Raw genomic sequence first — 125534 nt, forward strand, 5'->3', positions numbered from 1 at the left:
GTGTGCAGTGATTAACGCGCGAGATTGAGTTTCTGTGGAGCGGCGTGTTGAAGGGGGCGTGGTCAGAGGGAATAGCTGCGCGTTCCAGGGGGGGCGTGGTCGCAGGGAGTGTAAATATCAGTTTGTTAGAGTTGCGCGAGCTCACTCGATGTCGGAGGTCGATCGCACGTCAGTGCTCTTCTTTACTTGTTTAATCATCCCCGGCAGTTCGTTTTATTGATGTGGGATCTTCCGAGCGCAGGACTGTAGTTTCACTCGGATCTCCGCGTTCGTTGTGATTTGTGTGTGTGTGCGCGAGCGCGCGTGTGTTTATCTACGTGTGCCGTGATGACGTTGAGCTGTGATGATGGACGAGCTCGTCACCCGTTCATTAATTTCGTGGATATATCAACGGCTCTGAGGATTCGGGTAAGATTTGTATCTTCTAATTCAGTTACACGTGTTCAGCGGCGCCATGTGTGTGTTTGTGTGTGCGATGGAGTGACGCACACAACAACTGGATGTCTCCGTCATCTCCTGGTGTACATCATTGGACAAATATGTTTAACGTCTAACTACTTAAACTTCGTGTTGACTCTCATCATGAGTAATAAACTTTCTGTGCTGTGTTTACTCTTCTATTGTCTACCAAGTGTTGTTGATGTTTCCTACAGTACTGTTGCGTCATCTATCTTGAATTGATCAATACTGTCTGGTACATTAATGTTTAAGGTTAAAAACACTACAGTGTCTCAAAATCCGTTTGAATAGTATATTGAAAGCTGTTGCCATGGTGATAGTTTATGATCTTGCTGTCATTATAACACTTGTTCTGTATAGATACTACAGTGAAGCCCCTTTTTGGAATGTTCCAAGATACCCGTTCGACAGACGTGAAAGTGTAAACACTAACGTATCCAAGACAAAAATGCGTCATGACGCACATCGATAAACTATTTACAATAAACGCCGCAATATTTCATGAAAAACTGCATTCCCTTACGAAAATGAACCATGTTCTTTTGTGTGGTACAAGTGTTTTTTTGGTGCATTGATTGCTTGGGAAAACCCACGATTTTATTACAGTAACCATCGTTTCCTATATTCTTTATATCAAATCCGAGGTTAATTTGTGATAACCATTGTTTTACGGCAGTAACTATGCTTTCTGGTTTCAACTACAGTAAAATTATGGGACGTTTTCCTCGGGTTTTTTTATTTCGCCGCACTTGCAGAACAGATCGAACAATAAATACATAAAACGCAGTTTTAATCGTTGTATTTTAGTTAATAAACTCCAGATTAATCGCTGTGAAAAGTCGTATTAACAGCATTCGTTGTGACAATATAACATTTTTTCTCTGATCATAAATTTTGCATATAATGACGTCATGAATAAATGATCAGTGTCCAGGTTATCTGATTCACGACGTTATTTGAGGACGTGCCTACGTGTCTGAAACTTTAGCAAAACATTTAAGAACCGGAACGTGGAGACGTCCTCAGAACGTGGTCACAAAGTCATATCACGGTGACCAAAGAAATATCGTCTGTTTACCAGCAGAAGAAACCCGTGCGATGTGCTTCAGATCTTATTCCAGGAGGTTTGAACTTCAGACAACATCTCACCAACACAATCAACACTGGAGAAAATGACACGCTGAGATCCTCATAGGTTCTATTAAAACCAATACAATTCCCAATATAACCATTAAAAACATGAGGCGTTCAGTCATCGATTGTTTGTTTTTCAGCAGGGTAAACTTTCAGACTTTATATCGGATTTAAAGATGATCTCATGTTTAACTAAATATAAGACACCGTGACGAAACAATACTTGAGTACGTTCTGTCCAACAGTTCTCCACATTTTCTGAGCAAACCGGTTCACACAGGCATTAGTTCAGACTGAAACAGGGTCGAAACAAACACGATACTCCATAAAAATGTGTGTTATTCACTCCTGTTCTGACTGAGGAACGAATCTGTTTAAAATCTAAATTTTACGATTGATCCAATAAGAAAAGTTTGATGTTGTTCATTCATTCGTCATTTGTTTTGTCAGACCACCAATAAATGACTTTATAAGACGGTCAGTTCCGGTCGTTGATTCTGATTGGCTGAGGCGATTTCTAAGATGTTATTAATTACCACGGTTTATAACGGTTTACACAGCCTAAATATCACTTTATTTACTTTATTTTATGAAACCTTGCTACCCGTATGGATATCCGTTATATAAAAGCAACAAGTCCCGCGAAGCAGTGTGTTACAGATCATTTTATAACGGCTGAGGGGGTTTTAAAGCCCTTAAACTGCCGTCACAGCATGACCTCACTGTACAGAAATAGATTTGTTAAAAAAGATCACAAACTCTGGACTTAACTGTAATTTGTTTTTGTTAGAAATGGAGACTTTAAAATAATCTATAAATTATTCATGTTTATGGACATTTTTTTTTCAAAATATCTCGCCTCTTACCACATGATGCTCTGTGATATATATATATATATACGTTTAATTAGTATCATTTATTTTGTTGTTTATATATTTGTGTATTTTGGCTGGAAAATTGTTTGTCCATTATTGTTGTTTTTTTGTTCAACTTTTTTTCCCCCAACCTTATATCTCTTGTAATGGTATTTGTTTGATGCTTAAACAAATATGTCAATTTAAATTCACTTATAAAAAATAAAATGTAAAAAAAAATGGAGGATTCGCGCCCGTCCATCTTCGTACCACCGTCCGAACGATCTGCGCATGCTCAAAGTCAAGTCTGACAGCAGCTTTAGCTGTTATAAAAGGGTTAGGGTGGGGTCATTTAACTTCCGGTTTGTGTTTTGCTGGTGTTTAATAATAACTATTTCTGTTGTATTACACTCCGGTTGAAGGCGAATTTAAAGAAACCGTATGATACACTGACATCTAGCGGTTGAGCTTGGTATCGCAGTCTAAATTCAAAATATTGGCGAGACAAGTTTAGTCACGTGACCCTTCTTTTTGGTTTCTTTTCATTGTTATCAGAAACAATCTACAGGCGCTCTATTGTGTGTGTGAATGTGAACCGGAAGTTCAGTTGGGGTCACGTTTGTTTACGTTGTTGAAATGAATGCGTCAATAAGCATGTTTTTGTTTTTTAGGGAATTCTGCTGGGCTGGATTCTGTTTCCCATCCGCGCCATGCTCACTACCCTCTTCCTCCTGCTGATGTGGCCCGTAGCACGACTGCGATTGGCCGGTCTCTCGGAGGCGGAGCGTGAGGTGCCGGTGCAGGGCTGGCGTCAGTGGTTCTTTCTTCCCATCATGGTGTTCCTCAGCCGGGCCGCCTACTTCTGCATGGGATTCCTGTGGATTAAAGTGAAGGGACGTCAGGCGGATCTGAAGGAAGCTCCGGTGTTGGTCGTGGCTCCTCACAGCACTTTTCTGGACATGTTGGTGCTGCCCGTCACCGGCCTGCCCACCGTAGTGTCCCGCTCGGAGAACATCAGATTACCTGTGATAGGAGGTGAGCGGCAGATGCCTTTGTCATGTGACAGCAACAGCCAATCGGATGGGGTGGCTTAACCAGGGTTTTTCTAAGGATTTTACCAGAAGGTTGCTTGTTTATTGTTGTTTTATAGAAAGGAACGACTGTAATCTTCGTGTGTTTCAGCATTGTTGGAGTTTAATCAGGCAGTCATGGTGAACAGAAAAGATCCTGAATCCAGAAAGAAATGTGTTTCACAGATCCGTGAGAGAGTCACGTCTGATGGCCGCTGGCCCCAGGTACACACACACATTACACATGAGCGAGGTGTTTGTGTTTCTGACTTCTATTGACTTTTCTGTCTCTATGTAGATGTTGATGTTTCCAGAGGGAACGACGACTAACGGTCGAGTGCTGATCAAATTCAAGCCCGGTACGTGTTTGTGGAGCTCATGACCATCACCTGTGTCTCAACATGAAACAACCAATCAATTCTCACTGTAGAAAGCTTGGGATTGGACAGAAATTGAACAATTTCATAACCATAAATCTGTCAGACATGAACAGGATGTCAGCAAAGTAAAAATACTTGAGTACATTACTTAAAGTCCACGTGAAGCTGAAGTTGCGATCCGTATTCTTCAAAAAGGAACTTCAAAAGAGAAAAATAGTGGGTGTGGCTTTTGTCTTTCTCTGTGAATTGATTGGATGTGTAAAACAGCTGTTGCATTTTGAAATGGAGCTGGCAGCAGACTGACAGTTGAAGGGGAGGAGTTAATGGATGCTCTGTCCAAGCCGTCTTATTAACGTCATTTCAGGGCGCAAGTGCATTTTCCGATTTTAGGACACATGAATTAAACAAAACGCTGCAATATTTCATAAAAAAATATGAATTGTCATTTTTTTATTTCACTGGGGCTTTAAAGTCCCAGTGAACCGGAAATTGCGATCGTTTTGCGAAGGAATTTCAAAGGCGAAAATGAGTGGGCGTGGCTTGTATTATGTGGGAGTTCTTGTGTCTTTATAATTCTGCAGACTTTATCTCCACTACATGTCCTGAACAAAATGTATACTTTTACTCTGATATATTTCTCCTAAGCATTTATGTTACTACAAAAGATATTAAGTACAATATTTATCTGATGCTTTAAGACTTTTACTCAATTCATATTCTAAGATGTCACTTTCACTTCTACCAAAGTTATTTTTTGGCGTACTTTACACATCACTGAACGTCAGTGTTTGTCTCTCTCGACAGGTGCGTTTCTGGCTGGTGTTCCCGTTCAGCCCGTGTTACTGCACTATCCCAATAACACTGTGAGTGACGGTCCGGGGGTCCGGAGGGGATGGAAACATAAAATAAGCTCTGTTTACATAACAGAAGAACACATTCGTTTGTGTGTCTGTGTGTGTGTGTGTGAGTGTCTGTCTGTCTGTATTTGTGTGTGTCTGTCTTTGTGGGTGTGCGCGCAGTCATTTTGTGTGTTTGTGTGTCGGTCCGTGTGTGTGTGTGTTTGTGTGTGTTTTTGTGTGTGCGCGCATTCGTTATTGTGTATGTGTGTCGGTCTGTGTGTGTTTGTCTGTGTTTGTTTGTCTGTCTGTCCATGTGTGTGTGTCTGTCTGTGTTTGTGTGTGTTTTTGTGTGTGCGCGCATTCGTTATTGTGTATGTGTGTCGGTCTGTGTGTGTGTGTGTTTGTCTGTCTGTCCATGTGTGTGTGTCTGTCTGTGTTTGTGTGTGTTTTTGTGTGTGCGCGCATTCGTTATTGTGTATGTGTGTCGGTCTGTGTGTGTGTGTTTGTCTGTCTGTCCATGTGTGTGTGTCTGTCTGTGTTTGTGTGTGTATTTGTGTGTGTGTGTGCATTCGTTATTGTGTATGTGTGTCGGTCTGTGTGTGTGTGTGTGTGTGTCTGTCTGTGTTTGTGTGTGTTTTTGTGTGTGTGCACGCATTCGTTATTGTGTATGTGTGTCGGTCTGTGTGTGTGTGTTTGTCTGTCTGTCCATGTGTGTGTGTCTGTCTGTGTTTGTGTGTGTTTTTGTGTGTGCGCGCATTCGTTATTGTGTATGTGTGTCGGTCTGTTTGTGTGTGTTTGTCTGTCTGTCCATGTGTGTGTGTCTGTCTGTGTTTGTGTGTGTTTTTGTGTGTGCGCGCATTCGTTATTGTGTATGTGTGTCGGTCTGTTTGTGTGTGTTTGTCTGTCTGTCCGTGTGTGTGTGCGTGTGTGTGTCTGTCTGTGTTTGTGTGTGTTTTTGTGTGTGCATGCATTCGTTATTGTGTATGTGTGTCGGTCTGTTTGTGTGTGTTTGTCTGTCTGTCCGTGTGTGTGTCTGTCTATTTTTCTATGTGTGTGAGTGTGCGTGCACTGATCTTTAAAACACAAACTGAATGATGAGTAATGTGATATAAATATGATCATGCTTCAATAGAAATAACACAATTATGTTCTAGATCAACAGTGATGTTCTTCACTAGTGCTCTGTTTCCACCTCATGGTTTGATTATGATGATAATGACGCAAATCAAAAACAAATCCTTTGGTTATTTTCCAGGACACAGTTCGTTGGACGTGGAAGGGAACGACTTGGTAAGAAGGATTTGTTTCAAATCTGAAATTCTCTCTCTGTCGTGTTGTGTTGTGTTGTGTTGTCAATGTTTTTGTCTTGTATTTTTAGGCTTGCAGCTCTGTGGCACACTTTGTCTCAGCTCTACACCAGCGTCACTGTGGAAGTAGGTGGTCCTGTTGTGCGTTTCATGACATGACCATGAGCCAATCAAATCCTGACTTTCTCAATAATCCTTTCATCTTTACTTCCAGTTTCTGCCCGTCTACACACCATCTGAAGAAGAGAAAGACAACCCTGATGTGTATGCCGAGAATGTGCAGAAGCTCATGGCAAAGTAAGTTAACGGACGGGTCACGGTGCATTCTGGGATTGCCTTCTTCATTCATTTCTTACTGGATTGTCTTGTTTTTCTATTGTCTTGTTTTGTGTGTGTTGTAGCGCTCTGGGTGTTCCAGCCACAGATTACGTGATGGATGGACGTTTTCCTGTCAGAAAGCTTGGAGGTCTCTCGCTGCCTCTGGAATCTCCGGCTCTGGAGACCCTCCGACTGCTCCGCCGGCACGGGTACCCCCCTAAAACATCACAACATCAGCTTTGTATGAAACCACAGTCAGGTATAATCAATCCATTGTCGTCTGCAGTTTCACTGACGCTCACGTGGAGGCGCTGATGAACACTATGATTGACAGCTGTCGCTCAGGACACAGTACCGTGGTAATGGCAGATCACCTGACCTCTCTTCTGGGACTGACGGACAGGAACACGGCACTGAAGATCTGCTCGCTTTACTCAAAGGTAACGTGATGTTCTGTGGAACAAATCTGATGAGCGTTTGAGTCTGATGACCTGTCTGCTCGAAATGTGTCGATCTCCAGAAATGACAAACAGGCAGAAATAAAGAAACTTGTGTCTGTGTGCGTTTACAGGACGACACAGTGGATCTGAAACACATCTGTGTGAGTGTTTCAGCTGTTTCTGGTTTCACAAGTCTGGAGTCTCTCTTACACACAGCATTCACAGTAAGTGTGTGTGTGTGTGCATGTATGTTTATGTGTTTTTGCATGATTGTGCATTTGTGTACGTGCGTGTTGGTGTCTGTTTCTGTGTTTGTTAGCGTTTGTGTGTATGGTGTGCGTGTTTGTGTGTGCATGTTAGTTTGTGAGCGTGTTTCTGTGTGAATGCTGTGTTCATGTGTGTGCGTGTGTCTGTGCATGTTTGTGTCCATGAATGTTCATGTTTGTGCATGTGTGTGTGTGATCTTAAGGTTTAGGGGTTGGGTTAGGGGATAAAATATACATTATACAACTCATTACACCTATGGAGTGTCCCCACAGAGATAATAAAACATACGTGTGTGTGTGTGTTTGTTTGTGTGTCCATGAATGTGCATGTGTGTGCGCATATACGTTTGTCTGTACTTGTTTGTGTGGTGGGCATTTTGTGTTTGTATGTGTGTGTGCGTATTTGTGTGTCTGTGTTTGTGTGTGTGCATCTGTGTGTGTGTGTGTCTGTGCGTGTTTGTATGTGTGTCTGTACATGTGTGTGCATTTGTGTGTGTGTGTGTCTGTTGACCCAATGCTTCATATAATGAATGTGTGCACACAGTGGTATGACAGTGATGAGGACGGCTTGTTGAGCGCTGATGACCTGTCTGCTCTGATGGGCGTGCTGGTGGGCGTGCCTCAGTATGACATCACAGAGATGTACAGCGCACTGACCAGCAGGGGGCGACCAACAGAGGGTAACGTTCCTTCAGTTTATGATCACAATATATCTGTGTTTGAGAAGAGATGTTCAGCATTGGATTCTTACTGTAAATGTATCTCCCAAAGCTTCTCTTCAAAACATATTGATGACGCATCCGGTTTATCGTAAACTACTGACAGACTGTCTGCGCTTCAACGGACTCACCACAGCTGACGGAAACCACAACGGTATTGTGAACGGAATGAACAAGGGCCATAAGACTAACAATCATTTCCTGAAGTGATGTCATGAAGTCTTTTGTGAATGTTTGAACACGTGTGAGTTGTAAGTATTGGTTCGGTCGTGTATTTTCACATGACGAGGGAACGCGCATTCATGCAGGAGATACGAGTCTGTGTCATTTGTTATTTGACTGACATTCCTGTTGAAAATATTGTAAACGTATCACTACTGTAACTGTTATGTGCCTTGAAGCATAAATCTGTATTTTTTTAAATGGCGTTTGAAGGATTTGTATGTTTATTTAATAGTTTTATTGTTCACTAGAAAACCAAGAGACTTTGTTCCGCCGTAGAAATCAAGCCACATATAGCATTTTATACTTTAATATATTAAAATTTCTAAATAATAATCTGTTGTCTCCTTTGGTCCTTTCATATTTTTTCATCATTTATTCAAATTCTACGAATGTGTATTGTAAGTATTGGCTAATAAATTATAAACCAAATCAACCATATTTTTATATAAGTAATACTTTATTCCCTTTTTTGCAGGTGAGTGATTTCAACCTTTAAATAATGTAAACTCTGGACTGCTTTGGTCTATGTCTTGTTTTAAAGAAGACATTGAATAGTTTATTTAAGAACTGTCACTGGACCAATGACGTAAAATAGTTATAATAGTTTAAGTCTATTGAAAAACTTGTTTTATTTCCCAAAAATGTTTTTTTTTAAGTTGTCAGATTATCAAGCCACTTTTACAAAAAAGTTATTTTAAATTCCAACCTGAAATAATACAAACAATGCTTCTTTGATTTTTGAACCTCTATACCACCAACGGCCGCTAGGTGTCTCGTTTACGCTCCATTGGTTTTCTGCGTACACCAGTTATTACTGCTTTCATAATGCATTTGTAAAAGACTTATTAATAATTAATGCACACTTTTATAAAAGCTTTATTCCTAATGTAACATTAAAAAGATACACGTGCTTCAAATATAAGTATTGACTATGAACTCCTATGAACGATGTTTTTATGTGACGTCACGTGTCGTCTGATATGCTTTTGCGCGGTTAATAAAGCTCTTCGCTCTCCGTACATCTGTGAGAACATCTGGATCCATCACGTTCCCTCGACGTGTCGTTTCACTCTTTTCAAGATCTTCTCTCCGTCAGCGTTCTGTAAGATATGAAACAACAGTTTGGCGCCAAGCGTTTGTTCTCAGAGAAACGATTCAGTCTGTAATGTTCTGCTGAACTCATGACCGGATGTGCACAGACCTCTCACTCGCGCGCTGTGTTTGGGCGTTTGGAGAACAGAGAGCTCGTGTTCATCGTCTCCATCTCTCGTCCAACCTGAAGAGCACACAGATCTTTAGAAATACAGCACGTTTAAAAACGGAATTTATTATAATAGACCGTTTCATCGGACGCGACCCCCAATTAACTTTTAATTATTAATATAACTGTTTATATTTTATTTAATTTATGTTAATTTTAATTTGTATTATTATTAGGGATTCACCGATGTAGCATGACAAATAGCAAACACGCCAGAAAGTACCACTGAACAGCTTATACACTTCAAATTGTGCTATAAATAGCACTAATATTTATTCAGCTGCTGTTTAATTATGCAATCTGCGTGTGAATGTGTGTTGTGGTTTTGTGTAACTAACTGTAGTGAACTTTTTACAATCTGGTGGACGCGAACACATAAAGTGAATCAGCGCTGATCTAACAGAGTTTACCTCAGGCACATTTTACCGTTTGAACGAAGCTGCTGTCAAACTTTGCGGCAAGCCGTCAAAATAAAAGTTCGTAGTCAATATAAAAGTCTAGTTAACCACATTTCAAAACTAGTTTTTAAATGTTAGAAGACTTAAAACAGCAAAAAAAAAAAAACATAAGATGTAAGATACGGCAAATATTAACATAATTGTACACCACAAAAAAAGAAAACGCAGAATCCATAAAAATGTAACTTGGGTAAAAATAAGTAACTGCATGGAGGCAATAAGTTGAATGTCTGAATATCCATTTTTTTTCACTGAGCTAAAATAATTTCTGTAAATAGCAAGAGCACAGAAATGATCCATTTTAAGTAAAATTTGCGTTAAGGTTTTAAATAAAAGAAATGTTGGATAGCAAAATTCAACTTTGAAGATTGTCATGTTGTCTTATTGTATTTTTATCTTAACTTACATTTAAACACATTTACACTTATGGCTCTTTTAAAATGTTAAATGGATCCAATTCATGTTCAGTAAAATTAACTGAACCTTCCAGGGAAGACGTCCAGGGGGCATCCGAAAAAGATGCCCGAGCCACCTCATCTGACCCCTCTCGATGTGGAGGAGCAGCGGCTCTACTCTGAGCTCCTCCCGAGTGACCGAGCTTCTCACCCTATCTCTAAGGGATTGCCCAGCCACCCTGCGGAGAAAGCTCATTTCGGCCGCATGTATCCAGGATCTTGTCCTTTCGGTCATGACCCACAGCTCATGAATAGGTGAGAGTAGGAATGTAGATTGACCGGTAAATCGAGAACTTCGCCTTGCGGCTCAGCTCCTTCTTCACCACGACAGACCGGTACAGTGACTGCATTACTGCAGAAGCTGCACCGATCCATCTGTCAATCTCCCCTTCCATCCTTCCCTCACTCGTGAACAAGACCCCCAGATACTTGAACTCCTCCACTTGAGGCAGGAATTCTCCAACCACCTGAAGTGGGCTAGCCACCCTTTTCCGACTGAGAACCATGGCCTCAGATTTGGAGGTGCTGATTCTCATCCCAGCCGCTTCACACTCGTCTGCAAACCGTCCCAGTGCATGCTGAAGGTCCTGGTCTGATTGGGCCAGCATTACGACATCATCCGCAAAGAGCAGAGATGAAATCGTGTGGTCCTCAAACCCTGCGCCTAGAAATTCTGTCCATAAAAATTATAAACATAACCGGTGACAAAGGGCGGCCCTGCCGGGTCCAACATGCCCCGGAAACATGTCTGACTTACTGCCGGTAATGCGAACCAAGCTCCTGCTCCAGTCGTACAGGGACCGGATAGCCCTTAGCAAAGGGTCCCGAATCCCATACTCCCAGAGCACCCTCCACAAGATGCCGCGAGGGACATGCCAGTCGAATGCCTTCTCCAAATCCACAAAACACATGTGGATTGGTTGGGCAAACTCCCATGAACCCTCCAGCACCCTGGAGAGGGTATAGAGCTGGTCCAGTGTTCCACGGCCGGGACGAAAACCACACTGCTCCTCCTGAATCCGAGGTTCTACCATCGGCGGATTCTCCTCTCCAGTACCCTGGCATAGACTTTCCCTAGACCCCGGGAAAGTCTATGCCAGGGATATTGTGTAGTACTGTATGAAATTGACCAAGATCGGTATCGGATTGGACGATAGTTCTTTTTTGAAATTGGTATAGGCCCATAAAAATCCTATCGGTGCTTTCCTAATTATTAATTCACTTTATAATCCTTGTGTTACATAAATTATTCGTAACATTTTGTTAAATGTTGATTTTATTAAATAAACAATTTGTTGAATGGGTCCTGTAGTTAAGTCGCATTTGAAGAAACCATATGGTACACTGTCATCTAGTGGTTGAGTTTAGTATCACAGTCTAAATTTAAAATATTGGCGAGACAAGTTTAGCCAAGTGACCCTTCTTCTCGGTTTCTTTGAATTGTTTTCAGAAACAATTTAAAGGCACTCTATTGTTTGTAAATGTGTACCGGAAGTTGAGTTGGGTCATAAAAGTTTACTTCCGTTTCCTTTCTATTCTGTGTGTTAATCAGTCAGATGGAAAATAAATGCGCTGTGACATGTAAAGAACTTTCCCATTTCTCAGTCTCTACGGCTAAGTTGAATTGGAAGCCGATAGAATTAAGTCTCTCTGGCTGAAGAGGTGCCGCAAACGTTCTTCAGTGTTCACCTTATTGACCCCTCACTGACCTCTGACCTGTCCTTGACCTCTGGATTCTCCCGCAGCCCTGAATGCTGACCTCTGGGTTTGTTTGTCTGGAAGCGGTGCTGAATGAACCTCCTCTCCTCTTCTTCTAACTTGATAAACCTGAAATGACAAATCCCATGAGTGACAGAGCTCACGTGAGAGGACACGTACCGTTAATGACGACAGGTTAATGAGATTTCCGTCTCACATCTTAGCGGACGTGTAATATTTTTCTCGTTCAGACAGTGATTTTTTATCCCACTTGTGTATGGCCATTTTCACCGCAGCATCAAACCGATAGCCTGAATGAAGAACCGTGAGGGAGTCGATCTCATGACTGCGGAGGAGAGAGACAACAAACACAGTTGACACCGCTGTATCACAACATATCATTCACAAATGCCACTTTTACTATTATTACGATGTTCGCATTTGTTGTGAACCCAGCATTATTCACATTTTGCATCTCAATTCGCATGTAAAAAAGTTGAAATATTTCCATCTCAATGGGGCGTCGACACGCTTAGAAAAATGCTCCATATATGCGCGCACCTGCCACGCGTCTAAAACGTCTTTAAAACAAACTTGCGTGTGCAAAAGAGGCCAAATGTGAATCGCCCCTTAAAGATAACAAATTGAAATTTGATTGTACATATAAACTTCAGACAGTGAAATACAGATTTCTGAATGCTGTTTTATGAAATTAAAGTGATACTTTACAGAGAAAGATATTTGGAAGAAAGCTTAAACCAGACAGATTTTGCCCCCATTGACTCCCATAGTAGGAAAAAATACTTAATCATTTTCAAAAGAAGATATTTTAAATAATGTATGGCATCAAACAGTTCTGGGGCACTTTTGAGGACTATTGTTTTTTTACCTACTATGGGCGTCAAAATCTGTCTGGTTATAAGCATTCTTCCAAATATCTTTCTCCGTGTTCATCAAAACAAAGACATTAATACACATTTCAAACAAATCGAAGGAGAGATGACAGATGATGACAGATTTTTCACGTTTGTGTGAAGTGTCCCTTTAAATAAAATGTCTTTGGAGAGAAGAAGTCTGGGTTGTGTCTGTGTGCTCACATGAAGAAACAAGTGAGAGCTTGGACATGAGGACTGTTGGAGTAAAACTCTTTGGCTGTTTCACAGAACCTCTGCCACACGCTGAAGTTCTCATGAAGTGATCCTGCTGATGTCATCACGTGTGTGCGCCATGACTTATCTCTGTCGAGGGATTCCCATGGTTGCTGAGCAGCTGGATTTGAGGTCACAACAGACAGATGAGATGGAAACACACGTGAGGGAGAGAAGGGGTACAGAGGGATGGCTCCATGCATTGGACAGCTGTGATTGGCTCCTAAAGGAGTGTAGTCGATGTGTAGTTGAGATGATGTGGGGTTTGGTTGAGGTACACAAATGAAGTGAGGGGTGTTGGCGCGGGTCACATCGAGCATCACAGCGGGGCGCTGTGGGGTCGGGTGAGCCGGGGGATTTGGAAGCCATGAATGGGGATCTCTGATGGATGGAGCCGTTGGGATGGAGTGTCCGTGCTTCGCCTCCTGATGTCCTGAGTAAAAGTGGGACGTGTTGACAGGTATGATGTCATGTGTCTGATCAGAAGGCTGAAAGAACTCAGGGAAACACGCAGCAATGAAATCACTGAGCGTCTCTTCACATGTTTCTGATAGAGCTTCAGATTGATGGAGAGGAACGTCAGTGAAAACCTCCAGAGTGTTCGCTAGAGATACAGCCAGATGATCTGAGGTCAGGTGCATCCACGGGACGGCCTCTTCATCCTCAGTACTGTCAGGAGATCTGAGATGTGAGAGAGATGGAAAAGACACCCCTGACGCCAGGTCTTCAAGTGACTGCTCCAGTAAAGATGATGGAGCTACACCTTCTTCAGACGTATTCAGTGACTGAAAGTTTGCCATCTAAAGACAGAAAGTTTAAACATTAAGAAAAACACGGTAGCAAAAACCACGGGTTTCAACTCATGGTTGGATAAAACATGGACAAACGTCTACACAGTTTTAGATTATATTTAAGAACATGTTTGACCCAACACAGTTGCACAAACGATTCTCTATAGTGACAAAAGGAAATCGTTTTATTCTCTTAAAAACCTTTGATGTGCAAAGAAACAAATAAATAAAATGTATTTGGATAGCTACATTTTTTTTTACTATTATAATACTTTATTATGGCACCAGCACATATATTTATTGCAGTTCAAAGTGAATTACAGTATAGACCGTTTCATTGGACCGCGAGCGCGCCCATGCCCCAGTTAACTTTCGGTTTGTGTTTTGCTAGTGTGTAATAATATAACCATTTAGATTTTAATTAATTTATGTTAATATTCATTTGTATTTTAATTTATAATCCTTGTATTAAATAAATTATTCGATGAATTTTGTTTTTATTAAATAAACAATTTGTAGTTCGGTCGCATTTAAAGAACACTAGCGGTTGAGCATGGCATCCCAGTCTAAATTCAAAATATGTAGAGACAAGTTTAGCAAAGAAAGGATTCTTTTCGTTTTTTATTGTTATTATAAATAATCTTCACGCGCTCTATTGTTTGGGAATGTGAACCGGAAGTTGAGTTGAGGGGGTCACACAAAAGTGCGCGTGCGCAGTAACGTTTGTTTATGTTGTTAAGATGAATTAAGCCGTCTATAAAGTTTTAATTAATTTAACAGCATTTCAGTGGTGCGGCATTTTATGAACTAAAGTATTAGAAGTAAAATGAAGACATTAAAAAGTTCAACTCGACTGCAGCATCAGCATCATGTCTGATCTTCAAACCATTTATACCAAATCAACCGCGTGACATTGTAGTTAATGATTACCAATAATGATTATACACAAAATAAAAATCAGTATGATGAATATGATAAATAGCTTCTCTTTAAAACTTCTCATTGTAAACGGGTTTGGTTTAGGATTCGACTCAAATGATTTGATATGACACTGTTTGTTTTATATATACAGCATTGTGCAATCTAGTAAATAATGCAGAAAGGATGTAAAATAATAAAACACGAAGGTTAAACAAACCTTTTCAGACGCGGACAGACACGCTGCTGAGATCCAACAAATAAATAAGAATTTCAAACGGAACCAGTTCAAAAACAAACAAAGTCCTCGTGACGATACAACAAAATACTGATATTCAAAAATTATTGATGGTAGACATTATGTATAATTTATTTTATTACGCAAAAATAGTGCTTTTATATTCATCATATTGTTTTTTTAACATAGGATAGGTGGCAGTCGTTCTTAACACTTCAGTCGAAAGGTTAAAAAAACTCAATTTCCCACAATCCTCTGCGTCGTAGCCACACATCCGGTCAGCAGTGTGTTCGTCTGTACACGTGTGATTGTAAGTTGCTGTGGTATTTATAAATTTGTTGTTGGTTTGGATTAGTATTTTACGCTATTATTTACATTGTAATCTCGTGTGTGACAGTGAGAGCGACGCGATGTTTCTGCAGTTTTATCTGAATGAGAGTGGCGACAGAGTTTACACTCTGAAGGTGAGTCCGGATACGACTGCTCATTTATCTACTGTAAACAAAGTTCTGTACGGTTATCACACACATTCATACCGTGCCGCTACAAGGGCTCCGTGATAATATCGTGCGATACTAGAGTACTGACTTGTGACTATATTTACGCCAGATATTGGTGATTGGCCAGATATTGGATATTGGCACGGTTCAGGATCCGGTCAATAAGTACCGTGATATTCAACCATTTTGAATCGTGTTTCTCTTCTGTCCGTGCAGAAAGTGGACCCGTCGGGGCAGCCCACGAGTTCGGCCCACCCGGCCCGCTTCTCTCCCGACGACAAGTTCTCCAGACATCGCGTGACCATTAAGAAACGCTTCGGGCTGCTGTTGACACAACAACCACGACCTGTGCTCTAAACACGACTATGGGCCTTTATTATCCATTAGAATTGTGTCTTTCATGCTTTTTTTTTAAGTGTGCCATCTTTTGGAGAAAGTCCAATGTGTTTTTTTCAGCCTACCACGAACCTTCATGTAAAATAAAATGTCTTGTTTCGGGGCTTTTAACGCCACCGCTGTCTTTGAATTATTAAAGATAATAAAAAACAAATCAAAAGCGTGTGTTTTTTGAAGGTTTTCCTGAACATCCTGAACTACAATAACGGAACTAGGTTTCCCACAATGCACGTCGCTGTGACGTGACGGAACGCGCCTTGTCGGGTGCGCGTAGACCTCCCCAGACAGTTCTACGTTTTGATTTAGTTCGATCCCGGAGCAGATAAACGGGCCGAACGGTCGAACCGGCAACCGGAGGGCCAGCAACCGCAGTCCGGAGGTGAATAGACTTCTGAACTCATACAAATCTGACGACGGCGGCGATCGCGTTTAAACGAGGAGGCTGGTTTATACTGGTTTACTTGCGCGCGCTCTTTTATTCACAAACATCTCCGCATGTGCGCTGAGGAGACCCGATTTATAGTTTATTCGCCAACGTGGTCCATTTGTCTAGTTACCCAGTGTGCGCCTGTGTGGTTGTAACTGGCTTAATGGAGACACTCAGGTGTGTGTTTGTGTGTTTGACAGAAAAGGTACGTTGGACTTGCAGGTGAGCAGCTCAATCGGCGTGTGACATCGAAAAATCGCGAGAGTACCGCCCAAACGCGTAGTTCTCGCGATGCTTTAAAGTAAAAGTGCGATCGTGCTGCGCAGCTCCGCGTGAGCTCGAGCACGCTTCAAAGTGTCGCAGGATGATCTAGTGCGGGATTCTGGCCTTACTAAATACACTACAATGACAATATAATGCAGCTTTGTACGGGCTAGGTTATGATGCTGAATAATGGCCATATTCACGCGCTGTGGTACTTTTATAACACTGTGTGGTATTAGAAGCTCGCGAGCCGGTTAGCCAATCGTCGTTTAAGGGATTGCGATCTCAAAACCGTTTGATCGGTCTAACGAGACAACATTTCTGGTCACTTTAGTCACCGATCTAGTCTGAAGGGTTTTTATCGTCAGTATCTAGAGATCAAGGACGTCTTTATACACTTTATCTGCCTGTATGATTTTAAAAGGCGAAGTGATTGACAGCTGTCAGAGAGTTAAAAGATCGCCTGTCTGTCAGTCATTTAGCAGATTTTATCTGTTTATTTTGCTCCACTATGTTCATAGATTTAATTTAATAATGCAGACAGTGTTTGATAAACTCTCTGGATGAAGTATTAGTTGGTTTGCTGCAGAGCCATTAAGAGAGAGAGTCGCGTCAATTCCGTTGACTCCAGTGGAACAGTTTATTCACAGCATTGAAGGCTCTCAATAGTTCCCGGAAGTTACTAGTAACACATGGAGCTGCGACTAAACGGAGCAACTGATGTAAACTTACAACCCATTTAAAGACGAAAGCCATTTAATGAATAAGGAAATAAAGTATTAAAGAGAAAACATAAGTTCCTGGAACTATCTGAAGGCTCCATGAATCAAGTGACGCTCCAGCGTTTTGGACTTCCGTTGGCAGAACTCTCTCAATGGCTCTGGTTTGCAGTCTAAACCATCTTGACCAATGGGTCCTTCAGCCGGTCACTGATCTAAACTGGTTTGTAACCAGCTAGAACCATGTAAACAAGTCACCATTAGAAGCCTGATATTTTCTTATATTTGTTCTCTATGTGACTTTCTGTGGTTTGTCATTCCTCTTTTCCAATTTAGATTGTTGCATATGCTATCGACCAGAGTCTGTGTCCGTCAGGGTTGTTTTGTTTTGGATAAGAGTAGACAGAACGTCTATTTCTCATGAGTCAGATGGTTGGGAATGTCCTGTTCTACTAACTTTGCTGACTAGACAGAAACCAGGTTCACGAGACACAAGATGGTATAAGTAATCGGAAACATTTGCTGTATAATTTGTCAAACTTGTGAACTCCCAAGAATTCCAGGCTACCTCTATACAAATTCCTCAGCATCAACGAGCACTAAATTTCATTGAATCTTGACGATTTATGTCAACCTCGAACCAGATGTCTGTAGTCTGTTAACTACCGATTCATTCGCACCCTTTTTAGCTTCACTCTGCCATCTCCATGGCGATGTGCCAGCCCTCAACCTCGCCGCCACGCATCCTCAGCTGATCGTTGACAGGCCGTCGCCTCGAGATCCTTGAACCTTCACACTGGCGGAACCTCAGCAGCAGCCTGCGGCGCGGGAGGCCACGGCATCGTCCGTGCGCTTCACCGTAACGCCCATCAAAGCCGAGGATCTCCCAGACACATCGCCGGACGTCAGCTTGCGGTCCAGCGGCAGGGTTCGATTCGGCTCCAGGGAGAGCGTGTATCGGAGCGAGGCGTACAGTGAAGCGTCCGGAGGGCACACCACGTCTGCAGGGGCTGACACGTCGGAACGCAGCAGCGTGGAACACGGTGAGTTTTCACAGTGCTGCTTTAATCTTTTTTTTTTATCTCAGCCGACACACACATATAGTGCAACATCATCATGTGTAACAGGAAGTTCCTCTCAAGATTAGTCGCAGCATTCTGACAACCACACACACAATTTTTTGGAACATAATAATTGCCTGTATGTGGATTTATGTTGTGTGTGTGCGTGTGTGGGGGGAACAGTGTTAATGGGTGCAGTGGTTTGAGGTTTCTGTGTCACAGGAAGATGGCCCTGTGTGTTTGGTTAAGGAAGTGAAATTGTGTGTGTTCAGGGTGTTACTGATGGTCATGTGACACTAGAAATAAAAAATACAAAAATAAATATTTTCTCAATAATTAGCACCGCGCAATTGTACAAGAACTATAAAAACGTTCACAACGTGAACTGTAATGCTGTCTGTCACATTCAGTGTTTTTTTGCCTAATGAATCACTCTGAAAATACGAGTGTAGGGAGACAAAGACTCTTAACTATATTTAAAAGGGATGTAAAAGTGGCAAACACAATATCAATAATCACAGGTCTCAAAGTTACTGTTCACTGTGATTCCACATTTCAAGCTTTAGTTAGTGTGTAACGTTGCTGTTAGAGCACAAATAATATCTGTAAAATGATATTAGCTCAAAAGCTCAAAGTTCAGTGCCAAGCGAGATATTGTCATTAACAGAATTCACTTATCAAGGACTACAGAGAACTGCTGGATCGGACTACAGCCCTCTACTTCCCGGGTACATGATGTCGCTATTCCGAGTGCTTTTAATAACCCCCGCCCAAAGGACTACACCAAAAAAGGGGCGAGGTCTAATAACAGCTTCATGACTTTAACATCAACTGTGAAAACTGTGCTGTATAATACACTGATGTGTGTGTGTGCGCTTACCTCTTAAACACTTTAATGAAACATCCTCTGAAGTCCTGCTTCCAAATGTTTCCCGGTCAATCTGCTTGTTTAATTATCCAAATCTTCGATGGATCCGCATGTGTTTAACTGATGAAGTAAAGTTGACGCCATTGTTACTGTTTATTGCTAAAAAAAAATTTGGCAACGACCAACAACGAGGCAGCGTTTTTTGAAACTAGAAACATGAACATCCATTGTTGAAAATAGCCAAAGAACGGCTGCTTTAATGTCACAGTTATTGTCAATAATGATGTTTCAACACTTCACATGTCAAAACTCTTTGTGTGTGTGTGTGTGTGTGTGTGTCAGGTGACGTGAAGCTGTCCAGCGTTTACATCAATAACTCTCACGCTGTGGATGATGATGATGATGATTTCTACGACAGGAATCTCGCTCTCTTTGAGGTTTGCACTTACACCTCTTGAATGTTTCTCCACTCAGTCTCCCGACAGAGAAACATCAAATGTGACGTGGCTCAAACTATCATCTAAATGTTCCCCATGCACACCATCATCTCACTTTATCTTGTCATGTTTTTTAGCTGAATGTAGTGTCAGTTTTCACCCGTATCTCTCTCTCTGTGTAGGAAGAGATGGACACTCGTCCCAAAGTGTCATCTCTGCTCAGTCGTCTGGCCAACTACACAAACCTCACGCAGGGCGCCAGAGAGCACGAGGAGGCGGAGAACATTGGCGAGAAACGCAAGGCCAGGAAGGTAACACACACAAACACACTATTTCACAATAACACACTGTGACACAAATCCAGAAGATCTGTGAGACATCAGGTGTGGTCTTTCCTGTAGTTCAGTGGTAAGAGCATTGCGTTAAGGTTGTGGGTTCGGTCCCTGGGGATTGCAGATACCTATGTAAAATGTATAGGATAAAGCAATTTAAGTCGCTTTGGATAAAAGTGTCTGCCAAATACCTAAATGTAAATGTCTTCATTTAACGATACAAAACAGCAATCCCAGAATGCATTGCCACAATGTTGCTGTGTTGATTATAAAGAAGCTTATGAGGATAAATGTGATTATCAATGTGTGTATCAAAGGGGGCTTGTGTTTGCTGTCAGTCTCCTCAGATGGGCACCTTCATGGGCGTCTATCTGCCCTGCCTGCAGAACATCTTTGGAGTGATTCTCTTCCTCAGGCTGACGTGGGTCGTGGGGACAGCCGGGGTCCTGCAGGCGCTGTGCATCGTCTTCATATGCTGCTGTTGTGTGAGACTTTTTTTGTTGCACGTAGAACCTGCTAGAGTATTGATCTCGTTCAAGATGAAGTTGAGTTTTCTGTATGTATAAACAAATCAAAGGTCACGGTTTGTTAAATACTCTGCACGTGTTTGTGTGTGAACAGACGATGTTGACAGCCATCTCAATGAGTGCCATAGCTACTAACGGAGTCGTGCCAGGTAACGCTTCGCTCTCTACTTTCTCTTTTCTGATCACTTGACTGGAGAACTGTCACTTTGTGTTTAATTTGTTAGATGTGATATTTGAAGACCGCACTTCTGTCCCAAACCCACTTCTGGTTCTGCTGCGGTCATGTTAAGAATAGTTCACTTTCGGAAGAAATGTTCATGATCATTAACTCACCCCGCCGTGGCCAAGATGTTTATGTGTTTGTTTCTTTAGTGGAAAAGAAAAGAAGGTTTTTGATGAAAACATGACAGGATTTTTCTCCATATAGTGACTTCATTGGACTCCAAACGTTTGAAGGTCAAAATGACAGTTTCAGTGCAGCTTCAAAGGGGTTTAAACCATGGTCTGTTTGAATAATGAATTCTGATTGGCAGGAAGGTTAAAAGCCTTTAATGCGCGGGTAAAATTTTAAATGAACTGAGAAAATGACCGTTGTTTTCACCTGTTTGATCTAAAATGACACTGTAATCATCTAAAAGCTTTAACTTGGTATAAGCAGGACAATCCACAGCTAGCCATGCATTAAAGGATTTAAATGTCGGTAGGTTCTTCGCCTCCACGTCTTACATTAAAACCCTTTAACGCACAGTTAGCTGTGGATTATCCCTCATTTAAATGACTATGAATAAAGGTCTTATCTAGTGAAACGATCTGTCTTTTTCTAAATATAATAAAACTGTATATGCATATAATTGCGTTGAAAACTTGCAAGTTCAACTTGTAAACACTGACTCTGTACTCCCGCCTACGTCAAACGTGAAACTTTTATTGATATTATCAGTAAAATTTTAAATCAAGCCGGTTATGATAACAGTGATTTTGTCAGTTAAATTTCAAATGTAATGAAACTTACTGGAGCTACCTGTGCATTAAAGGGTTTTAACCTTCCAACCAATCAGAATCCAGTATTCAAACAGACCATGGATTCAGAATGTTCTTTTCTTTTCCACTAAAGAAACAAACACATAAACATCTTGGATGACATGAGGGTGAGTAAATGAGCATGAACATTTCTTTTGAAAGTGAACTACTCCTTTAACATCGTGAGTGACTAACACTTTCTCTCTTTCTGTCTCCTGTCCTCCAGCGGGGGGGTCGTATTTTATGATCTCCCGTTCTCTGGGTCCGGAGTTTGGGGGGGCTGTGGGCTCATGTTTCTATTTGGGTACGACCTTCGCTGGGTCCATGTACATCCTCGGTGCCATCGAGATTTTACTGGTGCGAGTCACTTCATCTTCATCACCGTCATCTCCATCAGATTTCCTCTCTGTTTAAGCTCGAGTCAGAATGTATTCACAGATTCTGTATGCACACATTTGCTTTATGCAACACTAGAACACATCAAACGTTTATGCATATTTCATTTAACGAGAGACAAATAGCTTAAGTGCACTTTAACGTTTGTTCGTTTCGCTCTTTATAGTTGTACATCGCTCCTGGGGCCGCCATCTTTGATTCTAACGGTCAAGATGGCGGGGCAGCCATGTTGAATAACATGCGCATCTACGGCTCCATCTTCTTGGTGTTGATGTCGCTGCTGGTGTTCGTGGGAGTCAAATACGTCAACAAGCTGGCGTCAGTTTTTCTGGCGTGCGTTATTATTTCCATTCTGTCCATCTACACCGGAGCGCTGGTGTCCGCCTTCAAGCCGCCGGATTTCCCGTGAGTCTTTTATTTCACTTTGTGGTGGCCATTCTAGCGGTTTCTGTGCTGTGTGGACACATTTCCTGTGAAAACGGGAAGTTAGGTCATGACAGAGCTCATCTTTTTCTGTGTCCATTAGATGATACACGTATTGTTGATTTACAACGTGATTTAGTCGGCATGAAAGTCGGCATGAAATTAAAAAGGATTGTTCTAATTGTTTTACGCAGTGGTGAAGTATTTATGATAAATAATTTATCCGTGCACATTATAATTTTTACAAATTGATTTGCACTTGTAATCTTTAAACAAACACGTTAAGCTCCTCCTCTTCTGGAAAGACCTCTCTTCACTTCTGGTCAGGAGGAACGATGCAAGTCTTGATCCAATCAGCTGTCGTTTGTTAAAATGAAGTCCCGCCCTCCATTTTTTCCTCATTTCAGAAGTGGTTTCACTGGGGTATAGATTTGTGTTTCAGCTTTACTGTATTTCCGTCTCTTCGAGGGTGTGACATATGCTTCATTTGCAGTGTTTGTATGTTGGGGGAACGAAGCATCTCTCAGCTCAAACTGAACAACAGCCCGTGTGCTAAAACGCAGCGAGATCCGACTGTGCCTGTCAACATGTCCACCAGCGGCACGTTCAATGTCAGCGAGGCTCCGCCTCTTTCCCCGTCAGCAGAGAAGACGACAGCGCTGTGGTCGCAGTTCTGTATGGGTGGGGAGTTCAACGCCACGTGCGATGAGTATTTCCTCCATAATAACTTCACACAGATACAGGGAATCCCTGGACTGGCTAGCGGCAGGATGGCAGGTAAACACATTTGCACATTCGTGTTCCTGCTCAGTCAGCTGCGTTCAGACGTCATGTGACTAGTGTTTGCTCTGTCCATGTGTTCAGAGAACATCTGGAGTTCATACTCCAGTAAAGGTGACGTCACAGAGCGAGTCTCTCATCCCAGCACCCACGCTCTTGCGGAGTCCAGTAGGCACCCGTACGTGTTTGCTGACATCACCACCTCCTTCACGCTGTTGGTGGGAATATTCTTTCCTTCTGTGACAGGTAATCCTCACTCTCTGTGTGTCTCTGTGCGCATGCATGTTTGTGCTTGTGTGTGTGTCTGTGTGTGTCTATGCTTGTGCGCAGGCGTGTTTGTGTGCGTGTGTCTGTGTGCGTGTCTGTATGTTTGTGTGTGGTTGTGTGCGTGTGTCTGTTGCGTGTTTGTATGTTTCTGCATGTGTGCTTCTGTACCTGGTAATCCTCACTTTCTGTGGTTTTTATAATGTGTACTACATCCCACAATGCACTTGAGACGGATGACCCAGGAGCAAAGTGAGAGTGGTTATTTGATCAGATTGTGTTTTGTGTCCGTGCGTCAGGAATCATGGCCGGCTCCAACAGGTCTGGAGATCTGAAGGACGCTCAGCGGTCTATTCCCATCGGGACCATTCTGGCCATCCTCACCACGTCTGTGGTCTGTATCCTTACACAGTGCGTCTCCAAAGCATCCATGAGCTTCTCTGTCTGTGCAATGCGTTTCCTGAATGTGAGCTTCATCAGATCTCAGCTGTGTGGTGTTGTTCGGAGCCTGCGTGGAGGGAGTTGTGCTCCGGGACAAGTGAGTCTCATCAGTCCGTTAGCTCTGTTCTTTCTAGGGGAGGTCTGACGGTTTCTCTCTCTGTGAATGTGTCTGTTAGGTTTGGCGACTCTGTGAAAGGAAATCTTGTGGTGGGCACGTTGTCATGGCCGTCGTCGTGGGTCATTGTCATCGGTTCTTTCTTCTCCACGTGCGGCGCAGGGCTGCAGTCGCTGACAGGAGCGCCTCGGCTGCTGCAGGCCATCGCTAAAGACAACATCATTCCTTTCCTGCGGGTGAGAGCGCCAAACATCTTCCAGTTAGTGTTCAGGATCTATCAGGAGCCGCGCTCAGACGGCTGTTTCTCTTCTTCAGAACATTGAAGTCTTTTATTGGAATTAAAAAAGAAAAAGAAAATGATAAATGGTGTATGTGTCCTGTGTCTGTTTTAAATGAGGTGTTGTGTGTTTGTTTTGATGTGTTCGTCGCTGCAGGTGTTTGGTCACGGGAAGGCGAATGGAGAACCCACATGGGCTCTCTTACTCACAGCTGTACTGGCTGAACTGGGAATCCTCATCGCTTCACTGGATCTGGTTGCTCCAATACTCTCAATGTAAGTGTGTGTGTGTTGTCTATAGTGTATATTGTCTGGGAGAGAATGTGAACAATCAGTGTGTGTTGAATTCAGCTTCTGTTACCTGATTGATTTAAAAGACTTCCTGTGTTTGATTTTTTTCATCTCTTAAAGGGACAGTTCACCATAAAATGAAAGTTGGCTCATGCGTCGCTCATCCTCAAGTTGTTCCAAATCTGTATAAATAACATTGTTCTGTTGAACACAAAGAAAGATATTTGAGAGAGTGTTTGCCATTTTCAGTTCTGGTACATCATTCACTACCGGTGTAGAAACAATGATTGTATTCATTTATTGTTCTGTTAAACACAAAATTAGATATTTGAAGGACTTTGGAAAAGAAAACAATTTTAATTTGAGGTGACTATGCTAGTCAGTGATGTCCCAGAAATGTCAGTTGCAAACATTCTTCCAAATATCTTTCTTTGTGTTCAGCATAACAAAGCAATTCATACGTGTTCGGATCAACTTGAGTGTGAGTAAATGATGACAGAATGTGTTTAGGTGAACTGTCCCTTTAAAACTCATCCTTGATCATCAAAATGACATTTCAAAAGTTTGTTCATGTGAACGTCATTTCTGAATGACTGAAAACCGTTGAATGTGACTCTGCACCAGAGCTTCATTGACATTCACAGATTCATGAATATGCAAATCGTTCACGGCCAGTTTGGACTACATAATCCAAGTTGATGTAAGTGTAACAACATGCTTGTGACGTAACAAACAAAAGGTTTTTAAGATTGTCTTTGTTGATCTGCCGTTTTAAAGAAATGATTGACTGATGACGACACGCTTAAACACCCGCTGCAGTGAATGTTTCATGTTGTTTATGTGTATGTGCTGTTTTAAGGACGTGTCTCGATAGTAAAGTAGGTTACGACACAGCTGACGTCACATTATAAACATGAATCAAGAACACACGGAGTGATGAGCACATTCTAAAGTGTGTGTGTTGTTACTCATCATCAGTGTTTCTCTCTGGCTGTAGGTTTTTCTTGATGTGTTACCTGTTTGTGAATTTGGCTTGTGCTCTCCAGACGCTCCTCAGAACTCCAAACTGGAGACCGCGGTTTTTATATTACCACTGGTAAAACACACACACACACATGCACAAACACACACAAACATACACAGGCGCACAGACAAACGTGCACAATCGCACTCACACAAACACGTACATACACAAATGCGCACACACACAAATGTGCACACAATGCACTCACACAAACGCGCACACAAACAAATGCATGCACACACTCACACAGACACGCACTCGAACAAACACACACAGGCACAAACATAGACAGGCACAGACACACAAGCACAAACATGCACACAAACACACGTTCCATATTAAATGAAACCACATCTCTTCTGTTGTGTAATATTGAAATGACTGCAATTTCTCTAAAACCTCTGAGTATGTCTGATGATGATGATCTCATTTCCTTTCGGTCTCAGGTCTTTGTCATTTCTAGGAATGACCATCTGCCTGGCTCTCATGTTCATATCATCGTGGTACTACGCCATCGTTGCCATACTGATCGCCGGAATGATCTACAAGTACATTGAGTATCACGGGTATGTTGCCATGGGTCTCTGAACACTGATCTTCGCTCCGGGGTTATTCATACGAGTCATTAAACATCTTACTCGTTTAGTGCTCATCCTGCAACACACTGACCGATGAAACCTTTTATTCCTGCTCGTATTAGTGAATTCTGAGATATGTTGGCCTAAAGTGCTTTGTATGTGTGTGTGTATTAGAGCAGAGAAGGAGTGGGGCGACGGCATCAGGGGTCTCTCTCTTAGTGCCGCTCGATTCGCTCTGCTGAGACTGGAGGAAGGACCACCACACACCAAAAACTGGAGGTACACATACACATACACACACAGGCAAACAACACGTGGAGCTCCAGGAATCTCACGCATTACGCTCCGCTCTCCTCACAGGCCTCAGCTGCTGGTCCTGCTGAAGTTGGATGAAGACGCTCACGTCAAATCTCCACGTTTACTGACGTTCGCCTCTCAGCTGAAAGCGGGAAAAGGTTTGACCATCGTGGGAACAGTCATAACAGGAAACTTCCTGCAGACGTACGGCGAGGCCCTCGCTGCAGAGCAGGTCTGTCATCACGACGTATACATACAGTAGAAATATATCCAGAGTGACGGATGTTTCAGATCAGAGAAGAAAAACCACAGCCGCAGTGTGGAAGATAAGAGAGATTTAAAAGAATGTCAGTCACCGGGCAGATCCATAGTAGGGAAAATACTATGTGTGAGTGAAGATATCTACAAAAACTCAAGCGTCTTCCTGAAGACTCGTCAGAATAAAAGTCCTGTTAAACTGAACAGTGTAGAGTATTGTACTATAGTATTTGCTATTGAAAATTGCAGTGCCCTTGTAATAAATTGATAAACACTGTATACTACAGTTAGTCAATGTGAATAAACTTACAGCCTTTACACTAATATTTATAACTGCTTGCCTTTGTTTAATAGCAGTCACAGAGAGTAGGCCTATAACCAAATACAGGCGGCCAAAGCAGACAAAAAGGAAACTGGACCAATCTAGATCCCAAACTATCATATTGAGAGATCAAATGAAATAAATTAAAATGTATCTTTGGACGACTCGTCGGACATCAGTGCAAGTACTTGAGTACAAAAATGACTCATCCAAAGATAAAAAAGGACAACCACGTGACGATGTTTAATGTCAAGCCCTGAAATAAATGGAGAGAAAACCCCCTTCTGGAGAAACCGGTCTCATGGAAATATTTTGCTGCTTGGCAAAGTTCAAGTTTGGTGAACTCAAACCTGCAAATTTGCGTCACATGAGTGTGTGAGACCAAAAGAAGATCAAAGCATCATAGCGTGACCTCTCTGTAAAAGAAATTCTCTCATTGCAGCATTGTCGCATCATTGTCGCAACAACACAACTTAAAAAGATTAGAAAAACCAGATAAACAGAAAAACGGCTTGGTTTGCGGCGGCAATAGAAACAGGAGCGTTTGGTAAAGTTTAAACAGTGAAACGTGTCATATCCTGTTCCCGCCCATGCATGTGAAAATTCATGCGTGACCACTGCTTTATGCTGTAGATCTGTCTCTCTGTGCGTCTGTAGACTCTGAAGCATCTGATGGAGAAGGAGCGCGTGAAGGGTTTCGTGCAGTGTATCGTGGCACAGAAGCATCGCGAGGGAATCAGTCACATGATTCAGTCCAGTGGATTGGGCGGCATGCGTCAGAACACGGTGGTTATGGGCTGGCCTCTTGCCTGGAGACAGAGCGAAGATCCACAGAGCTGGAAAACCTTCATCAGTGAGTTTCCACATTCAACACATTGTGTATGATCACACCTCCCTTAGAATCCAGATCTTGTTTTATAAACGATTGTTCTCTCTCTTCTGTTGTTTTGAAGTTGAGCGTGTTCACATGTTATAATGAATCTTTGTTTTCGTTCTAGTTGTACACGAAACAATAAGGTACGATGAGTCATGAAGTTCATTTGTTTCTCCAGACACGGTGCGAGTCACCACCACGGCCCATCTGGCTCTGCTCGTGCCGAAAAACATCTCTCTGTTTCCAAGCAACAGTGAGGTGTGGACGGAGGGCTACATCGACGTGTGGTGGATCGTTCACGACGGCGGGATGCTCATGCTCTTGCCCTTCCTGCTCCGACAACACAAGGTGCGCGTTAAAGACCCGTCTCGCTCTCCCGCTGTCTGTCACCTGGCTATGCTAATGAGGTTGTTTGTGTCAGGTGTGGCGCAAGTGCGGGATGCGGATCTTCACCGTGGCACAAATGGAGGACAACTCCATTCAGATGAAGAAGGACCTGGCCACCTTCCTCTATCATCTGCGTATAGATGCCGAGGTGGAGGTGGTGGAGATGGTAATCATCTGATTCAATGCACGCACACGTACTGTTGAGCGTCTAATCTTGTGACATGTGACCGTCTATCTCTCCAGCACAACAGCGATATCAGCGCCTACACGTACGAGAGGACGCTGATGATGGAGCAGAGATCTCAAATGCTTCGCCAGATGCGTCTGTCCAAATCTGATCGTGAGAAAGAGGTGAGCGACGTGATGTTCATGTAACTGCGAATCCTATGAACTTCAGGACCTCACGTCTCTTTTTATCTCCACTTTAAAGCGAGTTCGCTGGAGTTTTGACGACGTGAGTCCAAGCATTCATTCATACGTTGTAGCTTCTGGAACGTCCTGTTATAGAGAGAGAGCTTGTGTTTTTGTGTATAGTGAGTTTTTGCGTCTACATTGTATCTGAAACCACAGGTTTAGCCGCTAGCGGTCAGGTGTGTAAAGTGCAGCGGAGAACGCTTTTACATTCTGCTCAACTAGATTCTCCAAAGATGCAGGAGATTCACGTCCAGTCTTGAGTTGAACAGCAGACGTGCTGTGATTGAGTTTTCGTGAAGGTTTTGTGTTTGTGTGCGTAGGCACAGCTGGTTAAAGACAGGAACTCTATGCTGCGGCTGACAAGCATCGGCTCAGATGATGATGATGACACAGACGGCGCCGAGAAGAGTGTGGAGCACAAGCGCGTTCACATGACCTGGACAAAAGACAAAGCCCTTCAGATGCTGAGCAACACTCAAACCAACACGGCTTCCTGCTGCAGCACGCCAGAGGGCTTCAGAGACATGCTGAACATACGTCCGTGAGTTACACCACTCAATTGCGCTTTTTACTTCTGCGTCAGAACTACGGCGTAGCCTAACGCGCACCTCTCCAAGAATGTTAGGTCGTGTAAGTGCTGTGATCGGTCTAAAAAAACTTACCGCCGTCACTGCTTAATGCGTCTCAAACTGCGTAAACAACCAACCGCTTCTTCGGGTCTTGTCTTGGTTACACAAGCAACACGCCTGTGCACACTGACACCTGGTGGCCATGGCCTGTCGACGCGGACAATGAACCTCAAGTATAAACAAAAAATGGCGCATTGGTTATAGAATAGGTCTGACGTGCAACACTCCAAGAATGTAACTGCGAGTCAATGCAACACGGACCGCAAGCGCTGTGATTGGTCTGCTCCAAACCCCTCCCTTCCGGTCAAAATACCTGCAATAGCATCGCATTTACGAATAAATGATCAAAATGAATGATGTTTTTTTATCTGTATTTAACAACTGAAGCTAAAAATTGTCTGTGTACTTGCCGCCGTCACTGTTAAGTTGGTTTCGGTCAGTTGTGCATGGTATTTATCGTCTGATTTGTGTGTTTCAGAGACCATTCTAATGTACGCCGCATGCACACCGCTGTAAAACTCAATGAGGTTATAGTCAATAAATCCCATGATGCTCGGCTGGTCCTCCTCAACATGCCCGGACCCCCTAAGAACCCGGATGGAGATGAGAACTGTATCCTTTGACATTGACTTGATTTAAAGAGGTCCTGAATAGACTTCTCGTTTTAAAGAGAGGTTTTCTATGAAATGATTATATTTCTTTACTCTGGGGGTCTCACAGATATGGAGTTTCTGGAGGTCTTAACTGAGGGGCTGGAGCGCGTCCTGTTGGTCAGGGGTGGAGGAAGTGAGGTCATCACCATCTACTCCTGAGTGTGACTAAATCCTCTGCCTGAAATCTGCCGAGATGAGCGAGTATTACAAAATGAAAAGTGGCCAACAACACTTTTATTTTGGTTTCGGTTAACATTTGTTTTTATTATCATTGACTGTCAAGAGACAGAGATTTTAGTATGACCAAGAACAGTGTTTGATTTTCCATATTTGGCAATATGTGTGTGTGTCTGTTCGTGCACGAGCACTTACATCCTCTTGTGTCGTGAAAATAGAAGCGTGGCTCTTTGGGGATAAACTTGACCATTGGATCATAGAGAGGGAGAGAGAGAATGAGAGAGCGAGAGCGAGAGAGAGCGAGAGAGAGAGAGAGAGTGTTCCACAGACTGACTCAGGGTTTAAGCTTTTAATGCGGCATGGAGTGTGTGTGTGTGTGTGTTTTCAGGAGAGTTGTGTTTATGGTTGAGCAGCGTGTTAGAGGATTATTTCACCCGACATGTTTTATCATTTACTTGACCTCACACCAATCCAGAACAAAACTTTTCTTTCACGAGACCTGAACGGAGTAATTAAGAGTAAAGAAATGAATATTGGAGTGACGCAAGGATGAGAAAAAGGTTTTGGGTTTAGCGTGAACTGTTTCTTTAAATAATGTTGGCGTGTGTTGTGTACGCGGTCCCTCTTGTTTCATATGTTCTGCATGGAGAATTTGGGATTGAGAATCGACATGTTAGACAATGCGGTAGCAATAGCTGTTTGACATTCAGCCTGTTTCAGACCAATAATTGATCCATTCATCGCTCAGATGGTTTTAAATGTACAGACACGTTTTCATTGGTTTTCTCATCTGAAACACTGCTTTGCATATCCTCAATTCCTCAAATGATCGTAGTTTTGGAGCTTTGCCTTATTTGTGCGAGTTTGAGTTCTCAGATGTAGTGGAGGATATTTATATTATGCTTTTATTTTTTACTTTTTCAACGATGGCTTGTATGTCTATGTGCAGTGATTGCTGCTGATTTTGTAAAACAAATTGTTTTTTTCGTTGGAGATCCCAAGTGTCATCTGCTGTTTTTATCACAAATAAAACGAACAAATAGAAATCTTGTTGAACAATCTGTCTGGAAAACATTTTAGCAGCAATGCCACAATGAGCCAAATAGCACTGGTTTATATATAATAATAATAATAACAGAAGATTATTTTCAAAGTGAATGACAGAAACATTGACTTAAAAATGTGGTTTAAAAGATCACAAAGATTTATATAATCTTTTTAATTGAACTTATACTTTTTTTGGTTATCCAATTGTTTCCATTGTTTCCCATCTGCTAAATGACCAAATGTAAATGTTAAATATTTTAAGAATATGTTTAATGATTTAGTACTTTGTGAATTCTACCTTGAATGTTCTGAGTCAACAATTGAAGAGTTTATTTACAAAAACAAAACGGATAACTCCACATTTCTCGTTGTATTGTGTAGCTAATCTATTTTTTTTAGTTACTTTCACTTAACTTCAGTTTAATTGATATTACTATAAATAAGCACAATAAATCAATTGCAAAGGAACACTTCAATTATTAATGAAGACAATAAGCCAAATCACTTTGTAACTTCATAATTCAATACATCACTTATTCATTTTCAATGTCTTGCGTTTAATATTATAAGTAGTTTTAAAACTGTCGCATGAAAATGCTTTTATCGGTCAGTCTCGACCTTCCCAATATGGCGGCGACGCGTCACCGACGACATTCGTGAGGGTGGGGCGAGCCGTTGCGTCACTGCCGCACATCTACGCCACCCGGAAGTTCAGGTGCCAGGATTGGTGAGATGTTTGCTGTTGTTCCGCAAGAATCGCCTCTTGATCGGACATTTACATTCAGAGAGAAGAGTCGTGTGGCTGACAGGGCGGAATGGAGGTAAGAAGACGCCGTCGGCAGTAGAACTGGTTCATGTGTGTAGAACCCCCCACACACACACACACACACACCAGTGAAACTCACACATCTCCCAATTTACAAATCTGCTTTCAGTCCCAACGCACTCCTGTCACTTTAAATGAGCACTCAACGTCACGGCGAAGCAAAGGTCGGCCGTGTCATCTGCATTTAAGTTAAAAGACGACTGTTAAAATGCTATATATTGACAGATAATTTCATTTACATAAAGGGATTAAACACGTCATGTTTTTTAAACGACGACAACACATGTTTACTATGTCATCGTCATTTGGACGACTAAAATTCTCCTCCAAAGGCCCCGGGTCGTACCATTATGTCGAGTGGCGGGGGTCCCGAAGTGATTCGCGTTAATAAAGCATTCCTGTCTGCACTGGTTTGCGGTTTAATCGCGTTCGTGGCGTTGAGAAAGTTTTCTTTCCCGTGTCTGACACAACCCACTCGTGAAATATGAGCTCGATGAGATGCTTGAACTCCCCTCGACGAGTCGTCCCGAAGTCCCGCATCCACAGATTCGAGCTCGCGACCGGACAGAAGCGCGACTCACGTCTTCGACGCTCTTTCGCTGCTGCGCGTTTTCCACGTGCTGTCATTCCAATCGACTTAGATCGGAGCCGTTGTGATCGGACGGGACTGAGTTTGCGCTTCACGTCGTCTTTGCACAATATGTATTGTTGGAAGTGTTGCGAAGGTAATATCTGATCGCGACCGCAGTGCGCGTCAGGCCCGGATCTGGAGGAGCGTTTGACAGATGTGTAGCTCGGAAATCTACTGTCGGTCGTGATGGATCTGAATTTTTACTCGGATTTATCGGACGGAACCGGGCGGTCCGATGAGCCGGAGTTTCTGGACGCTCAGGCGTTTAACGGGTTCGACGCCGTTCAGAAGGTGACAGGAACGCACAACACCAACACGCGCGACTGAAATGTGTTGACATTCAAATGTCAGATACGAGAACCGGACAGTATCGGTTGATTATGTGTATGTTGCAAACTGCACGTGTGAGTGAAGATTGTGTAGTGCCTCATGTGATTGTGTGTTTGTGTCGATCAGTTCCCGGGAGGCGGTGAGAACTACCTGACCATCAGCGGAGAGGGTCATCACTTTCTCTCATCAGCAGAGGTAACACACACACACACACACACACACTGTTCGTGATATGACTCTAATGTGGTCCTAACATGTTGATGTCCCCGTAGCCGTTTCACACACCCAACCTGGGCGATGAGGAGTTTGAGATCCCGCCCATATCTCTGGACCCCGACTCTTCGCTGGGCGTTTCTCACTTCGGAGAGCTGGGTGATGCTGGTCCATCGTCCGGCGTGCCGGGGAACGCCGTGGTCGGCGGGAACGATCCTTCTTTCGCCTCCACATTTGTGAATGCGCCCTCGCAGGGCCTGGAGCATCTCGGTCTGATGAGTCAGCAGGGGGCCGGACCCATGCTCGGATCCACCCTGGGAATGGTACCACTTCAGTCAGACTCCATACGACAATCCCCGCAGTGTTAGATGTGTCTTTTGATGTGGTGTTCTCTCTCCGCAGGATCTCAGCCATCCTCTTGGTTCGCAGTTCAGTAGCTCTTCGCCGATGACCATTGACGTCTCTCTGGGTGACATGAACCACGGCCTGTTGGGGCACAACCAGCTGACCACCATCGACCAATCGGAACTGAGCGCCCAGCTCGGGTTGAGTCTAGGTGGCGGCCCCATTCTGCCGCGCACACGGTCGCCTGACCAGCTGCCGTCTGACGCCGGCTCGCCGTCTGATTCGCTGCAGGACGATGACGTGGACGATTTCAGACAAGTGGGTGTCGTATGTTTTTGGTTCTGTTGTTGGCCGTGCCCCTTAAATGTGTGGTGTGACATTTCTGCCGTGTCTCCCCTCTGTTTCCCCCCCATCCGGCTCAGAAGAGCTTGCTGGTGGATTCACCCGTCTCTCTCTCCGTGGTCTCTCTCTCGCCCTCTCGGTCGGATCCGCCTGTGGCTCCGGCATCCTCCGCTCCTCTGAGGAAAGGTGCGGGAGGAGGAGGGAAAAAGGGCAAGAAGAAGAAAGACCCAAACGAGCCACAGAAGCCGGTGTCGGCGTACGCGCTGTTCTTCAGGGACACGCAGGCCGCCATCAAGGGGCAGAATCCCAACGCCACATTCGGAGAGGTGTCGAAGATCGTCGCCTCCATGTGGGATAGTTTGGGGGAGGAGCAGAAACAGGTAGACACACCCTTCATGAAGAACAACGTGGTCTGGACGAGATGTCGTTGAGGTCTTGATTTTGTTTGCTTGAACTTCTTCAGGTGTACAAGAGGAAGACAGAAGCCGCCAAGAGGGAATATCTGAAAATGCTGGCAGCTTATAAAGCCGGTCAGATGTCAAAGGTCAGTGCTGCTCGTGCATGTGTGTGAGGTCAGACGACATCTGAAGTGCATTCTGGGACATCATGCGTCACAGTTCAGAAATTTTTGTTATTTGTGTTATTTCATGGTTTTGATGGGTATAATAAAATATGAATAAAGAGTGATCCTACACTTTTGATCGCTAGTGAATATTATGTGTAAACAAACTTTTATTCTGAATGCAAATGATCATTGAACAGCCCAATTATATGTCTACCATCAGATGTACATTAGTGATAACCACTGCGTAAATAAGTATCTGGAGGATTTTATTTGGAAATGTATGTTTATAATAAAAATGAAACGCTGCTCTTGCTGTGATCACAGCCATAGATGAAAGGAAAGAACAAAGTGATGGTTTACAGTTTGGAACGCTTCGTTTAATGCGACTAGTGCAAAAGTGAAACGGAATATCTAATGCTGTGTTCACACCAAATGCGAATTGAGTGTTTCGTGTGAGTAAACTACATACACAGTCAATGGCAGGCGGTGCGAATGACGCGAATCGGGCAGCGCGTTTGAGGCATTCTTCCGCGCATGTTGAAAATGTTCAACCCGAGCTATGAATTGCCGCAAAGTGTTTTCGCGTCACTCACGCGAAAATAAGAAACATTTCCAGCAAGTAATAAAGAGCGTGGAAAGCGATTTCTCACGTTTGGTGTGAACGCTGTATAACACAAAGAATTTAAGTGATTTTATTGATCAAGGGTAATGATGTTCTTTTGGCGATAATGACGATCACCACATGAATGTAAGATATTATTATGAATTATTTGTTATAAATATGAACTGGTCATCCAAACCTCCTCGGTATGAGCTGATGTCTACTGATGTTTTTGTTTACAGCAGGCAACTATTGAAGTGTTAGATGCTGCACCTCCATCTCCTCCTGCAGCCCCCGAACCCACGCCGACCCCGACGCGCTCATCTCGCATCCCACAGTTCGCCCCGGACAACAACACCATCACCAACATCTGCACGTCCAACATCATCATAGACCTGCCGCAGGTCACCACACGCTCGCGCACGGGGGCGCACAAACCCGCCGCAACGTCCTCTGCCCCGCCCATTGTTACTAAAATAGTCGTTCCCAAACAGGCGCAGTCCTCGCCTCCGACCGCTCGCCAACCTCCCCCCCTCCAACAGATGCAGAACACCCCCCCACCCCCTCGTCTACAGCAGATGGTACATTCCCAGGCCCCACCCCCTCTCCAGGCTAAACCGCGAGGGGGTGCCTGCACGGGACAAGTGACCGCAGCGGCGCCCCCACCACCTCCTTTGAAAATCAAGATAGTCCCCGCCCTCGTGCAGGCGGATGTGAGCACACCCATCATAGTGACCACTCCTGATGCCACACTGACTGCAGGGGAGGAGCCCCGGCCCACCACCATTGTGGCGGCTTTGTCACCGTCGGCAACTCAGGAGGCGGGTGAAGAAGGGGTGAGTTCAAAAGTTTTGTCAACACTTGATGGGATTACTGCCTCCTGATGTGTTCTGATTTACTTCAGAAGATTCAGTTTTTACTCATTCGCTGGATAAATATGATGGGGAAGAGTTATTGGTGAGTTCATGTGACAGTGCATGCACGTGATTGTTTTTCAGATGGAGGTGGAGTTAAACGTTTTTCCGGGTCCAGACGTGAGTCCATCAGACGCTCCCAGTGTGTGCATTCGTGCCGGCTGTAACAACCCTCCCATCCACAGTAAAGATTGGGACAGAGAGTACTGCAGTAATGAGTGTGTGGCCACGCATTGCAGGTACACACACACACACACACACACACACACACACACACTAAGAGTGTACATAAATAAAAATCATCATTAATCTGAGTTTTAGCTCCGTAAGCTCAGTGACAAGATGATGGCGGAGGCCTTTCTGTCAAGGAACACTGAGTATAACCTTCCCATTTATGTATATTTCCGTTTTGTACTTTTCTTTTATTCGTTTCTCATTCATGCCATTGTTATTTTTTGCAGTTTTGTGTGTTTTTATTAAGAAAGATATTGAACCCAGCGTTAATTCAAGCAATTGCTGTTTGCAAATATCGCTGAAAGTAAAATGCTTCATGCGCACAGGCCTCATCTTCGCCTCCCGGTGTCACCGGTACTACCAGTGTTTTACGCGTCTATTAAAGAGTAAATATTTTGTGATTTTTAAGGTCCTACTTTGGTTCGTGGAGCATCCAACAACAAGTTTACGTACAGTCCTGCTCACCATTATTGGCACCCTTAGTAAATATGAGCAAAGAAGGCTTTACAAATGAATCTGCATTGTTTCTCCTTTTGATCTTTTATTTTAAAAATCTACAATATTCCAACATTTCATTAAAGTAAAACAATTTGAAGTGGGGGAATATCACATTGAGAATATTTTTTCTTACACACCCAGGCCACAATTATTGGTACCCTAGAAATTCTAATGAGTAAAATACATCCCAAGTATATTCTCATAGATATTTACATTTTCTTAGCACACCAAGGTGATGTTGTCCAGTTATGACTTCTAGTTGCACAGGATAATAAATATAAGTAACACAAATCCCAAACCCTGTTAATCATTTAACACAATGAATAAGACCAAATAATATAGTTCTGTTGAGCTTCACAAAATACAAAATGGCTTTAAGGAAATGCTTAAAACAATAAACAATGTCATTTCCAACATCAGGGCAATGATCAAGAAGTTTCAATGGACTGGAGATTGTCTATATTGTCTAAATGCACAACTATGAGAAGAATTTGAGTGGCCAAAGACTCTTCACAGATCACAGATGGAAAATTGCAGTAATCAGTTGAATTTTGGGGTCAGAAAGTATTTAATGAAAATAAAGGAAAACTGCACCTCCATCAGCACATGTTGTTTGGGACACTGTTCAAGAAACTATTTTATATAACATATTAATCTGCCATACTGGAACTTCTACCAGGACTGGGGTCTACGGCCATATGGAATGAAAAAGTTTTTTTGGCAGCAATAACACAAAATAGGTTCGGTGCACACAGGGATTAAAGAATAACCCATGTCCACAGTTAAATATGTCACCAGATCTTCATTGTTGTGGACCTACTTTTATACCAGAGGTTCTGGACATATTGTTCGGATACATGTCATCATGTTTTATATCAAATACCAACAAGTAAAAAAATCTAAACCTGACTTACTCTTCTAGAAATATTCTAATGGGTCGTGGTTAGATCGTCCATCAGCACATTGGTTCAAAATAATAGGGCTGCACGATTTGAAGAAAAAATCTAATTGTGATTTTTCTGACCAAAATTGCGATTTGCGATTAAAATGCGATTTGACTACTATTAAAAAAAACTAGGTTTTGTTGTGTTGGTTTTAACAACATGCATCAAAGAAAGACCAAGCAAAATCACAAACTATTGAAACGTTATCCCACTGTTTATTTAAAACCACTTACACTGTGGTCATGTTTTTAAATAAAGTTGTCATGCAAAAATGTCATGACACATTAAGAGAATAACAGCAGTATCTTAAATACCTTAATTAACAAGTATAAATAAAACCTCAAACTTTTAAGATCCCAAACACACTGTAAACAATTACAGTTATGTATGGCGTCTGTTATTTTGGCCTACCATTGTGAAAATTTGTCGTAGAGTTTCCTAATTTCAAACACGTGAGCAATCGTGTCGCGAGGTCGACACGGACTTTCAAAATAATTCCAAACATAAGCGTTGCTTTTTCTGTTAGGTACCAAGTCGTCTGGTGCTGCAGAACTTTGCGCTTCAGCAGACATAACGTTACTTTGTTGCGAATTTGAACTGCTGCTCCCGGTCGCGCTCATCTTTATCAAACGATGTTCTTTGCTAATTCAAAGCATGTGGGCTACAGTAGAGATGCGCTGATAAGCTAAAATGTCACCCGCACTCGCTGCTTCGATAAATTATCCACCCGCCCGCACGCACGTATAGTTTTCTCTGATATAGATATCCGGACCCGATCGTTACTTTAATTACTCAGCAAATTTTCTAGCACTGTCTTTGTCTGTAAATGCTTAAATCTAATCTTTCGAGTGATGTACCATATAAGAGGTACCAGTCTTATGGCTTTCATATACATACAGTGTCTCACTGTCGTTGCATATTACATACCCAGCACTTGATTCGTTAAACCACTTCGCTGAAACGCTCCCACATGGTACTTATCTTTCCTACCTTTTGTTTTGTTTTTAATTCTCCCTTTTTAAATTTCTCTAAGATCCGTTTTGCCTCCATTTCTGCTTTAAGAAATAGACCGTCATCTACCGCCGCCACGCGCGCATTTGTTTTAAATTACTGCAAATTAGCGCCTGATTAAAAATGCATTTAAAACATGTTCGTATTTTTTGAGGACTTTTGTTAATATTGTATATGATATCATCCACCCGCGACCCACCCGCAATTAATCAGAATGTTTTTTTTATTACCCGACCCGCGGATCACCCATCCACAGCGCCCACGGATATAACCGCCATCCGCGCATCACTAAAGTGTTAAAATGCTACCTATTGGATAATCGTAAAATTGCTGTCAAATACTACGTAGGTGCATTATCTTATTTAAACTCATTTACATAACATTTACATTTAGTCATTTAGCAGACGCTTTTATCCAAAGCGACTTACAGGTGGGGTTGGCAATAGAAGCAATTGGGACAGCATAAGTACAACAAAAGCATAAGTGCAATCAAAAAAAGAAGACTGGTCTCATATAACCTAACACAGTATACAGAGCTAAGTTAGACTATTTATATTTTTTATTAAGAATAGATGAGAAATAAAAGTCAAAACTAATTCATCCGTCTATTCCCCCCCTCAGTCAGCCCACTCTCATCTGGGGCCGGATTGACATGACATTGACTGACATGTTATTTCTTATATTCAAATTTAAGAAAAAAGTTAGGAATGTTACGTATTGCCCACAAGAAAGTTTTTAAGACTATATTTAAAAATGTTCTCAAGATTGATCTCAGGATAAATGAAGAAGAAACCGAACTCTCTATACAAAAGCGGTTGTAAATATCATCTTAAAATCACAATAGCCTAACGGTTGTCTTAAGTCTCAAAAGGTAAGATGTTTAAAACGTATATTTTGGTTGTTTCACACGCCAGAATTATTAATTTGACGTCTACTTGCCATTAAGGAATATTTATTTTGATCTAATAATGATAAGATGATAATAATGATCCCTTTCTGGGACCAAGTGACTCGAAACGGAGAGAGTCACAAGTATTATGCCGTAGTAACACAGTTTTTTCTTAATGTATTTTAATATGTATATTGCTAACATATTAGCTAACACGTGGTGGTAAATGCCGTTTAGGCTAATGCTAATCCAGTTTATATATATATATGTGCTTTATAAGTATGCGATGTACTTGTAACATACATAAAGTTTATATGATAAAACATCTACAGTTACCAGATGAGCAAGCGAGTGTAACCATATATTTTATTCTTACGAAATAACGGATGATGTTAAGAAAATATTAGAGATTGTTTTAAGAAATGTTTGAAAATCGCTCTCACAAACATTCTTAAGTACCATCTTAGATTTTGTCTTAAGAACAGTTTTCGCAATGAAATGACTCATTTGAGCCCATTTTGTTGAAATAACTTATGATGTCAAAAACTGAACTCAGGAGACTCAATGACTGAACCCATCAAATCACTCACTGAAAACACCTCACAACACACGCGTGCTTTGACCATTAAACAAGAGTGATTAGTAAGATTTAGTATTTAAACTTTATTTATGACAATGTGTGGGAAATGTATAGTTCTGAGCTACTTTTGAGTAGGGATGTAATGATTCACCATGAGCCCGTTAAAACCTCATTTAAATATGTGACGATTCAAGTCGGTTGAAATGTTAAACCATCGCGATACATGTTTGGAAAAGCAGGGCTCGCTGTGTTTACTGCAAACTCGCTTTACAGAGATCTCAGCTTATGCCAGCAAACGTGGATACGCTGATAACAGCATAAAAAAATCCAAGCTAAGAAAAGCACAAAGACTGTGCTCTTTCGATCACAAATAACAGTTGTCTCTTTAATATAAACACAGTCTTTGTTCATATTAAAGAGAATTTACTTATTTCATTTGTAATGCATATTCATTTTATTTAATTTTGGATTAAATTGTATTAAATAATGTTTGTTTGTTGTTTGACATTAAATATATTTTTTAATTCAAAAAGAGAAATAATAAAAGGGCACTTGTTCATTTCTAATTTGTAACTAATTTATTGTAAAAAAGGAATCGTGATTCGTGAAAATCGTATTGTGATATAATTATCGTGAATCGCATCGTGAGTCGAGTGAATCGTAACATCCCTACTTTTGAGTTTTGAGCTAGCTAATTTTATGCTGTAATAAAATTACAACTTTGCAAAGAGGGCAATAAAGGAGGATTGATTTGTGTCAGATATATATAACTTGTAAACTAAATAATAAAAACTGTAAAAAAATTCAACGTTTCTTTGCATTCATTTTGGATTTATTGGACTCGGAAGTGTAAAACCGCAAATATGAAGCGGTCTATAGCTGACTATTTTAAAAGACAGAGCGACAAAATAACAGAATGATTCATCAACTGAGGTCGTTACGCAAGCTCATTATGATTACTATTAAAAAGGTGCGACTAAATTGTAAGTTGGTGCGAGCAACTGAGAAAGTGGGTCGCACACGTGTCACCAGTGGGGAAAATGAGTCTTGAGTCCATTCTGATTTCATCTCGTCTTAAAAGATCACAATTTCAGTAGTAAAAGCATTGAGATGTTCTGTGTTTGTTTATGAGTTCCCATAGCACGCTGTATTTCCAGGAACAAATGAATCATTCTTCATAATAATATTCTTCTTTTTTAGCTGATGTCACAGATTTTTCTGCTTCCATAAATGAACCGGTTGAATGTTCTGTACCGTAGTCAAACCGGATGTAGTTTTCCTGCCGTGCTTCCGTCTTTTTCTCATATGAGTGTTTGTTTGTTTTCATCTGCAGGGATGTGTTCATGGCCTGGTGCGCCATCAGAGGACAAAACTCAACCACTGTGACATAAACACGTGACAGACAGACAGAACCACACCGTAACCTGGAGTGAAACTTCAACAACTTCAGCTGGACTAACGTTAGGTTGATGACAACACGACGTCATCTGAAGCATCGTCGAGCGTCTTAAAAACTCTTATACTGAGAAAGGCGAACAGGGATTTCCATGCGAGTTTACGCTGAAAAGCATCTGAAATGCTCATGGTTTATAATGAGGTAAACTGTGAATGTGATCTGCAGTGTCGGTGTGTTTCACTGGATCATTTAAAGGTACACAAACATCAACATGAGATAAACAACATGAGACGTGCATTATAACTAAGGCTGGGTGATATACCTCCAATTGAGTTTTTCCATGATGCTCCATTGTTCGTTCTTGACGGAGATTAAATGATCATGGACTCTCATTGCCGTCTTCAGGACATTGAGATTTTATACAGTTACGTCAAAATCATTTCATGATATTCTAGCATTTGATGTCTTCAGCATATCATCTAATATTTGATATATTGCCCAGTCTTAATTACAACAAACTCAAGAGCAGAAACACAAGCGCGCGTGTGTACACTTGATGCCGCATTCAAGCGCTCCACGCACTGTATCCGCCATCTTGGAACAGTCCACAGACTTCACTCACAGTTGACATTTGGTTTTTATCATGTGTTAGTGTAGCAGGTATAATGTTTCAGTTTACAAGACAATAAACAGGTTTTCATTATCATACAGAGCAGACAGCTTGATCTTGAGTGTTAACCGACCGGTGTCATGAGGTATCGAGTCCCCCCTCGAATTGAGTCCCCTTTAGGACCCCGAGTGATTCTATTGGCTGAAAGAACATCTATTTGGGTACTCTTTTAGCGCCTGATTCAAATTCTTACAAAATAACATGACGAGGCATGTCACTAGAACTTTGCTAAAATTATCATTAACGTCTTTTACATTAAGTGTTTGCTATGCTAGTGTGTATATGAGGCTAAGGGTTGTCAACGCACCCGTATTAGACGGGACATCCCATATTTTATGCCTGTCTGATTTGTCCTGTACGTGACTTTGCATGTGCTTTTAATTGTCTGCTCCGCTGATCTAACCTGTGATTGAAGCAGCGATCACGACACTTGAGAATGATTTTGTTTCTGAAAACAAAAACAGAAAATATGTAAATGAGAACGGCTTTATTGCGCAAAATATTGTATTAAAATATTATAATACTTTAGAGTTCTGTATGTAGGCCTAACCATTTAGAGATTAAACGCAAATACGATGCGATGACGTCATCAATATGCTAATTAGCACTAATGCAAAGATCTGATTTGGTCCCGTATTTCAAATTCACAAAGTTGGCGAACCCAATGAGGCTATAGGTAGTGAAATCAAACAAATCTCGTTCTAACCTTTTTAGTGGGCTTACATATCAACTAGCATAGCATAGAACTACGTAGTTTGCTAGCACTTTCGAAACAAAGCTAGCCAAAGCACTAACCGAACATTCAAATGTGAATTTTTGTACCAGCCGGGGTCCTAAAGGGGACTGGTGTCAAACGGGGGACTCGATACCTCATGACACCTGCTCACACCATTCCAATATGGCGGACGACCTATGTATAGCGGCCCACAGAAACAGATGCTAATGCTAATTCATGGTTCTAATTTATATCTGTGTGTGTGTGTGCGTGCGCGCGTGCGTGCGTATGTGTGTGTGCGAATGTTACATTAACTAATAAGATAAAGACTGTTTCAAAAGAAAAAGATAATTTTTTGTGTCTGTTATGTTATACTTTAGTTTATTTAAGGGTTTGATCAGGGCTTCCAGAAATGAATCATGGTGACTATAGGTTCTGACCAAATACTTTTACAAAAACGTCACGTTTCTGACGCTGTGCGTGTGATTTAATTTGACTGTAGTAACGCTAACTGTACAAATGATTATATTTGAAAACCTCGGGAACTGTGGTTACCATGGTGATTTTTAAAGTGTTTTATTATCTTGCAAAAGCGTTAGGTTAGAATACAACTGTTGACGCTGTGGCATGTGAATAACTGGAAACAGATTTTTTACTGGTGTTGACTTTGATTAACTGCCTATTAGTATATGACATTATGTATATTTGCTTTTCTCATTTCCTGTTGTTTTTGGAATGTATGCGTTTTGTTATTATTAAGATGAGCTGAGATGTGTGCGAAACGTGAAAGATACAAACACAAACCAATGTAAATGAGGGTCTTCTGTGTCCTTCATTAGTGGAAACAACACAAATTATGATGCAACTTTTTATGGTCCCTTATGAAAATTTACCATGGTTTACTACACTTAAAATTGAAAAACATGGTTACTGTTGCAAAATAATGGTTATCACAAATTAACCGTGGTTTTGAGGAAAAAAAACTAGTAAATGATGGTAACTGTTGTAAAACAATGGGTTTGGCCCAAGTTATCAATGGTTACTACAATTGTACCACAAAAAAACATGGTTGATTTTCATATGGGGTGTAAATGAAGAGTTTGGTTCCAAAATGAGATAACTCTGTTTTTCATGTTCTTGTGTTTATTGTGTATACATCAAAACAAACCAACTGCAGTATGATTATTAATTAGAATGCACAATAAAAAAACGATTTCTCATTTTGTAACCAAACTCTTCATATGTAGATCTTTTAAAGTTAGGTTGTGTTTTGTCTTGAATCATGCAGAAAAGCTTTGGTCTTAACCTCACTCTTTGCTATATTAGCAAATGTGCACATTTTAATGAGTAACAGATTAAATGCAACAAAAATAGCTTGTGTTCTGTCTTCATTCTCCATACGTATATTTTTAGGTCTGATGTAAAGGAACAAAACACTTTTTTGGGAAAGAGGCTCATGTCAAACTCCCCCAGAGTTAATACTTTGAGTTTTAATGTTGTCTGTTCAGCTCATTTTAGCACTGTTAGCATAGCTTAGCATAGATCGTTGAATCCAATTAGAAAAATAGCATCGCGTTCAAAAATGATCGAAGAGCTTTCATATTTCTCCGATTTCAAACATGATTCTTTTCTGTACTTATAATAGTTCATAATCATATCGGCAAAAAAAAACGCAACGTTTCGTTTTCCGCCCGTCTTGGCACACGATAGAAGTACAGAAGAGTCGAGTTTTAAATAGGACAAATATCGAAACTCTTTGGTCATATTACAAAATTCATGTAGTTACATCTCGGTGGAAGAGCAAAGGTAAGTTAAAATGATTATATTTCAATATTACATTGTCAGATACAATGTTCATAAACGGTTAAACTCAACTTATTAACACTGGGAGAGTTAGAAAATGAGCCTAATTCCAAAAAAGTGGAGAAGTCGTTTAATAACACGTGAAGAATGACCCGAGGAACAGTCAACCCTGTTACTTCTCAACACTTATGAGACGCATGTTATTAATGAATGAGCCCTAATCACAACTTCTGTCAGCGTTACTTTCTTTTAATGTAGACCAATCCTTCATATTGTTCATGTTTTACACTATGATGTTTACTGTATGATGAGTTTATGTTTCGTCTTGTCAATATATATCTTGTCAGATGATTTGATTGATATTGTATGTTTCATAAATAAACAGTGACAGTATGTCTGTAGTCACAGAGTGTGATCGTCAGATATTAAAGCCTCAAACAATACTAGACTGATAAAAATCATTTAGTCACAAATCATTTAAAACAAGACGCTTCATCTGTCACCCACGTGTTCCGACACAGTTGCGCGCTTTCCAATGACACGAGATGGCGGGAAAAAGTCATGAGCGCTGTGTGACGTACGCATCGAGGCGGGAAAAAGACCCCTCACGTGGGATTTTATTTGGCGGAAGTTGCGTGACGTATCCGTCGGGGCGGGAATTTATGCGTGGGAGCGAAACGCAAGCAAACAAAGACTATAATAGACTTCTAAACAAACAAACAAATAAATAAATAAATATTATTTATGGTTAGTTAACGGATTTCACACATCTTTGACATCAGTTCAGCGAGGCATTCATCGGACGTTCACGAGACACGCCGGTCAAATCAAATATAATAAATCAAAGACAACAATAACGATTCGTTCTTCAGTAAGACGCACTTTTAAAATGGCATCATAAATAAATGCATAGTAACCTTCGACAAATGCACATCATTTATAAGAAATTAAAAAACATGAGTACATAAATTAACATAAGAGTATATACCAATACGATAAAAAACAAATAAATGAAATATATGAACGTTTTATAGGCGAGAAGCACAATGTGAAGTAGGAGGGAGGGGCTAAATATCAGACATGCGTGTTTTCAACATGATATATTCGCGCATGACGTTCTGCATCGGACTACACAGCGCGTACACTCAACAACACATTTTATGAGAAATATTTGTGTTTTTATCAAGACAACTTTAATATAAATACGTGTATATTGAGCTATTTTTTTGGATTGAGTTTGTTGTTGTATCAAACGTGCAGAGAGTGTGTGTGTGTGTGCGCGCGCGCGTGTCTGCTCCTTTAACAGTTTGATTGTATGCGAGTGTGTGTGTGTTGATGTGATATTATGGCGGTGAATCTGGATAAAGACGCCTTTTACCGCCGCATCAAGCGATTCTACGGCAACTGGAAGGTACGGAGCTCTCGTTCTGTGTCATGAACACCACGAGCATGTGTTATATGTCATAGAAACTCTTATACGAGCAGATATTATGTGTTTATATGAGATGCTGAGGAGAATCAAACACATGCACACTTCAGGCCTCGTTTCCATACAGCCGTTAAATAAACACCCGATTTAACGACTTCGTGTTTATTTGACAGCTCGAGTTGTGATTCGCTCGATATTTTAATCTTACGTGTGATGTTCGCGGTGATTTTAATAACGTCATGTGAGATTAGCATCGGCGGCTAGCCTGCGTTAGCATGTTAGCGCGAGCGGCTTTCTCGCCGTCCCATCGATCATCATTGAGCGTTTTCTCGTCAGGAAATTAAAGAGACTTTCGCGTCTAGTTGTGTGTCTTACGGTTGTCGTCTCGTAAGTTTGACTTTGATGTTAGTGTGTGTGCTAGCTCACATGAAGTAGTTTTAAAAGGCTTGTAACGTTACTTGAAAACTTAAGGCGTTAAATCGCAGGGCTGAGGAGAATATTGCCTTGAAAGGGATTAATCGTTAACATGACTTATTTGAGATGAATACTCTGTTATACAGCCTGTATGTGTATGTAGTTGTTAGTTATTAACTGTTGCTCGTTAACTGTTATGATATAGTATGCCTAAACTTTTTTACCGTGAACATGCATGAGAACATTTCCCACGCTGTTGTATGTAACGTTACTTCAGTAAGTTGTTGCATATTCAACACTTTATTAATGTATACTACACTATTCCGTCCTATAAACTGTAGTGAACTTTTATATTTACTGTAGTATGGTTCAAAACCAGGATTTTTTTACAGTTTGCTGTTAGACACTCCATCTGGCTTACGTCTATTTGACGTCTGCATTTAGTTTGCTCATCTGCAATACGTCTCGGAGACGTCTTTACGTCTGTAATACATCTCCTAAAGATCAGGGCTCCTATTCTTAAAGCGTCTAAGAATCCTCTAAGGAAGCCCATAATTTACATAAAAAACTTCTACTTAGGAGTCTTAGCTTAAAAGTGATTCAGGACCAATCTGAGAGCAACTATGAGCAAGGAAAAGACCAAAACTTTTATCTTAGTAAGGAGGCGGGGCTGACCCCGTTGCTACGTATTTTGAAGACTGTGATTGGTTGGCTGGCCAAGAAGGGAAAATAGAGCACTTAAGTATAGGGCCATTAGTTTGAAATTGCACATGTCATTTTTTTCTGTTTTACCATACGAACACACATATTCTTAATTTTTTATTTACTTTGCTGTCAATGTCAATGTATTTGTAGAAAATGAACAGTGACAATACGTTTCTGTTGTTGTTTGTGTGATCCCATAGAAGGTTGTGACAGAACCAAATCATATTGCTGCATTTCTGTAGTTGCTGGATATGTAAATGTAGTGAATTCTTCTATTTCTGGCGTTATGGTATTGCTGCGCTGTCTTGGAGATGATAGTGTGTCTCTAATAGGATCTGTCACAAACTGCACAATCTAATGTGTTGTGTCTTATTAACTCGCTGTCATTCAATTTAATTTAATGTTACAGCGCTTTTAAAATTTGCATTGCATCAGCTTTAAAAGAAAACCAAAATAAACAAAAGTTGGTCACACACAGATAAAAATATCTGATAAACCTTTAAAGTTATATTGAAATTGTCATGCATTGCAACACATTTCTTCTCACTTTTCGTGTTTTGTCAATTTCTTTGCTGCTAAGTAAACTCTTAAGTCTCTTAAAAGTCCTTCTCGCTACTCCTAACATAACTTAAGAACTCTTTCAAGGGTTAGGATGTTTTATGAATGACTTTTTTCTTTAATAGGGTCTTTTGGAAACGCCCCTATTTCTAAGAATTTTCTTAGAATTTTGTCACTAGGAGCAACTCTTTGCGCTAAGATTTTTCATGAATACGGGCCCTGGAGATCTGTAACGTATCTGCTGTGTAAAAACATCTGGTACATCCTAGAAAGAGCTGTTGTACATCCATTCTAAATCACAAACATCTTATAGATGTCTATATGACGTCTGACATATGTCTCCGAGACGCATTGCAGATTTATGTGTGCCATCATATCAGATTGACAATGACGCTGTGTGTTTTTCGCAGAAAGGCGAAGATGAGTTTGGGAAGGTGGATGCTATCGTGGTGTCTGTGGGCGTTGATGAAGAAATCGTCTACGCCAAATCCACAGCCCTTCAGGTGAACGACATTCATCAACAAGATCACGTCACAGAGCGTGTTTAACTCTCCACACGTGATGCATGTGTCATTGTTTGTTCCCACAGACGTGGCTGTTTGGATACGAGCTCACAGACACTATAATGGTCTTCTGTGAGACGAAGGTCATGTTCTTGGCTAGTAAGAAGAAAGTCGAGTTCCTCAAGCAGGTGGTGGTCACCAAAGGCAACGAGAACGCCAACGGAGTTCCTCCCATCACGCTGCTTGTCAGGGAGAAGGTACTGGCTTGTTTTACTGTATATGTGTTGCCTAGCAACGGTAAATGTGAAGTTCTGATGCTGTTGTTAGGGGAGGAGTATCTGTGCGCTCCCAGGATCGTGGATAGTGTTTGGTTTAACCAAATCGTGTGAACGTGGTACACTTTTGTTTCCATCATTCACCCTGACAGAGCGAGAGCAACAAGGCAAACTTTGAGAAGATGATGGAAGCCATCCGTGGCAGTAAAGAAGGCAAGACTGTGGGCGTGTTCATCAAGGATAAGTTCCCCGGAGAATACATGAAGAGCTGGAGCGACATGATCACGGCCGACGGTCTGGAGCGGGTCAGTGACGAGTGAATCACTTCAAGTATCTTTTAGGAATGAGCCACAATGTTTGTGAAACACTTTTTTTGTCCAGTTTTATTTCATCTCAATCTCGAAAAAATCAAATAAATTTTCGTAGGAAAAATAACTGTAAATCACAAGCTGTTGACATATATTCACTCGGTCTTCAAAATGAGTTTTTTTTAGCTTTTCAAGCACATCAAGGAAATGATAGAAAACATAAAATGTAGATCTGCACAATTCTGGATAAATTGAGAATCACGATTCGTTTGCTTCAAATCGAGCTTAGGATTCTCAATGACGAATTAAAGTAATAAAACATTTACTAGAGGTTCTGACCCCAAAACTGTTTATTTAGGACAGAAAATGATTACATATTTCACGGTTGGCCTACAGCAACTATAGTACGAAAATTTCTACAATGAATACCAGCATTGGTAATCAAAAGTGGTTAAAGTCCCAGTGAAATAAAAAATTACAATTCTTATCATGAAATATTGCTGTTTTCATATTAATTAGTCTATAATTGTGGGTCGTTCTCTTTTTAAAATTCATGTGCCCTCATAATCTTCAATTCAAATCTTAAAAATCACTTCCGCCCTGAAATGACAAAAGACGACTTGGGCGGAGCATCTGTTAACTCCTCCCCTTCAACTGTCAGTCCGCTGCCAGCTTCATTTCAAAATCAATGCAAAAGCTGTTTTATTACTTCTCATCAATTCGCAGTGAAAGATGCAAGCCACGCCCACAACTTTTCTACTTTGAAATTCCTTTTCAAAAACTTCAAAACGATCGCAACTTCCGGTTCACGGGTACTTTTAAGATTTACTTTGAAGGCAAAAGTTAAACTTTTTAAAAAGTATTAATAATTTACTTGAATATGAAATATGTCTACAGTAAACAAATTCATAAGGCGAGACTTGCATTTAACGGTCTTTAGAAAGATTGATCAATTTGCCTGACATCTACAGACTGTCTTTAAAGAAATACACAATCGCTAAACAGACTGGGAGCTTGTAAACGCGTGTCTCATGTGTTTATCCCCAGGGGCCCGTTTCAATAAGGAAGTTCAACCAACACCGAGTTAAAATCTGAACTCTGAGTTGATTTACTCAGAGAATCGCTACTCTGAGTTTTCAGTTTCAGAACAGCTGATTTGAGTTAGTTCAATCAACCCTGAGTAAGTTCACTCTAGGTTACGCGCGTTCAGCATGGCGATGAAAAGCCATTATCAATTGAGTGAAGATAGCACGATTCACCATGGCAACGGCACGTGACAAAAAGCGCTCTGTTCATTTCTCGCCAATCGAATTGAAGGTACTGTTACAAGCGTAAGGTGAATATTAAGAAAAAAAGAGCAACACAGCCGCAGCAGCAAAAGAAAGAGAGTTGGTATGGGAGAAAAGTGCTTCACTTGTTAATGCGCCAGTTTATATGTCAATCACTTTTATATTTATTTTGTTGAAACTGTGAAAATGCGAATTATATTTAACTCTCTCGCTCTCATGTAGGTGCTATCCTTTTGCAATAAAAAGATCTTGGCAGCAGCTGAATATGAAATATACGACGGCGTCGTAAAAAAAAAAAAACATTTCGAGAATAAAGTCGAAATGTTACGAGAATAAAGTCGAAATATAAAGTCAAAATGTTACGAGAATAAAGTCGAAATATAAAGTCAAAATGTTACGAGAATAAAGTCGAAATTTTACGAGAAAAAGTCGAAATATAAGGTCGAAATGTTACGAGAATAAAGTCGAAATGTTACGAGAATAAAGTCGAAATGTTACGAGAATAAAGTCGAAATGTTACGAGAATAAAGTCGTAATATTTTGAGAAAAATAACAGAATTTCTAGAAACAATGGATGTGGAGGATTTGGTTAAATCCTACTTTAGATTATGATTTAGCAATAAGGAAATTCTTTGTATTTTGGCGCATCATCACGGAGTTATAATTAGTAAAAGGACACTGCAGCCGTTATGTAGGAAACTGAATATATTCAGAAGAAAAAATCTGACATGAACTACGAATTAACTCACTGATTCAGATGACGTGCTCAAACATAACTTCAACTCTTAAACTACAACCTTCACGAAAATAAAATACGTATTACGACGAGTTTATTCTCGTAACATTTCGACTTTAATCTCGTAACATTTCGACTTTAATCTCGTAATCTTGAATTTATTTTATTTTTAACGTGCCACTAAAACGCCGTCGTAGAAATACAATAACATCATTTATTCAGGAAACTTTAAAGAAATAAAATGGTCTTGCTAGTAAGATGCCTGATTGGGAAATGTTAAATATACTTCTTAAACTGGCCTTAAAAGTTAAGATAAAACATCCAAACGGGGCATCACAATTCTCTCCCGACATAAATATAATTCTCTGCGAATTAATGCAGCTTCCTCTTCTATGGGTTCCTAAATAAACGGACATGCCATTTTAAGTTCTGTGTGACTAAATTGAGCGCGATTAGGAACACGAATCAATAAACAAATGACGTATGTAATTTCAACACCGCTCGCTTTCACTTCGAAAAGGGGGAGGAGATTGTAACAAACCCTAGGTTTGCGGAATAAAACCTGCTCCCGACCAGGTTAGGTTCACGGAGTAGGTTACTCTGGTTACTCACTCGGAGTATAAAATACCTCGATTTCTGAAATGGGCTTGACTTACTCCGTGGTCGCGGGTTTGACATACCTCGCGTTCTGAAACCAAAAACCCTGATTATTCCGTTTTCTGGGGTTGACTTACTCTGAGTTTGCACTTACCCTGCTTTCTGAAACGGGCCCCAGGACTTCTGTGATCGATTGACACAGAAATAATGATAGTGTTAGGGCTTGGTGAAATGTATCGCGATTTACGGTAATTATACACGTCTAAATCTATTCTGTGTTTTATGCACAGCTCTTCCGTGAACTACGGCTGTTTGACCAGTAGGAAGTACTGCTCGATCTAAAATCACGACGAGATTGAGTCATTATAACGTGTGTTTGAGAAAGCAACACTCGTCTATCATCATTACAATAAATCAACTTTATTATCATGAAAATTCCCGAAAAGGTTTGAAGAACAGCGATGGAATATGACCACAGGCATTTCCTGGAACTAAATGTTTTTCTTCTGTTGCCCATATTCTGAGTTTCCTCTGGCTTTGGGATGTGGCAGCATTTAACCGAAATTTATTGAGAAACTTCGAGCAGAAGAATCGCATGATATATTGCCCAGCCCTAGATAGGGTGTGTTGGATACCTAATGATGATAATAGACACACGAGAATCGTTGATTTTCATCATTGAGATCATGTGGGTTTTTGAAACAACATCGCAATCTTGTAACAATTAAGCGTTTTCAAAAAAAAGTTGACTTATCAACTCTACACGATTGCGTATTTACGTGTGATACGCCTGTGTTGTGTTGGTCAGGTGGATATCAGTACGGTTGTAGCGTACACTATGGCTGTGAAGGAGGACGGAGAGTTGGCGCTCATGAAGAAGGCCGCCGCCATCACCAGTGACGTCTTCACAAAGTTCTTCAAGGAGCGGGTGATGGAGATCGTGGACGCAGACGAGGTTTGTTTCGGCTTTGACAGATGGCACATGAAACCCGATAATAATAATTCAGAGACTTGATTTGACGTAAAGAGCCGTGTTTCTCCACTAACCGTCCGATGTCTGTAACAGAAAATGAAACACAGTCGTCTGGCAGAATCTGTGGAGAAGGCCATCGAGGAGAGGAAGTATTTGGGCGGCGTCGACCCCTCCACGGTGGAGATGTGCTACCCACCAATCATTCAGAGCGGAGGAAACTACAGCCTCAAATTCAGTGTGGTCAGGTGAGTATTGAAGTAACCACGACAACAACCTTCAGTAGATCTGATGATGATGTTTAGTGTGAGCGGTTCTGCTTTTTCTCAGTGATAAGAATCCCATGCACTTTGGAGCCATAACTTGTGCTATGGGCATCCGTTACAAGTCCTACTGCTCAAATCTGGTGCGAACGCTCATGGTGGATCCGCCACAGGAAATGCAGGACAATTACAACTTTCTGTTACAGGTGGAGGAGGAGCTCTTGAAAGAGCTGAAACACGGTGAGCACAATAAAGAGAGTGATTGAGTGTGTGTGTGAAGTGTATTTTAATGAGTGTTATGACGTGCAGGTGTGAAGCTCTGTGACGCCTACAGCACCGTCCTGGAGTTTGTCAAGAAAGAGAAACCAGAACTGGTCAACAAGCTCACCAAAAACATTGGGTACGAAAAGTTTCTTTGTCACGACGGCAACTTGTAGTTTGTCACAACATTCGTACTGGTGTGTGTATGTGTAAATTATATGTTTTGGGGTGTAAAGAATCAACACAATAAATAACACGAGGCTTTGTGCTGCAGGTTCGCCATGGGGATTGAGTTCAGAGAAGGATCTCTCGTCCTGAACGCAAAAAATCAATACAAACTCAAAAGAGGTGCGTGCGATTCCTTACCTGGTACTACATACTAGATTTAATTAAGTATCGACCACCTATCAGCCGTTAAAATAGTATGTTCTTTATAGTATGAGTGGTACCAGTAGTTTGAATACATTTGGTACATGCTGCGTCCGCCATGTTTTATGGTCATTTGACCTGTATGCTCTTTGACCTTGGAGGTATCGGGGCAACCTACACGTGAGTGTTGATAAAAAATGATGTAAGGGAATACTGAATTAGGGTATAGTGGGCGATTTCGAACACAGTCCTAGTTGTAGGAAATGAAAATATACTATTGAAAGTCAAAGGGGACTTATTTTGAAGTGAGCAAATAAGAAGTGAATACAAAGGTCTCTTTTATTTAAACAAACTAAGATTGGATTTCTTACATTTACGAAATATCAGCATTTCCAAGTTTGCATTAAACACAGCGACCCCTGCTGTTCAAAACGTGTATTGCGGTTCAAATAACATCTCAACCCTGAAGATGGATGTGTGGCTAGTGAGGGGTTATCCCTGTTGCTCCCTCCACAAGCCTTTTCATTGTTTTGTTGCAAAGTAACCACGTAGACGCAGTGGTAAACAGGAAATGGCCAATTGTTTGAAAATGTCAACAGTAATATGACATGGTTTTATAGTGCATGATTTTTCGTAGTCAGATTTTCAGGATTGTCACATCCATAAAGAGACATGTTAGTCATAGATGGTACAAATAATAAAATAAATTAACTATTTGATGTTGTGTAAAGAGGCGTTTTGGTTCAGGTTTGTGCGTTTAAATTTGCAGAAATCTCCCAAAAACCCTGTCCTTTGTTTCCCATAACGCACGTTTATTTGCCTTTTGTTAAATAGAAAACTTTTGCATAGACTGACATTTTACTGATGTAAAGACTCCATCAACAAATGCTTAGCAATATACTGACTCATTTGTTTATGTTTTCCTAACAAATGTTTATTTTTTGTCACATCCACAACATTGGAATTGCCCAAATGCAGTAGTACAGTGAATCCATCACTAACTGGTTACATGGTGTCAAACACTTCCAGTTTGAAATTTTCATTCAAATGTACATTTCTTAGCAAGACTTATCCTACCGAGTTTTAAGAAGGGACTTTCTGGGGGCAGTTTTGATCCAGGTCCGCGTTCCCAACTTCCCATAATACCTAATCACGATGGAAAGGTAACGGAAATTTGGAGCTTAAATCAGGCCGCACCCATTAAAGCCATTATAAGGAGGAATATCCTTCATAACATGTTTACACTATAGTGAGCTTCTCTGTTAAGGATACACATTTAATTTATTCATATTTACATCAAAGTTCAGCGTCTTCAGATGTTATTATTTATGGAATTTCGTAGAAAATGACAAGTGTCATGGCATCAACTCTTTCATATAAACATCTCCAGATATGTTAACCGTGATATTGCAGTAGAAACCCAATAAGCAAGATTACCTTAAGCCAAACTTTACGCTCAGGAGGCCATGTGCAATACTTCATTGGTCACTTCACTTAAGATACAGTATGTATCTTACTTTCCTGTTCTTTTACACTCTTTTCTTCCCTGAAAACAATAACATCTTGCATATACTTAATCTAACCTTCTCTTAAATGTATTCACTTGGGACCTTGAATGTGCTGCGCTCTTTACTCATTCCCTGCCTGCCTTTTAAAAAAAAGTTGCCAGCCTTAGCCGGTGTTTTTTTAACATTTTCACCCAACTTTAATGGCTCACAGTAAATTTTCTGTAAAGAATATATGGACAAACAACAAAAGAACAGAGTCTCAGCTTTTAAACAAAAGACACCGTATTCTTCTATCTTCATTTGTTCGTTTTTTTATCACTCCTTAGATGTGGGTGGGTTTCTTCAAATATATATATATTTATTTTAAATATCCATCATTTTCATTAAACAGCTGAGATAATTAACGTTTTTGTCAAAGATTACACTCAGAACAATCATTAGAAACCTATAAAACATATACTTTCTAGGTTCTGGGATTCTGTACTTTTTCCCAAAGGTGTGTAATAGCACCACCTGCTGTATAACAGTACAAACACTGATTGCTGTTAAAACTCGTCTTTGGCAGTGAAGCGTTTTTTTTTTTTTAATGAAGATAACTCGTCAATGGCAGTGAAAGAGTTAATGTTAATATAAACTCAGGAAGTTTTAATCGTAGAGCATTCCCTCTAACAGCGACTTGCACAAATAAATCACGCTACAACATTTTGAGTTTACTCGCTTCATTCGTGTGTGAAATTCGCTTCACAACAAACGGAATTTGCATCACGGGAGGGTCTTCTGCCAGGCAGCTCCAGTCTTGTGTGTGTATATAGCTCAAATTGGGTAAAGAGCGTTTTTATTATTTGCTAGATTGTCCGACCTCCTCATTCACTTTCTTCCAAGTAAGTTCCTTTTTATTCCAGTTTCGATAAAAGATTTATCGTACAGCTCCGGGTATCCACATACAGCAGCGATGATTTTGTCCTCATTTGTTGTTTCGGATTTCTGACTCCGCTCGCTACGTCATAATCTCATCACTACTAGAGTAAACTCCTGATTGGCTAACACGGCATGAATTTTCGTCAAAGTTCCGATTTTTCAATTCGTGCAAATCACCCGATACGCGTATGCTGTGTCATTCGCACCGCCTCATTTGAGCAAATTGCGCCGCATGATGTCCCATCGAATCTTTGCATTGACTTAACATGTAAATCCGTAAGCTTTCCTGTGGCGCGGAGTAACTCATGTAGGTCCTCCTTGACCTGCAGACAGTGGCTTCTCTCTCAACTGGCAAGAATCATCACATATTATAATCGATTTTCAACCGGCTAACGGAGAGCAGTTACATCGCTATGTGTTTGACAACTGTTGTGTGTGTAGGAATGGTCTTCAGTGTCAGTCTGGGATTTTCTGATATGATCAACAAAGAGGGAAAGAAGGACGAGCAGAAGAAATATGCGCTCTTCATTGGAGACACGGTACAGATCAATGAGGTGAGAGAGAGGCATTATAGTTTCAGCCGAGCTCTGTCTGCAGTTTCTTTTCCTTTAACTCGTGTTGTGTGTCACAGGAAGATCAAGCCACTGTTCTCACACCTGTCAAAAAGAAGATCAAAAACGTGGGAATTTTCCTTAAGGTATTTCAATCCGTCTGTATGTTCATAGGATTTTGTGCCGTTTTACATTTTCTGTTAGTGTTGAATTTAAAGGAATCGACTGTGTGCTTCTACAGAATGACGATGAAGATGATGACGAGGAGGATGAAGATAACGCAGAGGAGCTGTTGGGTAAAGGAGCCCGCGGCGCCGCCCTGCTGACAGACAGAACAAGAGTATGTGCTCTTTCCCTTTTTACATTTATAAGAAGTGCAAGTAACATCGCTCTGAATATTGTTTGCTCGCTGCCCACTGATTGGTTAGAACGAGATGACGGCAGAGGAGAAGAGGCGGGCCCATCAGAAAGAACTGGCCAATCAGATGAACGAGGAGGCCAAGCGTCGTCTGACGGAGCAGAAGGGAGGACAGCAGATTCAGAAGTATGTCATTTCTTTTGTTGTCTTTTAAAGTGTCATTGCTAATATCTTAGGTTGTAATAGACACCATAGCAACCTAGACGTGAAACATAACCCTGTGTCACCCTTCCCAGAGCACGCAAGTCAAACGTGTCGTATAAAAACGTGTCCCAGATGCCCCGGGAAAAGGACATCAGAGATATGAAGATCTACATTGATAAGAAATACGAGACTGTCATCATGCCCGTGTTTGGTATCGCAACACCTTTTCACATCGCAACCATCAAGGTAAGACAAAACTCTGAATCACTTTTCATTTGCCTGAGAACAAGTTTATTTTCAGTATTTATCTTCAGTTATTGATCATAAATGGCAGATATCAGTTGGCTGATTTATTGACCCGTCACTCTGTTTTGTCTTCAAAACACAACACTGAACTTCTGTGCTTGTGTCTGTGTGTGTGCGCGTCTGTGCGTATCTGTCTGTGCCCATCTGCGTGTGTGCGTGCCCGTCTGCGTGTCCGTCTGCCTGTGTGCGTGCCCATCTGCGTGTGTGCGTGCGTGTCCGTCTGCCTGTGTGCGTGTCCGTCTGCCTGTGTGCGTGTCCGTCTGCCTGTGTGCGTGTCCGTCTGCCTGTGTGTGTGTGTGCGTGCAGAACATCAGTATGTCTGTTGAAGGAGACTACACGTACCTGAGGATAAACTTCTTTGTACCGGGCAGCTCGCTGGGACGTCACGAAGGAAACATCTTCCCCAATCCAGAGGCTACGTTTGTCAAAGAGATGTAAGACGAGCTCAGCTTTCAAACTGCAGGATTTACGCTTTACAGGGCTAGTTCACTTTTGTGTTCTGGATTAGAATGATACTAACCTAATGTCAAACCTGTATGAGTTAAAGAGAATATTTCTTCAATAATCTGTCTGAACTGTTCTCTGTGTACTTGTCATATATCTGGTGTGACTTTGTTTATTTCTGCCTGTGTTTCTCCGTCAGTACGTACCGAGCGTCCAATCTGAAATCCCCCGGCGATCACACCGTCCCGTCCACCAACCTGCAGAACGCCTTCCGTATCATAAAGGAGGTGCAGAAGCGCTACAAGACCCGTGAGGCCGAGGAGAAGGAGAAAGAGGGCATCGTGAAACAGGACTCGCTCGTCATCAACCTGAACCGCAGTAACCCCAAACTCAAAGACCTCTACATCAGGCCTAACATCGCCCAGAAGAGGATGCAGGGCTCACTGGAGGCGCACACCAACGGTCTGTCAGCGCATTCTTTTATATTGCCTTATGGCTGACGTGATGTTCTCCAAATGATTCCTCGTGTCTGTCTCTCCAGGGTTCCGCTTCACGTCGGTGCGCGGCGACAAGGTGGACATCCTGTACAACAACATCAAGCACGCCGTTTTCCAGCCCTGCGACGGAGAGATGATCATCGTCCTGCACTTCCACCTCAAGAACGCTATCATGTTCGGCAAGAAGCGACACACGGACGTGCAGTTCTACACGGAGGTGGGCGAGATCACCACGGATCTGGGCAAACATCAGCACATGCACGACCGCGACGACCTCTACGCCGAGCAGATGGAGCGAGAAATGAGACACAAACTCAAGTCCGCCTTTAAAAACTTCATCGAGAAGGTGGAATCGCTGACCAAAGAGGAGCTGGAGTTTGAGGTTCCGTTCCGAGACCTCGGGTGAGTGTGTGTGAAGAGCGGAGCTGGGTTCTGCTCACACAGCTCTATGTGTATCTGAAGGGTTTGACTGGTGTTGGTGTTGTAGGTTTCAGGGCGCCCCCTACAGGAGCACCTGTCTGCTGCAGCCCACGTCCAGCGCTCTATGTAACGTCACCGAATGGGTGAGACACGCTTCACCTGTACTCAACACTCATCCCTCTCGTCCCTAGTACCTCTCTCTGGGTCCGTCTCATCTCTCTCTCTCTCACACACTCTCTCTCTCTCTGGTTCAGTCTCATCTCTCTCTCTCTCTCTCTCTCTCTCTCTCTCTCTCACACTCTCTCTCTCTCATGTCTCGGTCTCTCACACTCTCTCTCTCACACACTCTCTCTCATCTCTCTGTCTCTCACACTCTCTCTCTCACACACTCTCTCTCACTCTCTCTCTCTCATCTCTCCGTCTCTCACACTCTCTCTCTCTCTCATCTCTCTGTCTCTCACACACTCTCTCTCACTCTCTCATCTCTCGGTCTCTCACACTCTCTCTCTCACACACTCTCTCTCTCTCTCTCTCTCACACTCTCTCTCTCATCTCTCTGTCTCTCACACTCTCTATCTCACACACTCTCTCACACTCTCTCATCTCTCGGTCTCTCACACTCTCTCTCACACACTCTCTCTCATCTCTCTGTCTCTCACACTCTCTCTCTCACACACTCTCTCTCACTCTCTCTCTCTCATCTCTCGGTCTCTCACACTCTCTCTCTCACACACTCTCTCTCTCTCTCTCTCACACTCTCTCTCTCACACACTCTCTCTCTCTCTCTCTCACACTCTCTCTCTCATCTCTCTGTCTCTCACACTCTCTCTCTCACACACTCTCTCTCACACACTCTCTCTCTCTCATCTCTCTGTCTCTCACACTCTCTATCTCTCTGGTTCCGTCTCATCTCTCTCCGTCTCTCTCTGGTTCTGTCTCATCTCTCTCTGTCTCTGGTTCCGTCTCTGTCTCTGGTTCCGTCTCTGTCTCTGGTTCCGTCCATGTCTCTGGTTCCGTCCATGTCTCTGGTTCCGTCTCTGTCTCTGGTTCCGTCTCTGTCTCTGGTTCCGTCTCTGTCTCTGGTTCCGTCTCTGTCTCTGGTTCCGTCTCTGTCTCTGGTTCCGTCTCTGTCTCTGGTTCCGTCTCTGTCTCTGGTTCCGTCTCTGTCTCTGGTTCCGTCTCTGTCTCTGGTTCCGTCTCTGTCTCTGGTTCCGTCTCTGTCTCTGGTTCCGTCTCTGTCTCTGGTTCCGTCTCTGTCTCTGGTTCCGTCTCTGTCTCTGGTTCCGTCTCTGGTTCCGTCTCATCTCTCTGTCTCTGGTTCCGTCTCTGGTTCCGTCTCTGTCTCTGGTTCTGTCTCTGGTTCCGTCTCTGGTTCCGTCTCTGTCTCTGGTTCTGTCTCTGGTTCCGTCTCTGGTTCCGTCTCATCTCTCTGTCTCTTGTTCCGTCTCTGGTTCCGTCTCATCTCTCTGTCTCTGCTTCCGTCTCATCTCTCTGTCTCTGGTTCCGTCTCATCTCTCTGTCTCTGGTTCCGTCTCATCTCTCTGTCTCTGGTTCCGTCTCATCTCTCTGTCTCTGGTTCCGTCTCATCTCTCTGTCTCTGGTTCCGTCTCATCTCTCTGTCTCTGGTTCCGTCTCATCTCTCTGTCTCTCACACTCTCTCTCTCACACACTCTCTCTCACACACTCTCTCTCTCTCATCTCTCTGTCTCTCACACTCTCTATCTCTCTGGTTCCGTCTCATCTCTCTCCGTCTCTCTCTGGTTCTGTCTCATCTCTCTCCGTCTCTCTCTGGTTCTGTCTCATCTCTCTCCGTCTCTGTCTCTGGTTCCGTCTCTGTCTCTGGTTCCGTCCATGTCTCTGGTTCCGTCCATGTCTCTGGTTCTGTCTCTGTCTCTGGTTCCGTCTCTGGTTCCGTCTCTGGTTCCGTCTCTGTCTCTGGTTCCGTCTCTGTCTCTGGTTCCGTCTCTGTCTCTGGTTCCGTCTCTGTCTCTGGTTCCGTCTCTGTCTCTGGTTCCGTCTCTGTCTCTGGTTCCGTCTCTGTCTCTGGTTCCGTCTCTGTCTCTGGTTCCGTCTCCGTCTCTGTCTCTGGTTCCGTCTCTGTCTCTGGTTCCGTCTCTGTCTCTGGTTCCGTCTCTGTCTCTGGTCTCTGTCTCTGGTTCCGTCTCTGTCTCTGTCTCTGGTTCCGTCTCTGTCTCTGGTTCCATTTTCTGTCTCTGGTTCCGTCTCTGTCTCTGGTTCCGTCTCTGTCTCTGGTTCCGTCTCTGTCTCTGTCTCTGGTTCCGTCTCTGTCTCTGGTTCCGTCTCTGTCTCTGGTTCCGTCTCTGTCTCTGTCTCTGGTTCCGTCTCTGTCTCTGGTTCCGTCTCTGTCTCTGGTTCCGTCTCTGGTTCCGTCTCTGTCTCTGGTTCCGTCTCTGTCTCTGGTTCCGTCTCTGTCTCTGGTTCCGTCTCTGTCTCTGGTTCCGTCTCTGTCTCTGGTTCCGTCTCTGTCTCTGGTTCCGTCTCTGTCTCTGTCTCTGGTTCCGTCTCTGTCTCTGTCTCTGGTTCCGTCTCTGTCTCTGTCTCTGGTTCCGTCTCTGGTTCCGTCTCCGTCTCTGTCTCTGGTTCCGTCTCTGTCTCTGGTTCCATTTTCTGTCTCTGGTTCCGTCTCTGTCTCTGGTTCCGTCTCTGTCTCTGGTTCCGTCTCTGTCTCTGGTTCCGTCTCTGTCTCTGGTTCCGTCTCTGTCTCTGGTTCCGTCTCTGTCTCTGGTTCCGTCTCTGTCTCTGGTTCCGTCTCTGTCTCTGGTTCCGTCTCTGTCTCTGGTTCCGTCTCTGTCTCTGGTTCCGTCTCTGTCTCTGGTTCCGTCTCTGTCTCTGGTTCCGTCTCCGTCTCTGGTTCCGTCTCCGTCTCTGTCTCTGGTTCCGTCTCTGTCTCTGGTTCCGTCTCTGTCTCTGGTTCCGTCTCTGTCTCTGGTTCCGTCTCTGTCTCTGTCTCTGGTTCCGTCTCTGTCTCTGTCTCTGGTTCCGTCTCTGTCTCTGGTTCCATTTTCTGTCTCTGGTTCCGTCTCTGTCTCTGGTTCCGTCTCTGTCTCTGTCTCTGGTTCCGTCTCTGTCTCTGGTTCCGTCTCTGTCTCTGGTTCCGTCTCTGTCTCTGTCTCTGGTTCCGTCTCTGTCTCTGGTTCCGTCTCTGTCTCTGGTTCCGTCTCTGGTTCCGTCTCTGTCTCTGGTTCCGTCTCTGTCTCTGGTTCCGTCTCTGTCTCTGGTTCCGTCTCTGTCTCTGGTTCCGTCTCTATCTCTGGTTCCGTCTCTGTCTCTGGTTCCGTCTCTGTCTCTGGTTCCGTCTCTGTCTCTGGTTCCGTCTCTGTCTCTGGTTCCGTCTCTGTCTCTGGTTCCGTCTCTGGTTCCGTCTCTGTCTCTGGTTCCGTCTCTGTCTCTGTCTCTGGTTCCGTCTCTGTCTCTGGTTCCGTCTCCGTCTCTGTCTCTGGTTCCGTCTCTGGTTCCGTCTCCGTCTCTGTCTCTGGTTCCGTCTCTGTCTCTGGTTCCATTTTCTGTCTCTGGTTCCGTCTCTGTCTCTGGTTCCGTCTCTGTCTCTGGTTCCGTCTCTGTCTCTGGTTCCGTCTCTGTCTCTGGTTCCGTCTCTGTCTCTGGTTCCGTCTCTGTCTCTGGTTCCGTCTCTGTCTCTGGTTCCGTCTCTGTCTCTGGTTCCGTCTCTGTCTCTGGTTCCGTCTCTGTCTCTGGTTCCGTCTCTGTCTCTGGTTCCGTCTCTGTCTCTGGTTCCGTCTCTGTCTCTGGTTCCGTCTCTGTCTCTGGTTCCGTCTCTGTCTCTGGTTCTGTCTCTGGTTCCGTCTCTGGTTCCGTCTAATCTCTCTGTCTCTTGTTCCGTCTCTGGTTCCGTCTCATCTCTCTGTCTCTTGTTCCGTCTCTGGTTCCGTCTCATCTCTCTGTCTCTGGTTCCGTCTCATCTCTCTGTCTCTGCTTCCGTCTCATCTCTCTGTCTCTGCTTCCGTCTCATCTCTCTGTCTCTGGTTCCGTCTCATCTCTCTGTCTCTGGTTCCGTCTCATCTCTCTGTCTCTGGTTCCGTCTCATCTCTCTGTCTCTGGTTCCGTCTCATCTCTCTGTCTCTCACACTCTCTCTCTCACACACTCTCTCTCACACACTCTCTCTCTCTCATCTCTCTGTCTCTCACACTCTCTATCTCTCTGGTTCCGTCTCATCTCTCTCCGTCTCTCTCTGGTTCTGTCTCATCTCTCTCCGTCTCTCTCTGGTTCTGTCTCATCTCTCTCCGTCTCTGTCTCTGGTTCCGTCTCTGTCTCTGGTTCCGTCTCTGTCTCTGGTTCCGTCTCTGTCTCTGGTTCCGTCCATGTCTCTGGTTCCGTCCATGTCTCTGGTTCTGTCTCTGTCTCTGGTTCCGTCTCTGTCTCTGGTTCCGTCTCTGTCTCTGGTTCCGTCTCTGTCTCTGGTTCCGTCTCTGTCTCTGGTTCCGTCTCTGTCTCTGGTTCCGTCTCTGTCTCTGGTTCCGTCTCTGTCTCTGGTTCCGTCTCCGTCTCTGTCTCTGGTTCCGTCTCCGTCTCTGTCTCTGGTTCCGTCTCTGTCTCTGGTTCCGTCTCTGTCTCTGGTTCCGTCTCTGTCTCTGTCTCTGGTTCCGTCTCTGGTTCTGGTTCCGTCTCTGTCTCTGGTTCCATTTTCTGTCTCTGGTTCCGTCTCTGTCTCTGGTTCCGTCTCTGTCTCTGGTTCCGTCTCTGTCTCTGGTTCCGTCTCTGTCTCTGGTTCCGTCTCTGTCTCTGGTTCCGTCTCTGTCTCTGGTTCCGTCTCTGTCTCTGGTTCCGTCTCTGTCTCTGTCTCTGGTTCCGTCTCTGGTTCTGGTTCCGTCTCTGTCTCTGGTTCCATTTTCTGTCTCTGGTTCCGTCTCTGTCTCTGGTTCCGTCTCTGTCTCTGGTTCCGTCTCTGTCTCTGGTTCCGTCTCTGGTTCCGTCTCTGTCTCTGGTTCCGTCTCTGTCTCTGGTTCCGTCTCTGTCTCTGGTTCCGTCTCTGGTTCCGTCTCTGGTTCCGTCTCTGTCTCTGGTTCTGTCTCTGGTTCCGTCTCTGGTTCCATCTCATCTCTCTGTCTCTGGTTCCGTCTCTGGTTCCGTCTCTGTCTCTGGTTCCGTCTCTGGTTCCGTCTCATCTCTCTGTCTCTTGTTCCGTCTCTGGTTCCGTCTCATCTCTCTGTCTCTTGTTCCGTCTCTGGTTCCGTCTCATCTCTCTGTCTCTGGTTCCGTCTCATCTCTCTGTCTCTGGTTCCGTCTCATCTCTCTGTCTCTGGTTCCGTCTCATCTCTCTGTCTCTGCTTCCGTCTCATCTCTCTGTCTCTGGTTCCGTCTCATCTCTCTGTCTCTGGTTCCGTCTCATCTCTCTGTCTCTGGTTCCGTCTCATCTCTCTGTCTCTGGTTCCGTCTCATCTCTCTGTCTCTCACACTCTCTCTCTGGTTTTGTCTCATCTCTCTCACTCTCTTGTAGCCTCCGTTCGTGGTGACCCTGGACGAGTTGGAGTTGGTTCATTTCGAGCGAGTTCAGTTTCACCTGAAGAACTTCGACGTCGTCATCGTTTACAAGGACTACAACAAAAAAGTCACTATGATCAATGCCGTGCCCGTCAATTCTCTCGACCCAATCAAAGAATGGCTCAAGTAAGCTCCGCCCCACAAGCGCTACAGATGTTGTGCTTTAAGTGCGCACACATGCGTGATGAAAGAGGTTAAGAGCGTTGAAATAAAGAAACCTTAGTCTGTGCTTACGGGATTGCTAAAGCGTTTTATAACTACAAGCGATAAGGTGACATTCAAACTAAGGCTACGGTCTAAAATCTATCGTTCTGTCTCCAGCTCGTGTGACATCAAGTACACAGAAGGCGTTCAGTCTTTGAACTGGACGAAGATCATGAAGACTATTGTTGATGACCCCGAAGGGTTCTTTGAGCAGGGCGGCTGGTCCTTCCTGGACCCTGAGAGCGAGGTGAGACCTCTCCACCGACACTGTGTGACACTCGCACGGTTTTCACAGAACTGCAGACTTTTTTTTTTTTTTTTGAGCATTTCTGTTGTTGACGTGTCAGGGAAGCGGAGCCGAGGAAGATTCAGAGTCGGAGATTGAGGACGAGACGTTTAACCCTTCAGCTGATGAAGAGGAGGAGGAGGAGGAGGACAGTGATGAAGATTACTCCTCAGAAACAGAAGACTCGGGTAACGGCTCATCATTTCATACAGATGCAGGATCATGGGTTCAGGGTTTCTTTTAAAGGGACACTTCACCCAAGAATGAAATTGTGTCATCATTTATTCCTCTTCGTGTTGTTACAAATTTACATTTACGCATTTGACAGACGCTTTTATCCAAAGCGACATTGCATTGTCCTACACATTTGTTTATGTGCAATCCCCTGACCACGACCTTGCATTGATAACGCAATGCTCTTACCACTGAGCTACAGGAAGGCATGTGTATAAATGTCTTTGTTCTGATGAACACGGAGAAAGAGATTTGGAAGAATATTTGTAACCAAACAGATTTTGCCCCCCATTGACTCCCCATTGGAAAAATACTTAATATAAAAAAAGATAAAGTATTTTTTCCTAATATGACTCAATTGGGGGAAATCTAGTGATGAGCATTCTTCCAAATCTCTTTCTCCGTGTTCAGCAGAACGAAGACATTATACACATTTGTAACAACTGGAAGAGGAGTCAATGATCACAAAATATTTTTTACAAAACTCTGATGAAAAAGTAAATAATAATCTAAGGATTTATGATATCTTCGACAAGGTGATAAATTGCTAAATAATGCAGTTTACACACAATACAGCAGCGCTTCAGGTTTGTTAACAATCTGACTATGCCAGTCTCTGTCACCTGCATCCCTGTCAAATCTTGCACAGTTTGATATTTGACGTTTGTGATATTTCAGATTACAGCGCGTCCCTCGGCAGTGAGGAGGAGAGTGGGAAAGATTGGGATGAGCTGGAGGAAGAGGCCCGGAAAGGTCAGGACGAAACTCATCTGAATTTGATCTTTAATGGTGTTTCGTTTGTTTTAAAGCTGTAACCCGTAACATTTTTTTACCAAACTAAAAATCTGTTATCAAACAAGCACATTATCAGTTTGATCAGTTTTCAACAAGCACAATGAAGCAAAAGTTACAGATTGCAGCTTGACCCGCATTTAAATCAAAATTATAGTTTGAGCTTGATTTTTTTTGACATTACACACAGTATTTATTTGAAGCGATTTTATGTTACCTGAAGTTGATTTTCATCCATTATTTGTGCTAGCCGATCGAGAGAGTCAGTACGAGGATGTAGAGGAAACGGCAAACGCAAACAGGAAGAGAAAGGGCCGGTCATCAGCCCCGCCCCCTAGCAGCAAGAAGAAGAGGCGACATTAGATATCACACACACACGCACTGCCAAATCAATTTCCCACAATCCTCTTTTATTTGCCCTCCCGTGTCTTCCACACACACACACACTCACACACGCGCTGGGTCTGATGTATATAGCGTTGGTTAGTGCTGATGAGTGTTTTACAGTAGTGGAAGAATCAATCTCTCACACATCTGTATTTACTGCTTTTCTTCATTCCGCTAAGTTTCATCACAAGTGTGTGTGTGTGTGGAACGCTTTTCTACACCAGTAAATGTGGTACATGTTAAGAGTGTTAGGTCTTCATCTGAATGAATGGACAGGTCGTGCTTTTATATTAGTGCATATTGATTGTGTTTTGGTTTCTTTATTCTATCGTTTGAGGGGACAAACGCACTCAGTGTAAACTTTTGTTTTCTTTAATATGTCTTCTTTCATTCTGGCCTGGTAGTCTTGTTTTGTTTAATCATAAATGTTTCTTTTTTTTTTTTAATAAAAGTTCAAGGAAATAATTATTTGGGTCTGGACAGTTTCGTGTTGTCGGTCAGGCAGGGGTGATAGTATTGTAAGAGTGATTCGACAGATTGGGTTTAAATCAGCTTTCTTCTTGGATTATGAATGCAGGAACAATGTCTTTGTGCAAAAAAAGTCTTTAATCAGGGAGGATAAAGGTGTCTCTTAGATGTCGGTATTTACATCTTCAAAATGTTTTTTTTACTGTTTGCTTATCATCAATACAACTATGAGACGTCTGCTCCGACAGATATCCTGTAGACATCTAAATCATGGTTATGATGGTGAATTTAGCCTATATCAAGCTTCCTTGTCTGAGACGTTTATCAGATGTTTTCCAGATCTTTAGCAGACATCTTAGAGACGTTTCGGTGCTATAGAAATTTGAAGTCCTAGTTAGGGATGTAAAGATTCCTACAGCTCACGATGTGATGCGATTCATGTTACTGATTTCACGATACGATTTATTAACGGTTTATTTTTACAAAATGTTTGGAGACAAATTAGAAATGAACAACTGCCCATTTATTATTTCAAAATGGTGCACATTTCTTTGTAAAATAAAAATGTTATGTCAAATAACAAAACTTAACTGCAATTTTAAAACAAATTCCAAATCGATTAAAAAAGGAATACAAACGTCTCTTACAAAACACAAGAAAAAAAAATCTCTTTTGTTTATTTTAAAGAAATATCACTATATTCACGTTTCTAGCCGAATAATATAAGCCGAATTAGCTTTAATCATTCTCAGGGTATTAATTTCTGATATTAACAATTCAATTTTCAATAATATAATTTCTACTTGTTACAATTACTATTTTTTGATATCAGTAATAACAATTTAACTAGTAAAATTTAGTTTCAAAAGTTGTGATTGTTGATATCACGAATTTACATGTGAAAATTGAATTGTTGCGATCAAAAATTTATATCATGCGAATGATAAAAGCTAATTCGGCTTGCCATACGTTTTTCATGTTTGTAGTAAACACAGCGGCCCCTGCTGTTTAAAACATGTTTTGCGATTGAAATGACATTTAACCAGCTTGAATCGTCGCATATTATTAGCGATTTTCAACCAGATCACAGTAAACCAGAAGTTGCGATCGTTTTTACTTCTGTATTAATATGCAAATTAAGAGTGAAATGAGAAAAACAATAGGCGTGGCTTTCGTCTTGATCTGTGATTTGATTGGTTGTATATAAACAGCGGTCGCATTTTGAAATTAAGCCGGCTGCAGACTGACAGTTGAAGGGGAGGAGTTAACTGATGCTCCGCCCAAGCCGTCTAACTAAGACGCATAGTCATTGCAGTACTTTTTCAGATTTTAGCTGAACTTTGAGGGCACGCGATTTTTTATAAGATGAACTATTTACTATGAACTCTGAAATATTTCATGAAGAAAATAGACCTTTTTTATTTTCACTGGCCATTTTCAGCTTTGTGGTATTTCAGTCTCTAAAAACACCAGTTTGTAATAGTTTTTATATCCAATAAATATTATATGAGGTAACTAAAGATTCTGTCGTCAGGATCATGTCAATGAGCATTATGTGTCTTGATTACATCTCTTAGGGTGCGTTTACATTTGGCACTATCATGCGATCTCGATGATCCAAACTAGCAGATCAGATCTTCAGACTATCAGGACACGGCGTGTTACACTTGTCTTTTAAATGTGTATGTGGACAACATCCAGATGCAGATTGCATGTTAAAGCCAAATGTAAGCGCAACCTTAGATGGTGTGTGACACCTATAGTATCACTAGCACTGAAGAAGCTGAATCTGCATGAGTCAACAATCTTCAGTCACACTTATGATGGTACTGTGTTTGAAGACACCATTCCCTGACCCAAACCTGTCACAGGACTGGATCGTGAAAGGACCTTTGGGCAACTGATAGGAATGAAGGATTTCACTGTATATAAAGATTAAGGGTTGAACCTGACAGGGCCTGTACACATCATCAGAAAAGTGAGGAGAACCAGAGATGCAGGCAGATGATGATTTGAGACTGAGCTTCATGAAATGTAACTTTTGGAATAACATTTCTTTATTATTCTAAAAATAAAAACAACACCAACACGCTTATGCACACGCGCATTTTATGTTGTATCTCTATGGATAGGCCGGCAACAGTGTCATCTTTTACCAGCAATAAGAGATGTTAGGTCAGTAAACCATAATATTTCTCAACTCTTTTGCAAACTAGATCTCTATTTTCAAGGTCAATGCATTGAAATGTGGGCTTTTTTAATTAGATTAGATTAGATGATTCAACTTTATTGTCATTACACATATACAAGTACAGTGTAACGAAATGTAGTTTAGGTCTAACCAGAAGTGCAATTAGCAAGTGCAGGATATACAGTGTGAATAAATACAGAATACAATATTAGGAAAATACTATACAATGGGCATGTACTATGAAAATGTGACAGTCGGTATGTACTATGAACAATATATACAGAAGGCTATATACTGTGAACATTAATGTACAGGTGGTTATGAACAGATAACAATATAGACTATACAATAGTGCAAGTGACTTGAGTGTGCATTAGTTACAGACATTAGCTATTAAAGTTACAGTGCAGTAGATGAGTTAATGTGGTTATTAAAGGTACAGTGCAGTACATGAGTTATTGAAGTTAATGTATTCAACCTCAATGCAATTTACCAGTAAAAAGAGAATAAAAAATAAAAAGTTAATCTATTGAGATATATCTTTGAAACGTAATAAATATCTCTGAAAGTAATCCGTCTGTGCATCGTTTGAAGTGTTCCTGACAAGGTTTTAAAATGTGTCATAATCTTCAAGCAGCGGGAAAAAACAGACTTTACTACGTCTTTTGATGTAACAACCAGCCAATAGGAGTGCTTCTGATCATTATAGTTGTTCCACAGATATATGATGCCTTTCCAAACAGCGTCTGAGCGTGCAATGACAAGGAAGTACCACGTTGCTATGACAACACGTTGCACCCACACACCTGTCAAATGATTTCGACATGATTTAAGAGGTAAAAAGTTGGTTACTTTCTACCCTAAACAATGCCTAAAGAGTGAAACAAATAGAAAAAAGTTGCCTTGCTGTTTCAAAGGGTTTAAAAATCACTAAACCTATTTACTACATATGCCTGCCAAAATAAAAAAAAACGTGACTGTTAACATTTAAATACCACATATTTGATTGAATGTGGAGCTGCTGCCATTTCTTCAAATAACAGACGTGGTCCCACACAAAGCATTGTGGGTTATCTCTAGCAACCAAGGACACGGTTCTCACTAAATCCTTGGTGTTTCAAGTCTTCCGAAACCTTTACCCCTAACCCACACCCGAACCTTACTTTTACCATATACACTACCTATGATTGTTAAAATTGACATCATCACGCAACCGTCTTTTTTGGCAGACTCGAAACACCAAGGATTTAGTGAGAGCCCGAAGGATACATCTCATGTTTTTTTATGTTTTTATTAGAGATTAACATACGTAACAAAAGCACCGTAATTACACAATATAAATAAAGAAATATACAAAATTAGAGAAAGATGAATAACAATATACCATTAAAATAATAATACAAAATATATAAGAAGAAATAAAAAAATACAAACAAACACAGAAAATAAAAATGGGCATTCAAATACAAAAAGTTTGATTGTCAAGTTTCTTATTCTGTTTTTATATTTAATATTGTTTTAAAATCAAAATCAAGTTCAGTATGGCAGAAATTAATATATGAGGATATGTTATTTTGGTGTTATGGATGCAAATCTTAGCTAAAATAATAAAAAGGTTAAGAACATAATTTTGTTTGTCAAGCACTAATATATCTACAACTTTTCTAATGATAAAATGTATGTTTATTTGCAAATGCTTAAGTAATGCCATTAAAACAGCGACATCTGCAGACAGACACAAAGCTTCGTTCTCACGTGAACATGCCAGCTGAAGATAATGAGGACATGCATTATCCCCAAGCAGTTTGATGCTTAAATACATAACACAAGACTTTAATAATAAATACAAAACAGAAACCCACGAGGGGCAACCTAACAAAACAGGAGACAGTAATAACAAGACAAGACCGGACTAAGACTAACAACATTAAAACAAAACTAAAGTAAAGATTTAACAAGAACTACAACTGACTAGACTAGACTAGACTAGACTAGACTAGACTCGCCATACAATTGACACACACACAATGAACCAGCATTGGACAGACAACACAGGGGCATAATAAAGGGAACCAAATGAAGAGGGGAACAGGTGTGGGGCATGAAATCATTAACAATCAATAATGAGGAAACGAGAGGGCGGAGACAAAGATGAGACTGGAGAGTACGGAAGGCCATCAGTGCCAAATTGTCTCTCTCCACATTGCCACTAGAACAAGAAAAGCAAGACAAGATGGGGCGGAACAATGACAGCCCTATCCTGAAGTGTGACCAAAAAAGAAAAAGAAGTAGCGTCACGTCTTAAGACTTTAGTCATAACTAAAGCAACTAAAAACATGGCACATCATTAAACACACGTGGTTTGTTTGATCTGTAAGAGTGTTTAGCTCATTTGTTGGAAAATAAACAAAAATCTGTTTTTCTAAACACTGACAACTTTGAGATCACTGGCAACAGATGAAACAAAATATCAGTTTATTTTTAACACTTTATTTGAATGTATTCTGAAGCTCTTTGAATGCTATTTTCAGTGTAAAAATGTCTCTCACGTACCTTCTTGGGATCAGTTCCACATTTATGGAATGTTCTGCCCACTGCTTTTAGATCAGCAGATTCTGTAGCCATCTTTAAGAAAACACATCTTATCCATCAACACCTGACTGATCAGATCTGAGTTCTATCTCTTTTCTGCTCTTTCAGCTCTGTTTACTGTTGTAGGCTTTAGAGACCAGTTTTCTTTTTATTGCACTAATGCTTTTTGCTTCCATCGTTTCCCACATTTGTATGTCGCTTTGGATAAGAGCTAAATGTAAATGAGTCAATCACGCACACGTCAACAACATGTTAATGAAAGTTCAGAGAGATCTTGTAGCTGCAGACGTACGGACGGCGCTTGACATCATGAGGACTCTTTTAGTTCTTCTGCTCTTATCAGGTCAGTTTCACAAATGTCAAATTTATCATGAACATGTTTGATGTAATATAAGCTGTTTTCATGAATGTGGAGTGAAGTAACACATGTTCTGTGTGTGTTTCAGCTGTGTTAGATGTCTTGTTCTCACAGAGGTTTATCTATGTGAGTTCGACTATGACCTGGTATGAAGCTCAGAGATACTGCACAGAAGTGTACACCGATTTAGCCACAATTACAGACATGACCGATGAAAATAAGGCGAGGAGCTATACAGGGGGATCTGGAAAGGTTTGGATTGGACTGTATCGTAAGAATGTTATCTCTCCATGGATCTGGTCTGATCAGAGCAACTTCTTATTTAACCGATGGGCTGCTGGACAGCCAAACAATTATGGGTCCTTTCAATTCTGTGTTGCTGCGACAGCTGGTGGATGGGATGATCAGTCATGTACAGAACAGTTCTCTTTTGTTTGCTACAGTGGTGAGTATCGACCGTGTGGTTTTCTGTAAGAAAATGATTTTCTTTAATAAAGTTAAATGTTTGATCGTTTTGTAGGGGCTTGACAAACGCTCAATTTTTATGGGTGTGCCGCATTAAAGACTTGGAAGTAAACGTCCACTGCTATGATTGCATAGCAGTTTGCGTAGTCTTGCGTTGGAGCCTTATGTGAATTTTCTTGTACACATAACTGACTTATTTCCCGGATGTGATGTCAAGGCTTTGCGCATAGTTTGTATCGCCTATAGTTGTATGGTGTTTAATGATAAATGACCGTACCTGTCAGCATACTCGTGATCACGATCCGGACAGAAGATCACTGCGATCGCGGGTCTCAAATGTTAAGAGAGATTCCAAGATAAATAAACAAAAAGGAGACTCACGGTAACTTATGGATACGACCTAGCACCCGAAATAATACCAAAACAATTGGTATTTTGACTTTAAGCTCAAGGCCTGGTGTCAATAACAGATGCTATCTCAGTAACAAGGGTGTTTTCAGTTCTGACACTTGAATACGATTCCTTCTTGTATAACAAAAGCTTGGGTTAAAATTGAGGTCTTAATTCATTCCCCCTTTAATGAATGAATGAGGTTGGCCACTTGCAATTTAACTCTGGGTTTACCAAAGAAAAGCTGCTCCCAACCAGGTTAGTTTCAAGGTGCAAGTTACTACAGTTACTGACTCTGAGTATAAGTGACCTCTCCTTTAGAAACAGGCTTCGGTTACCCTGCTCTCTCAGGTTTGACACACCTCACAATCTGAAACGGAAAACCCAGAGTTTCCCTCAGTTCATGGTTGATATACTCAAGATTTTTCACTAAACCTCCTTTCTGAAACTGCTACATTAGCTTTGTTATTAATTTTTCTCCCACCGCTGCTCCTCCCACAGAGAAGAAGAGACAGGTGTTGAGAGTGGAAGTGAAATCAGATGAGAACGTGAACGATCCTGAAGTGAAGAAGAAAGTTCTGGAGAAGGTGAATGATGTTTGAATGTGTTTCTTCATGTTTATTGCTGATAGATAATGGAGTTCATGATGCTGATTTAAAGTGATGTAAGTCTGATGATGATGGTGATGATGATGTTCAGATCCAGCACATCCTGAACATGAAGGGCTTGGAAGGCAACGTCACGCTGTCATGGAGAAATCAATCCGATGGGAATGTCTTCCAGAAGAAGCAGAAGAATAAAGAGACTCAGCACACCTGCCATTGAACTACAGCTGCAGACTTCATTATCATACATAGATATGGTATATGCTACAGGTGTATATACACACAATAATATAAAAGTCTTAATCCTCTGAGGTAGTGCAGTGACATAAAGCAATAGTGCATCCGAGTCAAATAGTAAGGAGGTTATTGCACCTTTATAGGAGTTTTTATTGCACATTTTCATGGTGGGGAGTGTGTAAGAGGTTATCCCCTTACCCGCTGTCTGCACCTGGGTCCTCTGTCCTTGTTCCCTCACCATTTCATGACATGGGGCAATTCATGCTATTAAGAAACCATTAACTACGACTTTTCCCCCAATAAACTCTTAGTTTGTTGCTTATTAATAATTAGTAAGATAGTTGTTAGGTTTAGGTAAAGACGAGACCGGAGAGAGTGTGTGGAAGGCCATATGGGCCATAATTGCCTCTCTTCACACAAAACATGGGGTTCTCTCATGGTTCTGTAACATCTTGTCTTGCTTTTCTTGATCTAGTGGAAGAACAATGACACAGATTAAAGATGTTTAACAGAAAAACCTGTAAATAAAACAAGAATTCAGTCAATTTGATGAAATATTGGTTGTATTTTTCATTATTACACTTTGTAATGGAGACCAGGAGGCCTATTACAGTTTCTCATTTTAGGTCATAACTGAAGATTTGATACGTTAAAGATTTTTCGCAAATTCCCATCACAGAAGCAAATCTAACACTGTGTCCTAACCAAAGGCACCAGAGCTGTAGTGATGTCACACTGAGGAAGGGACGATTTAACACGGAACTTGGGAAAGGTGAAAGATTTAATAAACTAAAGGTGATAACAGGAACAAAAACTGGGTATTCAAAAACATCCACGGGATCAAACAGGGTTTTCTAATAAACGTCCAAAGAACACAGAGGGTCATCCAACATAGCATCACATTACATTTCCATTTAGTCATTTGGCAGACGCTTTTATCCAAAGCGACTTACAGTGCACTTTTTACAGGGACAATCCCCCTGGAGCAACATGGAGTAAAGTGTCTTGCTCAAGGACACACTGGTGGTGGCTGCTGGGATTGAACCAGCAACCTTTGATTTACCAGTTCAGTGGTTTAACCCACTAGACCACCATCTCACATTAATACCAGACTATAAAAAAAGGGCAGGTGAGAATATATATTGTCCAGGTAATGGGTTGCAGGTGCAAAAGTCAATGATGACTGTCACGGCCCCTCCTCTGCTTTGCAGGGGCGGTTCCTCCTGTAGGCAGAGGAGGGTCGTTAGTGATTGGAGCCACCTGGGCTCAGGGTATTTAAACTGCTTCACTAACCTCTCTGTCTCTGGCTCTGCTCCTCCAGGTATGATCCTGTTTTGTTTGTTCCTTTGTAGTTTTACTTAGTTTCCACTCAGTCATGTTCACACCCACACAGATTCACACATCCATGCACTTTGCATACACTTTATATTATGACATTATCACACCTCATTCCTTTTTCTTTGTTTAAAGTTAATAGTTTGGGTTTACAATAAAGACAACCTTTTTTGGCCTATACCTTGTTGTGCGTGTCCCCTCATTTTTGCCACAGGCTATGAGCCGGCCTGTGACATGACGGACTCGTGTGGGAAAAGGACATCCCGGTGAAAAAATGGGGAAAACAGACTAGGGGACCGATGGAGTGTTACATCAATACTCGACAAAAGCTATGTTTTCCATTTTATTCAACAAAATTTTGTCCCAACCAGAAGCAACGAGCAATGACTGTTTCTTTTCTGGAAAAGGTTTCTATTTCTGAGACGTCGCGGCTGACAGCTCCGCCCACACTACGGTCTCATTCGATGTAAGTTCTGCACTTCATGAATATTAATTGCCAAACATGGATGAGGAAAGGCTACTGTATATAGGTTTGATTACATAAATCTAGATTCTGAAATGATAGCGTTGCGTCCGGTGAGACATTACTGAAGTCATTATTATGAAATAAATCTTATTACGACATAAATATTTTCTCTCATACACGTTGCTCATAAATAATCGTACCCTTTTATTCAACACTTTTTGCGACCTTCTTTTTGCCAAGATAAAAGGTCGGAGTCTTCACATATAATGCCTGATAACTTCAGAGAACACTTGACCAGAGATTGAGACAGTTCCTTCAATACGGTTCTCTCCAGACCCTTCAGACTTCCAGCTCCTTGTTGGTGCTTCTCCTCAGGTCAGGGAACTAGGCCGCCACTGTCAGCTTTCCTGTAGCACAGTGGCAAGAGCGTTGCGTTAACAACGCAAGGTTGTGGGTTCGATCCCAGGGGATTGCAAATACCTATGTATAAATGTATAGGATAAAGCAATGTAAGTCGCTTTGGATAAAAGCATCTGCCAAATGCGTAAATGTAAAGGTAATGTCATCCAGGCCGCCCAAATGTCTTTCTTCACAGCTTTGAATGGCTAAAGGTGGCACCAGCCGATGAATGAGGGTGTCTTCTAGCGAAACGATTAGTCATTTTCTTCTATGATACAAATCTATATATTCCAGATCATTTTAAGTTCATGGCTCTGGGGCGCCGAGCCAAACGGCTGCTAGAGTGAGAGAGACAATAGTCATCTACTAGAGGGAGACATCAGTCGTCCTCAGCTAGTGCCTACAATTCCTGCAAAGTTGTATTTCATTATAGTTATCTCTGAATTTGGTAAAAAAAAGGTTTCTGCAAAGTGCGGCAAGTGCTGTCTGCACACTTCAGCAAGTATTTCCCTGAGCAGGAGTGCGTTTCCCGAACAGCAACAGACCACCATAGTATGATGGATCATTAGGGAAATTAACAACGTAGTTATGACTGTTTCCTCAAAATAGTATTAACTCATTTGAACCAAGTTGGATCAGCAGTCTCGTTGATGATGCCACACACCTGGAGGAGTAATGACGTCTACTATCGAATTAATATGAAAATCTTGCTGTAAATAACATAGATTTTTGTTTTCAGTCGTTTTATTTCATAATATTTCAATCATTCATACGTTTCCGACTACTTAACTCCGCCCAGGGATTCCCCAGGGTCCAAGAGCCCTTAGCTTCATGCACATTGCAGGGGCAAAGAGGAGGTACAAACATGCATCTTATCAACCTTATATAATCATGTATATTTGTTTTATGTGTGGGGTGACGGGAGTTGGCGAGTAAAAAAAAAAAAAACTTTTCCCTGCAAAATTTGTTAACATGGTCTTGACATGCACATTTTCTGTAGGTACGTTTAATGATCATTAATTGGTTTGGTGTAAAGTTATTAAGATTTTGAACGGTCTCTCTGTCTAGCACCAGCTTCCCTTTACCTGTTTGAAATGATGAGCGGCACAATCAAATCGGCTTATTTCTTGAGGAGAAATCCATACAACTACACTGCACACAGATTCACTTTTAGCTTTATTATGACTGTTAACATTTACAATATTTCCAAATCCTTTTAAAGCAAAGTACAGATATGAACAATATATAGAAAGTAAACAAGTTTGAATACAATGATAGGTAAATAGAAAGAGTTCTTGTATAACATAAAATGAAATAAATAATAGCTATAAAAGGAAATGCTATGAAACGGGCTAAATATAATGAATACATTGAGCCCATGACACACTACTGCTGTTCTACAAACTATATCTTGGGCTATGACACTAACAACACAAATTCAGTGAGGATTTAGGCACCAGATCAATAATAGAGAAAACTATGATAGAAATCACTGAATAAAATCAACGAGCATTTGCATAAAGATTCAGTCTGTACATCTAGGCTTTGGTTTGAGAAGAGGAGGAAAAGTTATAGCAAAAGTCGATATCTAGAATGGGGAAAATGCAAGTATTGACTGAGAATCTGCGGTCGGTAGGAGATGAGCCAGATGACTTTCTTTAACGCTTAACGAGGTTTAACATACCCAAGCATGACCAGGACATTTCTGTCAAGCCTTGTCAAAAACACTAGCCGCTGTTAAAAGAACGATTTCAATTGTCCATTATAAGAAAACAGTTTAACGCAAAACCAAATTTCTATTAAACCTTAAATGTAATAAACAATACAGCTACTGTTAAAAGAACAAGAACTTAATTGGGCTCAAGGCAGTTGTTTTTGTTGATATCAGTCATAAACAAAATGTACTTAATTCGTTTTTTTTGTAAAGTGTGCAAGTGACGCCCGCACTGACACAGCCAGACTCCTTGGTCCTTCATCTCCATGGCGATGATGGCATGTGGTTTAAATCAAAACAAACAAATTTGAAAGAGGGGGGGCAATTCCCCCATTCCATCATGTGATGCCTGCATCGACACAGACAGAGAACTCGGTCCTTCATCTCCGTGCGACGGTGGCGTGCAGTTAAATATCTAAACAAAAAAAATTGAAAGTGGTGGGGACACGAACGGGATTTTGAAAAGATGAGGAGCCATGTCCCCTTTGTTCCCAGTGGAAATCACGCCCCACATCCAGAACCAGGTTAAAGATGTTTAACACAAGAACCTGTAAACAAAACATAGATTCAGTAAATCATATATATTCTTTATTATCACACTTAATTGTAAAGACCAACAGAATTTTTTTTTTGCGTTTATTTTCTTAAGTTTATCCAGTACATTTGTTCTTTTTCTATATTTTTGTTTTCTGTTATTCAAAACTGTATTTCCCAATTTTGGTCCTGAATCACCCCCAGCACAGCTTTGACATATCTCTCTCGTTAAATACACAACTGTATTAAACAACTGTTGTTTAATTTAAATGATGGATGTCAGACAGAATTATGCTTTCTGGATGCAGTTATAACTACAGTTTTTTACCCAATGATGCTGTGTTACTTAAGCAGGAAGTTACATCATAATACAGGAGCTAAAGGTGTCACTTCACTACATTTTAAAGTGTGTACTCGCCTCTCTCTTCATCCTTCTGTTCTTCTGTCTTGGGTAGTTGTGTCCAGGACAGTTTAAAATCAGAGATGTTCAATCCCAGAACAGACCGCAGCTAAAATTCATCAAATATTTCAATCCGCAGATTAATTGAAATGTCATTTCTCATTCTCTCATCACCACTCATCTCATGTATTTACACAAACAATCTCTTAAAGGTGCCGTTCACTGTGATTACACATTTCAAGCTTTAGTTAGTGTGTAATATTGCTGTTAGAGCACAAATAATATCTGTAAAATGATATTAGCTCAAAAGCTCAAAGTTCAGTGCCAAGCGAGATATTGTCATTAACAGAATTCACTTATCAAGGACTACAGAGAACTGCTGGATCGGACTACAGCCCTCTACTTCCCGGGTACATGATGTCACTATTCCGAGTGCTTTTAATAACCTCCGCCCAAAGGAATACGCCAATAAAGGGGCGAGATCTTCCTTATAGAAGAGGTAGAGCCACAGGAGTAGTGTTTGGTTATCAGAGATTGTAAACATTTGTCTGAGCTTCACACTAAACTACTTTCACTTTCATCACAGTCCTACAGCTGGTTATAAGAGTTCAGTAACACACATTCTAAGACAACCAACCCTCAAATAACAGCTTTATGACTTTAACATCGACTGTGAAAGCTGTTCGTCAAAGATTGACGTTTGCACATGCACTAGCAGACATTCGTTACACTTTGATGGATCCACATGTTTTTAACTAATGAAGTGAATTTGACGGCATTGTTTTTGCTGAAAGCCAAAGTTTATGAATACGTGCACTGAAAGGGGGACCGACCAATCACGTCAATCCCGGTCAGCTTTACCAACGAGAATAGGGACAGCGGTGGAGAAAAGACTTGTAATATGTGAAATATAAAGCATTTTTTGAAACTAGAAACATGAACATCCATTGTTAAACACCCTAAACACAAAATCAAAGCTTCGAAAACAGCCCAAGAATGGCACCTTTAAATCATCATTTTAATTTTTGTATTTTAAGACTCTTTTTTTTCTCACTTGTTGAAGGATTTTGTCGCTCTCAGCTAATACATCACCACTGGAGGACAATTTCAGTCTCAGAAAGTGTTTTCTTATACGATCTGAAACACAAATTCAACAATGACATACACGTTAAACCCTGACCCTTCTAATGCGTTCTATTGTGCGCTGTGTCAGGTGTAGACACGGTGTGAGACCACGATAATAAACGCAGAAGGTTTTCCGATGTGTTTATGAACAGTTTCACATACACACGACAGCATTGTCAAAACGATCTGCATTCACACGGATCCGGGAAAACGAATGAAAACACTGTATTAGGCATGCCAGGCCAGTGGATGGTGGTGTTGCATTGTAAAGGAATACGACGTGTCTACACACATGGGCTACACAGCTATAGACTGTTTCACCTGGACTGCACTTAATGTAATGTTATGTAATGTCACACAAAACTATTCTCTGAGTTATGACTCATTCATTCAGTAATTACATTTTCCATAGACCTCCACTTCGCACAAAGTCATATAAGCTGTACGTCCAGTCATGACCACATTCACAAAACGTCCCTCCATCCCATGACATGAGTAACTGATGGTGTGACCAGCTAGAAGACCAGAAGTTACAGCACATCTAGAGAAAGAAAATCAAAGTCTCTAAAGATTCATTTTGATTTAAATTGATCAATCTCAAAAGAGTTGTTTATTTGGAATAATTTACATGGGATTGTTGTTGCCGTTGTAGTCCAGTGAGTTTCCAATACGAATCTCTGCGCCATTGGTTCGTTCCTCACAGCACCCTGGTCTGGCACTGATGATCACTGTAGTAATCTCATAAATATCCAAAAGATCCAACCTCCACCACGGGCTAGTTTGATAATCTGTTGCAGCACAGTATGTACCAGTATCTAGTCCGTATCTTACACCATCTATGGCATGCTGAGGTACACGGCCGGTATATATTGATGACTGTGTAACTGTCCCATTAAATGCTAAATTACCTAATAAAGATGTATTCAAAGAGAGTTGATCAGTCAATGTGTCGATATATAAGTACATCTGTGAGAATCAACTAATAACCATTTGAATCTAATAACCAATAATATGATACTTCATTACTGTTTTAAGATCAATATTAATATCAACTTATTAAAAACAAGAAAGCTCAACTTTAAACCTTAAATGGCACAGGTTAATTCTCTGATCAATGACTTATAAATCACACATTTTGAATGATTGATCAGTTAATATAGCTGCAAGATGTTATACGGGGCCAAGCCCCTAACATGCAGCACACAGCCATACTTGCACAGAGCAACAACAGGAAAAACTGAAGATATATAACATATGTGTAAAACAGAGAATGAGTCAAAATGAATTTATACTTTATACGTAAGCCCAACAAACGCACAATTCGAGGGATTCGAACCCACAAGCACAATTACTCTAGACTTGTGGTTTAGTAATTCACACTCAGCTGTTACTTTGCACCCAGGCTCCTGAGGAGCCATTTTAAAGCTGCAAGCAGTGATATGTACCAATACACAAAGCTGCAGCTATGCCAGGTATATACAATCAGTTTAGTTTAATACGAGGAAGAGACAATGAGGAGGTTTTTCTCCCAAATTTCCCTAATTCAAAAATATGTACCAAATTTGAACATATCGTTCATGAGATATTGCAATTCATGACAATTTTCAAAATGGCTGCAAGTCTGTTCATCTAGAGATCATATGAGCCAATGACAAGGGGGATGACTTGTACCACTTGGTTCAAAAGTTACAATTTAATATAATTTTTAAATTGCTATTGGCGCTATGGAGTGAGTTCTAGAGACCCTTTATTTGGTCACATGACTATTGTGGACTAACACTACGATTGTCCCATATTTTAGCATTTTCCTACATATAGGAAGGGCTGTCATAGACTCCTATTGGTTAAAATAGAATTTTGACTTAAATCAGCAATAGTGGACTTGGCCACTAACAAGTCCACTGTTCTAGCACTATCTAGAAATATAGAATAATGTTTGAGAAGTTACCTGTGTCGTAGACCTCCACCTCACACAGAGTCAGACGAACTATATGTCCAGTCATGACGACATTTACATAACGTCCCACCAACCCATGACATGAGAAACCGATGGTGTGACCAGGTAGAGTATCAGGTGTTACAACACATCTAGACAGAAAGAGAGAAAATCAATGAATCTCTGTAGAGGCGTTTCAATCAATCAATCAATGAAAAGTGTTGAAGTGATGTCATGAATAACTTTACATGGGATTGTTGTTTCCATTGTTCTCCAGTGAGTTTCCAATACGAATCTCTGCTCCACTGGCTTCAGACAAATAGCCTTCATGAGCACTGATGATCACTCTACTAATGTCATAAATTTCCAAGAGATCCAACCTCCACCAAGGGTTACTTTCACTTATTGTCATGGAGCAGAATGCATCTCCATATCTTACATCATCTATGGCTTTGTCAGCTACATAGACGGTATGTGTAGATGACTGTGTAACTGTTCCTTTTAATGCTAAATTCTCTAGAAGATATATATTCAAAGATGTATATTTGATTAGTCAGTCTGGAGATGTGTATAAAGAACATTTTAATGTTTGAAAGATGAAAGTGTATCGAGAATGTCAGAATCTGTTCAGCTCATCAAACATAAATAAGACTTTTAGATCCTAGTGTGACTTTGTTGTCTGAATTGTGTCACAGGTGTTTTGGAGTGATCGACTGTGTCCTTATGAATTCATTCTTCACACGTCAAAAGCGCAGAAGGTGTTCTATCAGTTTGATTCACACAACGCACATAAACTAGCAGCTTAACAACTGTTCACGTACATTGACTAGTCTACATGCACCTTGATAACACAATGTACATTTTTGTTAAAGTTGTGTTTCATTTTAATTTTTACTGTTTGTTTATTAAGTTTAACATACTGAATATGAAGTACACATAAAAAATTTACCATCGGCAGCACAAAACCCCCCTGAAAAATATTCTCACACATTTATATATTGGTATTATCAGGCAGAAATGACAAGGCACTGGCACGACACTGCCCTCAAAACAACAGTTTAACACAACAGTTAGTTAAAGGGGTTAAGAATAAGCCAATCAGAGACCGTGTTATCAGGGGCGTGTTTACCATTTGGGGAACCTAAGCAAGCTCAAGACCTGAGGCTTGGTTTGAATTGCACAGCAGCATTGAGTTCATGGAATTATTGAGACCTACATACAAACAAATATAAACTGGATTTGTTTTTAACGTTGAACCCCATAACACCACAACATTCTCTACAGGTTTGTTATGAGAATAAACCTTCTTGGTTTAGGGAGGAAAACATGTCCTTTAAAGAAAGTAAAAGGTGCAAGATTCTTCTTTTCATGATTCTTTTCATAGTATTGTTTTGCTATATTCGTTAAATACGTTTTAGATTTCTTTCCTTTTCTTTTGCTTTCTTTTCTTTTTGAGCTCCGCTTTGATACGTTTCATTGCGTATATTTTAGTGTCTAAATCAAGCGTCAAATGATTTTACTACTTGTGGTCACTAGGGGCCCTCCAAGCATGAGGGGCCCTACTCGATTGCGGGGTGGTTAACAACGCCACTGCATGTTATTGAAGGAGGTGCACAATCTGGCAGGGGTGCATTTCGCAGCACAACACTGGTTTCATGTAATCACCTTAATCGCATTTATGCTGCTCTGACCAAGGTGCGAATGTGCCTCCGTCACGCAATTTAAGCGCACATTTGTAGTAATCATGACATTCTGGAGTTTATCATCGACGCAACTCGCTGTCAGCAACCTCTGCTCCTTAACTTCATACAAAGACAGTGCGAACGTGATAACACAACTGTTGCGGAGGCATTTTCCATCATAATTCTATATGCGTCAAGGCACTGAATAACCATAAAATACGTCCACACAACGCTGTTTTACATGTGACGTGAATAAATTAAAACGATATCCAGTAACACACACCTAGTGTCTCTGAGATCATCTTTTGTGTTGTGGATTGCAGCAAAAAATCAGACTAAAAAAATGTTCATGTTCACGGGAGTAAAGAGGTTTGCTCACGTCCTGTTACTGCATTTAATTCCTTACTTTGGTTATAGAAATAACTGCATTAGTGCTGCGCATTTAAACGTAGTCACTGAAGTATCTTTCTGATACTTTATAACGGATCTTAGTTTAAAGGGGACCCATTCTCAAAAATGAAAACTCTCTCATGATTTACTCACCCTGAAGTTGTACGATAACCCTGGACCTCCGTTCATCTTCGGAACACAAATGCAGAACGTTTTGATAAGGTTTCTAAGGAGCTTTCTGTCCCCCACAGACGGAGTTCACAACGCATGCGTGACGTGTTGAGCAGACGCAGGAGCTTCCGTTCTATGTCAACACCACGTGTAAGTTGTTGGTTTTGTTTGCGCACAAAAAGTATTTTCGTCACTTCATACAGTTAAGGATGATGCGCTGGAGTGACATGGGCTATTTCAATGATGTCTTTACTCACTTTCAATGCTTTGAATGATGGTTACGTTGCAGTCTATGAGTTAAGACTGAAAGCTCCCGGATCTCATCAAAACTATCTTCATTTGTGTTACGAAGTTGAACGGAAGTGCTCGATTATCGAATGAGTTCAGAGTGAACAGACTATTCAGATTCACAGTTTTACATCATTCTATAATTTCTATGTGAAGAATCAAAAGAATTGATTACCTGATGAAATACCTGGAATACAAACAAGACCTGTTGAAAAATCATTTGAATTTTCTCTTTAAAAGCGGTGTTAAAGATTAGAATGGCAGATGACTGACAGCATGTATAATGTTGAGATGATGATGTTAGGTGTACACACCAGAAATTAAGCTCAGATGAATGATTTTGTCCATCTCACTGCTGGACAGAATGAATATAAGAATGGAGAATATAAGAGGATTGAGATTCTTATGGGTTATGAGCAGAACTTACCTCTGGAGTTACAGATGAAGATTAAACTCAGTGTGAGAGTCTTCCTCTCTTCTTCACTCTTCTAGCAGTCTATCAGTACATCCCTCTGGACATTTGACTGTCACTGTTTCCACCCTCATCATGACGTCACCACAGTCTGATTTTCTGATGAATGTTTAGAACATTTCCCAAACTTCTCAAATGAATGAAATGAAAGTTGAATGGCAACACAAACATATTTAATGGCAAGATAGTAAAACTATTGTCAGTGACAGTCATTCACTGCGATAAACTGTTTATGATATGATTCATCACAAGTCAAATGATTTTCAGTGATCAACATCATCCGATAAACCAACTTTACTTGTTATTTCAAGTCTAATTTACAAATCAAATTGGGTGTCATGAAAATGAGGATCTTGTGAGGTCTGTACCAGGACAACAGCAGATAAGCAAAAATAAAATGATGTTTGTGTTGATGTTATTTTGATTGATTGATTTCATGAACACAAGTCAACGAAAGATTATGTTTTCTCGCCCTGATAATCCCTCTCATCATGTTTTGTGTCATGACCTCAGAATAAAGACATTTTCTTATGGACCATTGAAACCCAGAGTTGATTGAATGAAAGCTGAACTCAATAGACTGACGTTGAACTCATTCTCTACATGTTATTGAGTCGTGAAGTCTCTCAAACATGTGTATTTTTGTTCAATGAACTTTGTGATTTAAAGTTGTGATAACACAAAGTGTTGAAAGAATTCATGACCAACTCTGTCGACCATTAGATTAACTCAATTCTCCACAGAAATGTATTTTGAAGTACATCAATTTTTTTTCTAAAACGTTTGTTAAAAACTCAAATAAAGTGAGAAAAATCTATTTTTTTGGAAACATAAATCATTGAAATATTCAGGCGCAAGGGTTTATAGTTATTCTTCATCATTTTAAGTTCATTGCTCTAAATGTTTGGGTCATGTTTAGTTGTGATATGATGTTCTCATGATCGTTGTAACGAGTATTACAATCTTTCGTTTGCTCTCTGAAACTTTCCAGTGTTCGTTTCAGTAGGAAAATCCTGCCGTCCTCATCGGAGAGTCTTCATATATGATTTGGATAAACAAATTTGGCTTCCCAGAATTTGCAATGATTTAGCAGAACTGATCTCACGACGGTCAAATCATTTCTTGAAACTGAATATTGAGTCCAAATAGGTTCTGGGGTCTTTAAATGACAGCGGTGACCTGTACTTCACTGCAGATTTTATGCCGAAACATCATTAGGGAGTACTGCACTTTAAATACTTTGAAAAAGTTGTCAACGGAATTTTTGCTAATTTAAATGTCATTGAGCAGGTTTAGGGCCAGATTTACAGGGCAAATAAGCATGACAGCACAATGAAAAATAAATGCAGATGGGAGTGGAACTTTCTGCAGGTGATTTGCTGACACACATTTAGGGACACAGGCGCAACATCTCATTTCCATAATGACCTACACAATGCTTCTCACATTAGAATAGAGTTGATGAGGTGAGGTGTTCAATAATGACGCAGACACCAGCACAATCCTTCAAATAATCTCTCATGAATATCGTGTTTGACACAGAAACTCCTAAGTAAATGCAATATGGTTGCTCTTCACAAAATGACTTTCTTACTTGGTATTTTGTCTTGTTTTCCAGTTTAAATGGCTAAAAAGGACTGAATCAAGATGCATTTTCTTTACAAGCAAAATAACCTAAGAAAATAAGTCTTGTTTTTAGACTAAAAATATGAAATTTCAGTACATTTTTACTTGAAACAAGCAAAAGACACATGCTTTTGAGACATCAGACAGATTTTGCCCCCCCATCGACTCCTAAAGCAGGAAATAATACAATGGTAGTCAAAAGTGCTCCAGAACTCTCTGCTGTCCTACATTCTTATACATACAACATATATAATGTATGGAAGTCAATTTGGGGCAAGATCTGTCTGGTTATAAGAATTCTTTCAAATATCTTTCTCCGTGTTCATCAGAACAAAGACATTTCTACACATTTGGAACGACTCATAGGAGAGTAAATGATGACAGAATTTTCATACTTCGTAGAACTATCACTTAAACTTTACGTGAGACAATACTTCTTAACTTGTTCCCCAGTTTCTTGTTAGGTGGGCAACCATAGGATATATTTTGACACATACTTGAAGAATAATCCTCATTGACAAAAGACAATAGTTTATCTCATCTTAAATTATATGAAGTGTGTGCTGCAAACGTGAACATTTTTGATGATTGGTTGCTCCATGGTTTTTGGGCTTTCAGTTTTACCCCATAGTTTGTGCTTGTTTGCATTGGCCGCCTGCAGTTTTTCAATTGTTTTGCCTCCAGATAATTGCCATAAGGTTGACCCTAAATGGCTCTACAGACCTTTGACTGGATTTGCTGTCATGTAAAAATCTTGAGATGACAACTAGATTCCTGCAAACATAATTGAGTCATTTGTGTTGTATAAACCTACATTGTACAACTTAAACGCCTATAATTAGAAATCTGTGTATTTATATAGCACATTTCACACACAGAGCTCATTCAAAGAGCTTTACATAATACGCTCTGATTCACGAGTTCACTTTGAGGTCAGCAGCTGCCCCTTGTGGCTAAAGTTTTCTAAACTGTGATGACGTAACGAAGCCTCTAAGCTTCATGAAAGAGCGTTTCATTAATCTCCTATCAGTGGGCAGTTGTCTATAGAGAATGTGAAGCTGATGTCATGCCCTGTGTTCATGTTGCGGTGTCGCCGCCATCTTGTGAGGATAATACTACACAGCTGTTATTGTTTTGATATGTTCAGTTACTTGTCGGCTTATTCTCCGGCTGCGTAACATACAGACGTAACGTACAGGCTAAAAACCTGCTGCTGTTTTTGTCTTCGTTGTTAATTAAACAAAAAATACAACATCACAAACTTCTCTTGACTTAAAGGCGGGGTGTCTGATTTCTCTTAGGCGTTGTTGATGTTCAAATCACCAAAACGGACACACCCCTAACCCAATCTTTCGCTTTCGTCAGCGCTCGGCTCGGCTAATGACCGTCCTGTGTACTGTGAAACCCTCCTGCTGACTGGCTACAAGGTTGTTTTGGTAATCGGCCCGACTCGAATTTTCTCGAATGTTCCGTCGAATTTGAGGGGATTTCTGAGTCGGACGACTCCTCTTTTGAGTTGTGCCTAATTTATCCTTTCTTGTACGTCGTTTGTCATCCAGTGTACAGTGGGATTCGAGAGCCAATTACCATCTCCTGACCGGTAATCAGAAGGTCGGAAGAATTTCTGACATGTCAGAAATTTTGGTTGCTGTTCGTGATAGTATCGCAGTGTTGAAACCGAGTTACGAACCGATTGGTCCAAATTCGTTATGTTTTCTCTCACTGCGCAAAAATCAAACCATGGCTTTGTGTCGTGTGGCATGGACTGAAGTGATGGAAGCAATGTAACAATCTCCACTTACTATTATTTAAGTTTTAACGTTACCGCAGGGTTCTGTAAAATTGATGTAATCAAATTGCATTCTACAAATGTTATAAAGCATTAAACATACACATGGAATTAAATCACCAACTGCTTGTATTAGTGCACCGGATTTCAGTTATGCATAAGCTTGATAAACACAATACAAAAACACATGAGATCACCATTCCAATCAAATACCATGAAATCAGTCCAGTTGAAAATATTAGAGACATCTCAAAGTTCCAAAAGACGAGATGAATCCACAAAAACTGGAGTTCTCACCCATGTAAGCATCTCAGGGAGTTCATCAAGCCTCGCCCAGGTAATCCAGAGTATTCCACAAACGATTCCAAAAAAGGAAAACCTCATAATCCCATGATAAGGAGCCTCAAAAACAAAATGGCATTTCCCAGTCCATGTGCCTGGCCAAAGTCTCTGATCATTACAATATCATTGAGATTTCCCAGACCATTTTCCAACACCTTTGTTGTCTGGTGGTTTATCAGGCCTCTCCCTTTCAAACAAACTGGACACCCCCTCTTATCTCCTGGATGATGTCAAAATAAAAGGCTTTCAACAACAACAAAAAAGTCCATAAACAAAAATTAACTCCAACGAACCCCACCCATTAAATACCTGCACTTTATTTCTGTTTATTTTGTGGCAGTGTCACAGCAGGACTTGTCGAAAAATGGCAGCAAAATGTATGTCATGTATCACCGTATCATGACAGATATGCCAGAGAGGGATGTTGAGAGGATATAGCTGCAGAGCTAAGGCTGCCTAGTAAGTTCTTTTTAGAAAGTTAACTTCAGTCTTGGCCCGTTTGTGTGTAGGCAGAAATAGGACCAATACAATTAAACTAACATTACATATCCCATTCATATGTTAAGCTAAAAGGTGATATAAATGTGTAAGCCGATTGGATCAAGTGAAATCACAGATTTGAAATGTACACTACTTATTTAAAGTGTGTGTTTGTTCTGTTGTTCATAAAAAAAGCTCTTGTGTGTATAGCTCTTATTTAAATAACTCATATTTATTCATTACAAGATGATGGTTTAAAACACATTTTGGGTAAGACACAATAGAAATGTTACAATAGGATCCAGTAGTAACGTTTTACATGGTGTAATTGTTATGACATATCTTTTCCAGAGTGGCATCACTTAGAACCCAGTGTGGCAAACTTCTGAAGCCTAACCCACGTGGCAGTGCACAGAAAGGCCTTACCTCCGAGCAAAATGGATCCTCACACTCCTGGACTCTTTAAAGTCCCATGTGACACACAGACCCACCAAATCAACTCTGAATGTGACTGATGTGAAGTATCTGAATACTGAGATTTGTTGTGTTCATGTTTATGTCCCTTGGCTTAATTTATACTCAGCATGTGTTGCATAAAAAGACTTTTGACATTTTAAAAACAAATATTATCATTTAGTGAACTGAATTGCTTGTTGCTATTAACAATGGTCATGTATTTGCATTTTCTCAACAAGGTAATAATTTTCTTCTTTTTGTCTTTATCTGTGCTGTTTGTTATAGCATGAATATGACACACAAGACAGAAGACAGCCAAGCAGAGGACAATCACATGCTTGACTTATCCACCAGGGATAACGAACAATTGTATGAAATTACTTCTGCTACTTCAAGTCAGTCTCCATGCTGGCCAGACCCTACCACGTTGCAAGGGGAAACCGCAGAAACCACAATACATGATGACCCTTCTAAAAGACCCCGGGTGGCCAGAGCTAGATCAAAGCCACCGAGAGTAATCGTGAGGCTGCAAAACTTGCAGTGTTACAACAGGTGTATTTCACTCTGTCTGCTACAAGCAATGTGTTTGGACTACAAGTAGCAAGTGAGCTAAGAAATATTACAGACCACGCACTCCAGGTCAGACTTAAAAGGAATATAATGAACCTGTTAAATGATGCTCAAGAGGCAGATCAGGCAAGTCTGTGTCACCACCATATGTGGCTTCACCGTCAGTTCAGACAAGGTTCGATACACCAGTGCCAGTACAATATCAGGCCATTCAATATTTCAGTGCAGTTCATTTGAATTAAAGGTTTTTGATATGTAAATACAAGTTTCAGTTTGTTGGAAAAAGCAACCTTTGTCAGTTTAAGGAAACTTTTGTTCACATTTAAGGGAAAATACAGTTGAAGTATGTATTTTATTTGGAATAAAATCACTTTTTTAATTCAAATTGCTGGGAATTTTTTTCAATTTATTTATAACTGGAAACAAAAATAGATTGTCTTTAAATAACAACCACCATACTACACCATATCCTCTTGCCACGAAACACTGCAGATGAAACAAAGAATTGGCAAAGTGTGTCTCGTTGCTTCTTTGCTTCCATTGGAGGGTTTCTTGCCCTTCCCGATGATGCAGTCTGTAGTGCTTCCTCAGTCCTCCATGCTCCTTCAAAAAACTGATGGTTGGCATTCTCATAATCCACGTAGACAGGTGGCACATAAAAAGTTGTGTAGACACGACATGCAAAGACAATGCATACTACTTTGTTTGGATCCAGGCCTAAAGTTGTCCTAAAAATTCTGTGCAGTGGGGAAAGTGCCACTTGTCAGCTGTTAAACTTTAAGTTCCTTTCGAACACTAAGTTTCTTTCTGTGTTTTGAATTACCCTTAAAATAAAATCAGAAATAGTTTGGATGTTGTGAGAGAATTCTTCTGCAGATCTGAGAGCACAAGAACTAGACACAGAGGCATCCAGCTTTTGAACTCATTTATTTTAGAAACTACAAGCCTTTATATAGGTACAAAAACACCTCTGGATGGTTTCATATGTCCATGGGTTGACAGCATGACAAAATAAGGTATAGCAGGTAAGACAAAGAATGTTTAGCTTAGAAGGAATCCGCCCCATATAACCAGAGGGAAACCCTTCCTCCAACTATCTAGCCAGGAATGTATTCAGTGAGCTTAACAACTTCACAATACTAATCAAATCTAACAGCGAAGTCTTTTGCCATGGCCTTCCCCTCAGATTCTGTGTTTGGTGTCTGTGAAACTCAAATTGTACTCATGATGATCAGCATAATGATCAGTAATTTTAGTCTATAGTCTTTTATTATTATACCATAATCATTAGGCTCAAACTTCTCAGTTTCTCTGGAACAGAAATAAGTATTTTACTTTCTACAATTACAAGTAACCAGTGCATACTAACAACTATCTCATGCCTTCAATACAACAGCAGGACTTCAGGCACCTACATAATAATATTACTATAAAAAGATGTATATTTATAAATGTGTGACCATTACAGTTCTATACCCTCAAGTATTTTTCACGTAGTACAGAAGTTAGGGCTGAACAAGTCTCCATAACAATTCTGCTCAGTGTTGTGCTCCCAATCCGATTCTAGAAACTTAAAGAGTTGAAGGTTTCACCTGTGAAGGTGAATATAAAATCTGAAATGATAAACTAATCCTTACAATAGTGATGCTGGGATGTACAGATGGATAAATGATGCGTGATGTCAATGTTCTAGTTGAAAGGAGAGTAAATGAGGTCTCAATTTGTGAATAGATTTTTGTGCAAACCTGTTGCCGGGACCCGAAGTGTAACAAAATGCCTGTCCTTGGGGCTAATGGCTTGAGTGTCCTTCTTTGTGATGTGTGGAGTCTTAGAAGGCCCTGAAAGCCCTTCATATCATCCTTCTACATTAAAACATGCACAATTTCAAGACCAGAAATTGCACAGTGATATCAGCTCATGAAAAGAGTGAAATACACGTTAGTATTAAACATACAAGTGAAGCGTTAATATTTTTTAGTATAATTTTGTAAGTAGTTAGGCTACAGTATGTATGATGTTTCGTGATAGTCTGGGTAAAAATACAAGATTGTATGTACTGTGAATGGATTATATTTAACTTGAAGATCTTACGATGCCCAACAATCCATTCAAACGCATAATCTTTCATCGCCATAAAACGTAAAGCTCTGTTGCTTACCTCATGTTTGAGTTGCAAAATACTTAAAGCACATTAGCCGCGTCTTCCAAACCACCTGCGCATACGTTTACACCGACGTCTCTTTTTTTAGGCGTTCGACACACAGAACTGCGAGGATGGCCAAGGGAGGGGCGCCGTATAGGGGGTAAAAATTAGGAAAATTCCAAAATAGGTAAAAACTAACATATAATTATTAAACCATCATCATTCAATATATATATAATAATAATACAATTAATGATCTCTTTGTTTTTGGCAGTAAAAGTACAAAATCCTGAATGACCAAAAAGTAAACATCCATATTGACCGACCACCCCTGTATCTGCATGAAATGGTTTGGTCCGGTCTTAACCCTCTCAGTGACTGTTTAGTTGCAGTCAGTAGATGCGCCAGAACTACAGTGAATACAATGTTGCCTAGTAACGTTAAATCAAAACCTGGTTTTCAAAAAGAGAAAGAGAGAAAAGAGAAAGAGAGAAAAGAGAGAGAGAGAGAAAAGAGAGAGAGAGGAAAGAGAAAGAGAGAAAAGAGAGAGAGAGGAAAGAGAAAGAGAGAAAAGAGAGAAAAGAGAGAGAGAGGAAAGAGAAAGATGGAAAAAAGAGAAGGAGAGAAAAGAGAGAGAGAGGAAAGAGAGAGAGAAAAGAGAAAGAGAGAAAAGAGAGAGAGAAAAGAGAGAGAGAGAGAGAGAGAGAGAGAGAGAGGAAAGAGAGAGAGAGAAAAGAGAAAGAGAGAAAAGAGAGAGAGAGGAAAGAGAGTGAGAGAAAAGAGAGAGAGAGAGAAAAGAGAGAGAGAGAAAAGAGAGAGAGAGAAAAGAGAAAGAGAGAAAAGAGAGAGGAAAGAGAGTGAGAGAAAAGAGAGAGAGAGAAAAGAGAGTGAGAGGAAAGAGAAAGAGAGAAAAGAATGAGGAAAGAGAGTGAGAGAAAAGAGAGAGAGAGAGAGAGAGAAAAGAGAGAGAGAGAAAAGAGAGAGAGAGAGAGAGAGAGAGAGAGGAAAGAGAGAGAGAGAGAGAGAGAGAGACAGAGAGAGAGAGAAAGAGTGAGAAAGAGAGAGAGTGAGAGAGATGGAGTGAGATAAAAAGAGAGTGAGAGAGAGAGAATTTGAATTTTGCAATCCTTTATTACAAATATTATTCACAACTCAGTTAAATTACAATACTCATTTATAAAGAAAACCAAACAAACTCACAAATATATAAAAACCAAATCACCTTCAACAACAGTAAACAACGCCTCATTGTAACACCAAATTTCCTCAAAGGCAACAAGATCATCCATCTGTTTGTAGTATTTAAAATCAATCAGTATTCTCGCTCGAACCATGTTCAAGAACAAGGTAACTAGATTCTGTTCCGAATCGTATTCCACTTTTTTCTTTCTACTTACATAGATAGCCAGTTTTGCTTGGCCTAGAACAAAATTCAGAAATTGACAAAAAAAACTTTTCTTCTTGACATATTTAAACCCAAAAATAAATAACACCATATAAAAGGATTCATTACAATTTCTGAAAATGCTACCCAAATACAAGAATAAAGGTTCCAATCTAGTACAGTTGACAAATGCATGAAATATAGTTTCTCTCTCAGTACAAAAAGGACAACCCGCATCAATCTCTGGATTTAAGATTGAAATAAAAGCATTGACAGCTACAGCACCATGAAGGACTCTCCACTGTAAATCCCCAGTTTTTTTAGTCAACGGTGGTTTAATAATGCTCTCCACTCAGGCTTTTTATCCGTATTCAACTTAAAATACCCCCGCCATGGAGTATCAATTTTCTCATTTAAACTTTTTTTGTTAAAATGTATTACACAACACTTGTATAAAACCTTCCCAGTGCTCAAAAGGAAGTCTAAACACATGGATTCAAAACCTTCGAGAAAGACTCCGGAAGCTCCTTCCAAATTCAAAGAAAAACACAAACAAGGAAAAGAGTCTTTAGGATTTGGGTTGCAGAGGCCGTCACTGTACTCAGTCAGCAAGGTCCTTTCTGTTGCATTAAGAGTTGACGACCATTTTGTTAATAACTGTGCAACCAGACGAATTGATCTAAAACCCAAGCATTGAGCCATTGCCTCCTCCTTCTCAAAATCACATCCAGCTTTTCCACTAACTTTCCCAAGCTGGTGACTTTACAGTCAATGAGTTTCTTGCTAAGTCCTGGAAAAAGTCCACTTGCAGACACATCCCGACGTGATCCATGAATTAAAGGTTCTTCCAGTAGCCAATGAAGTGACAGTGGGCCCTCTGCTTCTTTAAAAAAGAAAAGACTCCAAGCCTTAAAAATGTTTCTGTAAAACACTGGTAGGCCAGAAGTGTTCAGTTTCAATGGGTCCATAAGAAAGAGAGCCTTATCCAGTCCCAAACTCTCAAGATTATGTAAAATCTCATATGCAACAGCACACCATTTAAGGTCATCAGAGCCAACTAACAGTTTCTGTACAAACTGCAACCGAAAGGTTGCTATCCTACTTTGAAGATGTATTAATCCATGTCCACCCTCTTCCTTTGGCAGGAACAACACATTCTGTGGGACCCAATGCAATTTATCCCAAAAGAAATCTACCAGAATAGCCTGGATTTTTGTTAACAGTTGTACAGGAGGGTCAACACAGGCGAACCTGTGCCACAATGAAGATGCAACCAAATTATTAATAATTAAAATACGACCTCTGTATGACATCTTTGGCACTAAACATTTCCATTTATTCAGACGACCTTTCACTTTTTCAATAACCCCTTCCCAATTTTTTTGTACTGTTAACTCATCACCCAAAAACACTCCTAAGTATTTAAAACCACATTTTCCCCAAACTAAACCTTCAGGAAGTTCTGGCTTTCCAAGTTCCCACTTACCTAACAATAACGTTTCACTTTTACTCCAGTTTACCCTCGCAGAAGACAGACCATTAAAAGTTTTAAGTAATCTTGATAAGACCTGAATATCACTTTGCCTGTTAATCATAACTATTATATCGTCAGCATAAGCTGACACTATAAGATTATTTTCACAACTTGGCAAGCATATACCATGCAGTTTGGCTCTTATTTGCTGTAGCAGTGGTTCTATTGCCAAAGAATAAAGCATACCAGACAGCGAACACCCCTGCCTAACACCTCTATGAACACTAAAAGGAGCACATAAACCACCGTTCACCTTAAGAATACTCTCCACGTCACTATAAAGAACTTTAATACAATTTATAAAATTGTTACAAAACCCAAACCCTCTAGAACCCTCCACAAATAACAGTGCTCAACACGATCAAAGGCTTTCTCTTGATCTAGAGAAATTAACCCACAATCTAACTTTAACAACTTGGAGACATCCAAAACATCACAAACCAAAGAGATATTATCAAGTATTGATCTACGGGGAACACAGAGAGAGAGAGAGACGTTTGAATCTATTTATTTGTACAAAATGTTTTTTTTTTTTTTTTACATTTTGGGTATGGTTTTTTCCTCCACAATTTTAACAACCATTTGTCACAAAATCACAAACAAATATCAAATCACTCCAAAAATAAAAAAGACAATAAAAATACAAAGAATATATTGCTACACAACATATCTAAAAAAAAAAAAAAAAAAAAAAAACAATAACCTACTAACGTATTTAACAATTTAGAATTAGGTCTTCCTCATTATCTATAGAACACAAGACTTCACTTAAACCCCATGTTTCCATAAAAACAACCAGATTTTTAGTCAATTTAAAAAAAAAAAACTCCGCTCTGATCCTTGAAGTCACAAACCCTCTTAACATTCTCTCTGGGTCAACTAAAACATCATCTTTTATCATTCTTTTCCTTGTTACCCATATTGCCATTTTTGTCTCCGCTATTAAAAAATTTATTATGCTTTTCTTTCCAGAAACCTTATACTTCAGTCCATAAATGAAAACAGTGTCATTAAACTCTTCGCCTAATTCTTCAATCCAGGTTTTTAATGTCTGAAAAACCCCTCTCAGTCTAGAGCAATATAAAAACAAATGATCAGTTGATTCTTCTAAATCACAGAAAGGACATTTCTTTTCTACCGTGGGATCAATATGCGCCACGTGTCTGTTTGTAGCTACTGCCCAATGTATAATTCTCCATTGCAGGTCTGCAGTTCGTTTTTCAATGGGAGATTTATACAATGACCTCCAGCATCCTCTAGGAGAAGAGTCTGGCCCTAGCACTTCTGTCCACTTTGTTTCTCTGCAGTTCTTCAGAACTGACTGATGAGCGACTTTAACGCAATTCAGATACAAACTTTTCTTCGAAGCCTCTTTAAAACCATGTATCTCTGGAGTCTTAAAAGTGAGGATTGATTCCTCTTGTGGTTCTTCTTCCACACGAGCTGAAACAGGAAGATCAGGAAAATTCTCCTCTTCCTCCTCTTCATTCAAAATCCCTTCTCCTGGATTCCGGTGATAGGCATAAGGGAGAGATGAATAAAACGCATCCATTACCTGTTTCATAAATCTGACGGACTTGATTCCTGTCAGATCACTCATTTCCTCTGCACTTTTCCACCCGTCATGATGCTTCAAATCCTTTATCCTAGTGCATCCAGCTCTTGCCATTGTTTTTTGAAGGCTTTTTGAATTAAGCACTCTTGCCTGAAATAAGGGATTATGAAAAAGAGGTTCTTCTTCTATCCCGAATTCAGAGTCAGACCAGTTCCTTTCCACTTGAAAATTTGATGTCCATGTTTTCAGCATCGTTTTATAAAAAGCAGAAGTGTCTTTTAAGTCCATTTCTGTCAGATTCATTAAAAACAGCTGTAGATCGTATTTAAAAACATCAACTTTGTGTAACAGGGCTTTTGCAGTATCAGTCCAGCACCTCTTTGAATACAGCAACTTCTGTGCCGCTTGCAACCTGAAGGTTTTGATTCTGCTTTTAATGTCTATTAACCCTTGTCCACCTTCATTCACTGGCAGGAAAAGTACAGCAGCTTTAGTCCAATGTTGTCCAGTCCAGAAAAAATCCACCAATCTTTTCTGCAATTCCTGAATGATGTCATCTGGCGGGTCCAAGACATTCATTTTGTGCCACAGTGCCGAAGCTGCTAGATTGTTGGTCACCAAAACTCTTCCCCTATAGGATAGCTGTGGTAGCACCCACGACCACTTAGACAACCGGCTACACATCTTCGCCACCATTCCTTCCCAATTTTTTGTCTTAAATGTTTCGGTCCCTAAATAAACCCCTAAACATTTAAAGCCATCTTTACTCCATTTGACGCCACCTGGGAGCACTGGTGGATTTTGACTTTGTCCACAAAAGAAACCTTCACACTTTTCCCAATTCACTCTGGCTGTTGACGCATTTTCATAGATTTTCAGTGTTTTTATTTAAAACAGACACATCTCGTTCATTCTTAATAAAAATTGTAACATCGTCAGCATATTCCAGAAGCTTAATAGGTTTCTCAACTGTAATTCCTTGGAGTGTTTTCCTTAACTTGCAAAGAAGGGGTTCAATGGCCAATGAATACAACATCCCTGAAAGCGGGCATCCTTGTCTAATTCCTCTCAACACTGCAACAGGCCTACTGAGCCCACCACCCACTTTCAACATAACAGAAGCGTCCTTATACAGCATTTGAATCCATGAAATTAAACTCTGACCAACACCAAAAGCTTCAAGCGTTTTAAACAAGTAAAAATGGTTGACTCAGTCAAACACTTTCTCCTGGTCAATTGCAAAAATGCCAACATTTTCACTGTTCAAATTTGTAATGTCTATTATGTCTCTTACAAGAAACAGATTGTCCATTATTGTTCGATTAGGAATGCAATATGTCTGATATTCGTTGACCATATATTCTAAAAAAGGTTTCAATCTATTAGCAAGACACTTTGCCAAAATTTTGTAATCTGTACATAACACAGCCACAGGTCTCCAATTTTTTAACATACCAAGATCACCTTTTATGGGTAATAAAGATAAAACTGCTCGTTTACAACTAGTAGGCAATTCATGTTTTTGATAACAATAATTAAAAACTTCATAAAAATCGTCTTTCAGTTGGTTCCAGAACTGTTTATAGAACTCAGACGGCAGTCCATCGATACCAGGAGTTTTTCCAGTTGAGAGTTTCTGAACAGCTTCAGACAGTTCTTTTAACTGAAGGCCAGAGTCTAGCTGTTTACTCTGTTCATCGGAGAGAGTCAATAAGTCTTTATGTAATTCCTCACTGCATCCCTTATCACATTGTCCTTCTGCAAATAAGTCTTTGTAAAAGTCCAAAGCAATTTTTCTCATTTCCTTTGGATCTGAGATCACATTCCCATTTAAATCTTTCAAATGCAACATCATTTTTTTTTCCTCTTTCTTTCTTCTCAAGATTAAAAAAGAAGGACCTAGGTGCATCTATTTCTCTCACAAATGCAAAGCGAGCTCTAATTAAAGCCACCTTTGCTTTCTCGTGAAATAAAGAAGCTAAAACTCTTTTCTTTTCTTCCAGCTTTCCAACTATCTCAACATCACCAACAATTAATTCACTTTCAATCTGTTTTATCTCTTTTTCTAATTCAGAAACAGTTTTTTTGATCCTACCATTTGTGCTATATATATAATTTTGACAAAATATTCTAATTTGTGCTTTTCCTATATCCCACCACTGAACAATATCCTCATAATTACTTTTCTGTTTTTCCACTCCATCCAAAACACATTAAACTTTTCACAAAAAAGCACATCTTGTAGCAATTTCACATTAAAATGCCAGTAATAGCTATGACTTTTTTTACATTTATATCAATTAAACATAAATGATGATCAGAAAACCCATTAGAACAAATTGTAGATTTTAAAATTCTATTACTTTTACTTGTACTAACATAGAATCGGTCTAATCTGGCAGTACTAATATGATCATGAGAAACCTTTTCCCACGTATACTGCTTAACTGTAGGGTGTTGCTGCCTCCATACATCAACTAAATTAGAATTACTAATAACATCCTGTAAACATTTGGCAGAAGAGGGGTGAGGTTCTTCCCCATTTCTGTCTAAAGTAAAGTTTTCTGTACAGTTCCAATCACCGCCTAAGATCAACCATATATTTTCATCACAATTTTGTTTTAAGTAACTAAATAATTTTTTTAAACCGTGTATCCTCTCTGCTCCATTATTTGATGCATAAATATTAATAAAAACAAAAACCAACCCATTTATACTTGTTTGAACAGCCAAAATTCTTCCTCTTTCTATTTCATTAACAGACACATTAGTTATATCAATCGTCTTTGAAAATAAAATAGCAACTCCTCCACTAACATTTGAACCATGACTCATATATAAATCGCTTCTCCACCCCATTTTCCAATCCACTTCAATTTTCACATCACTATGTGTCTCTTGTATAAATGTTATATCAATATTTTTATTTTGTATATATTCATTTAAACAAGCTCTTTTCCTACAATCTCTTCCCCCATTGATATAAATAGATCCTATTCTAAGGCTCTCCATGAAAAAGGAGGTAAGAAAAAGGGGAGAAAGCGAAAACAAGACGAAAAGTGATAAATAATTCACCAAATGTGCCTCCTTCATGACTCAACTATACAGAAATTAAAGGAACTTTTTCTTTTCTCAAGTTTGTTACCATTTACTTCAATCAGAATCTCTTTCTACTGCTTAGCTCTTCATATCCGACAGCCTTTTGTATTTTAATCACTGAAGCCAAAAACTTTTTCACATCAGGAAAAAAATCTTTTACTTCGACTTTTCTTCCAAATGTTTCATCAAGGAAATCATTTATCTCTTTTACAGTATACAACTCATTCTCATCATAATTGGAGGGAATATCTGACATTTCAGAAATACAATCATCATCAGCCATCTCTTCATTCACATCAGTGCTTTCAGAGAGCTGAGACAGGGGTATATCGAGTCGATTTTCAACAGTGTCAAATTCAACCAAACTTTCAAGAAGAGCTTTTTTCGCGTCACTAGTCCCTGCCTCTTTGCAACTCCTCTTCTTATTTTCTCCCCCACAATTCTTTTTTTTTCCTTTTTTCTTCCCTGATTCATTTTCAGCCGATTCATTTTCAGCCGATTCCTTTTGGCCTATATTTTCAGTAGTGCTACGTTCGTTTTGTTCATGAGTGTTCAATTCACTTTGTTCTTTTCCACTTTCATTTGTCTCAGTTTCTATACTTTTATCCGCATTCTCCTCTTCACCCTCAACCGCCTGTTCACTTTCATTTGTTTTATTGGTATTGTCCTCGGCTTGTGTTTTTTGTGGGCAATCCATTTTTTTATGCCCGACATTACCGCACTTAAAACATTTCAAATGATTGGTATTCGCATAGATCATATACGATTTGTCTTCATGTTTAACCCGAAACGAGATGTCTAACGTCGGCGATTCTAGAACCATAAAACACTGCCGCCTAAAAGACAGCACATGTTTTAAAACTTCCGTTTTACACCCGAGTGGAATTAAAGTCATTCCACTTACTATTTTCCCGAATCTCTGCAGTTCATTTTCAATGCATGAATTGGGTATATATGGTGGACAATTCGAAATGTTCACTCTTGACGACTGCGACACCAAAGGTGAAACAATAACAAACGCTCCACTTACCCAAATTCCGCTCACGATGATTTCACTCACAACACTTTGATCCTTTAGGAACACCACCACGGTCTTGTTCATCCTAGAAGCGGATACAATATTTTCGAATCCAATTTGTTCTCCGATAGCGACTAGCACGTCCTCGACTGTCACACTAGCGTCAGGCACACACCTGACTCCATGGCAGAGCGACCCAGATGGAACTTCCATCTGCCCTCCGCCAGACACGAGACAAACTTTTACCTGGCAACTATTTTTCCTCAAAGTCTAAATTATTCAAATTAAACCTTTAACTAACAAACAACACCAACAAAATAAAAAGAAAAAAAAGAACACGAGAATAGTATAGGAAAACTACCCCAGAAACGCTCCTCTCACCCGTGAGACGCTCACATTCCCCCCAAACTCCCAGCATGCACCAAGAGAGAGAGAGAGAGAGAGAGAGAGAGAGAGAGAGACAGAGAGAGAGAGAGACAGAGAGAGAGAGAGAGAGAGAGAGAGAGACAGAGAGAGAGAGACAGAGAGAGACAGAGAGAGCGAGAGAGAGAGAGAGAGAGAGACAGAGAGAGAGAGAGAGAGAGAGAGAGAGAGGAAAGAGAGAGAGAGAAAAGAGACAGAGAGAAAAGAGAGAGAGAGGAAAGAGAGAGAGAGAAAAGAGAGGAAAGAGAAAAGAGAGAAAGAGGAAAGACACAGGAAAGGGTGTCTAACTGTTACCCAGTTTTTCACCAAGAAAGGTGTGTAGACCATAGTCTGTGAGTGGTATTTACCTGTTGGCTTAATGTCCAAAGTGAAAGTGAGCAACAGACTAGTGTTAGCCTACATTTAATCACCATTTAATCAGTGCAGGGAAACGCTTAGCACTATAATAACTCTGGTGTGGAAATTCCATTTCACATGTCGACTTTATTTTCTTGTTGGCATATATGTGCAGCTAAATTAAAAAATCTGCTGTTCTTATTGTTTTGAGAGGATGATGTTAATTTATTTTGATGGAAAAGTGAATATATATTTAAGTTTGTTCGTTTTTTTTTTTTTTAATCTTTCAATAATAATTATCATAATATTTAATAATAATTTTGTCTAGAGAATTTTCCATTTTGTCAAATTTTACGAGACTGTAAAAGATAGCCTTCAGCACATTTTTTATGGTTGCTTTTAATCTTGCATCAAATAGTGAACTTTATAATAGACATGTACAAATGACCAGCAGTAAATATTGTGCTTGTACTAGTATTGAAATAAAAGAAGCAAGATGCCTTTAATTACAGTTATGTGAAGCTTTTGATGATACAGTTTGGTCCTAGAGATGTGGTGACAACAGCTGCACAGAGGGGGCCCAATTTGAATTTTTGTCATGGGGCCCAAAATTCCTGGCGGCGCACCTGGGCCAAGGCTGAGCGTTTCTTTGTGGCAAGCATGAAGCAAACAACCACTCCTGGTGATCAGAGTTCTCACATGTTTTTCACACGCACAGTGAGAGAGCAGCAAGTCGTAGAGGGAAATCAGACCGCACAGTGAGAGAGCAGCAAGTCGTAGAGGGAAAACAGACCGCACAGTGAGAGCACATAAATCGTGAGCTTGATATATACTTTGCATACGGTTTACTCATACAGTGAGTTAGTATTTAACAAGAACTTCGCTGAAATCGCACAGTGTATGCCCGCCTTTAAGCGTAATTCGGAACTCGGTTACCCCGCCTTTAAGAAGTTTTGTCTCTTTATTTTAAATCAGTGTTTTTAATCCATACAGTGAAGAAGCAGTGTTTGATTTCTACATTATTCAGTTTCTTTGTAAAGATGCTGTAAAACAAGCTTACACCACTTAATAGTATCTCACGTTGAATTTACTCAGAGTTTAAGTAGACAAGACACATTTGTGAAGATCATTCACGCCAGTTCTCACAGATCACAAGCAGAGGTCAGCATGACATAAGAAACATGAATCTGATCAATATCATCTTAAACACATGTGATGTGAGTTAAATCAGTCCCACACTCCAAGATTCAAATCTAAATCTAAAGTCTAATAAATATATCATTAACAAACTTATGAATCAGGGAGAATCATAATGAGTTTATGAAGTCAGCACAGTTCAGCGCATGCGGGAAGATATGCAGTGAAATGAGAGTCAAACTGAAATCTGCTTGTGTGACATGAAGAGACATGAAGATTCATCGCATCCAACTAAATGAAATATTGATGATTTAAACACAGAAGAAAAGATGTCAAGACATGAAAACAAAGAAGCAGCTGCTGCTGTAGTTCAATGGCAGGTGTGCTGAGTCTCTTTATTCTTCTGCTTCTTCTGGAAGACATTCCCATCGGATTGATTTCTCCATGACAGCGTGACGTTGCCTTCCAAGCCCTTCATGTTCAGGGCGTGCTGGATCTGAACATCATCATCACCATCATCATCAGACTTACATCACTTTAAATCAGCATCATGAACTCCATTATCTATCAGCAATAAACATGAAGAAACACGTTCAAACATCATTCACCTTCTCCAGAACTTTCTTCTTCACTTCAGGATCGTTCACGTTCTCATCTGATTTCACTTCCACTCTCAACACCTGTCTCTTCTTCTCTGTGGGAGGAGCAGCGGTGGGAGAAGAAGTGGGAGGAGCAGCAGTGGGAGACACTGTGGGAGGAGCAGTGGGAGGAGCGGCTGTGGGAGAAGAAGTGGGAGGAGCAGCGGTTGGAGCAGCAGTGGGAGGAGCTGTGGGAGGAGCAGCAGTGGGAGGAGCTGTGGGAGGAGCAGCGAGAGGAGGAGCATCAGTGGGAGGAGCTGTGGGAGGAGCAGTGGAAGGAGCAATGGGAGAAGCAGTGGGAGGAGCTGTGGGAGGAGCTGTGGGAGGAGCAGCAGTGGGAGGAGCTGTGGGAGGAGCAGTGGAAGGAGCAGCAGTGGGAGGAGCTGTGGGAGGAGCAGTGGAAGGAGCAATGGGAAAAGCAGTGGGAGGAGCTGTGGGAGGAGCAGTGGAAGGAGCAATGGGAGAAGCAGTGGGAGGAGCTGTGGGAGGAGCTGTGGGAGGAGCAGCAGTGGGAGGAGCTGTGGGAGGAGCAGTGGAAGGAGCAGCAGTGGGAGGAGCTGTGGGAGGAGCAGTGGAAGGAGCAATGGGAAAAGCAGTGGGAGGAGCTGTGGGAGGAGCAGTGGAAGGAGCAGTGGAAGGAGCAGCAGTGGGAGGAGCTGTGGGAGGAGCAGCAGTGGGAGGAGCTGTGGGAGGAGCAGTGGGAGGAACAGTGAGAGGGGCTGCACCTGCGGGAGAAGAATGTATAACAAAGCTAATGAAGATCTTCTGTTCTTCAGTCACAGTTCACACAAAAACATTCTGAATGCATTACAAAACGATCAAACATTCAACTTTATTAAAGGAATTGATTTTCTTACACTGAAACACAAGCTCGATACTCACCACTGTGGCAAAGAAAAGTGTACGGCTCTGTACATAACACATCCTGCCATCCATCAATTGTCGTAGCAACGCAGGTTTGATAGGTCTCATCATTGTTTGGCTGTCCAGCAGCCCATCGGTTAAATAAGAAGTTGCTCTGATCAGACCAGATCCATGGAGAGACATTATTCACCCGATACAGTCCAATCCAAACCTTTCCAGTTCCTCCTGTATAGCTCATCACCTCATCTTCATCGGTCATGTCTGTAATTGTGGCTAAATCGGTGTACATTTCTGTGCAGTATCTCTGAGCTTCATACCAGGTCATAGTCGAACTCACATAGATAAACCTCTGTGAGAACAAGACATCTAACACAGCTGAAACACACACAGAACATGTGTTACTTCACTCCACATTCATGAAAACAGCTTATATTACATCAAACATGTTCATGATAAATTTGACATTTGTGAAACTGACCTGATAAGAGCAGAAGAACTAAAAGAGTCCTCATGATGTCAAGCGCCGTCCGTACGTCTGCAGCTACAAGATCTCTCTGAACTTTCATTAACATGTTGTTGACGTGTGGATGACTGACTGACATGAAAATATCATTCAAAGAGTGTCAGCAGACACTTACGTCACCAACTGCTTCACAAATCACATCTCTATGAACACACAGAACAGAATTACATATCTGCGATTCATGATCTATCATTCCTCTTCTTTTAAATGCCCATAATATTGAACTTTATATTTAGAAAGTCTCAATAATTGTGATAAAGTGAATACATTCAAATGCAGTGTTAAAAACAAACTGATATTTGTTTTCATAAGTGTTTGTTTCATCTTTTGCTAGTTATCTCAAAGTTGTCAGAGTTTAGAAAAACAGATTTTTGTTTCTCTTCCAACAAATGAGCTAAACACTCTTACAGATCAAACAAACCACGTGTGTTTAATGATGTGCCATGTTTTTAGTTGCATTAGTTGACTAAACTACCAAAAAAAAACAGAAAATGGCTCTGGATTAGAACAGCTTGTGGATCCCATCTGGGCAGCAAGGTAGAGACAGGTGGTATGCGGTCACGCTTAGGCACGACTCAGGGAGAAGGACGCCCCTGCCACCAGGGATAGAGGTGGTATGGCATGGAGGGGGTGTTCCTGGGACGCTGGGTCACCATTGAGCATTCTGGAAACGTTGTGGCCTTCAATCAAGGAAACGTTGATGGAGCAGGGTGACCACCTTGTCATGATTCTGCCTCATCATGTCATGTCTATTCTTGGTCTTGTGGCAGAGTCATGGCGAAGCCTTAGGTTTTCAATATAAGGTGGGCTCATCCTCCAATGAGGATATATATAAATAAATAATGTATATTATACTGGGAAATAACCTTATCTCGAGATGTCAGGAACACAGCATTAGGAAGCACTTATTATTTATTATTAATTCCCCAAACTCAGATTTCATCACTTCATTGACATTAATGCCAGACGCTCATTGCTTTACGCTATATATTTATATTTGTATCTTAGTTTGTGCAATCACTGGGACCACACGTTCTTACCACTGAGCTACAGGAGAGTATCATCACTTCATCTCTTTTGTCTCTGTTGACATGTGAGAGTTGTGTTGATTTTAAACACTGTCATGAATTATTCATTCGAGTGGACAGAAATGTGTCTGTAAGAATCAAATGTAAGACGATGATGATGATGATGTGTGTTTAGTTCTGACATAAGAGGTGAGAGGTGTAACTCGTTTGAACTGATGATGTAAACAAACGAGTTTAAAGCAAATCACTCTTTTACCATAATTGACAGACCAAACAAATGATGTGCGGTGTTTAATAATGTGTGACTCTTTCTTCTGTTCACCAGTCTTGTTTTCCTCATTTCTGTTCCTGCACATGTACATGATGTTTGATTCATTTTATGAGTTTATCATCTCAGGATGAGACCCCAAGAAGAGAAATTTGAGGAAAAAAACAATAAAGAGTTTTTGTGAATTTCTGCATGTGAGTGCATGAGACATTTTCTAAATGATATTATTTTATTTTAGTGATGGGCTTGTTGACACTTTTGATTAGAGGCTCACTGCATTTTGTTGTCTTTGTACTTCACACAATAACTATAAAGTTAAATCTAATCTTCAATATAATAAAATAAACACATTCAGAAACCTGTTGATAGTGAAATTGATTTTTTTAGCTACAACTATTTAAATAATTCAAAACAACTGCACAAACAATAAAACAATAATTATTCAAATGTAGTAATTTTACCTTTATTTTTAGTACAGTTACAATGAGAGGACAAGAAACGAAGTGGAAGGGGTCAGGACAGGCTCTTGAGCCGGGACTCAAACTCGGGTCACCCAGAGCACCACAGCTCCATATGTCAGAGCACTAACCACAAGGCTGTCGACTCCGACCTCATGACATCATAAAACAACATTTAAACACAACAACAAAACTTCACACTGTTGACTTTTTACATGTAAAACCTTGTTGTACAAATGATGATAAAAAGTGTAATTTTCATAAAAAACATCAAATTCACCATGGCAACATTAACCAAACCTTTTCATTTATTATTGGTTTCATCAGAGGGAATCTTGGGAAATGGAGTCCACAGTGAAACAGTCAATGTGGTGTGTGGCGATCTCTGGTGGCAGGGAACAGATTTGTTACAATTATAACATGTAATGACTACAAATAACTTAGTAAAAAGTTAAAACAGCCCATTTATTTGAGGGTGACATGACGTGATGGTGAGTAAATGATGTAAGAACTCACATTTTGATGAACTCTATATTGCTGAAACGGAGGATTTCTAGTTCGTGCTTTACGCAGGACTAGATAATGATATATAAATATCAAAATAAATCACTATTTTATGTTATTTAATGAAGATGAAATAAGGATGAGATTTTCTCCTGTTTAGCAAATGCAAATTTAGCGAAAAATGCTAGTTTCACGAGTTGGCAAAGCAATGATAAATGGCTCCGCAAACCCCGCCCCTAAACCTGACGTCATTGGGGAAACGTCATATCATAACAAAACATACGAATAAGATCGTGGGAAATCAAGTATTCCCGCGAGACTGTGTGTTATGCGGTTGTGCTGGTATTTATCAATGTGTATGTTCTGTTGGTGTTGTCATAATGCTGATGAGCTTTAGTTTACATTTGGGACAAATGCTGCATTGTAGTCAGTTTATTTTATGTCATTAACTGTAATTCCTGCTAGATAGATATTAACTGCAAGAGAATACGTTTTGATGTATATTTACTGTCATCTGAACTAAAGGTCTCTTTCACTGTTCAATTCTGTGAATTTCAGCCTTGACCATAAATGACTTAATCTATGATAAACTTCTGAGTCAAAGTTTCACTTTTAAATGACTGAACATGTTATCCATTCTAGACCGACTGTGTCCTCTGAGCGTCTCTTGTCCGCCTCATACGTCATCAATACTCTATAGCTGCGTCTGAGTTCGCTCATAATCCCTATACAGCGAACGCTAAACAGTATAAACTATATGGGGAAGAAATGAAGTCGAATGAACAATTTCGGATACTGATGTAATATATCCTGCGTCTGACAGTACAGTCACGGGCATTCATCAAAACGCCTAACGTTTACACATCTTTTTCATTGTACAAATTTAATGTAAAGACCTGTGCAGAGCCGTTGAGAGAGAGAGTCGCGTCTTCTCTGTTGACTCCAATAAGTGTCAATAGTTTCCGGAAATTACAAGTTATGCATGAAGCTGCGACTAACCAGACCAACTGAGCTAAACTTTTAACCCATTTAAAGACGACTGCCAGTTATTGAATAAAAATGAAAGAAATAAAGAATTTAAAGAGAAAACATAACTTCCTGGATCTATCTGAAGCCTTCATGAATCACGTGGCACAACAGCGTTTTAGACTTCCGTTGGCGGATCTCTCTCTCTCTCACAATGGCTGTGCACCTGTGTGGCTTTATGGATTGTTTTGTAAAATGATAAAGTTCATTTTCACATTATTTATTTATAATAAAGAGAACACAACAAATGTTTGCCACGTTTATTTACTATTACATTGATTAAGTTTAAACAGTTAATTAATATATTCAAAATGAAACACTATAGTGTATATAGCATTCATTGAATCAGTTTATTATCAAAATGTAGAAACTAACTGCCAACAAGAACGAAGACAAGTGGAGAAACGTACATTTGGTCACTTTACTCCAGCTTCTAATAAGAAGGTTGATTCATGTTGTATCATCTGAAATATGAGTGAGCGGGTGTACATCTTCTTTACACCCAAAATCAGAATTCATTGTTTATTTATTAGTATACACTATACTTAATGTGCATATTGTGTTCTTAATATGCATAAATGTTGTTGTTTATATTTCTCTCTAATACAGAAGCTGTGTTGTTCACCATTACAGAGCCCAAAGACAACTAGATATAAATCTACAACGAAACATAGCTTATTTCCTCAAGAAAGAAATACACTGCATTCAAAGTTTTTTATTCTTGAATAGCTGGCTTTAACTAATAATGTGAATAAGAGATGAATTCAGAATTTGATCAAAACATACATTTAAAAATGTGTCCTTCATGTTTATACGTGTATGTCATACGTCTGACATCCACGACATTCCTCCAATCCATTCTGTGATTGGACGTTCTCAAGGACTTCTGGGTTGTAAGTTGTGTGGGGCCTGCTCTAGTGCGGTTTCATGAGGTATCGAGCCCCCCCTCGAATTCGGTCCCCGATAGGACCCCGACTGGTATAAAAATTCACATTTTTGTGAGTGTTCGGTAAGTGCTAGGGCTATTTTTTCCGCAAGCGCTAGCTAACTACGTAGTTCTTAATAAGCTTAATAAAACAGTAAGAACGAGAGTTGTTTGATTTCACTACTTATAGCCTCATAAACATACTACCATGGCAAACACTTAATGTAAAAGATGTTAATGGTAATTTTAGCTCCATACAAGTTCTTGTGACATGTATCGTAAAGTAATTTTCAATATTCCAAATAGACGTTCTTTCAGCCAATAGAATCACTCGGGGTCCTTAAGGGGACCTAATTCGAGGGGGGGACTCGATCTTCACAGTAGACCGCATGCAGGCCAAAAATAATAATAACTTTATATTATATAGCGCCTTTAAAATAAGCATCTCAAAGCGCTTTACATAGGTCAAAGTAGTGACAAAAAATCAACCTATACTAGAAATCAATAACAACAAGATAAAAGACAAAAAGAGAAACAAGCAATTTCACTAAACAATAAATCAAAAAAGGCAGTCACATACCTCACATAAAAGCTAATCTAAAAAAAGTAGAGATTCTGCATTTCTTATCGCAGAGGGAAGAGTATTCCATAGCTTTTGGGCCAGAGAGGAAAAAGCCCCGTCACTCATAGATTTTAAGTGAGTTGCTGGGACCATTAAAAGACCAGCTACAGTAGAACGGAGGTTTCATGCTGGAGTGTAGGGTACCAAAAGATCAGGCAAATATCGTGGAGCCAAATCATTTAAGGCCTTGTGTGTCAACAGAAGGATTTAAAAATCATTCGTAACATGACAGGAAGCCAAGGTTTCCAAAACAGGTGTAATGTGAACAGTTGCGCTGGTCCTAGTCAGGAAGCGAGCAGCAGAGTTTTGTACCAACTGTACTTTGCTAAAGGTAGCTTTTGATGCTCCAGCCAACAATGCATTGCAATAATCAATCCGAGAGAAAACAAATTTGTAAATTCACTTTTCAGCTACAGAAAATGACAGCATGATGGGACGTAATCTGACAATATTTCTGAGATGAAAATAAGATACTTTAACTGTATTCTGAACATGTATAGACCAAATGTTTGGTTTGCATCAAATGTCACTACCAAATTTTTTTATTTAGTTTAAAACTGTAAAACAGAGTCATCCACATTCAGGGGCTAAAGGCTCAGCTTTATGTAACTGTGAAGTGAACCAATGAGCATCATTTCAGTCTCGTCACTGTTCAAACAGAGAAAATGATCAGACATCCATGTTTTAATCTCAGAGATAAATTGAGAGAGAACATAATCTCTTTTGCCATGCACTCCAAAGAACCTAATATACCGACATAAGTAGGCGAATTGGAACGCAGGGAATGAGTTGTTCTTGAATTCGGACAACACTACAAATTGGCGGACACCCGATATAGAGCACTGTTTAGGAGAAAGGGGCGAATTCAGACACAGTTAGGACACCTTTAAATGCAAACTTCTTTCTCAGCTGTGGACAGGGCTGGGCAGTATTTATGATACATGTACAGTGCTCAGCGTAAATGAGTACACCCCCTTTGAAAAGTAACATGTTAAACAATATCTCAGTGAACACAAAGTTTAATAAAACATCTGGTTTATAATATTACTTAGATCACTACTACATCTAGTACTTTGTATGGCCTCCATGATTTTTAATGACAGCACCAAGTCTTTTATACATGGAAAGAACAAATTGGTGACATTTTGCCCTCTTTAAGAGACTGGATGCTGGATGGAGAGTGATGCTCAACTTCAGAATTCCTCATAGATGTTGGATTGGGTTCAGATCAGGAGACATACTTGGCCATTGAATCACTTCCACCCTGTTCTTCTTCAGAAATCCATCAGTGGCCTTAGATGTGTATTAGGATCATTGTCATGTTGGAAAAAGTGCACGACGACCAAGGGCACGGAGTGATGGTAGCATCTTCTCTTTCAGTATAGAGCAGTACATTTGTGAATTCATGATGTCATCAATGAAATGCAGCTCCCGACACCAGCAGCACTCATGCAGCCCCACATAAGGACACTGTCACCACCCTGTTTCACTGTAGGCACCATACATTTTCTTTGTATTCCTCACCTTTGCGACACCATACAGTTTTGATGCCATCAGTTCAAAAACATATATCTTGGTCTCAGCATGCCAGATTTTAAGCTAATTTATCCCCCCCCATTGATATTGCTTTTAAAAGTAAATTGCACATCTGCTGTTGAAGGCAGAATCCTGTAAGTACTTCAGGTAATGAGACAGGTGGTGTACTGTACCTATATGTTCATTTCCATGAGGAGCAACAGATGAGCGCTCTCCTTCACTGTCTAACTCTGTCTCATCACTGTCATCCTGCATCTCCCTCTGCACACCACTTTCCTCCTCTCATTACTCGGCTTACTACCCTGACTGATGAAGTATAGTAATTTTCCTCTTCTTTTTACCTCAGAGGTGCAAAACCAAAATATAGTAACCTTAACATTATGGGCAAGCATTTCAAAAATATTCCTTTGCAATACTTTGTATATTATCATTTGGCTGCCAACTGCCAACAAAACGTTTTTATTCCCTTTCAAGGATATGACACAGACAGACTATCAACATTAAAACGGTCATTTGACTCGGCTCTAAAACGAATATTATGGTTTGTTTTAGATGTAATATAATGTGCATACACGATTTAAGGTTAAAAAACGTTGCATTTTACACATACCTTCCATATTCTCTGAAACGCGCAGATATTTAACAAAGCTCATGGCTCTGAAAAGCGAGGTTTGCTATGATTGGTCAGGTCACTAGTGCGTAGTGATTGGTGGAATACTGCATAATGTATTGCCTCTTACCATATTTGGAACATCAGGCTGCGCCGGCGACGGTACTATGAGATTTACAAAGACCACCCACCTTACTTGCGTACACATTTGGGCGGTCTTAGTCAAATCACACCACAAAGTGACTGTGGCAAGGGGGGCATGGTTTTGCGAGGTCTGCGGCAGGAGAGAGAGTGTTGAGTGAGGTGAGCACGTGCAAAATAATCAACACCTGTATTTAATTGCAGTGAGGGCGCGGAAAGACCAGATATAAGGAAAGCAACCAATAGACAGAAAGAGGGAGAGATACAGACTGAAGACAAGAGACTAAAGGGATTGCTAACCAGGAAGTGACGGTGTGCTGGAGAATTCGACACAAAGTTAATTTATTGTTTTGGACTCTATAATTTGCAGAATCTCTAATAAACTTATGTCTCGCCACCTCGTTGTCTTCCTTACCCACAAGCTGAACCCTACAGTGACATACATGTGTGGGGGTGTGGTACAGGAGGCGTTTCAGGCAGGTCTGGGGATGCATTCACTTTTAGATAGAACTTAAATTTTTGCAAATTTTACGTGTCTTATACATGCATGGGCAACTTTTATCACACCAAAGACACAGAAAAACAAGTATTTCGCCATAAGACCCCTTTAAGCTAAATCAGCACTGAAAGTTGAATTTACTTTTAATGGCCTTCTACAACACTCTTTTAAATGACAACTTTCATACTGCTAAGTTAACAGCCTAAATAAATTTAGCAAACTTTACCATGTCTGTTTCAACTTCAGCATACAGCCAAAATATACAAACATTAAGACAAGAAACATTTCAAACAAAGTGAATAAAATTAATTCTTCTTGTTAACTTACCTGTGACCTCTTCTCTCGCAGTGGGAAATAGGCAGTCCTCCTACTGCACGCTCAAAATCCATTGGAGCACACGTGAACAACAACAACACTACTTCTTCTATTGTAATTGTGTGGTGGTTGAAATTGAAGTTGAGTGTATTACAAACAAAGTGTATGCCACCTCATTTTGGGTAGAGAAGTACTTGTTTGAGGTGCACTGTTGAAATACGTCCATATGGGAACAACTGTGTACAGAAATGGTTCTGCAAAAAAGTTGCCGGCAAAGCGGTGGTGGGGGGCCGGGGGGTGGCCAAAGATTAATTTATTTTTTAGGGGCTCCACCCCTGTTTGATTGGTATGCTGTGATGCAAGCTGCTACAGTGGTACTGTGGTATCATCTCGGTGAAACGAGATATAGATCTGGGTGTCATCAGCATAACAGTGGTACGAGAAGCCATGTGCCCGTATGATGGGAGATGACAGGGTTGCTAGCAGTATCTGCTGATTGACAGTTGTAAAATGCTGCAGATAGGTCTAGCAGAATCAGGACAGAGGATTTAGATTCTGCCTTGGCTAGCCGCAGTGCCTCTGTGACCGATAGCAATGCAGTATTGGTGGAGTGATGAATTAAGGAACTGCTTCACAAGTAAAATCCAAAATATTAGAGAAAAAAATTATAACAATGCAACCACAAGTGAAACCCGCTGAACAAACTAACTACAGCACCCCTAAGGAGAAATGCAATTATTTTCTACAGTAGATCACGATGAACTCTCTAAAATCATAAGATCATCTAAATCAACAACATGCATGCTAGACTCTATACATACAAAACTACTGAAAGAGATGCTTCTCTTCTTAGTAGTATTAACTAATGTCTGACGTTGCTGCTAGACCTTAGTGCTGCATTTGAAACCATTGACCACAGCATACTCCTACATAGACTCGAAAATTACATCGGCATTAACGAAATAGAATTGAAATGGTTTGAGTCTTGTTTATCTGACCATTTTCAATTTCTAGCAACAAACAATGAGGTGTCACGCAAATCACAAGTCCAGTACGGTGTACACAGGGCTCAGTCTAATGGCCTCTGCTTTTTGCATTATGCATGCTGCCTCAAGAAGATATAGTAAGCTACACGGGATTAGCTTTCCCTGATATGCTGATGATACTCAACTTTACCTTTTCCTCGAAGCCTCATGAAACACATCGAATAATGGAATGCATAGTTGAAAAACTGGATGAGTAACAATTTTCTTATAACTGAACTCGGACAAAACAGAAGTGTTACTTATTCGACCGAAAACCGCCGTACGTTACAATCAAGAATACTGCTTGACTATTGATGGATGCTCCATAAAACCCTCATCGTCAGCTAAGAATATGACGTTCTATTCGATAGTACTCTGTCATTTGAGAGCCATGTCGTCAACACCTGTAAAATTGCATTTTTCCATCTTAAGATATGTCTAAACTACGTCCTATGCTGTCACTGTCAGATGCAGAGAAGTTAATTCATGCATTCATGACATCAAGACTAGATAACTGTAATGCACTTTAGGTGGTTGCCCTGCAGGCCTATACAAAAACTCAACTGGTTCAAAACGTGGCAGCTCGAGTTCTTACACATACAAAAAAGGTTTGAGCCTATTAGCCCCGGTTCTGTCAACCTTGGATTTGCACTTTACCTATAAAGCATCGCATTAACTTTAAGATCTTGCTTATTACCTATAAAGCCCTACATGGTTTAGCTCCGCAGTATTTGAGCGAACTTCTATTGTATTACAGTCCTCAACGTGCATTAGGCTCTCAGGCATCCTGTCAGTTGGTAATACGTAGGATTTCAAAATCAAGTGCAGGTGCTAGATCCTTTTCCTATCTAGCACCTAAACTTTAGAATAGTCTCACCTGCACTGTCCGGGAGGCAGACACACTCTGTCAGTTTCTTGCATACACTACACTTCCATAATATTATTTTTTTGGGTTTAGGCTGCATTATTTAGATCAACTGGGAACCAGGTAGACTTCCAGTAACAACTGATGTACTTGTTGCACCCAAGAGTGCAGAACAGTACTCTACTCTCAGCCAGTCTTGTCTCATTGTTCCAAGGTTACCGCAGTATGCAGTTCATGTCATGACCTGATGGGAGTATGGAGAATGGGAAGCTTTTGCCAGAGGGGAACTGGAATCCTCTGGTTGAGCCTGGGCTCTCCTGAGTTTTTTTTTTCTCAAAAAAAATATTTTTTCTATATAAATTAAGTTGAGTTGAGTTGATTTTGCTCATTACATCAAAACCAGAAATGTAACAATATAACCGAAAGCAAGTTCCCCCTTAACTACAGTAGACCTACTTGTTAAAAATAAGAGTTGTTTTTGTGTTCTATTCTACAAAAGTGTTGAGTTAATGTGTAATTCTTGTAAAAAAAGTATATTGTACATTGCTGAGTTTCATTCTTATAAAATCTTTTAGTATATACATTTTTCATTGAGTGGATTGTTGCGTGTTGGTTAGGTTTGTGCCTGGGGGGCACCATGAGGTCTTGTTCTACCAGTTCTACCAGTCCCCTCTGAGAACTCCTCTGTAGACGCTGCACATTTTCATGGGTTTTTGGTTGTATTTGCATAAAGAACATCACTTTGAATGATGTTCTGTGCTGTCTGGCTGATGGCATCACTCCATCCGTGACTTCATGTTATTCCAACCGGAAGAGTGCTTTGCATAGAAGGTTGTCCAAAATACACAACTTTTGACTCACTCTTAACTTCATTTATACCTAGAAGACATCGAACATCATCAGGGCTCTTCAGCTTTCACCAATATTACTGGTAAGTTGACTTCACAGTTACAGATGATTGTGTCGCACGTTTAATAATTGAAGTATACAAACAGTCAATCGAATTATAGTTTCTTTTCTGTGTATTTATTTAAGTTTGTTTATTAAGACTTTAGTCTGAAGGAGAAATCTACTTCAATCCTGTATGTATTATAAAACATTTGATCTTGTGTTGATATTTCCTCATGGTTTGGTTTCGACACAACCTAAAATCATCACTGTAAAATAAATAGCATCTGCGAACACACAGTCATTGTGATTATGCGAGACTTGATTTTGAGATATAAACCACATTCTCAAAAATTCAACAGCTGATGAAGATGGAAGACCGTCTGTTTCAGATATCGCTTCTGCTTGGTGAGTTCTAGAGTTCATAACTTATTTGAAAGCTCACATCCTTATGTTTGTGGATTGTTATTTTTGATTTCACTGGGACTTTAAATATAGAGAATTTGTGCAAAAACCAATGAATCACATATTTGAAAGTCTCGCTAGAAATGCCAACGAAAGTTATTGAGAGTGAAAAGAAACTTGCATTTATATGTAATAGTTCCTGCTCGACCAATCACCCTCCTCACACACGTACACTCATAGCATTGTGGGATATAAACGGCAGCACAGGATACATCTATTCTGCCTTCAAAAATCCACCAGATGTAGCTATCTCATGAGACAGAAAGACAAAGAATTTGGATTCAGACGGGCCTTGATGCCTTCCTGCAGGGCATTGCTAGACCTGAAGCTCACCTGGGGCACACGTCCCAATTTTTTTTCCATCTATTTAAAGCTTAACTCAAAACTCACTTATTCAGAATAGCTTATCCTACATGGTTACCGTCGGCATTTAAAATCCTGTTATATTGATTTATATCTATTACTTCTAATGCACAGTGACCTTGAGAGTAATAATATGTATTAGACCATGGTCTGTTTGAATACTGGATTCTGATTGGCTGGAAGGTGCCCATTTAAAGCCTCTAACGCACTGGTAGCTCCAGTCAATTTGATAACATTTCAAATGAACTGACAAAATAAGCGTCGTTTTCACCTGTTTGATCTAAAATCACACTGTAAACATCATTAAATGTTTAAATTAGGCAAAAAATCATGATATAAGCGGGATAATTCCCAGCTAGCCGTGCAATAAGGGATAATGATATTATCTTAACTTTTGGCAAATAACCATGGTATACTGTAAGCAGGATAAACCACAGCTAAAAGGATTTTAATGCGCAACTAGCCTTGGATTATCCTGTATTTATTATTATCACTTTTTTCTTAAAAAACCTGCTATGTGTAAGTATGTAACATGATGCACTATAAAGACTTTGCTCGCTTAAACCACTATTCCTATACAGTGCAACAAAACTGGGGAAGGTCAACATTTATCTATTTAAAAATATTGAAGTATCTTTAACATTCCTAACATAAACTTAATTAACATGGTTGCATGCACTGTATGGAATGATGAAAGCAGAGAGATTAGTTTCTCTCTCGACTCCAATCGTTAACCAATGATACCAATGAATAATTACATCTTTTCAAGAATTTACAATGATAATATTTCAAGAAACCAGTTATTTTATGGCTCCAAGAACATATTTTATGAGCAAAAAAATAATATTTTCTGGTTTCGAAGCCAAGTTGGTTAATTTTTTCAAACTGTACTGCGTATATTAGCACATAGTTATCTCAGCCATGGGTACTGCCAAACTAGCTAGTAAATCAAATATTCATTTCATTTCTGAAACAGAACACAGATGTTTTTCTAAGCAACAATCCAATTTTACAGACTTGACGAAAGTTTCCTAAGACATTTCCCATTTTCCCTTTCTGATTCCATTTTCATGCCTTGTGCAAAAAAATTCTGATGTCCGTCTACAGGGGCTATTAATGATCAAGTCAAAATAAGAGAATAGATATTATTTCGAAACTTACTTTAGTTTGGTCTGTAAGGCTGGTGCCAAGATGTCCACACCAAAAGTGCACCCCATCCAGAGAAACACAGAACTTCATCAAATACAAAAAACTCCCCACAGGGTCATCTCCATCTCAGACAGCACATGACAATAAATAATTATTACCATCAACACCTCCACATCTGTTCTCTTCTCCCCCTCTCCTCTTTCTCTCCAACTGAACTCAGAGCACTTCCAAGCTCACCCATGAACTGGATTAGACCTTATCTTTTATGAACAAAGAATCTTCTTATGCATATTCTGTCTCATTTCCACAGCAGTAGAGATCATAACATAGGTTTGAGGGTTTAAAGATATTCTGCTTGCTGATGAGGGGTGTGTCTTCATGTAAATGGCCATTTGTGGCCGGATCAGATCCAGCACAGAGTCATTTACAATGTAAATTGTTGTCGTGTGGTATTTTGATCTAGGTATTTAAGGGAAGTTAGCAAAATGTTGGTGGTGTGTGTGCCTTTGAAACTTTTTCTACTGTCAGGTACTGTATGCATCTTAGACTCATAGAGGCCACGTTTACACGATGAAGATCGGAAAAGTTTGTACTAAAACATGAATACTGGGGCACATGCCCCAGCAAAAGGGGCCTAGCGACGCCCCTGCCTTCCAATTCAGACTCTGAAGGAAACTTTTTCATTATGTCAGGATTTCACTCGGATCCCCTTGAATGCTATACAAAAATGAGCTGTTTTATACTCGAATACTCTCCGATATTTAGCCTTTTTTATTGTAAGCCAATAACGTGAATTTGTCTCTCTGTAGGAGTCTTATGTTCACGAGGCTTTCACGGTCGGTATATTTTGATCCAGACCAACAAAAACTGGATGAAGCTCAAGCTTTCTGTCGACAGAATCATCTGCACTTGGCTACTTTTCACAATGAAATCGATTGGGAGAACTTCCGAGAAATGATGTCTGCCAGTAATGTCGCATCAAAAGTCTGGCTGGGATTGTACGTTGACTTCAACACCTGGCGATGGTCTTACCAGAACCAGAACTTAACATTGACCGAGTGGAACTCTGGAGAACCCAACAATGCTGGAGGCCGTGAGGAGTGTGGTGTGCTGATAAAATATGGGAACAATATAATTTGGAACGACATTCCTTGTCATGTTAATTTGAGCTGTGTTTGCTATCACGGTGAGAAATGATATTTATACAGGAAAAACGAGAACACACCTGCTTGTAAAGTTTGATTGTATCTTGAATAAGTTTTGAAAAAAATATTTATTGGTGAAAAAGCCTTTCCGTACAATATCACCTTGGATTGATTATAAATGTGGTTTTGCCTTCTGACATAAATACAATTTATCAAGATATTTTGAGAAATGTTTTGGTGGTTTCGCTTCCATACAATGAAAGTCCAGTGATGTCAGAATTGTTGTTTTTGAGTGAACTATGACTTGATATTTAACCATCTTTTCCATGCAATGAAATGTATACTGCATATAAAAATGTGTGTGTTCCTTTTGACAGCGGAGACGAACCGATTAATCCATGTTTCCGATCAGCAGAGGACGTGGCGTGAGGCTCAGCTGTACTGTCGAGAACTTTACACAGATCTGGCCACCATACGCAATGCTGACGATCACGATCAGATCATCAACTTGACAACGGAAAACCTTCACACCTGGATTGGCTTGTTTTGGGACTCTTGGATGTGGTCGGATGGGACGGCTGTCTCTTCCACTTCTGTCGGACGGGTTAACGCAAATGGAGCGAATGAATCGTGTGGATTGGCTGATTCTCAGGGTAGAACTGAAGACGCTGCGTGCTCTCTGCTGCTTCCTTTTGTCTGCAGTCAAGGTATCTTACATCTTATATATATATTTGCTTTCAAGTTTAGTTCATGAACAACGATTGTGTGTTTCTACAGGACAGTGGAGACAGATCGTGAGGTTTGAGGTCAAATCAAACAGAAGCATCGAGAATGACGCTGAGATTCAGGCCCTCATCTTACAGCAGGTGAGGTTATAGTGCGCACACAGTTTTAGGTAAAGAGACGCGATGATCATCAGTCGTGTGTGACGTTGCTTTTGTTGCTCAGATACATGAGGAGCTGTTGCATCGTGGATGGCAGCGAGCACCAAAGCCACATGGAGGGTTCAGACAGATGGCAGTCTGTTTCGTGAGAGAGACCATGTGCGGGAAAGAGAGCCGTCTCTTGACCTTACACCGAACTTGAATGAAACATGTGACCAGACTGTTGGCCTCGAAAGATGAAGAGTTGAATGCAAACCTTGTTTTTGATTTTGTGATTCTGCACCTTTACGTTCATTTAGTCAGACGCTTTAATTCATAGAGACCTTTGCATTTCACATTTTGTCATTTTAGTGTTGCGAGTACAAGAAGTAAATGTAGATTTATATATAGGTTAACATTGTCAACACTCATTTGTTAATATTATTATAAAGAACATGTAAATGTGTGTTTTCTTATGTCAATATGTCCAATTATTTTAAATAAATTCACATGAAAATAAAATCCAGACTCCGCCTTTTGAGGTCAAAACACAGACATCTTAAAGAGACCTTAAAGCTTTTATTGTGTTGAAGCTTGTTGAATATACATAAACTTTACATTTTGTCAATGGAGGGGATTCACTGACACAAAAATTTGAAAAATACAAAAAAAACATTATGAAAAATATCACTTAATCTTGTAGCTGTAGTCTCCCAGAATGTTTTAATCTAAAATCACCCGCATGAGAGTAATACAAAGAAATTCATTTGATTTATTAGAGAAATTGAAGTTAAGGATGATAACGGAGAAATAACTTTGATGATTCAAAGGAAATGCTGGTCCTTGGTATTTGAGAGGTTCGTCATGATTTATTACATTATCTTTAAATATATGTCACATTTCATCTAATATACAGCAGAGACCAAAAGAGATGACCAGAAGGGCCATTTTCTGCAGTATTCTTCAGATTATATTCAAGGAGTAGTTCACTTTCAAAATAATTTTTCATGATAATTCACTCACCCTCATGTCATCCAAGATGTTTATGTATTTGTTTCTTTAGTGGAAAAGAAATGAAGGTTTCTAATGAAAACAAGACAGGATTTTTCTCCAAATAGTGGACTTGAAAGGCTTTAAACCATAACAGACCATGAATAAAGGTCTTATCTAGTGAAACCATCGTAATAAACCATAATAAACAGAGATGCAAGGTGAGCATAGTGGGACATGAACCATCATGAGGTAGGGCTGTCACAATTATGAAATTTGGCTGGCGATTAATTGTCCATCAAATAATTGATATCATGGCGATTAATAGTCTGTTTAAAGGCTTTGACAATTATAACGATAAATTACAATTAATCTAGTCAATAAATAAAATATAGATGCATTAAAAATCAGAAAATTCTTTAAATAACTACTAACGTTCCATATAGAGGGACTTAACAATAAATAAAATAAATGGAGATATAAGGATGATGTCATCTCGCTGTTATAAATGCAGAAAATCTGGAATCGCTTTAAAACTGGACTAACACTCAATTTCTGCCAATCTCAGTGTGCCTATACAGTAGTATCGCATATGGCGTTTTCGTTATAGAGTATTTCGTTTAATTAAATTGATAAAAGAGAGATACAGCTGTATTGTTTACATTATGCACATATGTGCCGATTTCCAACAAAACACGGACATATGATTTAGTTTGACTGACCACATGCGGTTCATGTTTGCCATCTTATAGCGCTTGGACTGCTCGATCTTTGTACCTGAAATGCAGTGAGCAAACAAACACAGCTCAACTTCTGTCACTATCGCAATAGTAACGGGGTAAATCTTATTAAGAATGTTGCTTGGCTTGTGGGCGGGCTCTTTCTTTCGCCTTGCCGTGGGCATGCTTTTCCGGGAGAAACGCATAGGTTCCCTGTAGTGGTTATCTGATATAACTGCGATTCTGTCAAATAGTCACAATGAGGGGATTGTTTAATATTGTGACAGCCCTATCACGAGGCGTATGGTACGAAACGAGAAAACACTCAACTCGCGAAAGTAATATTTGGGATAATGTTCAACCTGGTTAACCACAGTTTACACCTCAAACACACGTTCATACAGCTTCAATAACATGATGTAGGAAATATAGGGTGGAGAGATCACATTTATCCACTGCCGTAGTTGTTTAGAGTTCGACGTATGACAGACGGATGTTTTTTCTGGTCATGTGTTTGTGTGACTGTCTGTTTATTGCAGCTGTTCCAATATGAAGTTAGTGAGTCGGTTGATGTCTTTGATGGATGGGTGGCGCTGTAATGTCATGTTGACGACGCTCTTCTGCTCGGGAAAGATCTGCATCAAACTCTGTCTGATCTTCAACGTGTCCTCGTCCGCCCTCACATGCTCGCTTTGACCCCGCTGCTCACCTGCGACTGTCCCCTGAACTCTGCCGTGAACTCCTGGCGTATAGTCTCGATACCGCAGGACTTCAGTGTGAGCACGCGGGGCGGGAGAGGATTGAGACGACGACACGCCAGCAAATGAGTGACTTCCAGGAGGAGGTAAACTGCTGTCAAGAAAGCATAGACGTTCAGTTATATTTATTTCTTTTCAACGCTGTCCGATGAAAGAGGAGAGATGCTCATGTGATGATTTTACCTGTTGTGTGTCTGTAGGAAGTCATTGAGATGAGGTCCGCCGCGGCCCATTGGATCATCTGGTAACATGAACAGATCTCCGGCGAACACGTACTGTAGTAAACTAAAGAACAAAAAAAACAATGCCTTCATCACAGCGTTCAGCATTAGAACTGTTACTTTGTCATTTCTTTCCACCTTCTCTTGATGATGTCTTTCCACGCCGGCGATTCGTCCACAAGATCTCTCATGTTGTCATTGGTCACAATCACGCCATTCGTCTGCTGAGCCAAGTTGAGCATAAACCTGTGAGAAGAGAGAGATAGTACTGATGACAAAAAGATTTCAAAGCAGGTCCTTTATTATCCTACTTCCGCAGTAAAATATACAGTGCTAGCACTATGCTAATTATATGAATTGATTTATTTTAGTTTATAATGCGATTCTTGTCATGGTATACAAATGATATGCAAATATAATCCGTATAACATTTCATTTATAAGTTCCAAGCATTGTAACGATGATGGTGTTGGTCACCTCTCAAGATTGGTCGCTATAAATTGAACAAAGTCCTTACAATTCAAACCCATTGCTAACTCAAATAAAATAAAAAAATGAATAGAATAAATGTGTCACGACTCAGCATGAATTAATAAAACTTTTACCCTGGTAAACTGTGATGTGTGCAGGTGAGACACGATAATACCTGTCATCGTACGAGTTGATCCTTTTTCCCTCCACCTCTCTGGACGGAGTGAACGACAGTAAACCCAGATCCTGCAGGTCGGTCAGGTAATGCTGCTCTACACCCACACAACATTCATACTGCTGTCAAATCCTCATACACGCGTCAAAAACTGCCATGTTCCTACTATAACTGTATAGCGAGTGATAACTTTACCATTCACAAAACATGTGAACTTAAAAAGAATGAAACATTACAGTTCTCAATGGAATGCCTCTAGGACAGATTAGAATGGACGTTCGGCATGCGAATAGCTTCATGGATAATGAAGTCTTACCTTTAATCTTTGGGTCTTTCTTTTGTCTCCACTGAGGGACGAACACTGTGATCTTGCGATGGCCTCTTCCCCAGAAGTGCTGTGCAGCCAGAGCGATGCCTCGACACGAGAAGAACACCCCCAAACCATGACTGCACACAAACCAGCTTCACTTCAACACGTTTTCCTGTCATGTCTTTGACAGAGAATATAGATTACAATATAAATTTGTTTAACCTCTCTATGCGTGTTTTACCTCATAGCAACGTTGCTTCCATCAACGATGATCTGACGCAGCTTATCATCACCTGGGTGTCCGACAGCTGTAGTCTGAAGGGCGTCTTGAGACCCTCGATGAATCTCTGACGTCCCGTCACCCCGGTTGAAGCAGGGGCTTGGCTCGCTCTCGGTTTGCTCTGCATGTCGTGTCGCTGGACACCGGAGATCTTCTGTACTTTAGGGAAAGCTGTGATTTGTGTGCGACCCACAGGTCGGAGGGGCGAATTCATGGGCTGTTGGTAGGGGCTGACATCACGTACGTTTAAGTTCTCAAGGCCAGGTCTCGAGGTGTATGTTGTTTGCGGTGGACCTCTGACTGAAACGAGAGGTTGCAGCATATAGTCGCGCCTCGTCATGGCGTTCTCCTCCACACCGGTCCTTGGATCCGCTGTCGTGTCACAGCCTGTCTTTTGTCTGGTTTTTGAAGCTCCATAAGAAGCTGATGTGGGTTCGGCCCAGTCATACCTGCTGTACACCTGCTCAACATCCTCTTCTGTGTATCCACAGTTGGCTGCTGCTTTCTTTAGCACGCCCATGACAAAATCATCTGGTTTGGCGTTCTGTTACTTCTGAAGCGCTCTTATCAGTGTCTTTCCCTCTGAGTCTTAGTGTTTCCTCTGCGCAGGCCGCTTTTGTCTTGTTCTTGTTGAACCAAATCCAGAAGCTGCGAGGGATCTTTGAAGCCTGTGCGAGCCAGGACCCTCTGGACCACCTCTTCTGTAAAACCCATGTGGGTGAAGAATATAAGAAGGTCATTTTCTTCATTCTGAGCCTCTGTGTTTCCTTTGCGCTGGCCACTTTGGTCTTGTTCTTGTTGAATCAAATCCAGAAGCTGCGAGTCTTCATTTGGGCCTGTGCGAGCCACGACCCTCTGATCCACATCTTCTGTAAACAAACATGACAAAATCATCTGGTTTGGCGTTCTGTTCTTCTGAAGCGCTCTTATCAGTGTCTTTCCTCAGAGGCTTGGTGTTTCCTCTGCGCAGGCCGCTTTTGTCTTGTTCTTGTTGAATCAAATCCAGAAGCTGCGAGGCTTCTTTTAGGCCGGTCCAAGCCAGGACCCTCTTAACCACCTCTTCTGTAAAACCCATGACTGTGAAGAACCTAAGAAGGTGCTGGAATTCATCTCTGTGTCCAGATTCATCATCTCGTTGGTTTCCTCCAGACTCTCCGAGCCAGTTGTACGCAGTGAGACAGGAATGAAACCGTTGGAGACATCACTTGTCCATACTGTACCATTTGCTCCGTGATGTGTTATCCCAGGTGTCACGATCGTTCGGTTCGGGTCGACGGACGTTTATGCGACATCACTTCGGTCTCAGTCCTCTGCGCTACTCGAGACGGATCTTCCTGGCCTGGCTTTTCATCCCGTCCAGACTGTTTCACCAAGGCCAGCAAAACCTTTTTTACAGTCACAGGTAACACCAGTAGGCTGACGGTTGTGCCGATCTTCCCGGCTTCCACCAGAGACTGAAGCGCTGAAGTGAATCCATAGCCTCCTCCGTGTTCACAGATCCATGATCGGAACACCGGCCCTGACTGCTCTCATACTTCTCTATCAGATCTGTCATAAACGAATACGCTTTTACAACCGGTTCTCCAGTCCTGTGATGAGTAGACAGCTTTGAGATCCAACCTGAATGAACATAAAAAGTGCCACAAATGTTGTTTTGTTGTTTTGTCACATAATGCAAAGAAATACTTTTTGGAAAATGCATTTTTTTTTGGAATGATGTGAAACAGTCTTGACAGGTACCTAGGACATACAGTGCATCCGGAAAGCAATCACAGCACTTCACCTTTCCCACATTTTGTTATGTTACAGCCTTAAATTCATTTTTTCCCTCAAAATTATACAAACAATACTCCATAATGACAACATGAAAGATGTTTGTTTGAAATCTTTGCAATGTATTTAAAATCAAAAACGAAAAAAGCACATGTACATAAGTATTCACAGCCTTGGCCATGACACTCAAAATTGACCTTTCTTGAGTTGTTTCTACAACTTGATTGGAGTCAACATTGTGATAAATTAAGTTGATTGGATATGATTTGGAAAGCACACACCTTTCTATATAAGGTCCCTACGGTTAACAGTGCATGTCAGAGCACAAAACCAAGCCATGAAGCTAACAGAATGTTCCAGAAAGTTTCAATGTTCTAAGAACAATTGTGTTGCCTTTGCTAACAATATAATAGAGGTCTGGTATTTCTAAGAACAAGGAACTAACCATGTGAATATTATAAAAAGAGGTCTGGTATCTTTCCATGCATATCTTACTTTCTCTTTTATGAATATAAGTAATTGGACATATACTCAATAAACTTTGAAGTGTGATGACCTACACTTCTGTGGTCAGTGTCATTCTTGGTCCCCAGGCCTGAAACTTTTTTTCTGTTCCCTTGACTAGACTCTTCGACCTTCAATCTTGACAAAAGCCATAATATCTTAACACCAACAACAACCACTGTATGGGTCAAAATTATAGATTTTTCCAAAAATCTATAATTGCCAAAAATCATTTGGTCATTAAGTAAAGATCATGTTCCATGAAGATACTTTGGAAATTTCTAACCGTAAAAATATCAAAACTTGACCTTTGTGAGTGGATGCAGCAAAATCGCTAACAAAAATGTCCAGAAACACGTGTACAAACAACTCTTTGGGAGCGACCCACTCAAGTTTGGTATCTATGTAGAGCTTAGAATTTCAACTTTGGGTTTGTCTATTCTTCACAACGTCATTACAGTGGTGAGCCCATAACAAACCTGTTTCCACCTAACAACGGCCTGCTACAGCACCTCT

The 125534-nt window shown here is 40.6% G+C and overlaps 5 protein-coding genes and 1 long non-coding RNA gene across 10 annotated transcripts; 5 read left to right on the forward strand and 1 right to left on the reverse strand.

Annotated features, from left to right (window-relative positions):
• The first annotated feature begins 100 nt into the window (after nucleotides 1-100).
• On the forward strand, nucleotides 101-8344 carry LOC130435752 (lysophospholipid acyltransferase LPCAT4-like). Its single transcript, XM_056766612.1, has 13 exons — nucleotides 101-408; nucleotides 3119-3482; nucleotides 3630-3742; nucleotides 3816-3876; nucleotides 4702-4760; nucleotides 5992-6026; nucleotides 6115-6169; nucleotides 6258-6340; nucleotides 6445-6570; nucleotides 6648-6801; nucleotides 6933-7025; nucleotides 7612-7747; nucleotides 7839-8344. The coding sequence occupies exons 1-13, from the start codon at nucleotides 328-330 to the stop codon at nucleotides 7994-7996; spliced, it is 1518 nt and encodes a 505-aa protein (XP_056622590.1). The 5' UTR covers nucleotides 101-327; the 3' UTR covers nucleotides 7997-8344.
• A 233-nt stretch (nucleotides 8345-8577) lies between these two features.
• Nucleotides 8578-15253, reverse strand: LOC130436499 (uncharacterized). Its single transcript, XM_056767221.1, has 6 exons — nucleotides 14961-15253; nucleotides 12981-13831; nucleotides 12101-12229; nucleotides 11895-12012; nucleotides 9213-9287; nucleotides 8578-9111 (listed from the first exon to the last, which is right to left on the reverse strand). Exons 2-5 carry the CDS (start codon nucleotides 13829-13831, stop codon nucleotides 9216-9218), a joined length of 1170 nt encoding a protein of 389 aa, XP_056623199.1. The 5' UTR covers nucleotides 14961-15253; the 3' UTR covers nucleotides 8578-9111; nucleotides 9213-9215.
• Nucleotides 15254-18078: 2825 nt separating this feature from the next.
• LOC130434625 (solute carrier family 12 member 6-like) lies at nucleotides 18079-31175 on the forward strand. Its single transcript, XM_056764922.1, has 24 exons — nucleotides 18079-18327; nucleotides 19556-19650; nucleotides 19833-19961; nucleotides 20321-20467; nucleotides 20604-20658; nucleotides 21756-21886; nucleotides 22092-22330; nucleotides 22842-23125; nucleotides 23213-23374; nucleotides 23692-23790; nucleotides 23873-23930; nucleotides 24010-24184; nucleotides 24383-24501; nucleotides 25514-25612; nucleotides 25987-26106; nucleotides 26293-26397; nucleotides 26479-26647; nucleotides 27653-27848; nucleotides 28048-28217; nucleotides 28291-28422; nucleotides 28500-28607; nucleotides 28991-29211; nucleotides 29778-29911; nucleotides 30020-31175. The coding sequence occupies exons 3-24, from the start codon at nucleotides 19839-19841 to the stop codon at nucleotides 30109-30111; spliced, it is 3138 nt and encodes a 1045-aa protein (XP_056620900.1). The 5' UTR covers nucleotides 18079-18327; nucleotides 19556-19650; nucleotides 19833-19838; the 3' UTR covers nucleotides 30112-31175.
• Nucleotides 31176-31813: 638 nt separating this feature from the next.
• Nucleotides 31814-44253, forward strand: LOC130435401 (TOX high mobility group box family member 4-B-like). Of its 5 annotated transcripts, none has more exons than XM_056766380.1 (9): nucleotides 31814-31997; nucleotides 33090-33158; nucleotides 33236-33499; nucleotides 33579-33839; nucleotides 33944-34243; nucleotides 34327-34407; nucleotides 35272-35865; nucleotides 36028-36182; nucleotides 41433-44253. In XM_056766380.1, the coding sequence occupies exons 1-9, from the start codon at nucleotides 31992-31994 to the stop codon at nucleotides 41488-41490; spliced, it is 1788 nt and encodes a 595-aa protein (XP_056622358.1). In that variant the 5' UTR covers nucleotides 31814-31991; the 3' UTR covers nucleotides 41491-44253. The 5 variants fall into 5 exon arrangements, with proteins under 5 accessions (XP_056622358.1, XP_056622193.1, XP_056622273.1 ...); XM_056766215.1 differs by lacking the exon at nucleotides 31814-31997 and adding an exon at nucleotides 32367-32924 and having other exon boundaries at nucleotides 35275-35865; XM_056766295.1 differs by lacking the exon at nucleotides 31814-31997 and adding an exon at nucleotides 32368-32924 and having other exon boundaries at nucleotides 33947-34243; nucleotides 35275-35865.
• A 1090-nt stretch (nucleotides 44254-45343) lies between these two features.
• LOC130434421 (FACT complex subunit SPT16-like) lies at nucleotides 45344-66455 on the forward strand. Its single transcript, XM_056764619.1, has 23 exons — nucleotides 45344-46094; nucleotides 48200-48292; nucleotides 48379-48549; nucleotides 48720-48872; nucleotides 52306-52452; nucleotides 52564-52715; nucleotides 52798-52970; nucleotides 53040-53130; nucleotides 53266-53339; nucleotides 56228-56340; nucleotides 56418-56483; nucleotides 56579-56677; nucleotides 56766-56881; nucleotides 56992-57145; nucleotides 57512-57639; nucleotides 57849-58111; nucleotides 58191-58548; nucleotides 58634-58709; nucleotides 64041-64210; nucleotides 64406-64535; nucleotides 64636-64762; nucleotides 65487-65561; nucleotides 65851-66455. Exons 1-23 carry the CDS (start codon nucleotides 46029-46031, stop codon nucleotides 65961-65963), a joined length of 3108 nt encoding a protein of 1035 aa, XP_056620597.1. The 5' UTR covers nucleotides 45344-46028; the 3' UTR covers nucleotides 65964-66455.
• A 5633-nt stretch (nucleotides 66456-72088) lies between these two features.
• Nucleotides 72089-73838, forward strand: LOC130437649 (uncharacterized). The gene is made up of 2 exons (XR_008909215.1): nucleotides 72089-73038; nucleotides 73151-73838. It is a non-coding gene; the product is annotated as an uncharacterized LOC130437649 (long non-coding RNA).
• Nucleotides 73839-125534: the final 51696 nt, after the last annotated feature.

The sequence above is a fragment of the Triplophysa dalaica genome, chromosome 1, assembly GCF_015846415.1.
Source record: "Triplophysa dalaica isolate WHDGS20190420 chromosome 1, ASM1584641v1, whole genome shotgun sequence".
In the NCBI taxonomy this organism is placed as follows: domain Eukaryota; kingdom Metazoa; phylum Chordata; class Actinopteri; order Cypriniformes; family Nemacheilidae; genus Triplophysa; species Triplophysa dalaica.

Excerpts from the sequence above, each read along its gene's own strand:
- LOC130435752 (XM_056766612.1), top strand. The coding sequence starts at position 328 with ATGACGTTGAGCTGTGATGATGGACGAGCTCGTCACCCGTTCATTAAT. Across the intron at positions 409-3,118 it reads CAACGGCTCTGAGGATTCGG|GGAATTCTGCTGGGCTGGAT; the intron begins GTAAGATTTGTA and ends TTTGTTTTTTAG. Across the intron at positions 3,483-3,629 it reads CAGATTACCTGTGATAGGAG|CATTGTTGGAGTTTAATCAG; the intron begins GTGAGCGGCAGA and ends CGTGTGTTTCAG.
- LOC130436499 (XM_056767221.1), bottom strand. The coding sequence starts at position 13,831 with ATGGCAAACTTTCAGTCACTGAATACGTCTGAAGAAGGTGTAGCTCCA. Across the intron at positions 12,230-12,980 it reads GCTCTCACTTGTTTCTTCAT|TCATGAGATCGACTCCCTCA; the intron begins GTGAGCACACAG and ends TCTCCTCCGCAG. Across the intron at positions 9,288-11,894 it reads AGGTCAAGGACAGGTCAGAG|GTTGGACGAGAGATGGAGAC; the intron begins GTCAGTGAGGGG and ends TGTGCTCTTCAG.
- LOC130434625 (XM_056764922.1), top strand. The coding sequence starts at position 19,839 with ATGGACACTCGTCCCAAAGTGTCATCTCTGCTCAGTCGTCTGGCCAAC. Across the intron at positions 25,613-25,986 it reads CGGTTTTTATATTACCACTG|GTCTTTGTCATTTCTAGGAA; the intron begins GTAAAACACACA and ends TTTCGGTCTCAG. Across the intron at positions 28,218-28,290 it reads TCCTGCTCCGACAACACAAG|GTGTGGCGCAAGTGCGGGAT; the intron begins GTGCGCGTTAAA and ends TGTTTGTGTCAG.
- LOC130435401 (XM_056766048.1), top strand. The coding sequence starts at position 32,820 with ATGGATCTGAATTTTTACTCGGATTTATCGGACGGAACCGGGCGGTCC. Across the intron at positions 32,925-33,089 it reads GGTTCGACGCCGTTCAGAAG|TTCCCGGGAGGCGGTGAGAA; the intron begins GTGACAGGAACG and ends TGTGTCGATCAG. Across the intron at positions 33,500-33,578 it reads TCGGATCCACCCTGGGAATG|GATCTCAGCCATCCTCTTGG; the intron begins GTACCACTTCAG and ends CTCTCTCCGCAG.
- LOC130434421 (XM_056764619.1), top strand. The coding sequence starts at position 46,029 with ATGGCGGTGAATCTGGATAAAGACGCCTTTTACCGCCGCATCAAGCGA. Across the intron at positions 57,640-57,848 it reads GCTACGTTTGTCAAAGAGAT|TACGTACCGAGCGTCCAATC; the intron begins GTAAGACGAGCT and ends TTTCTCCGTCAG. Across the intron at positions 64,763-65,486 it reads CTCAGAAACAGAAGACTCGG|ATTACAGCGCGTCCCTCGGC; the intron begins GTAACGGCTCAT and ends GTGATATTTCAG.